At 40.1% G+C, this 144,179-nt stretch overlaps 1 protein-coding gene across 1 annotated transcript; it reads right to left on the bottom strand.

Moving 5' to 3' along the window:
• Nucleotides 1-63,394: 63,394 nt before the first annotated feature.
• Nucleotides 63,395-143,808, bottom strand: MsrA (methionine sulphoxide reductase A). The gene is made up of 5 exons (XM_067155649.2): nt 143,181-143,808; nt 142,900-143,066; nt 117,768-117,882; nt 75,821-75,960; nt 63,395-64,257 (listed from the first exon to the last, which is right to left on the bottom strand). The coding sequence occupies exons 1-5, from the start codon at nt 143,205-143,207 to the stop codon at nt 64,020-64,022; spliced, it is 687 nt and encodes a 228-aa protein (XP_067011750.2). The 5' UTR covers nt 143,208-143,808; the 3' UTR covers nt 63,395-64,019.
• Between the last annotated feature and the right edge of the window lie 371 nt (nt 143,809-144,179).

Here is a 144,179-nt window from a genome sequence, read left to right as displayed (position 1 = left end):
CCCAGGTTGTTAAGGGTTTGGTTCAATTACTTGAAGGTGGTGGATTCGTCTTACAGAAGTGGTGTTCCAATCACGACCTATTTTTAAACGCCTTTAAGGATAGAGATCTGATTAATGATTGCGTAGAATTGTTTAAGGAACAAACTACTATTAAGGCTCTTGGGATATATTGGAGTCCTAAGCAGGATATATTCACTTATAAATTGACACTCTCTGCAGAGCCGCCTACCACTAAACGTCAAATCCTTTCTGAAATTGCAAAAATCTTTGAGCCTTTGCAATATTTAGCTCCTATTATTGTCCTGGCTAAACTTTTTATGCAGGAGTTGTGGACATTGAAAACTACTTGGGATGAAGTTGTGCCCTCTAATTTTCTTCAAAAATCGATTAAATATAGAGACAGCCTTTTTGAGGTTTCTACTATTTTCATACCTAGGGTTCTCATTAAGCATCCCCCTGCTGATATTCTGGAACTTCATTTGTTTTCTGATAGTTCTGAAAAGGCATACGGGTGCTGCGCTTACCTTGTCTCGAGAAATGAACCATTTTTTTCCAATCTTGTGTCTTTGAAATCTAAGGCGGCTCCTTTAAAAGTTGTTTCGTTACCTCGCTTAGAACTTTGCGCCGCCCTACTCGCTGTAGAATTATCCGGTAAATTACTTCCAAAATTAAAGGTCCGTATTTCTCAAACTTTTTTCTGGACTGACTCGACTATCGTCTTGTCTTGGCTCGCTAAGCCTTCATATCATTGGCAAGCTTTCGTGTCTCACAGAGTTGCTAAAATTCAGGAACAAACTTCAGTGGACTCCTGGCGTAACGTTCCTACTCGCGAGAATCCTGGTGATGTGATTTCGAGAGATTGTAGTCCTAAGTGTTTAGCTAATCTTGCTTTATATTGGAGCGGTCCTACTTGGCTTATTCAATCTACTTCTCTGTGGCTTAGCTATGCTAATTTAGAGTCTGCTGAGCAATTTGAAGTTCGCAGAACTTTAATTTCTGCGCATCTTGCCATTACAACTTATCCATTGCTTCAAAGATTTTCTACTTTCCACAAACTTGTACGAGTCATGGCTTATGTTTTCAGATGGAAATTGTTTGTACTAGACCAGCCTCTAAGGCCTCGAGAATTTCTAACTGCCTCGGAATTAAGGATAGCCACCAATAAAATCCTATTTTTAGTGCAACAAGAAGCATTTTTGGAGGAGTTTCGATTACTCAGTAAAGGAATTCCCTTGAAAAGGAGTAGTAAACTTTTGTCGTTGTCTCCTTACCTTGATCATAATAATCTTTTACGAGTGAGTGGTCGGTTGTCTTCTTCTATTCCATAAGAGGATAAGAAGCATCCCATCATCTCACCTTCTAAACATCACGTTACTAAATTGATTATAAGACAATTTCATTATCAGCATTTGCATGCCGGTGCTCGCACTTTGCTATATCTTATTCGTGAACATTATTGGATCATTAACGGGAAATATGAGGTTAATTCTGTGATACTTGAATGTTTAAAGTGTTTTCGTGCCAATCCCATACCTTCATCTCAGCTCATGAGTGATCTACTCTCATTTAGATCTCACTCCTGTCGCCCTTTTGAGTTCACCGGTGTTGATTATGCTGATCCATTTTCTTATAAAACTAAACCTCTAAGGCCTGCCTCTAAGATTTTAGGTAAGGCTTGTGCTGTTCTGTTCGTTTGCATGGTTACTGGAGCTATTCACCTTGAACTTGTTGCCAGCGCTTCTACTTCCTATTTTTTAGCTGCCTTCTCTCGATTCTCTTCTCGTATAGGGGTGCCCACAGAAGTTTTTTCTGACAATGCTAAAACATTTTGTGGAGCTTCGGAAGAATTAAAGCGAGCTATTGCTTCCTCCTCAGCTCAGCAGGAAATTCAAAATTTTGCCTATTTAAAAGGATTTAAGTGGAATTTAATCCCCCATATGGGCCCCACCATGGAGGCCGATGGGAATCTTGTGTCAAACTTCTTAAGCGTTATTTAAAGATAACTTCGTATTTATCTTTCCTTTCTTATGAAGAATTTAATTCACTACTTGTTTTGATTGAAGGTGTAATCAATTCTAGGCCACTTACCCCTTTATCTCAAGATCCTCAAGATCTTCTTCCCCTTACTCCTTCACATTTCTTGATAGGGCAATCCATGGTCTCCTCTCCTCCGGCGCTGCTCGGGAGGCTTGATTTATCTCTACCAATTTTGTGGAGGAAGGCAGAGGCTGCTCGTGATAGATTCTGGCAGCGTTGGCGCCTGGAATACCTGGGGCGGTTTCCGGTAAAGAGTAAATGAAAATATGAACAACCCAACATCAAAGAAGGCGACTTGGTTCTTTTGCGGGATCCGAGTCCTCCTTTAGTTTGGCCATCGGGTAGAGTTGTTCAAATTTTTCCTGGACAGGATAAAAGGATTCGGGTGGTAAAGATCCCCACTAGTAATGGATTCTTTGTTAGACCCATTACGTCAGTGTGCCCTCTCCCTTTTGATATTTCTTGATGAATTTGTAATCTTTGTTATTGTGAGTCCCGAAAGAATATTTTCTTCTTTTTTTTCTTTTCGCCCCTCCCCCAGTATGGTTCATGCGTCCATGAACGTACGATTTGTTGGCAATTTTCACTATTTTCAGTACCTCTCCTGCTTGTCTAAATTTAAGTTTGATGTTACTCTTACCCTAATTGCTTTAGGTTTGGTTACTTTTCGTTGATTTCCCTTTGACGTGCAATCATGTCACAGGTTATACGACCACTGCTTGCCTATCTTCTTCCTCTCGCTTTGCGGACTTACGTCATTTTTGTCGCCTGTTGATTGGTTACATTACCTTGACATGACTGTTTGCGTCATCGGTAACTTGTTTCCGGTTAGTACCGAGAATGTATTCTTCCGCGTCTTTCTACTTTTTCATTGGTTATTTCTGCTTTTTCTCTTTGCCTTTGTTATACTATTAACTATTTGGAAATATTAATACTCTTTCTAGACTTCCCCTTTCTCGTTATTTTGTATTTTTTTCATAAGGTTTTTCATGTACTTTTCAGTAATTACTACTGTTCGCCTTGCAGCGCTACTTTTTGTCGGATCTGAAACCTTCTGCAGTGCTTCTTAAGGACTGCCACTCATCTCACTCTCAACGAGCAGCTCAGCTACGCGGCAACGTCTATGCTGACTTCTTGTCCAGGCTGATAGTTTCGCCGCGCATTTTGGAGGCGGCATTTTGACGACATGCATTCATTTCGCCTTGCTTGGGGCCGTTGACCTGGGCTTGCTCACCTGTTTGAACGAAAGCATGTCAAGCCGAGCATTCTCTACATTACTGCAGCTGGCCTGTCCGGCACTTCTATTTTACTGAATACCATTACGCCAGCCTGGACTTAGCATTTTGCACAAATTCGTACCCTACTCTTATGAATATTTTAATCTACGTTTTTGTCAGCATGTCTATTTCTGGAAGACGACATTTTTTACTCAACTGGTTTGCCTTCGAAGATTTGTCTATAGCACTGCAGTGTTGGACTATTTATTTGACAGTTTAATGTTTGGCAAACATTTCCTTCAATTGTTATCTCCCTGGTGGAGAAGTTAATGCTGCAAGTCTGGCTTCAAGTTCGTCATTAAATTTTGAGTCTTTGTTAATCTATTGTTTACGCAAACCAATTTTATATTTGTCATTTTTAATGTCTTTAATATCTATTTACGCTGTTAAATTTCAATATTAGTCTGGCTTGGACCAGCCTTCCAAGTTAATATAATTTTCAGATATTCTGAATTTTGTCAGCTTCAATCTATATTCACATTTATGTGCACAGCCGGTGGTCGGTTTGGCTCAAGGACATGTGTACGCTACCTGATTTTCAAGTTTAATCATTGTTTAAATCATTCAAATTATTTATTGTTGTTTTCTTAAATATTATAATAAATTTTGTGACTGCTGATCCCTTATCTTTATCATTTCCCGTAAAACTTGGAATTCCTCTCTGGTTTTCCTTGTTTTCCAGGAAGGTATATGTCGAGCCTGAGATGCCAAAGGCTGATGTAGCATAAATTTTCTTGCGTATCTGTCTGGGGCTGGCGATTCAACCCTTTGAATGTCACGGGCTTGCTTCTGTCGGTCGAAGTCCATGTTTGGAGAACCTTGCAAAGATCTGGGCGGTATACGTTCCTGACTCATCCTGAAGCTTGGAGAAGAGTCTCAAAGAAGCCAGAAGATTTTAGAAACTTCCACACAGTAGTAGAAATGCCTCGATGCTTGTGGAAAATATACTTCGAAATCACCAGCGCCATATATAGTATACCGTTTGCGGTTGTACGAATCGGAGTTATAAACACCAAGGATATATCGTATTTTTTAGTAAATATTGCTGAATGATAGCCGATATCACTTGTGTCACTTCTGTTGTATTTAAGCCCATTTTAATGATTTCACAGCGAAGGTACTGATAGCCTCGGTAATTATTTGCCGTATTATATTTCAGATGTCCTTTAAAGAAAAGAAATTAACGCAATAATGGGTTGTGAAGACAAAAAGAGATAAGTGGTATCCCACTCAATACAATCACTTACGCTCAGTACATTTCGAAGATATAATAAGTACAGGTACGTACGGCCCCGCGGTGCAGGGGGCAACGCGTCCGTCTGTCACATGGCGGCACCGGGTTCGATTCCCGGCTGGGTCAGGGGTTATTAATTATAAAAGATTAATATCCCTGGCTTGGGGACTGCGTGTTTGTATCGTCCTTAACATTCAACACTCCATTGTACGACCTGTTGGCTGAATGGTCAGCGTACTTGCCTTCGGTTCAGAGGGTCCTGGGTTCGATTCCCGGACGGGTTGGGGATTTTAACCTTAATTGGTTAATTCCAATGGCTCGGGGGCTGGGTGTGTGTGGCGTATACAACACTAGAATTCATCCTAGGTAGGGCCCTCATCTTCACAGACATGGAGGTCGCTTAATAGGCCGTCTACTAGAAAAAGACCTGCACCAGGCCTCTCCGGATGCCATACGCCATTATATACTTCCTCCATTCCATTTACACGCAGATTCATATCCCATGGTTCAAGTAGGGGCAAAAGATCTCTATACATCGACGCCCCGAATAAATGGCATTCTTTAAAAATGATAGGCATGATACAAATGACCAACGGCAATTACTGACAAAAGCCGTTCCAATTCTAATTTTCCATCACATTTACAAACAAAGAAAATGGAGCGCCCACCTCCAAGAAAACGTAACCACAAAAAGTCACCTGAGGTGATTGATGAGGAACCTCCTGCAGACGTTACCTCCTATTATTTGTACTTCAAATGTGATAATTATGTGCATTTTATGATGTGCTTCAGACTAAGACTATTCTAGTAGATGGCAGTAGAGTGAAATATTACCTTTGTTGCTGTTTATGCAACATTTTATTTTTCATTATTACTATTGTTATTATTTTCTCAACACGTTGTTGTGTATGTATGATGCTCGATGATATTCCCTTTTTTATAGACTTATGTTAAGAGAGGATTTATCTTTTCACCTTGAGAGTTCATTTTTGTTGCCATGTCATTGGTGGTGTAGGCCTATGAATCACTGTAGTTTGATATTCAGGTTATTTCTCCCCCTTCCATTGTGGCCCTGAGAAGGCTATGTGTTACTCTCTTCTTGTGCTTGGGCATTCGTATGATGTAGGCCTATTACGGTCAAACGTACACCAAACATAGTAAATTCAGTATTTTACTGCTGTTTGTGAAAAGAATGCAGCCTTTATTGTAGATGTCACTTGCATTGGTATTTAAAACTAGGCTACATTTCATAATGGATAACTTTCAAGGACACCTTTCAGTTAGTAATCCCAGTATGATATGTTAATGGGAAAAATGATATATCCCCTGTTATACTGTAGTGGTTACAGTACTCATGAGGATGCAATACTTTTAAAAATATGATCAGAATGAGGTTTTAAACTGTTGTAGGTCCCTATAGTTTAAAGGATTTCTCTTATAAAGATGTATGTCCACGAATTTTATTGTAATTTTCGCTTAACCACAACAGCCAAGGAGGGTAACGCTCTTGTTCCGGTTTCGAGGCCTATTCGTATGTCACAGTGCGACGATTTCGAAGTACCCTACAATCAGCTGATGTTGGCCTCGTGCCGCAATATGATGAAGTGGCAGTATTCACAGCCTGTGAATTTTAGTGCTTTAACTTTCGGCTAACGGTGTTTAATTCTGCCCCAGTGATTCGAAAATGCGTATTTTCCAGCACCTCCTAATAAGGCCTCACAGCAGCGCTGTGACGTCACGCTACGGAGGCGATCGCAATCCAAAGAAACGCAAAGCATGGTCACACACAAACATGATTTTAATACTTTTAGCTTGTGGAATATCTTAATTACCAACAAATAAAGTTTATATTTTAAAGGACATTGAATTATATTGCCGTTATTACCGTATCTTGGAGACTCTGTCATTAAAGATAAACAACACACTGTTTTAAATCACGGCAGCATTTACAATGTTAACTTACTCCAGGCTGACTTGCTAACACACAGAACTGAAATTCACAAACATATTTCAATTGAAATAGGCACTGAATAGACAGTAAATGATTTTAAAATAAAAAGAGAACGCATGAAATTTGTTTAGGCCTAACATGTAAACTGTACTACAAAAATATGATACACTAACTTAACATTTATTTACAAACTTCCATTTTGCGAAAATAACAATTTTTTTAACTTGTATCGTATTTTGTGCATGCAATGACTGTTTTTATTTTGAATTAAAGTAGGCTAAGTTTATAATAGCAGGCTGGTAAATTGAGAAAGACGCTGAGTTAATAATATTAAGGAAGAGGAGCATAACATTCACCTGGTCTGTAGGTAGGCTTAGGTCCAAACTATAACACATTGGCATTGAAGTTAATAAGATATACAACATCATATATCAAGCATGCTAGTAATGCAAAAAGACTTCGATACTTTTGCCTATTACATGAGTACTGTACATACCTATTTTGAGAAAATTACAGACTTTCTTGAATTTGTACAATGTTTTATGGATTCATTAGTTTTGTTCCTGCAGTAGTTATTTGTTAGAAGAGTTGTACACTTCTAAATGTTGTAATACAAATATTCCGAAGTGTGCTCCCTACATTCATTCCTGTCGTCTATACATTCATCAGCTGAGAGAACAATTTGCAGGGTCACATCACTTACATACTTCTTATGTTATTTAAGCTAAGAAATTTTCTCTCACTTTCTGGCCTCAACATCTATTTTATGATGACATATGTGTATGTAACTAAGTGTACAGCTGTTTCTGCAGGATATTTCAAATTGCCCCTATTGAGGCTGTCAATAACATTATGATGACTATTTCTAACAGTACCATCTTTCAAAACTAAGAAATCTTCACAGTAATTACAATTTAATTTCTTGAGAAGAGAATGACAACAATAACCTGCTATGTATGTTAAAACACTTGCAACACCAGATGTGCTCTCAAGATCTGAGTCTGTTACATTGAGCTCACCTGTAAATGTTTGAAATGAGGAAACTGCACAATAATCATGATCTAACTGTATATCTTCATCAACAATATCATTTACAACAATTTTCCTACCATTAGAAAAGGGCAGTTCAATTGAATTCAAGATTCTTATTTTTTTCTCAATTTCAAACACCTGTCTAACAGAAACATGGTATTAGCCACCTGCAAGTTGCCTGTATTCACCAAATCGTGCCTCCAAAACATCTGTCTGAAACTTTCCAGGAAGAAAATATGACCATTACTTCAGAACAAAACTCTGTTAGCTGTATAAGGCAGCGACTTGTTTGAGTAAGAGCCCTATGCGTTTGATTAGACAATCTAATTCGGGTAATAATAATAATGTATCCCTTGATTGTAAGCTAACATAACCTCATAGCTTACGAGAGTAAACATACCTACATATCACCAGTTGCTGCATGTAGTTTAATACCTAATAGGCCTATGTGGATTATGATTATGTGAGAATGTAAAAGTAACAGTTACTCACCGCCGAGTAATTATTAACTCTGTAATCTTGTCTTGGAATTGCACGTAACCATCTCTGCTGCATAACCTCATTTTTCGGGAACTTAATGGACTTTGTTATCATTATCGTAATTTCCCTTGCAGTTGGGCACACAACACTTTAGTACCATTGTACACAACGATTCGCAACTGGTACAATTAAAATAATTAAAACACTTCTACATAATTGCGCCGACATATGGCCACACTCATTGCTTTCTTAACACTGAGAAGTTTCGAGCTTGCCTCCCGGTAGTGACGTCACGGTAGACATGCGGAACAGTTGTGAGGCCTTATTATCTAGGAGGTGTTGGTATTTTCTACACTCTTCGTCGTTCAAGTGCAACGCCCCCTTGCTTGTGTGACAACAGGAAACATGGTGGACGTTCGTTCTATTAGCTTCACCCAGGCAGCGCTTCCGTCTCTCTATGTTATTCCAACTCGTTGATACAAACAGATAGAGAGGGCGCTCCCTATGTTTCTACGGCCAAGCGTGGCACCAACATCAAGCTCTGACGGATCAGCTGATGTAGGGAAAAATACGTCGGTCTTCCATAAGAAGAGCATCACGAAGTGTTTTTAAATCCCAATTTGAGCGTGCTCCTTATGATTAATTGATTTAAACTATTGAAGATGGTGGTTACGTAGCGCATTCCGATCCACGAAATGTCACTGTAAAATTTGTCACAAATGGAAGCTAATAATTGCTTTTACACAAATGAAGTCTGAAATCTGCGGTAAATTAAGAAATATTTTATTTGTTGAGAATATTACGTATACCTACTTTACAAGTACTTTTGGTGCTACGCTTACAAAAACACACGTATGTATTTTGTTTGTCTTTCACTTTCAACAGTTTCGTGTGTGATGTCTGTGTTCACTGAAATTCTTTGCTTTCGTCTGGACGAAGATAATGATAATCCACAGACACAGCACTCCCATTCCTCGGTGCTAGCAACACCTTCTAGATATAAGGCCTCACAACCGATCTGGGAATATACTGTGACGTCAGCATCGGCAGGCAAGCTCGAACCTTTTAAGTAATAACACAGCAATGAGTTTGGCCATGTAACGCTGAAATTAGAAGAGTTTTAATTCGTTTAATGGTGCCTGTACCGGGCGGTACACCTCCACGCCGCTAGTTCAAATATTGCGCCAGTTGAAACTCCTCTACAGGAGAAAGCCTGAACTTTAACAAACTGTATTAACTCAACAGTTTCTCCGAAGATAGGTCTGTGTGAATTTTGATGTGTTTTTGTTTGTATTTGATCAAGAAGTGTGGACGTTCTCTACCAGATGTCTCTACTAAAAACTATGATTACGCACTCTGGTGCGAAGGAATGAACTTTCTTGAAGAAATTTAGTATTCATAAGTTTTGTTTTCACTATATTTTGTTCCTTTTATCTTTGGGTAGGCAACATTAATCCTTTCTATCCGCCTGTTTTGAATTTAGCCAATCCCAAATTTCTTTAATTTATTTCCAACCAATCATGTATGTCTTCTTCGACATAGATATGTTGCTCTAAGCTATCCAATAAAAGCGAAAGGGTGTGTCTACTCATTCCTGAAAGGTCTCGAATTTTCCACGAGGGTATAAAATCTGCCGATTTTCTTGTCTCGGTGCCACTAGTATAACATCTAACTCAGTGTGTGAATATGTAGCAGGGGGCAGGAAGCGCCTCTTTCTTCAAGCTGCAGTTCTTCTACAAGGTAATGGCCTGTTAACATCTTTATTTCTTGCTAGCTCAGCAGTTTAACTCTCGGGGAGGGTTCGAAACCTTTAGTATGTAGCCTACCTTTTTAAAATGTAAATTCCTTTTCTGTCTATGTAAAATCTATACATTTCTTTTACTATTTATTTATCGTGTCAGAAGTACAAAGTAAGAGAGACAAAAATTAAAAAAGGAAATTTTAAACATTGGTTGACCAAAAATTGGCCACGACAAGCGCATTTGGAGTTGCCCTCATTAGATCTTTAATGGTACAAGTGTCTGGAGAAGAAGGACACAGTAGAAGATGCTCGTTAGTCTGCTTGGTACCACACTTGCAGTAAACTGTATCCACAGGAAGACCCCATTTCTGTAGGTTGGTCTTGCCTCTCGTGGTGCTGGAGCGTAATCGATTGAGAGCCTTCCATGTTGTCCACTGTTCAGAATGTCCAGGAGGAAGTTCTTACTTTGGAACCATCCATTCTCTCAAATGTTGACATTTTTCCCGCACATTGAGATTCATGCTTGTTGTGGGGTTCCTTGAAGAGCTTCAGTGGTTGTCAAGAAGCTCTTTCTTGATTTCAACCTAGGATGTGCTGGTTGACAGGCAAACAAAGGATGGGCTTCCATAGTCATAGCCTTGCTTTTCTCATGCCTAGCAGCAATCTCACGTCGGATTTCGGGTGGTGATATACCAGCGAGACAGTGGATTATCTATGGGAGTAGGTCTTAAACAACCTGTGATAATACGGCAGGTGTCATTTAGTGCTGCATCTATGTTTTTGGCATGGCTGGACTTATGCCACACGGAGCATGCATACTCAGCAGTGGAGTAGCACAGTACTAGCGCGCTTGTTCTCACAGTGCAAGGGTGAGCTCCCCAGGTGGTGCCTCGAAGTTTCCGCACTATGTTGTTTCTGGCAGACACTTTTTGTTTCACGTTTAGGCAATGTTTCTTATACGTAAGCGTACGGTCCAGAATCACTCCCAGATATTTTGGAGTAAAGCGGGGATAGAGAGTGCTTTCCCTCTCGAACTCCCCTTCATTTTTAAATTGAGGTGACTACGTTTTCATAACCGTTTCTTCTCTTCCTTAAAATATTAAAGTTTTCTCATACGGGTCACCTCCTTAGCTTGGGATTAGCCCCTGTGTTCGGCCTAGAGCCACTTAGGTTTTAAAAGTGTATTTAGGAGTGCAAGTTCACGCCTCCAATCCCTTTTGTACTTTGGGCCAGTAACTTAACCTGATATTTTGTATTCTTCTTGTGAAGGTCCAGTAGATTGGGTACGAGGTACCCCTGTGCCATTATATGTGTGCCTTGAGGGCAGTTAGTGTAAAGTCAGTTTATGGCCTCTTAAATAGGCTTGAAGACTTTGAGAGCGCATCTGCTCTTTCTTGTGTGTGAAAGGTTCCTCTGGGAGGCTTGAGTTAAAAGTTGGGAGCAAGGGCTCCATGCATTTAGGGGTTTTCTGCCCTTTAGCAGTTGTGGTGGTGAGCTGAGAGCTCAGAAATTAATCTTGGGGCTCGAAGCCCAAATCTTGTAACGAACTGTAATGTGTTAATTTGTTGATCTGCTACTTGGTACCTGTTATACTCTGTTATTTGTTGATTTTGAAAAGAAAATATCACCTTTGTTAAAGTTTTAAATTAACTTTAATTTTGTAGTTGAGACCTATTCCAGCCCGCACCTTTTTTCACCTCTGCTGATCCACTAAAACACGGCAACAAGTGGTAGCAGAGCGTGGTTGAATGGGTCTCAATTTAGCCCCTTTTGACGGCTAAATAAGTTATTGCTTTTGGTTCGAATTCTAAAATTTTCTCAGTCGCTGGTTTTTTGATTCTTTCTAAATTTGTAAAATTCTGTCATCATGCCCGGCCCTCGCGATGTCCTCCATCCCGGCTATTTGCGCAAGGAGGAATTGATTTATGAATTAACTATTAGAAATGTGCAATCTGGAGGCACGGTTGCAGTAGACACCAACAAGCTTAAAGATTCCTGAATTTGCCTATTTCCATCCCCACTTTGGGTGAAAAAGAGATTGACGACTCTCTCTTCACGATCACTGACAATACTACTGAGTTTTTTGAAGAAAATGATCCTTCTTCTAATCAACTTAAACGTGTGCAAGCCAGGTTATTTCATTTTTCTAATAGAGTTAACGATCTGTTGTCTCTAAAGTTGAATGACATTCAAAGGAAGGAAGCTAGTGTTGTTCTCGATAACCTTTCTGATTTGTCCAGTAAGGTTAGCCTATTGTTAACCGGGGCAGTCCCTCCCAAAACCAACCAACCCGCTACGGTAAACGTAGTTAGCGAGGAAGACTCTTCTAAAGGAGAAGAGAATAGGAAATCTGTAGGAGCTCAACAAACCTCTGCCCCATTAGACAATGAATCCGAACGTCGTACTTCACTGAATAATGCACCTTCCGAAACAGCCTCTCCGCCCCTTAGAACCTTACCTACTATGTCACCTGGCTTCAGCAGTTTGCCCCATCCTTTAGCAATGTTGCTCAAAGGTATTTCTAAGTTTTCTGTTAACTCTACCAGTGACGTTATTTCATTCTTAAGGTTTTTTGTTGAGTTTCAGGATCATGCTCTTGTTTTTTCTCTTTCGCCGTGTCAAATTCTGCAAATTATTTATCCCCATTCCGTTGGTGTTCTCTCAGACAAGATAGTTAGGGCAATTGCTGAACAATCATTCATAGAAGACTTCCATGCCCATCTGTTAGCAAATTTTATTCCGGCCCGAGCTAGGTCTTCACTAATTCAAAAGTACTACTACAGAGTACAGCGTCTGGATGAGAACATTGCCGACTTCATCCAAGGTATTAAGTTCTACACTAGGGTATTTGCTCTACATTTCCCTGAAGATCAAATTGTACAGGATATTGTGGAAGGTATTGCTCCATCATACCGATCATACTTGTGTTTTGCGTCGCGTCCGCAAACTTTTGCCAAGTTAGAGGCTATGGCTGTCTCAGCCGAAGGAGTTAGATATGCCGACACACTACGTGTGGCGAGGGAGCCCCCTCCTTCTTTTAGTAATCCTCGGCCTCCACCTCGCCGACCAGTCACTGCCCGTAAATGTTACGCTTGCGGGTTGCCTGACCATCTTCGGAACAAGTGCCCCTTGATTAAACCCAATGGGACCAGGAATGGAGCAGGGTCATCCCAAGGCTGATTTAAATGCGGCGCTTTTTCCCATATTGCCAAGAACTGCCCTAATGATAACAGCACCCCCTCCTGCTCAACTTCGGGTGCAACTTCCCCCAACAACCATAAGTGACTAGTGGCTTTGGCTGAGTCGACTAACTCTTCTTTGCGACGCTCAGCCCCAAGTAAACCTGCCGAAAGCTCAGGGAAATTTTGTTCCTCTAATTCATCTTTTGAAAGCCCCAAGGAATGTCGTAGGATTGCGGCGGATACTCCCGCACCGGTCCCATTTCTCAAAATTGAATTAAACAATGAGCCTGTAACTGCTCTTTTAGATTCAGGTAGTGTTTGTTCCATTATTTCGGCTGAATGGTATTCCAAATTAAAATCTATTTGTAAACTTCCTGATTTTTTTTCGTCTTTGGTTCAATGCGTTTCGGCAAACTCCTCTCCATTAGAAATTGTAGGTTTTCTGTATGCTAAAATTAGAATTGCCAAATTTACTTGGAAATTTAAATTGTTATGGTTAAGCACTTGTCTTGCCCCATTATATTGGGAGCTGATTTCATATCACACACCGGTCTTGTGCTCGACATTCAGAGTAAGTCGTGCACTTTCAAATTTGATAGAAAATTCAATATCCCTTTATTAAAATGTAATTCTGTGTCATGTTCATCTGTTTCGCCTACCCAGGATGAGATGTTGTTAGATCTTAGACATCTACCTGAGGAGCAGGCTGATAGTATTCGTAAGTTGTGTCAGTCGTCTGACTATTTTTCATCTTCTGTTCAATGCGTTTCGGCTAACTCCTCTCCCTTAGAAATTTTAGGTTTTATCTTTGCCAAAATTCGGATTTCTAAATTCACCTGGAAAGTTAAATTGTTTGTGGCTAAGCACTTGCCTTGCCCCGTAATATTAGGAGCAGATTTCATGTCTTCTACGGGTCTGGTGCTCGACATTCAGAGCAAGTCGTGCACCTTCAAATTTGCTAATCGTTGTAAAATTCCTTTGCTAAAATGTAATTCTGTGCCATGTTCATCTGTTTCGCCTACCCAGGATGAGATGTTGTTAGACCTTAGACATCTACCTGAGGAGCAGACTGAAAGTATTCGTAAATTGTGTCAGTCGTTTCCAGATGTATTTTCCGATACTCTTGGTATTACTGACCTTATTGAATACAAGATTGAGGTTACGGCCTCGATCCCAGTTAGATTTCCGCCTTATAGGCTTTCTCCACACAATATGAAGGCCCTTAAAGAGATCATCGACCAAATGTTAAAGGACGAAATACATCGCCCATTTTCCTGGTGGCGAAACCCCAAGGTGACGTCAGGCCTGTGATTGACTTTAAATCGTAAGGTGGTGTTACAATCTGTCCCTTTCCCCGACCTTCACTCTTGTTTTTCATGGTTTCGGAAAGCTAAGTTCTTCAACATCTTAGACCTTAATCAGGCGTACAATAAGATTCCTCTAGCTGAAGAATCGAAACATCCAACAGCTTTCGCCACGGATTGGAACTTGTATGAGTACAACCGCGTGCCTTTCGGGCGCCCTACGGGGGCAGCTGTGCTCTCTGAGACCTTTGAAGAGCACCTAGATCATCTGAGAGAAGTACTCAATCGCATTCTTAAAGCTGGGTTGACTGTCAAATTATCCAAGGTAGCCTTTGCTAAACCTTCCATGTCATTCCTAGGGCATATTGTGTCGCCCGATGGGGTTTCTATTGATCATTCTAGAACACAGGCCATCCGTGATTTCAAACCCCCCAATGGACATCAAAAGTATTGAAAGGTTCATGACATTTTAGTTTTTATTTTTATGAGAAAATCACAACCTTCCAACACAGAGACAGGGTGACAGCTTATCACCAACATTGTTCAACGTGGTTCTAGATAAGGTCATGTAACACTGCGGAAACATAATTACTCAGGGGCTATAACAGGTAGTAAAAATAAACGTTAAACCCAAGTGTTTGGCCTTTGCTGATGATTTGGCACTCTTCGCTGAGACAGAACAGGAAGCAATATCACAGATAAATAAACTACAGGAAATAGCCGAGAAAACAGGTTCAACACGCGAGAGGTCGCGCCCATTTTAGAACGCGAGAGGTTGCGCGAAGGCAAATTGCTCACGCTTAATGTTTTAATGAGCTGCTATTTTCCTTTTGCAGTGAATGCTCTGATAAAAATATAAATATGTACCCTGTTTAACTGCCTTTCAACTAATACTAACATAATTACCCAGTAACAATATTTCCTCAACGTAAAAAAAAATATTGAATTTTGTCACAACATGCGGTAAAATTACGTGACTTTTTAAAGAGCACGAGAGGTCGCAGTTGAGCAAATTGCCTTAACGTTTGCATTTGTACATTTCAATGAATGATTCGGCCACACACTTCACTGAAAGCCACCATAAACCTCATGAATTTACTTAAGAAACTTTCTTGGAAATGCAGTCATGTAAGAATGCACTACGCGAGGGGTGGCAGGAAGACAATTTCCAGCGGCAGATGCGAGAGTAAAAGAAAACTTAAACTACTCCGGAACGCAGCGGGCAATACACTGACGATAATCAACGTCAGGCGTAAGAGAGGAGGGGAGGGATGAAACGAGAGCCCTACAGCGGCTAGCAACGAAGTTATTAACAAATATTTAAAAAGTTCGGCAAACTGACGCGGGCGCGACCTCTCGCCTGTTAAAAGTCTCCTAAAAAAACAGAAGTGATGAGCACGGACAAGAATTATGTGAAGAGAACAATGAAGACGAAATATGGCAACGTGAAGGTCACAAAGCAGTTTAAATACCTGGGAGAGATTATAAGCAGCAACGGGATGGATAAAAAAGCCATGGAAAATAGGAGACTTAAGTTGGAAAGGCTAAACATTGCTACAAAAGCCATTTACAACAAAAAGAATCTTTCCATAAATGCCAAACTAAGGCATTATGATGCTGTGGTAAAACCAGTGATTCTGTTTGGGGTGGAAACAGCAACACTAACGAACCTGGAAAAATTACTAAAGATTGAAAAGAGAATATTAAAGAGGATTTACGACCCAAGAGTTGTAGAGGGAACTACAGATTACGATCAAATAAGGAGATATACAAAAGAACAGAAGACCTGGAAACAACAATAAGGAAAAGACGGCTGTTATATGGACACATGGAGAGAATGGATCCAGCAAGGTTAAAAACAAATTTTTAATAAAATGTACTACTTGAAGAACCAGGGTGATATGCCAAGCAGATGAAGGAAGAACTCAAGAGGTTAGGAATAGCAGACGAAGAATATCGTGATAGAGACCTATTCAGGAAACGACTCTCCAACATAAAAGTTCTCGTGGAAGAAAAGAAAGAGCGCAGAGGGCGAAGATGGACTGAAGAGAGAAGAGCGCAACATTCCGAAAGAATGAAGGCATTGTGGAGATAAGAAGGAAGTAAAGTGGTATTGGCGTGGTCCTAAGTTTGGTCGGTTCGCAAGAAATGAAGAAAGAAAGAAACTCGACCAAACGTACCAATAACCTGCATTTCAAATGATGACGATATTTTGCTGGTTAAGTCTTATAAGTCGAGAAACCTGGCCGATAATTACGCAGTCGGACCCATTACACCTAGAATAATTATCGTCAAAGAAACTTTGAAGGTACTAATACTTAATGCATCCGATAAACCTCAAGGTTCTGCCCCTGAGAAGAGCTATCACGACCACCATCACACACATATTAACATTTCTTCACATTTAGTTTATAGATGTACCATGCAGTTATGCACGTTGATAATTATTGTTTTACAGGGTTTAACATCTGGGTTTTCAGCCACTATCATGCGTGAACGCAGACACAACAACCTAATACCTAGGTTATCAGCCACACCACAAGTTGCTCAGGCTATATAAAACTATAACTGAGTTAATGGAGCCTAATGAGATGTACCATTTACAAAACTATCCTTTAAAAAGACAGAATTTACAATATGATGAAAAACAGGCTATAACACACCAAAACAGTTAGTCAGTAAATGTGTGATACAATGCAGGAAACAAACTTTTACATGTAAGTCATACACCATTTTTCTCCAGAAATGTTGTGAAACGTGAGAGCTGCATGTCTTGAAAATTTTGTCCCACAGGACTTCTTTAACGTGCCAGTAAATCTACCGACATGAGGCTGACGTATTCGAACACCTTCAAATACCACCGGACTGAACCAGAATCGAACCTGCTAAGTTGGGTTCAGAAGGCCAGCACCACTCGAACCGGCCATCTTACATTAAATAAATGATGTTGTTAATTCTTTTGAGGGGCTTGGGGCATATTGGTCATCATCCAGGTATACTTAGGTGTTTCTTGAATTTGTCTGATAACCTTATCGTGTGTATAGCTAGTTTCTAGGGACTAGGACTTCAAACAAGGCATTTTCCTGGAAAGAGTGTGGAAAAACTGAGGAAACCACTCTCAGGATGGCCACTGTCTGGACCGGGATTCGAATCTTTTATCTCCGGACATCCGGCTCAGTCGCACAGTCACGGTGCGCGACTTACGGATATGCTGTGAGGTCCAGAAACATATTTAGAAAATGTTCAAACTAAGATAAGTCCACGATGTGAGTCCTGCAAGGGATTTCCATCTTTGGTCTAAGTAGTATAAGTCAGAATTAAACTATATGTACAATTTTTCACCCGTCCTAATGCTACAAGTAAACATGTTAATATCCATGTAAGGAAGAAGAGTACAAGTCACTTTGTGACTTATACTCTCTTTCCCTGGTAGCCTAAATACGATATGTAATCATGTCAGTGTCTTTACGTTACCTGTGAAAATATATCTTATTCCCCTTTGCAATTGTAAGCAAAGCAAGACATGACCATTTTTCCCATATTCCTTCAAATTGGCGTACTTAACTGACCACATATACGAAAATACCGGTACGTGCTTTTATAAGTTTGTAATACATTACAATTTATAGAAAAAGCCTCGTATGTCGATAATTATTACTTGAAATTTCCCATTTACACCGACAGCCCGAGCATTATTCACTATGCATGCCCAACATCAGCTGATTTTTATCCTGGTACCGTGCTCTGCCGGCAGCGCCCTCTCTATCTATTTGTATGCTCGAAGGCTATTCCTTTCAAATTGTATTACTAGAGTCCAATATAAGACTCTTATTAAGCTATAATGTGGAAGTTCAGGTCAAACCCAGAATTCTGAAATCTACACATATGGAGAAATGTAAAAATTAAGTAACTATGTAACGGAATTCAGAAATTGTTGTAGAAAATGAAAAGACTGAACATGTAATCTGGACACAAAAGTTAAGATTCATGTTATGTATCTTATCATATAATTCCTGCCACACGCGTATAATATTTTTTCTAATATTATTTACGAGGATGCACGTTACGGCGAAAGTAAAGTTTATGTTCGTAATTAATAAGCCACTGCACGCAGCATAGGATCATTAAATTTATTACGGTATTAATTCAATGTGTCCTCCTCTGTGGTGTAGCCTACTGGTTTACTGGTTAGTGTGATTAGCTGCCACCCCCCAGAGGCCTGGGTTCGATTCTCGGCTCTGCCACGAAATTTGAAAAGTGGTACGAGGGCTGGAAGTTCAACTGAGTAGAGGTGGGTTCGATTCCAACCTCAGCCATCCTGCAAGTGGTTTTCCGTCGTTTCCCACAGCTAAAGAAAAATTTAAATTTATTGTTGCTAATTTAATAAGTAGGCCTAGTAAGTTTCCTTTTTCCAAGACAATGTTAGAATAGTAAATGGCAAGCATTTAGGGCCTATCTCACTTTAATGTAAATACTTAGTGGCAAGTCCTCATTCGACGGACGAATCACTATGAACAACGTCGTATACCGGTACCTTTACTCCATACGTGCGTCGCGGATAGATTTAGAATAGAACCCTAGCTTTTGATTCACACTGTAATGATTAGGAAATGTGTACTATCACCTCTAGTACCCTATCGACTAACATTTGGAAGGTAGAACACTTTTGGACTATTGGGACTCGAACCCATAAATAACTGCGTGACAGCGGTTACCTAGGAAGCTTGCTGTTAAATTGCTTCCGTGCAAGTCATATAGTCAGTAGCAACAACTTGCTAGCTTGAGAAATCTTCAAAAATTCTGTGATAGCTGGACAGCAAGCATTATATATTTTATATATATATATATATATAGAGAGAGAGAGAGAGAGATTACATTATAAAAACGTATTTTTCGTATAGCATCATGCACATGTAGATTCATATTGATGTGTAGCCATCTTGATTCTCAAAGTAGCGTCCCCGATAGGAACAAACTCCCAGATAAGAGCGTTAACTGCCTCTCCAAATTCAGTACAGCTAAACTCGAGAATATTCTCCCAGATTGCTCATAAACGAAAGTCGTAGTACGCATTTTCAACCGAATCTCCATATTAATGTGCAAACTGCCATATAAATTTAAACCGCACTTTTATGCACGTTAGGTAACAAAATGGCTTAAAAAGATAGGGCAATGTAAATTTAAATCTTATAGCAATTGTATAGTATCTTTTTGAAGTGATTCCACATACTGTATACGCGTTGATTATGTGTGTAAGTACAGAAGACCTAATGAGTACAATTTCGTAAATAATATAAATTAATTAACGATGGTGCCTCCGTGGCTCAGGTGGCAGCGCGTTGGCCTCTCACCGCTGGGTTCCGTGGTTCAAATCCCGCTCACTCCATGTGAGATTTGTGCTGGATAAAGCGGAGGCGGGACAGGTTTATCTCCGGGTACTCCGGCTTTTCCCCGTCATATTTCATTCCAGCAACAATCTCCAATTTCATTTCATCTGTCAGTCATTAATCATTGCCCCAGAGGAGTGCGACAGGCTTCGCCGGCCGGCGCATTCCTGTCCTCGCCGCTTGATGGGGCTTCACCCATTCTAATCAAGACCCGGTCAAATGACTGGAAACGGGCTGTGGATTTTCATTTTCATTATTAAGGATGAGCTGTCCGCTTCTGTGGCCTAGTGGATAGTGTGATTAGCTGCCACCTCCAGAGGCCCCGGTTCGATTCCCGGCTCTGCCACGAAATTTGAAAAGTGGTACGAGGGCTGGAACGGAGTCCACTCAGCCTCGGGAGGTCAACTGAGTAGAGGTGGGATCGATTCCCACCCCAGCCATCCTGGAAATGGTTTTCCACTTCCTTCCCTCTTCCTTGTATATTCCTTCCAATCTTCCCATCCCCCCCAAGGTCCCTGTTCAGCATAGCAGGTAAGGCCACCTGGGTGAGGTCCTGGTCACTCTCCCCAGTTGTATCCCCAACCCAATGTCTCACGTGGAGGACACTTCCCTTGAGGCGGTCCTGGTGGGATCCCTCGCTGAGTCCGAGGGAAAAACCAACCACGGAGGGTAAACAGTTTAAGAAGAAGAAGAAGAATGAGCTCTGTGTTTAACAGAAAAATTGTTTATGTAAATCGTATAATACTGTATTTTAGGAAAAGTCTGCTTTTATTTTTAATTTAAAATTTAGTTGTTGAGAACAATGAGCCATATTTTTGTGTATCATTTGCCACCGAGGTAGACACCTCAATTGCAAATAAAGTATTTTGATTTGATTTGGTCAGGCTGTCGTAGTACAGGCCCTAAGAAGTTTTTGACATTACATTTTTATTCACAGTCACTATCATACATATACATACAGAGGTAGTAAAACATAGGGTATGAATCCCACATAAGGTAAACTTGTGTGTGGGCTTCAAAATACAATAGTTAGATTATGTACATCATGGCATCTAGTGAATAGCATTTACTCCATTAGCATTTTGGTGATATTTTTGTACTAATTTTATGAACTGTTTTCCTGCATTGAATGCAATAAGCAGGAAGCTGGAAATGAGAGACTTGTTTTAAGGAGAAGGTTGGTTTCTTAGTAGAGAGGAATAGTGTGCTAGTTGATTTAAATATTATAATGGAAATATATAAGCTGATTTACTTTGCAATAAAGAGCCATGTGAATAGCCTGTTCTTCAGGGTATTCTGGTTGCCACTGATCACGTCCATGACCCTAGACAACTTAGATTTCTTTGTCCAAGTAAAGTGTTCCGGCGTTGTATACATATTCCAGCTCTGTCTTGCAGCCAAGTGCATACTTGTGACTTGTGTTCTTTGCATAAAAGCTTTAAATTTTTATGCATGTATAAAGTCACTGACTGCATAAATAGGTGCCGTATGTCAAGTACCATGCTTTGCTGGAACAGTTCATGTGCTGAAAACATCAGTGGCTTTTTGTACATTACTTTCAGTATGTAGTTGTGGCATGAACAATTGAAACAGGCCACGGAGAAAACTAACGAACAGTTTAACCTGGCAGAGCAGGAAATTAACGAACAATTGAAACAGGCCACGGAGGAAACTAGCAAACAGTTACAGCAGGCAAATCATGAAATCAACACACGATTAGGCCAAGTGTGAATTAAGTATTCCATCCCAACTGTTAATTCCAAATTGCAGTTGCGACTGAACTAAGGCTTTTGTTGAAATACATTTCTAAATCTGTAAAATATATAAATAAGCTTCTGAAGTTTAATGATCAAATTTGATGCATGAAAATTCCATTTCAGATGACTATTATTATTCCAAGTGTTACGAGGTTACCCGTGGAATGCAGAGGTGAAAGAAGGTGCGGGCTGGAATGGGTCTAACTACAAAGCCGAGATATGAATTAAAATTTCAATAAAGGTTATATTTTCAAAATAGCAAAACTTAACAATTTTCACATAGAATTTCCAACTTAAACCAATAACAACAAGTAACAAGGTACCAGTAACAAAATTTAAGTCTAGGAACGACAAGATTTAGTGGTATAACAGAACTTTGGCCTCAAGCCTTCACTTTACATTTTCTGAGCTCTCAGCTCCCAAACACATATTTACCAAAGGGCAGAAAACCCCTAATAACATGGAGCACTTGCTCCCACTTTCGAATATCAAGCCTCTCTGAGGCGCTTTTACCACAAATAAAAGAGTTGACCCGCTCTCAATTTTCTGAGCCTATCAAAGGCCACAACAAACTTCACTATCAACTGCTCTTAAGGCACACTTACAAAGAAACAGGGGTATCTTGTACCCAACCTACTGGGCCTTCGTTGAAAAGGAATAGGTTAAGTAAAGGGCCCAAAATGCAAAACAGAATGGAGGCATGAATTTGCACTCCTACATGAAACTTCTTAAAACCTAAGAGGCGCGCGGCCGATGAAACAGGGGCTATTCCCAAACTATAGAGGTGATTCGTATACAGAATAAATTTAACACAGTTACGAAAACGTAGTCACCTCAAATCAAACGGAAGGGGAGCTCGAGAGGGTAAATCACTCTCTATCCCTGATTTACAGTTAAAGATATGTGAAGTTTTACAAAATTTTACATGTTTAAGAGGTAGGTTACATAATAATAAGGTTTCGGACCTTCCCCGAGGGTTAAACTGCTGAGCTAGCAAGAAAATAAAGATGTTAAACGGCCATTACCTTGTTGAAGAGCTGTTACCCGAAGGAAGAGGCGCTACCCGCCCCCTGATACACGTCCATACACTAAGCTAGATGTTGAAGAAGTGGCCGAGGGACAAGAAAATCAGCAGTTTTTATACCCTCAAGGAAAATTCGAGACCTTTCATGAATAAAACAGCCACACCCACAGGCTTTTATTGGCTAGAGTACACAGTTACATACAAATTCGAAGTAGAAAGATACGATTGGTCAAAAATTAATTACAGAAATATTTGATTGGCTAAGTTCAAAACAAGCGGAAAGAAAGGATTCATATTGCCAACCCACGCATGAAAGAACGAAATTTAGTAAAAACAAAAACATATGAATACAAAATTTCTTCAGGAAAGTTCCTTCACTTCGCACCAGGGTGCATGATCATAGTTTTTAGGCGGTGACATCTATGAGAGAATACCCACACTTCTTGATTAATGGAAAACAAAACAAGTTGAAATCCACACAGTATTGACAACTTTGTAATCACAAAATTTGTGGTAGTGACATCTTCTGAGAAACTTAGGAGTTGATCCAGTTTTAAGTTCACAGTTTATCCTGTAGAGGAGGATTTATTGGCGGAAGATTTAAAATTGCGGCGTACAGGTGTACCACCCGGTACACCAAGTATGAAACATTTATTGATTTCTGTAAAGTATAACAGTTGCATATTTCAGCAGTGTTGCAAGTTGGTGAGTGGAGTCTTAATGTGAGGTTGTCTGAGGGTTGCATTGTTTCATTATGTGAGAAGCAGAGGAACTTTTTTTTAATTTTCATTTAAAGTAAGTAGGTGGTTCATTAGCCATTTCTGAACTATGGATAGGGTTTCTTGAGCTCTGTTGAAGGTGTCCTCCCAAGTTTCACCCGTGATTGTAACTACCGTGTCATCAGCATATGATTTTATTTTTGCATTACAGTTTAGCTCACACAGATCGTTGTTATACAACAGAAAAAGAATTGGTCCTAACACTGTTCTTTGGGGTACTCTGATTTATACTTCAGCACTTTTAATTAGGGTATCCTTGATTCTTACCATTTGTGTTCTGTTAGAAAGAAAGCTTTTAATTAGATTTTGAGTAATTACACTAATGCCTACTTTTTCAAGTTTACTAAGAAGAATATTGTGGTTTACGGTATCAAATGCCTTCATTAAATCCAAAAATATCTTATCTCTAGTGTGCTCAAGCTCCTTGTCGATGACAGTCGCCTTGGTCCTGTTTTCTTCACCTTCTTTGGCCCATGCTTGTAAAGCTATTTCCTCCTCCTGGTTATTTGCCTTAATAGGCGCACGGTCTGACCATGATCTTAGCGATCTCTTCACTGACTTCTCAGTCAATTTCGCCCTTTATTTCTTTCAATTTCCCATCCGTCTCGGATTGTATTATTTGTATTTCCTCTTTCACTATTTCCTCGGTCTTCAGCTAGGCGTGTGCTATCTGATCACTTACTTCATTTGATATAGCGCTTAGCCTCGTCTTGGTATCCCTAGTAAGTTGTTCGATTGTACTCTAACACTTGCCTATTTTTAGCACGGCTCCATTAAGATCTGTGTAGGGTCTCCCAAATATTTCAGTATTCTCTGCATTCATCATCTGGCTTTCTAATCCCTCGAGAGATTCCTTAATTTGTTCCTCTACTTTGATTTGTACATCACCTAACTGCTTTCCTAATCCATCCCTGCCACCCTTACAACATTGTTGTACTCGATCAATTTTAAGATCTGGCTCTACGAGTTTGTCTTAGTGTTTTATTGTCCTGTGCTATCTGGCCTAATCGTGTGTTGGTTTCATGATTTGCCTGCTGTAACTGTTTGCTAGTTTCCTCCGCGGCCTGTTTCAATTTTTCGTTAATTTCCTGCTCTGCCAGGTTAAACTGTTCGTTAGTTTTCTCCGCGGCCTGTTTCAATCATTCATTAGTTACCTGTGCGGCCTGTTTCAATTTTTCATTAGTTATAGCCGCATCCTGTCTCATTTGTTCATTAGTTGTTTCCGTTGCCTGTTTTAATTATTCATTAGTTATCTCTGTGACCAGTTTCAATTGTTCATTAGTTATCTCAGTGGCCAGTTTCAATTGTTCATTAGTTATCTCCGCGGCCAGTTTCAATTGTTCATTAGTTATCTCCGCAGCCTGTATCAATTTTTCATTAGTTATCTCTGTGGCCTCTCTCAATTGTTCGTTAGTTTCCTCCGCTGCCTTTTCCAATTGTTCGTTTGTTTCCTGCGATGATTGTGTTAATCGCTCCTCCATCTCAGTTAATTGTTCCTCGCTCCTTCGCACGGCCTCCTCCATCCTTACCAACAAGTCCTCGAGTGTCAATATCATGACATTTTATTTCAGCAAGTGCGGCTCGTCAGACATATACAATATACATAAATTTCACGTTCTATTTCCCCAAACAAAGTGACTTTAATTTCCTCCAGCTTCTGTTTATTTACTTCAATAACCTGTCATACAAACTTGGCCATACCGGTACCATTCAGGAGCCGCCTAACAATCATCACTTTATGTTTCCAAGTAAATATTATAATACGATGGTAATACAAACAGAACATCCGATAATTTTGAAAAATTATATTTATATCCCCAAATAATTTTACATATCATCTAGGTTTCCTATAAGTAGGCACGGAATTTATATTGCTGAACACCATTAGGCCATTAATATGGTCAAGTTTATCGATTCCAGTAGCTATAACAGGAACAAATCTCCCCCAATTAGACCAGATAAAACTGAACAAGAGAGACAATTTTGCTACCTTGGAAACCTAATCACAAGTTACAACCGGAGTCTACTAGAAGTCCAGGAAACTCATAAAGCCTCTGCTAGAACCTTTATATGAAGTGTGATACTGTACAGTGCCCTTTAGGAGAACAGGAAAAGAAAAGGGCGAGGGGTGGCCACAGCTCTACGCTTCTGCATTTATTTATTTATTTATTTATTTATTTATTTAACCCGTGTCCGAAATCATTACAATGTATTTACAACTACTCTATTTACACTTCGTTTTTCCAGTATTCAACTGTCGAGATGGCATATTCATTGGCTTCCACCAAATCCTTCATACTACATGGTTTAGGCAGATTTCTACAGATGAGAAGGTGTCCACGATCTTGCTTTTCACGACACTCACACAACCTCTTCAGGTTGGTTTTACAACGTGTCACTCCAGATCTTAATCTGTTAAATGTCTGCCAATGTCCATATTGAAGATGATGTCCTGCAGCTGGCTTATCTTTCACTTCCTATAATCCCACAGGCGACTTCCTTCTCCAGAGTTCCTTCCGCCGAGATTCGGCTGATGATGGGATTGACGTCGTTGTTTGTAGAAAGCTCTTCCTCGATTTCAGTCTTGATGGGTGGTCGTGAAGTCCAAACATTGGATGTCTTGGATCTGTTTCTTGCTTCTTCTTCTTCTTCTTCTTCTTCTTCTTCTTCTTCTTCTTCTTCTTCTTCTCCTTATTCTTCTCAATCTCTGCTGCAACTTGTCTCCTAACATCTGGAGGTGCTACTCCCATAAGTGGACAGACCTTATTAACAGGAGTTGGTCATAAGCAGTCTGTAACAATGAGACCTGTCTCATGGAGGGCAACACCTACTTGGTTTGTATGAGCTGAATTCCTCCAAACTGGAGCAGCATACTCTAAAGCAGAGAAACACAGGGCAAGGGCATATGTACGGAGGACATTAGGCTGTGCTCCCCATGTTGTGTGTGTGAGTTTGCGAATGAGATTATTCCTGCTGCATGACCTCCGTTTGGTATCTATACAGTGCTGTTTATAAGTTAGGCCACAATCCAACTTTACATCTAGATATTTAGGTTGATCACAATGGTTTAATTTGTGTCCTTCCCAGGTTGCATTCAACTCCTTCCTTGCTTTCCTGTTTCGCAGATGGAATAAACATACCTGAGTTTTCTCCGGATTGGGTTTCACGTGGTTCTCGTCATAGAACACAGCTATTAATCAATCAATCAATACTGATCTGCATTTAGGGCAGTCGCCCAGGTGGCAGATTCCCTATCTGTTGTTTTCTTAGACTTTTCTTAAATTATTTCAAAGAAATTGGAAATTTATTGAAAATCTCCCTTGGTAAGTTATTCCAGTCCCTAACTCCCCTTCCTATGAACGAATATTTGCCCCAATTTGTCCTCTTGTATACCATCTTTATCTTCATATTGTGATATTTCCTACTTTTAAAGACGCCACTCAAACTTATTCGTCTACGAATGTCATTCCACGCCATTTCTTCGATAACAGCACGGAGAATACCACTCAGTCGAGCAGCTCGTCTCCTTTCTCCCAGTTCTTCCTAGCCCAAACTTTGCAACATTTTTGTAACGCTACTCTTTTGTCAGAAATCGCCCAGAACAAATCGAGCTGCTTTTCTTTGGATTTTTTCCAGTTCTTGAATCATGTAATCCTGGTGACGATCCCATACATTGGAACCATACTCTAGTTGGGGTCTTACCAGAGACTTATAAGCCCTCTCCTTTACATCCTTGCTACAACCCTAAACACCCTCATAACCGTGTGCATAGATCTGTATCCTTTATTTACAATCCCATTTACGTGATTACCCCAATGAATATATTTCATTATATTAACACCCAGATACTTACAATGAACCCCAAAAGGAACTTTCACCCCATCAACGCAGTAATTAAAACTGGGAGGACTTTTCCTATTTACGAAACTAACAACCTGACTTTTAACCCCGTTTATCAGCATACCATTGCCTACTGTCCATCTCACAACATTAGCGAGGTCATTTTGCAGTTGCTCACAACCTTGTAACTTATTTATTACTCTATAGGGAATAATATCATCCGAAAAAAGAATTACCTCTGATTTCACTCCTTTACTCAAATCATTTATATAAATAAAATAAAACATAGAGGTCCAATAATACTGCCTTGAGGAATTCCCCTCTTAATTATTACCGGGTCAGATAAAGCTTCGTCTACTCTAATTCTCTGAGACCTATTTTCTAGAAATATAGCAACCCATCAGTCACTCTTTTGTCTAGTCCAACTGCACTCATTCTTGCCAGTAGTCTCCCATGATTCACCCTATCAAATGCTTTAGACAGGTCAATCGCGATACAGTCCATTTGACCTCCAGAATCCAAGATACCGGTATCTGCTATATCTTGCTGGAATCCTATAAGTTGAGCTTCAGTGGAATAACCTTTCCTAAAACCGAATTGACTTCTATCGAACCAGTTATTAATTTTGCAAACAAGTCTACTGTAATGAGAAAGAATGCCTTCCCAAAGCTTACATGCAACGCATGTCAAACTTACTGGCCTGTAATTTTCAGCTTTATGTCTATCACCCCTTCCTTTATACACATGGGCTACTATAGCAACGCTTCATTCATTTGTAACTTATTTATTACTCTATAGGGAATAATATCATCCGCAAAAAGAATTACCTCTGATTTCACTCCTTTACTCAACCAAACAATAATCAAATAAGTACATCAGATATGGTACTATATCCCAACCCATTGTCTTTAGTATATCCCCAGAAATCTTATCAATTCCAGCCGCTTTTCTAGTTTTCAACTTGTGTATCTTGTTGTAAATATCATTGCGATCATGTGTAAATTGTAATACTTCTTTAGCATTAGTCGCCTACTCTATCTGGACATTTTCCTTATAACCAACAATCTTTACATACTGCTGACTGAATACTTCTGCCTTTTGAAGATCTTCACATACATACTCTCCTTGTTCATTAATTATTCCTGGAATGTCCTTCTTGGTACCTGTTTCTGCCTTAAATTACTTATACAAACCCTTCCATTTTTTCACTAAAATTTGTATGACTGCCAATTATGCTTGCCATTATGTTATCCTTAGCTGCCTTCTTTACTAGATTCAATTTCCTAGTAAGTTCGTTCAATTTTTCCTTACTTCCACAGCCATTTCTAACTCTATTTCTTTCCAATCTGCACCTCCTTCTTAGTCTCTTTATTTCTCTATTAAAATAAGGTAGGTCTTTATCATTCTTTACCACCTCTAAATGTACAAACCTTTTTTCACATTCCTCAACCATTTCTTTAAACCCATCCCAGAGACTGTTTACATTCTTATTTACTGTTTTCCACCGATCATAATTACTTTTTAAAAACTGCCTCATGCCTGCTTTATCAGCCATTAGGTACTGCCTAATAGGTCTACTTTCAAAAACTTCCTTTCTATGACATTTATTTTTAACTGCAACAAAAACACCTTCGTGATCACTAATACCATCTATTACTTCGGTTCCTCTATAGAGCTCATCTGGTTTTATCAGCACCACGACCAGGATCTTTAACCCTCTAGTTGGTTCCGTCACATTCTGAATCAGCTATCCTTCCCATATTAACTTATTTGCCATTTGTTTGTCGTCTTTCTGTCGTTTGCATTTCCTTTCCAATTAGCATTTGGTAAATTAAGATCACCCGCTACAATCACATTCCTTTCCATTTCGTTTCCCACATAGCTGATTATCTTATCAAATAATTCTGAATCCGTGTCAGCGCTACCCTTTCCCGGTCTGTACACTCCAAATATATCAAGTTGCCTATTATCTCTGGAAATGAGCCTTACACCTAGAATCTCATGTTTCTCCTCTTTAACTTTTTCGTAGCTTACAAATTCTTCTTTCAGCAGAATGAATACTCCCCTCCCATCATTCCTATCCTATCTCTACAATATACACTCCAGTTCCGTGAGAAAATTTCTGCATCCATTATATAATTTCTCAGCCATGATTCAACTCCTATTACTATATCTGGTAAATATATATCTATTAAATTTCTTAATTCTATTCCTTTCTTTACAATACTTCTACATTTCAATAATAACATTTTTATGTCATCCCTAATTGACTTCCAGATCTCTGTACCCTCATCACCGCTCCCTAGACAACCCTGCTTCCCTGAATGTACCTCCCTATTACCCTTCTAGACAAATTTCCTAACTCATACGTACCACTGCGGTTTAAGTGAAGGCCATCTGAGCGCAGATACCTATCTCTTACCCACTCATTAGGGTCTATAAATTCCATTCCCAGTTTCCCACATACCCACTCTATAGTCTCATTAAAATCCCCAATCACCCTCCTGTCAATATCCCTCGTACACAGTATTCCACTAACAACAATCTCCGCTTTCTTAAACTTCACCTGTGCTGCATTTACCAGATCCCACCAGTGTTGCCAACTCAGCGGATTTTCAACTAAATTTGGTGGATTTTTAAATAGTACAGCGGACAAGTTTTACATTTAGCAGACAGCGGATTTTTAACGGATTTTCAAACATCTTTTAACGATTTTCAGCGATAACAATATCACGTTTCATCAACAGAAGAAAAAATAATATAGAACTTACTACGGTATAATAGTCTACTTAAACCCGTTGTATTGAACTTAAGCTGCATTCTACCACAAGTTTCCTAGACCAGCTCCGGCCCACGGTCTCAGTCAGAATTTGTTGCAATCATTGCTGTATTCTTGATGAGCCGGGTAGTGTCGTGTTTGATATCGTATTTCTTTTAAGATTAGGTTAATTTTGGTACGTCGATCAAGGTTAAAAAAGAGTCAGATATTTCATAAAGAGTGGTTACATTATTAAACCTTAAAATACTAGCTGGTTAAGCTTCCCAAAGATCCCAAATACGGACGTTGCATCTATTAGCTATGCAATATTAATGCGACATTGTTTGACATTTCCTTCCGCACTTATAAAAAACAATGAAAGCAGTAATGAACTTTCGAAATAGATCTGAAAATTTCCGTATGTGCTTTGCTGCTGTGAACTGCCAGCATATATTTTGAAAAAGAATAGTTCCATGTGGCTTCTTATGAAACCACAGGACCTCAACCCAGCACATCTGCTTCAGAGCATATAGTGCGGGGAGGAGGAGGTGACGATCTGTTCTGAAACTGGTGAGTGTTGAGTTAATTTCTTTTATTAAAACAACTGGTATGTGCTGCTTTGCTTCAGTTCGAAATTTATCAGAATTTGGCGGATTTTCAACTAAAATCCAGCGGAGAACAGATTTATGGGTTCGCAACACTGGATCCCGTAGTCTAACTTAAGCCAGTAAGGAGGACAGACGTATCGTGTGGCGTGCGCCTGTTGAGTGGAATAGGAGTGGGGAAGCGGTAGGGTCAAGTGGACGGCAAGGAGGTAGTTAGGATGAGCTGGGTAGACATAGAAGTTATGAGGAAAGTGGTAAAAGAGGTAGTACAGGAGTTATGTCCATTTTAGCAATTAAAAAAGATGCTTCAGGAGCAAGTCCAGGAGCACGAAAAGACGAGACAGTGGATCCAGGATTACATGAAAAATACGAAGGCAATGATGGAAGACAGCGAGAAAGAACTGGTGTCACTTAGGGAGAAAATAAAAAATATGGAAGAGGAGCTGGGAAACCTGAAGAAAGAAATAGCAGTCTGCAGACAGGAGCGTAAGAAGAAATCCATATTTATTTACGGGGTGGAGGAAGAAAAGGTAGAATCTAAAGTGGACATTATTTACAAAGTGGTTAGATGTCATACAAATGAAAATGAAAATTAATTTCAGTGAGGTCGATATAGACAATGTGGAGAGAGTTGGCAAGGTGGGAGGGCATAGGCCCATCAAAGTGTCGCTGCTATCTTCACTGATAGCAGATATAGTGATAAGGAACGCTGGTAATTTACGGTGTGAGAAAATTGGAGTTAAGAGGGATTTCGGAAGAGAGGAGAGTATGAATTTCAAAATTATTAAGAAGCATTTAGTAAAAGCAAAAATTCAGGGGTTGAGAGCGTATATTAGTGGACAGATACTTGTGGTAAGCGACAGGAATTGGACCCGAAAGTGGACAGTGTCGAAACTGAAATCAATGGATGAGAGTTTGAGGCAAGAAGAAACTGGCAGGGCTGAGAGTTCGAGGCAAGAAGAAACTAGCAGGGCTGATGTGCATATTATCAAGGGAGGAGCACCGAACAGAAGGGGTTCCTGGGAAACGATCGTAAAAAGAGCTGAGGAAAGAGTAAATGCAAGGAAGATGGAAGAAGTCAGGAAATGAATGAACGAACTAGTGACGGTGGTCAGCGTTAGAGAAGAAAACAGGATGCAGGAAGAGAAGATGGAAGAAGAAACACAGGGGATGACAAGTGGACATAATCAGAGCGAAAATAATGGTTTGAGGGAGGAAGCAGAAGTAAGAAGTGCCGTGGCTAAAGCAAGAAGCTTGAGTTTGAAGGAGTTATGGGGTAAAAAGGGGAAAATGGAAGAAGGAGTAATTACGAGAAGTAAAAATACAAGTAACAGTAGTAAGTAACCTGGTTTGCTTGTGTTATGATGGATGATAAGAGAGGTAGTGAAGTTTAGATGGTATTTACTCAAGTATGATGGATGGATGATAAGAGAGGTAACGAAGTTTAAATGGTATTTATGCAAGTGATGGTGTCATTAGGTATAAGATGGATGAATTGTGGAGTTCGATAGATGGATGATAAGAGAGGTAGCGAAGTCTAGATGATTGTAATTGTAAAGTAAATGAGGACTGGAATTGAAGTGTTAAGTATGAAATGCGATGATGATGGATGGATGATAAGAGAGGTAGCGAAGTTTAAATGGCATTGGTGATAAGAGAGGTAGCGAAGTTTAGATGGTATTTATTCAAGTGATGGTGTCTGTGTGTGTATTGTAATGGTTATTCAAATGAAGGTGAAGTTTAAATGGTATTAGTGATGTATTTATTCAAGTATGAAAGGTGATGATGGATGGATGATAAGAGAGGTAGCGCAGTTTAAATGGTATTGGTAAGTGATTCATTAGTTAATGGTGGATCGGTAAGCAAAGTTGGTTGTAGATGATTATTTAAATTAGATTAAGCATGGTTGAATAAGACGAACAGGAACAGATAAGTAGCGCAGTGATAAAGTTGCAACTTGAGCAGAATACATAGTAGCAGAATGTAAGTGCAACGGAAGTATGGAATCAGCAACCATGAGGGAGTCAAGTAGAGGAAATGTAGGAGGAATGGAATGGGCAAAGGTTTGCGTGTATACTCAGCAGGGGCATCAAGGTCTGTGACATTCATAATACCGCTTAAATTGCATATCCGGGGAAGACAATAGAAATATTCAGGAGAGAGGTTGGACGTGACATGGAGAGGCTTAGGATGACTACGGTGGTGGCCTGCATTTGGGGGGTCACGTTTCCGGAGTATCCGAGGGGATCCATGACATGCCCAAGATTTACTAAATTGTTGTATTCATTTTCTGATCAGTGCGTGTATTATTTTTTTTCTGTACAGTACATGGAGTGTGAATTTTGGCTTAGGCTGGACATTGTTATTTTCTCTTTAACGGATCAAATGGGTATTGTTACTGTAGATCTGAGAAAAATAATAATAAATCAATCAATCAATCAATTAATCAAAAAAACACTGGATCCCACACATTCCCAACTATGTTGGTACTTATATTAGCTTGCCTTATGTTGTTGGTACCAACGTGAAACACTACCACCTTCTCCTTCCCCTCCTCCATCTCTTCTACTTTACTCAGCATCTGCCTCAACCTAATTCCTGGATCTACACTGGTTCCCTTTCTCCACACACTTTCCCCACGTGTCTAACGATGGAATCTCCCATGACCAGAGCCTCAACCCTACCCACCTCCTTTGATCCCCTCCCCTCCTGGTCAGCCCTATCTTCCCTAATAGCTGCACAAGCTACTTCCTCCTCCCCATGACCCTGTTCCACCTGTCTTTTCCTATCCTCTAATCTACATCTCCCTTTCCTACCTTCTTCCTTCCTCCTACTTACACATCTTAGCAACAGTTTCCTGCTCCTCATCTTCCCTCTCTTGCTCTACCTGGAGTGACGCGTACCGATTTATCACAGACACTTGTCCTGAGTTCTGACTCTGAATATAGCTGTTAGCCTGCAATCTCCTTCCCCTTAGAACATTAGACCACCTTTCTTCTACAGTTCCCCCTTTCCTTCCCATCCCTCTTTTATGCTTGCTGTAACCTGTACATTGTTTGATGGAGGTCTACCTTCATTCCTGTCTTCTGTGAGAATCCTAATTATCTCCCTCAAACTCTCCAGCTCCTCCCTCATACCCCTCAATGCCTCGCCGCACCCACAGTTCCTACACTTGCACTCTTTATCCATTCTTTACGGACAAAATTACAGAAATGGAAAAGTAAAATAACTTGCTTTTTGCAAAGAAAAAAGAACGAAAAGAAATATTGTCTAGGATAGTACTCAAAGATTACACGACTATTAGGTAATTAATATACTACTACACTATAATACTACTTAGACGTATTCTATTTTTATCCTACAACAACCTAAGAGATAAGAACAACTGTTAAGTACTGAACACTGAAAGCAAAAATTACACAATTCTATACTGCAGTTAAGCCTTTCCTAATTACCAGCTTATGAGAGTTTCTACAAATACCTCTACTATAATACACAAAAATTTTACAATAAAATAAGCACGCTAATGTCCAATAAGATATTACTCGTATACAGTACTACTGTACAGTACACTACAATAATTCTAAACTACATTCAGACGTATCCTAATTACAATACCGGTACTATATGTCAATATTAAGCAAAACAGAAACTGAAATTGCAAGTTTGAAATTTGCACGAACTACTGTACGGTACCGGTATTCAAAGATTACCAACAAAGCTAAATGCTTAGACAGATTATTATTAGTACTATGCTCTAGTAGAAACACACACAAAGATACACACGAATATAGCAGTGCGTAGTGCAGATATGGTATATTTAGATAGTACGATAGACCCTATAGGAATTCAATTATTAACTTTTAATCGATGTATGAACGAAGGTGCAAAGTACAGTGCAAAGTATGCCGGGACCTTAGGCTACAAATTATGGGAATAAGGTAATCAGCTGATTTTGTATTTGTTTACAGAACTACCATGTGCATGTAGCTCGTACTCTTTGATCTCGTCGGAATGTACAGTATCAACAATCGTTTACAATCCAAAAACTGTTAAGTACCGTAATTATCCAGTGAAATTGCCGTGTAACCTCTTTAACTTCTTTTTAAATCGAAATTTCCAGGCGTATTGTGATTTTAATTTAGTAAATTATTATCTTCGCGATAGTTTGAACGGATATCTCTACGAAATACCGGAAAAGTTGCTGCGAAAGTTACAGTACTATTCCTTATGATAATCTGCCTTTGTAAGTATTATACCAACGAACCTACAGATATTTACAAATATTTATAAACTTTGACACAGGTGTAGAGTATATTGGAAGTGGAAAGTGTTTGTAGAGGATTTTATTTTTAAATCTTGTGTTATAGTAATATCTTCTGCATAATCTAGAGTGTGGTGACAGAATATTTTATATGTAACTACCTAACTTGTACAGTGTAAATATTTTTAACATATGATATTTGTAACTAGTAGATTACATTTCTATATAACTGGAACAGTCCAGAAAGTTATGACACGAATTTTTGAACTGGGTGTGTAGACCTTCGTTAGTTATACATTCTAGAAGTATGTTCTGACTATTCTGAAAATGGAAGATTCGCGATCGTGTGTATTCGAGAAAGTGATTTAAAGATCGTGAACGCAGAAAGTGTTGTGATTGGTCAATCTGGGCAAGCTCCTGTGTTCTCATTGGCTATTCCAAGGCCAGGCTTCCCTTAAAAAGGGGGCTAGGCAGCATTTCATGGAGGTCTTAAGTCTCTGAGCCGTCTTGGTCTTGGCCTGCCGAGCCTGCCGAAGTTTTTGACGTCGTGAACGTCTCCTTGGTACAGCATGGGCTGCCTTGGGGTAAGCGCTGTTGCTTTCTGCCCGGTTTTAAGTTCCAATTCGTTTTCGTTGGAGTATCATAGGAGTTTGCCCTAATCGCCACTCTTGTGATCAGATGTGAAAAACAAGTTTTGATTTCACTCTAAAATGTAATAGTATTTTGTGCTTCCTCTTACCTTCAATATTGTATTTGTGGAATTTGATTTGTACTGAGATGTACTTGCTTAACTCTTTGAACTTAAGTCTTAGGAACATCTAAACTGTATTTTGTCAAAGAACGTGTATATCGTGTGTAGTGTGTATCTCGATTTGGTGTACAGCTGAATTTATTTCGGAAGTTAATTTGTATTGTCGATTTTGTAAATAATATTTTGAAAACAAGAGTTCACTGTTGACTTTTCGGAAAACCGCAACCTTCGCACCTCCATGGCCCTTGGTAAGGTTCCCCAGTACCCTTTCCACGTTCCTGGTTTATTATCATCAAGTTGCCCCTATTGATATTTACCAATGTTGTTATCGGCGGACTTCCGCGTAGTTCATCAGATGTTTTATTGTGTGTGTAGTGTCTTAGCTACCGTGTAATTGCACTTACTTTCCTTCCTAGTGTGCGAGGGGGCCCCTACTGCATACTCATTGAGCCACCCATTGGGTGACTCTATGCAAGATCTTAGAGCCCAGCAGCGTAGTTTTGCCTCAAGTATTCCCCTGTCTGCTGCGGTTAGGTTTATGTTACAGTGGCTGCAATAACCAACTTCTTCTGACGGCAACCTAAAGTGCCAAGTTGGGAGGCACTCTGTGTGCCTTGGGCGCTACCATCCGGCACCACATCCTGTGACAAATGTCCTAATGGAGGCAGTTTGACTGGACGGTGTCTCACCCATTCGCTTATTTGGTTGCAAGATACCACTGGACTGCAACCTACCTAGCTACCTGGTTTGGACTGAAATTGAATGGTGGCTGGCGGTAAACGGCCGTGTCGGCAGCCACATCATCAGAAAGAACCTGTGGACAAGCGGTGCAAACTCAATTCTATGACTGGTGTGAAAAAGTGGTGCAAAAGACTTGGCCCATAACTTGCCTAAGAAGGAGGCTTCGAACGCTGTCTTACAAGAAAGCTAAAAGGTTCTGGATGACTGACTTTGGGTAGAAGGAATGAGTGCAAATACTTTCTGTGGTCAGAATTGAAATCGTCGAAGCAATTTGACAACGCATTTTAGTATTATTATCCATGTAGGCATGTATGTGGTATTTATTGGCAAATCGTAAAATCCAGGCTACTGAAAGGACCTTTGGTGTAGTGACAGTTTGTTTTTGTTTATTGTTGGAATTCAACTTGAAGAAAATCATCGTTGTTTGTGAGGTGACTATAGTGAGAACGTTTCCAGAAGTGATCGCCTTTCCCCCCAGTAATATTATGTCAATGGTCGAGCGCGGCTCGACATTCGCGGGGGGGGAGGGGGGGGGAAGATGACACAGGTGTAGAATATATTGGAAGTGGAAAGTATTTGTAGAGGATGTTATTTGTAAACCTTGTGTTTTAGTAATATCTTCTGTATAATCCGGAGTGCGGTGATAATATTTTATATGTAACTACCTAACCTGTACAGTGTAAATATTTTTGTGACATATGGTATTTCTAACAAGTAGATTCCATTTCTATATAACTGGAACAGTCCAGAAAGTTGTGACACGATTTTTTGAACTGTGTGTAGTAGTATAATTGGATGGTTCGGGCGCCACCTCCTCCCCCGGCTCTCGGGAGAGGCCTCCACCTTCCGCGGGAAATTTGAATTTTTGCGCGAGATTTGAATTTGTAAACAAAGCCACGTGCCTTTTAACAGCTGTCATCGACAACAACGCAACGCTAACCTCTCTGCTGCCATCTTGACGGGCTTAAACCTCAGTGGTACCAATTTAACCTAACTAGCGCGAGATTTGAATCGGTAAACAAAGCCACGTGCTTTTTGACAGCCACGTGCTTTTTGACAGACAACAACGCATCGCTAACCTCACTGCTGCCATCTTGACGGGCCTAAACCTCAGTGGTACCAACTTAACCTTACTAGCGCGAGATTTGAATAGGTAAACAAATCCACGTGTTTTTTGACAGCCACGTGCTTTTTGACAGACAACAACGCATCGCTAACCTCAGTGCTGCCATCTTGACAGGCCTAAACTTCAGTAGTACCAACTTAACCTCACAAGCGCGAGATAAAAAAATCCACGTGCTTTTTTGACAGCTGTTATCCGCCATCTTTAAACTACAGAGCACCGTGCAGCCCTCTTTATCGCAGTAGCTGACATTCGTCACCTGTCATCCGCAGTGCTGCCATCTTAACGGGCCTAAACCTTAGTGCTACCAACTTAACCTCACTAGCGCGAGATAAACAAATCCACGTGCTTTTTGACAGCTGCCATCCACCATCTTTAGTCCATAGAGCACCGTGCTGCCCTCTTTAGCTACTTACCTTTGAAATGTGGTAGCGGCAATTTAAAATTGTATCCAGCAGCCATCTTTGAGCACCGTGCTGCACTCTTTAGCTAGATACCTTTGAAATGTGGTGGCGGCAAATTCCACGTGCTTTACAAACCTATGTGCATTTCTGACAGCTGTCATCCGCCAAGCTGTCGTCCGCCATCTTTAATCTAGAGAGCACCGTGCTGCCCTCTATGTGGTGGTGGCAAATTCCACGTGCTCTTGTTTGAAAACAAATCCCCGTGCTTTGTTTTGACAGCTGTCATCCGCCATCTTTAATCAAGAGAGCACCGTGCTGCACTCTTTAGCTACTTACCTTTGAAATGTGGTGACGGTAAAGTCCACGTGCTCTTGTTTGGAAACAAATCTACTTCCTTTTTTTGACAGCTGTTATCAGCCATCCTTAATCAACAGAGCATCGTGCTGCCCTCTTTAGCTAATTACCGTTGAGGCGGGCAATTTAAAAATAAAATTCTATTTCACAAGCTGCCATCTTTAATCTACAGAGCACCGTGCTGCTACATTGCGGGCAGTTTCTACGTAACAGCTGTCATCTACCATCTTGCATCGCTAACCTTAGTGCTGCCCTCTTTAGCTACTTACCTTTGAGGCGGACAATTTGAAACATGCTATTTGACAGCAGCTATCTTTGAGCAGCGTGCTGCCCTCTTTAGCTACATACCTTTGAAATGCGGTGGCGGATAATTTGAAAAAATTATATTTGACAAGTTGTCATCTTTAATCAACAAAGCATCGTGCCGCACTCTTTAGGTACATACATTTAACACGTGGTAGTGGATAATTTTGAAAAATTCCGTCAGCTGTTATCTGCCATCTTGCATCGCTTACCTCAGTGCTGCTATCTTTACGGTACTAAACCTTATCGTGGTGGCGGTGGTGGGAAATTTAAAATCTACATGCTTTTTTGACAGCTGACATCCGCCATCTTTAATCATGAGAGAACCGTGCTGGTATCTTGCGGGTAATTCCATCTACTGTCATCTGCTATCTTTAATCAACAAAGGATCGTACTGCTATCTTTAGCTACATACATTTAACATGTGGTGGCGGATAATTTGAAAAACTTCCGTTAGCTATCATCCGCCATCTTTATTCAACCGAGCATCGTGCTGCTATCTCTAGCTACATACATTTAACATGCGGTGGCGGTAATTTGAAATTCTATCTAGATGCTATATTTAATCAACAGAGCACCATGCTGCTATCCCTTTGAATTGTGGTGACGGATAATTTGAAATTACGTTAACTATCATCATTAAACATTAGTGCATTCACTAACTAACCCCTCATCTACTATCTTGAAGGAGACTATACGACACCTCCTCTACCTCCTGCTCTTCCTCCTCCTCCTCCTCCCCACCATCTCCGCCTCCACCTCCTCTGTCAAGGCATAGCTTTATCGAACACGCATCGCGAAGGCAAGAGTGTCCAGCGATAATATTATTATGCATGTTTAGACTTGCGGATTACGAAAGAAGCATAACAAGACTAAAATCGATGTTGTTATCTTCAACCTGTGACTAGAACATTGATTGATGTGTTCAGATCACTAAACAAGTAGAATCGAACACGGTACTCGATACAACACGTCAGGGATACCTTTGTTCTAAGAAAATCAGATTGAAACATAACAAGACTAGAATCGATGCCGTTAACTTCAACATGTGACTAGAACATTGATTGATGCGTTCAGATCACCAAACAAGCGATCAAGACTAGAATGAACACGGTACTCGATACAACATGTCAGGGGACATCTTTGTTCTAAGAAGATCAGATTGAAACCTAGCAAGACTAAAATCGATGCCGTTAACTTCAACATGTGATTAGAACATTAAATCAGATTGAAACATAACAAGACTAGAATCGAACACTTCACTCGATACAACATGTGATCAGAACATTAATTGATGTGTTCAGTTCACTAAACAAGTAGAACCGAACACTGTACTCGATACAACATATCAGGGGATACCTTTGTTCTAAGAAGATCAGATTGAAACATAACAAGACTTGAATCGAACACTGCACTCGATGTCGTTAACTTCAACATGTGATTAAGACATAGTTTGGTGTGTTCAGAACACTACATAAGTAGAATCGAACGTTGTACTAAATACAACATGTTAGGGGATACCTTTGTTCTAAGAAGATCAGATTGAAACATAACAAGACTAGAACTGAACACTGTACTCAATATAATACGTCAGGGGATACCCTTGTTCTAAGAAGATCATATTGAAACATAACAAGACTAGAATTGAACACTGCACTCGATGTCGTTAACCTTAACATGTGATCAGAACATTGATTGATGTGTTCAGATCACTAAACAAGTAGAACCGAACACTGTACTCGATACAACATGTCAGGGGATACCTTTGTTCTATGAAAATTAGATTGAAACATAACAAGACTAGAATCGAACACTACACTCGATGTCGTTAACCTTAACATGTGATTCGATACAACATGTTAGGGGATACCTTTGTTCTGAGAACATTAGATTGAAACATAGCAAGACTAGAATCGAACACTGTACTCGATACAACATGTGATTAGAACATTGTTTGATGTGTTCAGAACAAAAGTACAACTTCAATGATTTACCTAGTGTAAAAATCAAAAACACACTGTGCACATATCGCGTAGCTATCCCGCTTAGTAAACGATACAACTTTAATGATTTGCCTAGTACGAAAATCAAAAACACACTGTGCACATATCGCATAGCTAACTCGGCAACACTTCAAATGATTTGCTTAGTATGAAAATAAAAAATCTATACCGCGTAGCTAACTCGTTCACCGCACTGCTAAGGCGCTTAGTAATTGCAAATACACTGATATATGTCATGCGAAAATCAAGAAAGCACACTGCGTAGCCAACTCGCTCGGTCACACTGCAAATACATTACGATACGTTACTCTCTTTTTCTAGAAACACACACACACACGGATAAGAATGTTGCGAGATACTACATACTTACATGTTTCTGTTAAAAAATAGTGGGGATGAAAGATCATAAATTATACGTACACATGTCGTCTCCTCCAAGTTGTAAGACGAAATAGACGCAGTACTGCGAGTTTCCGCTATAGCTGGCGAACGGAAGTAGCATGATATCTCAGCAAAAAAATACGCGTGAGCTTGCATGCACGCAAGTCAGACACAATGATGGATACCGCGATTCAAATCCTGACAACTTATGCTGTCAGGAAGGGCATCCGGCTAGACCATGTAATTACACGTTATGACGATCGCGCAGGTCCCTCGCCTAGCATTTGCTATTTTTACGGCTTCCGACAGTAGAAGTTCGAACCCGCTATCTCCCGAAGTAGCGAGAATGATTGCGGGTACAAGACGTTGATGGTGATTCATCTGCCGGATGGGGGCGATCCTATTGTTGCATATTACATTCTCAGGTAGTTTCGAGGGTGTACAAAAAGCTAGCATTAAGTAAGGGCTGTTGATGGGAGCGTTAAACCTTGTGCAGACTCCTTCGAAAATGATTGTGAGTACAAGATGTTGATGGTGATTCATCTCTCGGATGGAGGCGATAAGCCTTGTGCAGGCTTCATCGGTAGGAGTAGGCTATTTGCTGGCACTGGGTTTTACCCTCTCCCTGCTATTGTATATTACATTCTTAGGTAGTTTCGAGGGCGTGCAAAAAGCCAGCATTAAGTAAGGGCTGTTGATTGGGGCGTTAAACCTTGTACAGGCTCCTTCGAAAATGATTGTGAGTACAAGATGTTGATGGCGATTCATCTGTCGGATGGAGGTGATAAGCTGTGTGCAGGCTTCTTCGGTAGGAGTAGGCTATGTGCCGGCACTGGATTTTACCCTCTCCCTACTATTGTATATTACATTCTTAGGCAGTTTCGAGGGTGTGCAAAAAAGCCAGCATTAAGTAAGGGCTGTTTATGGAGGCGTTAAACTTTGTGCAGGCTTCTCCGAAACTGATTGCGGGTACAAGATGTTGATGGTGATTCATCTGTCGGATGGAGGCGATAAGCCTTGTGCAGGCTCTTTCGGCAGGAGTAGGCTATGTACCGGCACCGGGTTTACCTTCTCCCTACTATTGTATATTACATTCTTAGGCAGTTTCGAATAACCAGAGGGTGTGCAAAAAAAGCCAGCATTAAGTAAGGGCTGTTGATGGGGGCGTTAAACCTTGTACAGGCTCCTTCAACAGGAGTAGCCTATATGCCGGCGCAGTGCAGGCTCTTTCGATAGGAGTGGGCTATGTGCTGGTACTGGGTTTTTAACCTCTCCGCACAATCATAATATTTTATGTTAGGAACTTGCACCAGCTAAATGCTACACGGCTAAGAAAACGCTCTTTGACTTACAAATACCTTATCAGCACGCAGTGTCCTCGTTCAAGGTTAGTACAGCCGGAAGCCGAGTGTACAATTTCAGGCAACGCATGCATTCCTCACGTCGCTCTGACTGACTGCGCCAATACAACTTCAAAGACAGTGTTCTATGCGGTGGAACAAAAAAAATGTAACCCGGTGTGAGCACATAGCCTGCAACTAAAGCTTAACACTGTAAATGTTTAGAGCTCCTTTTTTACAGCTAGAAGTGCTTCCTAACGTAACAGGGCCGGGATTAAAATATGTTTTACAGCCGAGTGCCCCTTCCTAACATGAGATTTTAAATCGCAAGAATCTGTTTTACGGCCGGTTGCCCTTCCTGGCGCTGAAAGACCAGGATTTAGCCAGTTACCCTTCCTGATGTAACAAGACTAGGATTTATTTTTAGACTGCACTTGGCTAGAAATAGCTACACGAAATTATTATATAGAAAGAGAATTGCCGGCTCCTACAGTTTGGTTTAGTGTGCTTGCCTCTCATCCGGCAGTTTCGGGTTCGATTCTCTTGGGATTAAAAATATGTTTTACAGCCGAGTGCCCCCTCCTGACGCAAGAGTTTAAATCGCAAGAATCTGTTTTACAGTCGAGTGCCCCTTCCTAACATGAGATTTTAAATCATAAGAATCTGTTTTACGGCCGGTTGCCCTTCCTGACGTTGAAAGACCAGGATTTAGGCAGTTACCCTTCCTGATGTAACAAGACTAGGATTTATTTTTAGACTGCACTTGGCTAGAAATAGCTACACGAAATTATTATATAGAAAGAGAATTGCCGGCTCCTACAGTTTGGTATAGTGGGCTTGCCTCTCACCCTGCAGTCTCGGGTTCGATTCTCTTGGGATTAAAAATATGTTTTACAGCCGAGTGCCCCTTCCTAACATGAGATTTTAAATCGCAAGAATCTGTTTTACGGCCGGTTGCCTTTCCTGACGCGAGATTTTAAATCACAAGATTCTGTTTTACAACTGGATGCCCTTCTAGGATTTTAAATAGCAGCATCTAGCCTCTTATATCATACACTATTGTTTTACGGTCGGTTGCCCTTCCTGACGTCAAAGAACTGGGATTAAGAATCTGTTTTACAACTATATGCTCTTTTAACACGAGAATCGGGGTTTTACAGCTAGATGCACTTCTTAGACTTTAAATCACAGTATCTAGTGTTACACTTCACGAACTATTGCTTTATGACTGGTTGCCCTTCCTGACACAAAACTAGCAGTATCTAGCCTCTTACATCATACACTATTGTCTTACGGTTGGTTGCCCTTCCTGACGTCAAAGAACTGGGATTAAGAATCTGTTTTACAACTAGATGCTCTTTTCAACACGAGAATCGGGGTTTTACAGCTAGATGCACTTCTTAGATTTTAAATCGCAGCATCTAGTGTTACACTTCACGAACTATTGTTTTACGGCTTGTTGCCCTTCCTGACGTCAAAGAACTGGGATTAAGAATCTGTTTTACAACTAGTTGCCCTTTCTAACACGAGAATCGGGGTTTTACAGCTAGATGCTCTTCTTGGTGCAGGAACTAAGATTTCAAATCGCAAGAATTTGTTTTAAGACTAGTTACCCTTCGTGATGCAAGAAATAAGATTTTAAATTACAGTATCTAGCCTCTTACATCATACACCATAGTTGTACGGCTATTTACCCTCCTTGACGCGAGGACTAAGATTTTAACTCGCGAGAATCTGTTTTACTGCTAGATACCCTTCTTAACGCGAGAACTAACATTTTAAATCGCAAGAATTAATTTTACAGCCGGGTGTTATTTTTGATGAGAGAAACAAGATTTTAAATTGCAGTATCTTGTGTCCCACACCACAAACTATTGTTTAATAGCTAGATGCCCTTCTTGACGCGTAAACTATTAGTATCTAGCCTCTCACATCATACACCATAGTTTTACGACCGGTTACCCTTCCTGACTAGGATTTTAAATCGCAGTATACGCGACAAATCTGTTGTAGCAGGTTCTATAACTAGATGTCCCGGTACCGGCACATAGCCTACTACTACAGAAGAAGCCTGCACAAGGATTATTACCTCCATCCGACAGATGAATCACACTCAACACTCTTGTACCCGCAATCATTCTCGCTACTTCGGGAGATAGCGGGTTCGAACTCCGACTGTCGGAAGCCGTAAAAATAGCAAATGCTAGGCGAGGGACCTGCGCGATAGTCATAACGTGTAATTACATGATCTAGCCGGATGCCCTTCCTGACAGCATAAGTTGTCAGGATTTGAATCGCGGTATCCATCATTGTGTCTGACTTGCGTGCATGCAAGCTCACGCATATTTTTTGCTGAGATATCATGCTACTTCCGTTCGCCAGCTATAGCGGAAACTCGCAGTACTGCGTCTATTTCGTCTTACAACTTGGAGGAGACAACATGTGTACATATAATTTATCTTTCATCCCCCTATTTTTTAACAAAAACATGTAAGTATGTAGTATCTCACAACATTCTTATCCGTGTGTGTGTGTTTCTAGAAAAAAAGAGTAACGTATCGTAATGTATTTGCAGTGTGACCGAGCGAGTTGGCTACACAGTGTGCTTTCTTGATTTTCGCATGACATATATCAGTGTATTTGCAATTACTAAGCGCCTTAGCAGTGCGGTGAACGAGCTAGCTACGCGGTATAGACTTTTTATTTTCATACTAAGCAAATCATTTGAAGTGTTGCCGAGTTAGCTATGCGATATGTGCACAGTGTGTTTTTGATTTTCGTACTAGGCAAATCATTAAAGTTGTATCGTTTACTAAGCGGGATAGCTACGCGATATGTGCACAGTGTGTTTTTTGATTTTTACACTAGGTAAATCATTGAATTTGTACTTTTGCTCTGAACACGTCAAACAATGTTCTAATCACATGTTGTATCGAGTACAGTGTTCGATTCTAGTCTTGCTATGTTTCAATCTAATGTTCTCAGAACAAAGGTATCCCCTAACATGTTGTATCGAATCACATGTTAAGGTTAACGACATCGAGTGTAGTGTTCGATTCTAGTCTTGTTATGTTTCAATCTAATTTTCATAGAACAAAGGTATCCCCTGACATGTTGTATCGAGTACAGTGTTCGGTTCTACTTGTTTAGTTATCTGAACACATCAATCAATGTTCTGATCACATGTTAAGGTTAACGACATCGAGTGCAGTGTTCAATTCTAGTCTTGTTATGTTTCAATCTAATTTTCTTAGAACAAAGGTATCCCCTAACATGTTGTATCGAGTACAGTGTTCGGTTCTACTTGTTTAGTGATCTGAACACATCAATCAATGTTCTGATCACATGTTAAGGTTAACGACATCGAGTGCAGTGTTCAATTCTAGTCTTGTTATGTTTCAATCTGATCTTCTTAGAACAAAGGTATCCCCTGACGTATTATATTGAGTACAGTGTTCAATTCTAGTCTTGTTATGTTTCAATCTGATCTTCTTAGAACAAAGGTATCCCCTAACATGTTTTATTAAGTACAACGTTCGATTCTACTTATGTAGTGTTCTGAACACACCAAACAATGTTTTAATCACATGTTGAAGTTAACGACATCGAGTACAGTGTTCGATTCAAGTCTTGTTAGGTTTCAATCCGATCTTCTTAGAACAAAGGTATCCCCTGATATGTTGTATCGAGTACAGTGTTCGGTTCTACTTGTTTAGTGATCTGAACACATCAATTAATGTTCTGCTCACATGTTGTATCGAGTGCAGTGTTCGATTCTAGTCTTGTTAAGTTTCAATCTGATTTAATGTTCTAATCACATGTTGAAGTTAACGGCATCGATTTTAGTCTTGCTAGGTTTCAATCTGATCTTCTTAGAACAAAGATGTCCCCTGACATGTTGTATCGAGTACCGTGTTCATTCTAGTCTTGATCACTTGTTTAGCGATCTGAACACATCAATCAATGTTCTAGTTACATGTTGAAGCTAACGGCATCGATTCTAGTCATGTTTCAATCTGATTTTCTTAGAACAAAGGTATCCCCTGGCATGTTGTATCGAGTACCGTGTTCGATTCTAGCCTTGATCACTTGTTTGGTGATCTGAACGCATCATTCAATGTTCTAGTCACATGTTGAAGTTAATGGCATCGATTCTAGTCTTGTTATGTTTCAATCTGATTTTCTTAGAACAAAGGTATCCCCTGACGTGTTGTATCGAGTACCGTGTTCGATTCTACTTGTTTAGTGATCTGAAGACATCAATCAATGTTCTAATCACAGGTTGAAGATAACAACATCGATTTTAGTCTTGTTATGCTTCTTTCGTAATCCGCAAGTCTAAACATGCATAATAATGTTATCGCTGCACACTCTTGCCTTCGCGATGCGTGTTCGATAAAGCTATGCCTTGACAGAGGAGGTGGAGGCGGAGATGGTGGGGGAGGAGGAGGAAGAGCAGGAGGTAGAGGAGGTGTCGTATAGTCTCCTTCAAGATAGTAGATGAGAGGTTAGGTTAGCGAATGCACTAATGTTTAATGATGATAGCTAACGGAATTTCAAGTTATCCGTCACCACAATTCAAAGGGATGGCAGCATGGTGCTCTGTTGATTAAAGATAGCATCTAGATAGAATTTCAAATTACCGCCACCACATGTTAAATGTATGTAGCTAGAGATAGCAGCACGATGCTCGGTTGAATAAAGATGGCGGATGATAACTAACGGAAGTTTTTCAAATTATCCGCCACCACATGTTAAATGTATGTAGCTAAAGATAGCAGTACGATGCTTTGTTGATTAAAGATAGCAGATGACAGTAGACGGAATTACCCGCAAGATACCAGCACGGTTCTCTCATGATTAAAGATGGCGGATGTCAGCTGTCAAAAAAGCATGTAGATTTTAAATTTTCCACCACCGCCACCACGATAAGGTTTAGTACCGTAAAGATAGCAGCACTGAGGTAAGCGATGGAAGATGGCAGATAACAGCTGACGGAATTTTTCAAAATTATCCACTACCACATGTTAAATGTATGTACCTAAAGAGTGCGGCACGATGCTTTGTTGATTAAAGATGACAACTTGTCAAATATAATTTTTTCAAATTATCCGCCACCGCATTTCAAAGGTATGTAGCTAAAGAGGGCAGCACGCTGCTCAAAGATAGCTGCTGTCAAATAGCATGTTTCAAATTGTCCGCCTCAAAGGTAAGTAGCTAAAGAGGGCAGCACTAAGGTTAGCGATGCAAGATGGTAGATGACAGCTGTTACGTAGAAACTGCCCGCAATGTAGCAGCACGGTGCTCTGTAGATTAAAGATGGCAGCTTGTCAAATAGAATTTTATTTTTAAATTGCCCGCCTCAACGGTAATTAGCTAAAGAGGGCAGCACGATGCTCTTTTGATTAAGGATGGCTGATAACAGCTGTCAAAAAAAGGAAGTAGATTTGTTTCCAAACAAGAGCACGTGGACTTTACCGTCACCATATTTCAAAGGTAAGTAGCTAAAGAGTGCAGCACGGTGCTCTCTTGATTAAAGATGGCGGATGACAGCTGTCAAAACAAAGCACGTGGATTTGTTTTCAAACAAGAGCACGTGGAATTTGCCACCACCACCACATAGAGGGCAGCACGGTGCTCTCTAGATTAAAGATGGCGGACGACAGCTTGGCGGATGACAGCTGTCAGAAATGCACATAGGTTTGTAAAGCACGTGGAATTTGCCGCCACCACATTTCAAAGGTATCTAGCTAAAGAGTGCAGCACGGTGCTCAAAGATGGCTGCTGGATACAATTTTAAATTGCCGCCACCACATTTCAAAGGTAAGTAGCTAAAGAGGGCAGCACGGTGCTCTATGGACTAAAGATGGCGGATGGCAGCTGTCAAAAAGCACGTGGATTTGTTTATCTCGCGCTAGTGAGGTTATGTTGGTAGCACTAAGGTTTAGGCCCGTTAAGATGGCAGCACTGCGGATGACAGGTGACGAATTTGCAGCTACTGCGATAAATACGGCAGCACGGTGCTCTGTAGTTTAAAGATGGCGGATGACAGCTGTCAAAAAAGCACGTGGATTTTTTTATCTCGCGCTTGTGAGGTTAAGTTGGTACTACTGAGGTTTAGGCCTGTCAAGATGGCAGCACTGAGGTTAGCGATGCGTTGTTGTCTGTCAAAAAGCACGTGGCTGTCAAAAAAACACGTGGATTTGTTTACCTATTCAAATCTCGCGCTAGTAAGGTTAAGTTGGTACCACTGAGGTTTAGGCCCATCAAGATGGCAGCAGTGAGGATAGCGTTGCGTTGTTGTCGTTGACAGCTGTCAAAAAGCACGTGGCTTTGTTTACAAATTCAAATCTCGCGCCAAAATTCAAATTTCCCGCCAAAATTCAAATTGCCCGCGGGAGGTGGAGGCCTCTCCCGAGAGCCGGAGGAGGAGGTGGCGCCCGAACCATCCAATTATACTACTGTGTGTGCTGGCCTTCGTTAGTTATGCATTCTAGAAGTATGTTCTGACTATTCTGGAAATGGAAGATTCGCGATCGTGTGTATTCGAGAAAGTGATTTAAAGATCGTGAACGCAGAAAGTGTTGTGATTGGTCAATCTGGGCAAGCCCCTGTGTTCTCATTGGCTATTCCAAGGCCAGGCTTCCCTTAAAAAGGGGGCTAGGCAGCATTTCATGGAGGTCTTAAGTCTCTGAGCCGTCTTGGTCTTGGCCTGCCGAGCCTGCCGAAGTTTTTGACGTCGTGAACGTCTCCTCGGTACAGCATGGGCTGCCTTGGGGTAAGCGCTGTTGCTTTCTCCCCGGTTTTAAGTTCCAATTCGTTTTCGTTGGTGTATATTAGGAGTTTGCCCTAATCGCCACTCTTGTGATCAGATGTGAAAAACAAGTTTTGATTTCACTCTAAAATGTAATAATATTTTGTGCTTCCTCTTACCTTCAATATTGTATTTGTGGAATTTGATTTGTACTGAGATGTACTTGCTTCACTCTTTGGACGTATTTTGTCAAAGAACGTGTATATCGTGTGTAGTGTGTATCTAGATTTGGTGTACAGCTGAATTTGTTTCGGAAGTTAATTTGTATTGCCGCCTTTATAAATAATATTTTGAAAACAAGAGTTCACTGTTGGCTTTTCGGAAAACCACAACCTTCGCACCTCCATGGCCCTTGGTAAGGTTCCCCAGTCCCCTTTCCACGTTCCTGGTTTATTATCATCAAGTTGCCCCTACTGATACACTGAAGAAAATGGTAATTGCAACACCCAGAAAGAGTGGTGCTACATTGCTGCAATTGAACATGCAGGACGAGTGTTCGGTTGTGCTTCGATGATTACACTTTCAGGTCCTTCTGCCCACGAGTTTGGACAACAATCAATACAGGATGTGCCCACCACGAGCTGCAATACATTGATGAATTCGTCGAGGCATGGAGTCAGTAAGGCCCTGGATCACTTCCTGAGGAATTGTGGACCATGCTTGCTGCACTGCACGGGTCAGTTGTTCCAGAATTGTGGGTGTCTGAGGACGATCGAGCAGTTGTCGACCCATCATGTCCCCCGCATGTTCAATAGGACTGAGGTCCGGGGATCTGGCGGGCCATTCTAAGGTTGTGATGTCGTGGAGAGCTTCTCTGGAGATGCGTGCAGTGTGAACCCGGGCATTGTACTGCTGAAATATCCCATTAGCAATGTTCGCCATCATAGGGACAACCACTGGATTGAGTACCCTATCAACGTACTGTCGAGCCCTCAACAAGCACTAATTGTGATTTCACATTAAAGCCAATAGCTCCCCAGACCATAACGCTTGGTGTTGGCCCTGTGTGCCTCTCGACAATAAGATCTGGGCGGCCCCTCTCCCCGGTACGTCGGCGCACACGATTCCGGCGATCATTGCGGGCAAGACAGAAGCGCGATTCATCACTAAAGACGACCCTATGCCATTCGTCGACCCACGTCGATCTTTCTCGGCACCAGGCCAGCCTTACACGTCGCTGTTGTGGGGTCAATGGAACATCTTCTGCAGGGACACGGGCTCGTAAGCCACCTGCACGCAGGCGATTACCAACTGTTTGTTGTGTAACGTGGGGTGCTACAGCTGCTCGAATTTGCGCTGCTGTTGCATGGGGTTCCATCCGGGCCATCCGAATGACGCGGCGATCCTCTCTCACAGTTGTCTGTCGCGCTGGGCCTGTGCCAGGTCTACGAGTGTGGGTACCTTCATTTGACCACTGCTGCCATACACGTTGTACCGTAGATGCCTGTCGGCCAACACGTACAGCGACAGTCCTTAGCGATAATCCCGGCTCACACAGCCCAAATATCCGAGCCCTCTCAAACGGCGACAGTTGTTGATAGTGTGCTCTTCTCTGTCGTTGAGGCATGTTTGACGGGGAACACTTCACTGCACAGACTGCAAGTCAACTACGCTACACCAGAGTCCGTATACTGGAGTTGATTCCTCCGCGACCAATCACGTGGGGAGACCTGTAGCAACAATCCAATGGGTCTGAAACTTTGATCATTTACATACCTACATGGCGTCGTTCCATATCTTGAAAATCAACACAAACGACCAATGCCTTCGTGGTGTTGCAATTTCCATTTTCTTAAGTGTATTTACCAGTGTTTTTATCGGCGGAGTTCCGCGTAGTTCATCAGATGTTTTATTGTGTGTGTAGTGTGTTAGGTACCGTGTAATAGCACTTACTTTCCTCCCTTTACTGCGGAGGTTCGGACCTGCCCTCGGGCAGAATACACCCTTACACACTGTGTTTGGTGTAGCCGCTGAAGCACCGGCTACAAAGTTAATATTATTATCTAAAGTAATTCCTAAACCTAAATTCGAACAAGGTACACCTAGCTAGAGTACTTAACCTAGAAAACTTAATGAAGACCAACTGAATTACTTGTTATAAAATTTAAATAAATTTGACTACTTCCAATTTCTACCAACAAGCACTAAACACCACTATATAAATAGCACTAAATGAATCACTAACACACAAAATTAAGCTATTTCAAGGTATACGTCCAGGAACCGCCGGCACGGGCAAGCACGGCAGCGCCCGAGGCGCTGGCACGGGCTCCGCGGCTGCTGCTCGTACGTCTATATGACGTCATGTATGACGTGTTTAGCGAGTTGATGTTTGCAAACATGGCGGATAATTCGAAGGAACGTGTAGCAGCCGCTAAATGTATGAATTAATGGTCTGGTATATATAGCCGTTTGAGACTGCGTAACACAATTCACAGGCTCTAGATTGGGTCACAACTTGACTAGTTGGTTCGTGAAATATATATAAACGGCGCGATATGATGGGACTGACCTGATTTCGCGAAAACATTACAAATATTAAGTACGTACGGCAAGTAGGAATAGCATTGGTCTGGTTTGGTTAGTTCCAGCTAGTGGCAAAACCATTGGTCTAGAGACAAGGAAAAGGGGGTCTGGGGGCGTAAGCCCCCAGGTTAGGGCCGCGAAGCGTCCAACAGCCTCTAGCATCCCTTACGAAAGCAATTGTGATTCGCCGAAAACCACTTTTTTTGCTAGTTGCTTTACGTCGCACCGACACAGATAGTTGGGACAGGAAAGGCCTAGGAATGGGAAGGAAGTGGCCGTGGCCTTAATTAAGGTACAGCCCCAGCATTTGCCTGGTGTGAAAATTGGAAACCACGGAAAACCATCTTCAGGGCTGCCGACAGTGGGGTTCGAACCCACTATCTCCCAGATGCGAGCTCACAGCTGCGCGCTCCTAACCGCACGGCCAACTCGCCCGGTCCGAAAACCACTGATAGTGACAGGTTAGGTTGTGATCCACCGAAAACCACTGATAGTGACAGGTTAGGTTATGATCCACCGAAAACCACTGATAGTGACGGGTTAGGTTGTGATCCACCGAAAACTACTGGTAGTGACACATTAGGTTAGGTGCGACAGCATTACTAATTTAGCGAGGTGATCCACTGAAAACCAATGATAGTGATAGGTTAGGTTGTGACCCACCGGAAACCACTGATAGTGACAGGTTAGGTTGTGATCCACCATAAACCACTGATAGTGACAGGTTAGGTTGTGAGCCACTGATAGTGACAGGTTAGGTTGTGATCCACCGAAAAACCACTGGTAGTGACACGTTAGGTTAAGTTTGGTTAGGTGCGACAGCATTACTAATTTAGCGGGGTGATCCACCGAAAACCACTGGTAGTGACAGGTTAGGTTAAGTTTGGTTAGGTGCGACAGCATTACTAATTTAGCGCGGTGACCCACCGAAAACCACTGGTAGTGACAGGTTAGGTTATAATCTACTGAAAGCCACTGATAGCGACAGGTTAGGTTGTTATCCACCAAAAACCACTGATAGTGACAGGTTAGGTAGTGATTCACAGAAAACCACTGGTAGTGACACGTTAGGTTAGGTTCGGTTAGGTGCGACAGCATTGCTAATTGAGCGACTGTTGTTGGAAGTACACTTTTGGTGGTGACATCATGAATGGGAAAGCAACACTATACATACGAGTATATTGCAATCACTGAGACAGGATATGAATTTATGGGTACTCACCATAAGTTGGCACAGTGTAGACAGAAGATGGACTTCTTGTGTTTGCGTAGATGTACTCCCTCTTAAAATAATAATTACTAGTATGGATGCAGCACTGAACAGGAGTTTTAATTGTTTTGGCTAGTTGTACTTCGTCTTAAAACAATCATCACGACTATCACAGAGCTGGACACACGACTCGACTGTTTCTCTCTGGTTATACTTCCTCTTAAGACAGTATTCACGACTATAACATAGCTGGACACATGACTCGATTGTTTTCGTCTAGTTATACTTCCTCTTAAAACAATGATGACTATGACACATGACTGGTTGGTTTTCGTCTAGTTGTACTCCCTCTTCAAACAATAATCACACTGCTGGTAATGAAACTCATGATTTGAGTTTGATGTATTTTTGTTCCTCGTAGAAGTTAGGTTGGCAACAGTTGAGAGAGAGACGACAGAGTCATCTTTTGGGGTAAATATTAATTACTTTGCAATGCCATTTCTATTACTGGTAATGTACTATATGTACATCGTTTACACCTCAAATTATTAAGTAACAAGTGGATAAGCTGATGGACAACGGAGTTGAAGATTGCTGGTTCAAGACGGCCTGTCGCCAGGAATTTATAACAGGTAAGTAAAATTAGATTAGTATGCAAATATATAAGTGGAATAACTGTGTATAAAATAGGTTAAATGGATGCCGGTTAATTACAGGCAGGAGATGAAAGAAAGTGAAGGGATAGGAAATACAAGGTGGAAGTTCTTCAGTATCTTTGAAGTTCTCCCCACCCTAAACCCCTCCTACCCAGGAGGTCCCGTAAGTATGTCGTCATAGCTTTGCCGGCAAATTTTGGCCTTGTTCCTATTTCAATAGGTATTAACTACTTTCATCACTACAATAATGCAAGAGCTCTCTCAATAGCCAATCGTTCACAAGCGCATCCAACAATGGAATTCTTCAAGAGCAGAATGATGTCAGTTTTTCTTCTTCGTCTTCAAATGTTGCTCCTTGAGCAGCAAGAACTGTGTCATCTGTGTAGACGAAAGCCCTAGTTCCGGTGTTAAGTGACTGATCATTGGTATGGATGTCATATAATATTGGAGCAACACACTTCCTTGGGAAAGGACATTCTTTTGACATCTCCATCGGCTTTCCTTGTCCTTCAGAATGACAAAAAAAAAAAGTCTGTTTTGGAGCAGGCACTGAATAAACTGTCAGTCGATAGTCTTTAGTTATTGAATACAGCTTCCTTGTCATTCTCTCATGTTTCACTGTATCATAAGTAGCCATGAGATCAATAAAAGCAACTCCTGTTATTTGTTTCCTCTCATATCCATCCTCGATATGCTGGGTTAGATTAAGTATCTGACCAGAACATTACTTCCCAGGTCTGAAACCTGATTGTTCATTTATAATCTTTCTGTCAATAGAATCAGAAATACGGCTCAATATCATCCTCTCCAGAATTTTGAAAAGATGACAAGAGAAAGAAACGGGTCTGAAGTTTTTTGGGGTCATTTGGCTCTTTTCCTGGTTTAAGCAAGGCCACAACTTTTGCTTTGTGCCAGATCTTTGAACTCAACATTCTAGTTACACACGCATTCATCAGTTTCAACACCCAGTTGATAGTTATGGGGCCAAAATGTTTTATTTGCTCTGACCTTATGTACTCCGAGCCAGCAGCTTTGTTATTTTTCATACATTTGATGGCAGTTCTCAGTTCTTCTTCTGTGAATGGTGTGCCAAGGTGGTCATTCTCCTCTTCATACCGTTGAATTTTTATTTCTCTGGATCTTCTTATGGTTTTGCCATTCAGCAATAGCTGATGGGCTATTTGATCAGGAGTAACTTTACTCAACTCCCAGGGCGAGACTGTAGGATCACCGTTAAGATATTTTTGTCATTTCCAGGCTTGTCGACTTGAGCGTTTCATATCCAAACTTTCGAGAAGGTTACACCATTTTTCATTTCTTGACATTGATATAGCTTCGAGGAGGTGCTCTCCTGTTTGTATTGTATCCTCTGAAAAGGGATCAATTTCAAATAGCTATTCGTGTATATTAAGGAGTCCAGGTATGTACAATGTTCTGCAACCCCTAGGGATGTGTCTACGGGAGATACGTTTTACTAATTCCACAAAATCTATGTAATTTACTGGATCAGGCTTGATTTCTGCTATTTCATTGTCCAGATTTTGAGAGAAAGTATTGCACTGAGCTTTTTTGAAGCTGAACTGTCTTTTAAAAATAACTTTCTCTGGTTTAACAACTGCCTGTACGGTACATATAAGAGCTCGATGCTGTGTTCTAGAAAATGGATCTGCCATTTGTTTCTTGGTTTGTTGAGCAATGTGTTCGGTGACAAAAATGTTGTCTGGGTTGTAACCTCGCGTCCATCGACCACTGTTAAAGGAATGGGGTAACTTTGGGTCATGTATTAGCTTAAGACCCATGCATTCGGCCTATTCTTTTAGATTTTGGCCATTTGTGTCACTCTCTTTGTATCCCCAAGACGTATTATGACAACTGAAGTCACCGATGACTAGCTTTGTAGGTTGAGAATTGAAGTTGCAAGTTTCTGTAAATTTATATTCCTTATTTGGTGGCTTTTAGACAGATGTAATAGTACAGGATTGAATTTCAATGGTCAGGATTTCAAAGTCATTTTCATAATAACTAATAAATTAGTGTTTCAGTGATGGAAAAATCAGCTGCTGAGGATTCCTCAACGTTGCCCAGGGTACGCTCGATTGTCTTTATATGGCTGGCCGCAACCATAGGCTGTCCTGAGAATAGTTTTCCGTGGTTTTCCATTCTCCTGCACTAAGGCGAATGCCGGGACAGTTCCAACCGCCTCACCTTCACCATAACAAATCTTCCGGCCTGAGAGACGGCATCACTGTCTAAGAGTTCGCCTCCCCCTTCTGGGAAAAGAAAAGGTTAGTGTCAAATGAAATATCACTGTAGGACAAGTAAGAACATTAACAAAGTCCTTTGAGAAAAAGGGAAAAACTGAGTCTAATCACTGAAATAAAACAAAGGAAAATGAAATTTATTGGACACATTCTACAGCATGAGGACTTCCTTTGCATCATTGTTGAAGGAAGAATTACTGGGAAAAGAGGAAGAAGACAATCTGGAGCGTTTTACATCAATAACCTGCTTCAGAAAAGTAACTGCAGGACTTATGCCAAGTTGAAAAGTCTGGCTCAAGATAGACATCTGTGGCTGCAGCAACAAGACTTAGCATTTAGAACACAATTATGATGATTTGTCTCTCTTTTAAAATGAGCATTGCACAAAAGATCATGATTTAGAAGGCGAATGGTTATGTGGGTTTACAATTTTTAAACAAATAACTTGCAAATAATTTTTATTCCATAAACCATTGTTAACAATGAAAAATATACATTCAATATGAGAACATTACATAAACAATTGAAACATGCAAATATTAAACACAACGTAGATTACGTCTCTCTTAGCCTTGTCAGAGCTACACGGTGCGATTGTCTCTCCCAGAGTGCGCTACTTCCTTTACAATGTTATTGTACTATTTCTATTACTGCTGTGATTATCTTTCGAGGAACCCCTTCAAACCTTTTCTTAGAGAAAGGAAGTAATATAACTTCGTGACATATCGTTTCTCACCAAGTTAAGGCGTGGCTGATCCAGTCAAGGCAACAACATGAGGTTAGTGAGAAATAAACCACATAAAATACAAGATGATGAAATTTGTGATCTTATTTCTGCTATCCAGCCTGATTATGAGTTATTCACTAACATTGTGTTTACAGAGAGTGAAGGTGACAATGAGATTCCTGATGGCTACATCAAGTCTTTACATCAAGTCGAGTTCTGTTGGTGGGAAAAAAACGTTTCACCATTAGAATGTTGGTTAGCAGGGTAGGAAAAGTAGGGGTGTCACAATATAATTATTAAATCAATGTCGTAATGGTCCACCTTTCAATACTATAATATGCAAAATGCATTTACCAGTTACCGTTTACAACTGAATTAGTAATGATTAGCAGTGTTAGAACTAACAGTTCTGTGAATATTAATACATGAAAGAGTCTCGATGATGAGCATACTCAAGATGCAAAAATTTAGAACCTAGTTATTTCTAATTTACTCATAATTTCATCCTAGCGTTTAATGTCAGTTTGTATATATTTGTTTCATTTGTTTTATGTCATTTGTGTGCATGTACATTTGTTTAGTTATTACATGTTTTAAGCCTGAAGATGGCCAGCCCCAGGCGAAACTAGTCCCTAGTTAATGTTATTTAGAATATTGCATATTACAGTATAGAAAGGTGGACCATTACAACATTAATTTAATAATTATATTGTGATTACAATTCAATACGGTTCAGAACCATGAAGTTTATACCCTATGAAGTAGATTGTGTGCCAGAAGCCTGGATTCAGTTCCACACTACTCTAAGGAGTTCATATGATGCTGTTGATGGGGACTCGTCTGTTGGATGGGGACATTAAGCCTTGAACAGACCTCTAGGTGTTATTTGAGAGGAGCAGGTTATGTGCCAACACTGGGTTTGACCCTCCTCCTACTTCATCATCATCATCATCACCATCATCATCATCATCACCACCACCACGTACCAATGCGTGCAGGTCAACTAGAAAGACTCTCTGGAGGCCACTCACTATCACACATTGAAGATGTTGGCAATGAAAAGAATAATAATAATAATGTTATTGGCTTTACATCCCACTGACTACTTTTACAGTTTTCAGCAATGCCAAGGTGCCAGAACTCAGTCCTGCAGGAATTTTTTTATGAGCTAGTGAATCTACCGACATGACGCTGATGTATTTGAGCACCTTCAAATACCACTGGACTAAGCTAGAATCGAACCTGCCAAGTTGGTGTCAGACAGCACCTCAACAATCTGGGCCACTCAGCCTGGCAAAAAAAAGAGTGAGCATAAAATCAATAATCAATCAATCAATCAATCAATCAATCAATCAATCAATCAATCAATCAATCAATCAATCAATCATCATTGATCTACATTTACAGACATAGTTGGCAACAATGCAAATAACTGATGAGATAGTGAAGAGGTGGTAGCACAGCATATAACAGCTCAGAATGTGGTCAGCCTTAGACACCCGTCCGGAAATTAGAGGAGAAGGTTGAAGCAACACTAGCATTGAACAGTTATGTCCAAACGACTACGTGGCAAGATTCAATTCTTGTGCAAACTCAGGAGCATTGACTGAGAAAAGTGTCATAAAGTCTACTCATGTTCCACAGTAACATAACTCGTCATGCAACAGTGGAGAGTCGGCTGTTTTCGCTGGGGTCTTATAGATCACGTCTTTGGCCTGTTGAAGGAAGTCTGGATGAATACGGTTCCGGATGCTGTTCTTCATTCCGAATGAGGTACCAACTGATGAGCCCAGCCTAGCACACGAGGGCAAAACGCTGGCAACCAGGAATGAGTTAGTTGGAAAATTTATAATGTCCAATAACGGACCATTTATATTGGTATTATAAATTTACTCATTCGGAACAAATATTTCAGATTCCCTATGGGAATCAACATCTATCATGTGTTAGTGAATGACGTAATTTAATTGAATGTCATTAGACTTGTTCCAGTGAAGAAGACCCCAGGATTATGAAAGTGCTCAAGAGGACCAGAAGATGATTTGAACCAGTGATCCACACCAGTGCCATGAGGGGTTAAACAACGCCACGGGTCTTCCCAGGGCCCGAACCATGGATTTCTTGACATGACGATCAGTACATTAAATCTGAATTATTATCTTAGTAAAATGCGGGGTTATTTTCAGGTAAATATGTAGATTACGGAAGCTAGGTTAGTAAATATAAAATGCATGTATTTTGAATTAGGGAGAGCCTTGTGAGTGTCTTCATATTGTATTAAATAATGTTTATCTAAATGGGAACAGAAATTCTGTAATATGGGATAAATTTTTGAGCCTATAAAATGTTAATTTAAAGTAAAGCATGTGCATGATTTAGTGATGAAATATCTGAAAGGTTGAGAGTGCTTTAGATTGAGAGGGTAAAATATAGATTTGTTTCATTGAAGATTTCAAACAGTAAAATTACTATCTTTCTTTATATGGAAGCAGCGCCATAGATTTAGTCTTTTACAGAGGTACAGACATTAAAATATTCAGTCAAAAAGCATTATGGACTTCAGCCATAGCTCCGATCAGGAAACATATACCAATCTCGACAATCTTTGAAATTACTCATAAAGATCAATTGCCAATACAACCAAGTAAGAAAATATCCAGGAAATTAGATCCAGAGAAACTAAGACATATCGGTGATGAGATAGATAAAGCAAGGCTATTAGTTCAACTACATGAACTAACTGAAGCAGTGGAAATGTGTACAAGAACCCTTCAATCATGCCAAACTCACACAAAACTAAGGAGATCACAACCATGGTTCAATAAAGACTGTTACAATGAACGGGAAAAGACCCTCCTGGCACTACATCGAGCGAAGAACACATCGAACCCGAGTCACCCGGCCCAATACGCCGAACAAAGAAGGAAATATAAATCACTAATCAAGAAAACAAGAACGGAGTACATTGAGGAAGATGCCAGGAGACGTGCTGCAAACGCCCAAAATGACCCATTCCTAGTGCTTAGGAAACCAAAAACTTCAGCATCAAATAATATCTCAATGGAGTCATGGGAAAACCATTTCAAAAGCATTCTTAACCTCCAACACCGATCAACAGCTTTTGAATTAACTCCAGTAACAATGACGGGAAATCACATCCCCATAACGAGGCAGGAAATATATAATACAATAACAGCAGCAAAAAATGGAAAGGCCCCCCGGCCCACACAGCATTTGCACAGAACACCTGAAAGACTCTCTACCTGTCATGTTAGACTACTGGGTAGAACTATTCAACACATGCATGCACACTGGGGAAATTCCAGAGCAATGGAGATTGTCAACAATCAAAATGATATTTAAGAAAGGAGAAAATGACAATCCTGATTCATATCGAGGTATAGCCCTCGAAAATACATCATTCAAAATCTTCATGAAAATCTTAACAATCAGGCTTGCAGAAGAAATAGACTCCCAGATACCAGAAAATCAATTCGGCTTCCGAAAGGGAAGAAGCACACTACATGCCGTAAAATACCTAAGAGAACAAGTCCAAGATACATTGAGGCATCCAGGAAAGAAATATTTTGTAGTCTTCGTAGACTATCATAAGGCTTTTGACCTTGTTGATAGAGCACAACTCATCCGGAAACTCAATTACCTAATAGGAGCTACACATCCGATAGCAATCGTAATCTCGAATATCCTCAAATATAACTATGTCCAAATATCAGACAACATAACCCTATCCAAAAACGTAACCCAAACAAACGGAGTCCTACAAGGTGATCCAATCAGCCCAATTTTATTCAACATCATGACAGCAGACATCACAGAAATAATCACAGATACCTCAGCATTGCTTATACTTTACACAGATGATATGGCAATAGGTTCAGAAAACATAGAAGAGCTCCAAGAGGTCCTCAATAGGCTCATATCACGGGCAGAAAGAAACGGTTTGCAAATAAACCACAACAAAACTAAACAAATGACCTTTAGGAAAGGAGGAAAACATGCACCTAAAAATACAATAACCATGCACAACAAACCTCTGGAAGTAGTGCCGAAATTCAAGTACCTTGGAGTCACCCTCCAAACTACTCTAACATCCTACAATATCCACGTCAAAGAAAGAGCAGCCGCAGCAATAAAAGCCATCTACAACATTCAACAACCTCAACAAATATCACTGGGTACAGCAATAGTACTGTTCAGGACAGCCATATCACCAATAGCAACCTATGGGATTAGCCTTACCTGGGAAAAACTCACACTCAGCGACCTGATGACAATAGAAAAAGTCAAGGCCCGATATCTCAAGAGAATACTAGGCATTGGGAAGTCAGCCCTTTCAAGGTTAACATATGTTCTAACCAAGGAGGACTACTTCATTGACGATATCAAAACACAGTTTTGTCTACCAAACACCAAGCCCTACGAGAATGCAAGCCAAACTTTAAACGAGAAAAGGAATGCTATTTGGTCCGACTTCTATTCCACGGACACTATAAAGACGGAAGAGTGGAAGCAAGAAAATTACGAGCTATGGCACGTAATTACATGTTACGCCACTCATGGATTCCACCACAGATTCTGCCAAACCAAAAACTTCCACCAGCCGAACGAAGACTGTGTATGTAACCTGTGCAACGATCATTGTGAAATATACCATGCACAAAACTGCAAAATGAGGACAACCTCAATAATAAGAATGGCATTAGCATAGTTGACCATCTGTACAAAAACTGTTTTTGCACATTGTGCGCTTTTCATTTAATAATAATAATAATTTATATGGAATAATCAATCTATATTGGTAATGCATGATGGTAGTGTCTTCAGACAGAGTTTTCCTTCTATGTTAAGAAGTATATACTTTTCTTTAAAATTAGAATAAAGTTATGGATACGTTCAGATCCACTTGAGATTTTTGTTTGCATTCAAATTTGTAGGAAAACCACAGGTTGATTTAACTGTGTGATCGACTAGTTGTGAACCCGGGTATTCCATATGTATAGATGCGACACTGGAAAGAGGAATAGTGACTTGATGTGAGTTAAAGAGTTGTAAGTGGGCAGAGAATTAATAAGCGAATAAAGCTTTTGAATATGATAAGAAGATATTAACTGAAATGATAAGTATTTACCATGATGTTTTCTCAGAGAGGCTGTTTGTCTCGCTATGAGTGTGTTGAAATAGAGGGTCACCGGCCAGCATTTAGAATCCTCTGTGATGTGTGATTTAAGGCTTAAAAGAATGCACTCACCCGCCCTCGTAAGAAAGAATTCTGCCAAGAGTATTGTTCAAGCCTGTGCACATATACTGGGAAGCTTGAGGGTTCGCAAATATACGATCGCATTTAGAAGACTTCCTTTTAACTCTTTCATGATAAATTCTGTAATGAAATAGAGTAACTGGTTCGCCAGTATAGTATTGTTTGTTGATCTGTCGAATAATTGAGATAGGGATTTTTAGAGACCCATTTGTCGGTGGCATCCTAGAGTCCACCGGTTCGAAGTCTAAGGCAAACACTGGATTTTCCATCACATACAAATTTTTCTTTGTTTCATAAAATACAGCCAGTCACATGTGTTTATTGCTTACACTTCTGTTTGTAGTGTGTGTACATAATTTTTGAATGTGTTCTTTGAGATTTATTTCATGTTTGATGTATGAATTCAAGAACGGGATCTGTCTCGTGATTTTGTCATCGGGTTCACTGAGATGAGGGTTTGATTCCGGACCCGACATCTGTTTAATTTTATTGTTGGTTATGATATTGTCTACTAGTGTTAGCTTATTCTTTTGTTTATTAATTAGGAGTGTAGTTAATTATTTAGGTGACCACTCAAAGTTGTCTCCAATGTTAACGTAGATAGTTTGTTTCTTCTAATAGTGAAGAAAGTCTTTGATGAGAACTGTCGCATTTACAAGGATATTCCTGTACTTAAGAATATTTCAAGTTAATGTATGTTTAATGATCTAGGTGTATTCGCCATCACGTCGTTAAGGAGAGGAATGATCAAATTGATGAAATTTTCAAATTTTCAATGAACGGAGTCATATCTCCAAATTTGTATTCAGTCCATCAGACAATGTACATTTTTTTTATTGTAGTGTTATTCAGGGTTACATTGAATATATTATGTGTTTTATCCAAGTATATTAAATAGGGCTTAAACATTTGTTTCGTTATCATTTGCCGTAGAAATGCATCCTAGTTTTCCTCCATTCACTTATGCCTTTAAGTTAGTTTAGTGTTGTATTTTGATATTATGCCGTGATCACACCACGGCCCTGGGAGGCCGGAGGTTGAATTCTATGGAACGGAGAAATTGCAGCTGATCCTTGCACGGTCGAAAGAGCATTGTTCACCCATCAGTTTTGATTATATTATTTTTCTTCGCTTTCCAGATGAGGTAGCATTTGACTCAAGACTAAAAAGGTCCTATACCATCGAACGCCTTGGCGTATTGTGCTGTATGGCAGTAGCCCGGTTTTGGGGGCAATGTCGCTTTCCTATGGGGCAATGGCGTGGGTGGTATGGCTGCATTAGATATTATGAAGGTAAATAATTACATTTAAAACTGGTTAAGACATCCCTCTCTAGTGCATTTCCTTAGTTATTACGCCATTATTCTTTTCTTTTTTTTTTTTTGCTAGGGGCTTTACGTCGCACCAACACAGATAGGTCTTATGGCGACGAACGTCATTATTCTGAAGTCCCAAGCCTTGTCCTGTTAAATACACGCCAAAGAAACCTTCATACCACATTTACGTCACTCTTAGTACTTCGCAACACCCACCATAAGAAATTTAAATTAGCATTCCCGGCTACGTAGCATGCACGATGCGCCAGCGACGACTAGCCTGGGTAAGGATTTGGTAGAGAAATCACGGCCCTAACATGTCGGCCTGCAGCTGCAGGGAGCATCAATCTCAAGCCAGTCTTTGCTGTGGGTGTGTGTTTGTCTGGATCGCGCAAGAGTAGCCCATGTGATGCGTTGGTGCTTAATTTCATGTTCGTAAGTGAATTGTGTAACAACGTTCATAAATTAAGCCTACTGTACGTACATATAGAGCTGAAATGTTGGTGCTTACACATAGTAGTTTGCAGGACATTATGGAGAAGAAGACAGTTTATAAATGATGAAAAATTAAAGTTTATTGAGAAAGCAGATGCAAATTGCCCAGATGTTGGATGTTCATATGATAACTTTAAACATAATTGTAAGCAATGTGTTAAGTTTGCATCTCTGACATTGTTTTTCCTTGATGTTTTACTATGTTAGTACCCTTATAATGTATTATTTCTTTCTTTATTTCATTAATTATAATTGTAAACACTTGTTCCTTTCTTTTCATCGTCATTTAACAGCGTAATTGTTTTTCATTTTTCAGCAAATTCCCTCTTTATGACATTTTTTTATAGTCCCCACAAAAATGTCCCAATCAGCTTTTGCTGTACATGATTTACTCTATCACAGACACTTCACTGGCTAAAAAGAAATGAAGTTGTTTCTTTTTCCAAGTATAATAATGCTGCCATACATTTTCTTTCTCAGGTAGTTTATAAATTGATTACTCAAAATTAGTTTCTGCAAAGTGAAGAACCTAACAGTTATAAATTATCTGTAGACTTTCTCAAACTATCATCCGTATGTTGTCCAACACACATATATTGTAAGTTTCTAGACACCAGTCCATGCTTCAATTGAGCAAGCCTTACATTACCACAAAATAAACTTAATCTTCATCGCGTAGCTTGCACTAACAAGCGAGACCTTGACCTTCGTAGCGCACAACTAGTTTACGAACGTACTCAGCGGTCTTCTCGTCTAAGCCTAACTTCTCGACTTCGGCATCGAACTGCGCTACTCCACCAAAGCCCACCACATAACCATTGAGCCGTGCTGCCAGGTAAGAGGAGATCAGCTGGGGCCCGGACTTCAAACCGATAGCATTCATAAGGTATGAATGTTGCTGCAGCCTGTACTTCTGGTGATAACTGGAACAGAACAATTTCACAATTAATAAATGGGAATATAAAGGGAGAGAATTTTTACTAAGAACCAGCTGTGACAACACAACTATTTGCAAAGTTCAAAACACAGGAGTTGTGCGCATCTGGCAGGACTTGGATGTAAGAGAAGTTTTTGGTGAGTGAGGGTTGTGTGCTGTTCATTACGGCTCAGTATTTTACAACATGTGTTATTTATGATTCATAAGTGGTAACTCAAAAGAAACACCAACTGACACCTCAAGTATCTAGATGAGATTTATTTGTGTGCTCCATGCAGCTGTGAATGGTTTCTGAACACCACGATTTGACCACAAAAAACTATAACACACTTTATTTTATGACTCTTTTGCACACCAAATATATGTGCATAAGCACAACGCAATCATTTCGATACTAACAAAAAATCCCAAACCCATGGTGTTACAGCCCTGATGGGACTTGGCCTACTAAGCGACCACTGTTCAGCGGAAAGATAAGTGCAACAAATGCTTTTGACGAGGGCTCGATTTGAGGCAGAACATGCTGGAATGGCATTCTGCTACCTCTCTACAGGGAAAATAATTATGACAGTTAAACACATTTATTTAAAATCAAACATTACTCTGTTGTTAGTGAGTAGGCCTGGTACTACTTGTTACACTTCACGTTGTGCCCATTGCATTTTCTGGCACGTTATAAAATGGCGTCAAAGTAGATGTATAGCCCACACAAGTCGGAATTATGTAAAACGAACTATTATTTAAAAGTTCACAGGAGGCCAAGATTGAGAAAAGAGAGCATAATTTCAAAGGCTGTGAGTAAAGAACATTAAAATGTCAAGTGGATTGTTCAAAAGGAAACAAGATAATATTATTATACAACTAATTTGTGGAGATACTGGATGATCACCAAAGACATTAGCTGAGTACAAATAGAAAGATATAAACCAGATCCAAGTAAAAGATACCTAAATTACTTGTTGTGAGAGGAAGATACGGCGTAATATAATATATTCAACTTCTAAGAACAGTATTGCGGCATAAAACAAGAAGATTTAAATTAAATAAGCGAAGCAACTGGTCAGACAAGGACCGTAACGTAACATTGAAGGCTATTGAAATTAGAAATCAGCGGACAGAAAGTAATCAAGAATTTTATCAAGAAAACAATTAAGAGATTCAGGAGCATTAGAGAAAGGAATTATTATCTGAATTCCATACAAAAATGAAAGCAGAAATAAGACTGGAAATATACTGAACCCAGTATTAAATGTTCTGAGAGTTGTCAGCTCAATAAGCAAGCATATAAGACGAACACTGACAAGATATTTAGACTACTGGAGGCATTGATATGAACTTTTACACATCAGGATTTATTTATGCTAAACTTAGCGCAAGAAAGATGGTTATGAATATTTGCTGCTAAATTTGCACTGGACTGACTTGGAGATGAGTATGTCACCATCCAACCAACCAACCTGATGAAGGAGTGGACACCAGCCGATCAACGGTTTCCAGCCAGCCAAGAACAACTGCTGTAGCTCAGACAGCTACAAAATTGTCATAAGCCAGAGAATGACAAGCTAAGTTTACTAAATTATAGTTCTTAATTAAGTTAGGATGTAGTAACCTAATGAAATTTTTAGCTGTTATGGAGTATTTAAGATATCAAGTGACTCAGTGAAGTGCAATGTCTGAATTAAGCTTTTCAAGGTTAAGTTGTGCTAGAATCAATATATCTCGAAGAAGTGACCATATATATATTGAGTGTATTATGACAGCTATGGAATTTATGATTATTTGCAAGAATGAGTATAAATTTCACACAGCAAAATGGAAGCATACATAAGTGAGGAATTTCTTAAACGGGTTAGGAAGACAAACATGCTCATTGGTCATCGTAATGATATGATATGGAAAGGATATGTAGATAGGATGAACTATTTCTTGTCGATGTTCGTCATGAAGGAGTAACATGGTATACTAGATGTTAAATGTTATTCTGAGAGATGAATTATGATCCAGTGAAGCGAATATGGATTTAATGAAGTTTAATATGTCATGGAAAATATTTTATATGAGAAGAGGTTATGATATTTAGAAAGATGGTTACGGTATGTTAAGAAGTATTAATGAATGAACTGAATGATATGCAGAATATAATGGAGGAATGAGAAGGCATTGAGTTGAATTGATATGAAATTAGATGCAGAGGTGATGTAATGATGGATGCTGAATGCGAATATTCAATTTCTGGATCAGATATATGAATCAAGTGCATGGATAGATTTATCGTTGAGGGAATATGGTAAAATAAGGTAGGCATGGCTAACCCAAACACATATGTCAAAGCAAATGATTCTTGCTACATCTAAAATAAGGTTGTGTTGTTAGGAAATACCATATCAAATGTCATATAGAGGTAGTGCACGGATTAATAGATGATATGTATATGTTGCTGTGATAAATAGTATTGACATCTGAGATAATAATTGAGCTATCTTACTAAGCTGAAAGGAGTCACTTAACTTTTCAAGGCAAAAGAGACTTCATTTAGAGTTAAATGTGGAATAAGAGGTCAAAATTATAATTAATTAAGAACTAGAATAGTTAGAAAGGAGATTTAGATTGTTATTTTACTGTAGATAGATATATGATGATTTTCAAGTGATTAAATATAGTACGAATAGGAAGGTAGGTGCCAAGATAATAAATGGCAGTAGGTATTAGTAAGCTTAGCACGTCATTCAATGGAGATAAATATTGATGAAGCAATGACAAATAAACAATTTAGAGTTCAAGACTTAAAGATTCAAATATGAGAAATATGTGTTATTTAAACAGTGATGTTGTTGATCTTTTAAAGTATTTAAATATCAAGTATGAACTGAAGATAAGATGTCAGCTCATGTCAAGACTGAGAATTAACAATTTTAATTGGCGCTGATGTAAATGAAATCGATAGATGATATTAACTTTTATTTTCTGAAATAAGGAACAAAGATTTCAATTCATTATTTTCTCTTTCCTAGGATTTCTGTTAAGTTAATAAACTTGTTGATTTAGATTTTACATGTGTGATTAATTAATTTGTAGGCTGATACTGTAGGATAGTTTAGTGTTAAGTTGAGTTTTTGCGATTTATGATATTACCGTGTGTCCGAGAAGTCTCCGTACCCCTAGTTTCATACGTTTCATATTATTTTGTTATATTATGGCATGGACAATTGAGTTTGTATAATTGGGGAATTCAATAATTGTTTTATTGGTATTGGTATCCCTGCTGCTAGCGTTGTTGTCAGTCTCATTTCAGTTGTTAAGTCATGGCAGACGTGAGCGGACACAGCTACACTGTTGAGGAGCGATTAGTGGCGTGTGTGTGGGTGCACGAACAAGCACATATGGGGAAAACACTGACAGTGATAATGAGTGCCTTTAGAGATCGCTTAGGCAAACCCCCACCACATAAAGCTACTCTGCTTGATTGGGAAAAACGTGCATTTGCTTTAGGCAGCGTCAAAGACAGGCCGCATAGTGGACGTAAGAAGACGCGGGAAGAAACGTGTGCCGCCGTCGCTCAATCAACTGAGCAGTCTCCATTGAAATCCATTCGCAAAAGAGCAGCTGAACTTCAAGCATCGCGGTCAACAATGCATGACCACATTAAAAGAGATTTGAAAATGAAAGGATTTAGGCCGATGCATGTGAATGAATTATCCGACAATGATATGGAGCAACGAGTTGCAGCCTGCCGTGCTTTGTTGGAACAATTCCCAACTGCCGTGTCTCACTGAAGAGTGTTATCTTCTGTTGGAATGTGCAATATATCGCAGTCCACATAGGAGGAATGTGGTATTCTGGTCTAAGGAAAATGCTCATTATGTGCAAGAGTTGGAAAGGAACCCCCCCTCATGTTATGGTATGGGCGGGGATATCATCACGTCACTTGTGCGGACCGTATTTTTTTGATGGGTATGTGAATGGAAAATCTTATTTGTATATGTTACAATCTTGGTTAATACCTCAGCTTCAAGAAAAGGGAATCATGGGTCATGTGTGGTTACAGCAGGATGGGGCTCCAGCACATTTTGCTATTCAGGTGCGCGAGTTCCTTGATGAACAATTTCAAGGCCGCTGGATTGGCCGTGGCTCACCAACATCTCCAGCCCCATTGAAATGGCCACCACGAAGCACGGACCTTACCACGCCAGACAACCCATTATGGGGAATAATCAAGTTCCATGTGGCTCAACGTCGATACACGACTAATGAAGAATTGCGCCAAAGTGTGGAGGAAGCCTTTCGTTCCATAACTCCTGACATGCTCCGCAAGTGTCAACGAGGACTTGGAGACGGATAGAACTCTGTGTAAGGCATGATGGTGCACGTACAGATTCCCTGGATTCATAGTTTTTATATGTAAGTACTCCACTATAATATGAAACGTATAAAAGTAGGGGTACAGGGACTTATCGGACACCCTGTATAAGCGTTGAGGTAGAGTGTGAAAGGATGAAGACGTTCATCTGACATTGAATAGTGAGTTATTGCGGTTGTACTTCTTGTGAATTCACGTAAGACTAAACTATATGCAAGAACATTTACCCTGAGAGATAACAGAGCATTTAAAAGTTAAAAATTTCACGATTGTTCTGTATTGAATAGAGAAATATACATCATTAAATAGAAGGAAAGAGCCACCTTTCAATACTCAACACATTTGAAGTGTCATCATCAGCCAATCAGCAAAGCAGTGCAAAAATTAAGTCATAAAGATCTAAAAACAACTAACACAATGATCACAGGCAAAAAATTAACACTATTTCGTGCCGAAGCAATTCCAGTTGATGTCCATAACACAATGACCACAGTCAAAAGAGTAAAAAGAATACCACTATTTCGTGCCGAAACAAATCCAGTTGAAATTCATAAGCAGATCTAGTACAATCCTGTTATGACGCATTCACATATGAAGACATAAGATGATGTTGTATTTGAGATCGATAACAAGTTAAAAGACTTGTTCTAATATGCAAACTTGAAGGATAACTCGTTATGAAATTGAACTTGTGATATGCAGTTATGTATAGTTGTTGCTAGGCAGGTCTTGTAGGCATTTGTTTCTCAAGCCGAAGAGTAAAAGGTGACGTAATTGGAGGCAGAACGTGCCAGAACATCATTCTGTTACCTCTCTACAGCGAAAAAAATAATTATGACAGTTAAAACATTTATTTAAAATCAAATATTACTCTGTTGTTAGTGAGTGGGCCTGGCCTACTACTTGTTACACTTCACATAAAAGGAACATTCGCAGATCATAACGACTGATTATGATGTGAGGCTAGGGTAATTTGTTGTGCGTTACTATTGAGTACTGTGAACTGCAAATATTTCACTGCAGCGGGTGGTAGTGTGGCTTGACCATGGCCAGCTGACGGGGCGGCAGCCTGACTCATACTGTAAATACATATGTGACACATAGTGCAGCCGAATTTCTGTTGTTATCGTGTAAGCCAATCAAGGGTCTGCCAAACAAGATACAGAAGTGTGGCAAATATGAAATCTTTAAATAAGATATTACATGTGATAAAACAAAACATCAATTTCTAATGTTTCAAAATATAAAATTTTAATGACGATATAAAGCTAAATATATATTTGTTATATATGTAATAAACATAAATTATTACAATAAATAAAAATAGAATATTTTTTATATGCATGATATTCGAAATCAAAAAAATATTATTAAAACAATAGTCTGGATATGCCAATATAATATTAAAATAGTGTTTATATGATGTTATTTTAATATTAAAAATTATACTTTTGAAACATTCCTCTAATATTATTTAATCTGTAGGATCTGTACAAATTATGCTGAAATTATAAATATGAAATCCTGCATTATAACTGAAGGCATCATAATATATTTATAAAATTATAATTCTCAAGGGAAAAAATTATTATATTCTAATAAAAGTATATGAAGAGTTACGTTTACCATTAATTATTTATTATTTGCTTATAGGGATTTTATTAATGGACATGTGAAAATGTTATGTACATTTAATACACATCCGATTACTGAACTCAAACACATAAAGATATTTCAAGATATAACTTAGAAATATTTTTAATGTCCACCAAAACACATTTTTTAGTACATTCCTAAAATAGGTTATCTTGTAAAAATATGTCAGAAATATTCTACAATTATTTTTAGGGGGCCATTACAATATATCTAATTTATATTTTTAAAATATTTCAAAGTATTTTTGTCTGTTAGGGTCTGTAAAATCGTGCTGAAATTATAAATACAAAATCTGCATTATAACTGAAGACATCATAATATATTTATAAAATTAGAATTCGCAAGGGATTCATTTTTTCTTTTTTTTTTACAATCTGTTTATGTCGCACTGACATAGACAAGTCTTGTGGTGACGACAGGATAGGAAAAGCCTAAGAGTGGGAAGGAAGTGGCCATGGCCTTAAATAAGGTACAGCCCCAGCATTTGCCTGGTGTGAAAATAGGAAACCACGGAAAGCCATCTTCAGGGCTGCCAACAGTGGGGTTCAAACCCACTATCTCCCGGATGCAAGCTCACAGCTGCGTGGCCTTAACCACACGGCCAAGTCGCTTGGTCGCAAGGGAAAAATTATTTTATTCTAACAATTAATAATTAATTAACATTAATTATTATTCTTTTTAAATTAAACAAATTGACATTATTAAATTGGTTGTTATTCAACTCGAAAATCTTTATTAAATTGGTGAAGAATTATATTTGAATATAATACATATTTATAGTTTAAATGCCCCTAAATATTATTTGTTTTTATAAACTTACTTTTTGAGTGTTTAAAAAAAACAATGCTGAATTATTTTAGAATCAATTATTTCAATAACACTTTTCATTACATACTTCATACAATAATTTAAAATCAAAAATGCATTATTCCTAATAATTAATTCTTTATGCACTTTTAAAAGTAAATATTAAAATAATTTTTAATGCAGATTTTTAACACATTGAAATTCTGAACATACAATTTTTTAAGAACATATATTTGTTTTAAAAACACGCTTTCAGCTATGTGTGGTTATGTTAGAGCTTTCTCAGGTGCCACCGCCTTCACATGATCAGCCTCTTTGTCAGATGTTTCATTGGCTAATGCCTTATGCTATTGCACACACTTGGGGAATGCTTCACCATGGTCTAACTCATCCTCAGTTCTCCTACAATCTGAACCTCCCTTTCCCCTGACTTGCTGTTTAATAATAAACTACTTTTTGAATGTTTTCAGAGATGCTGAGGTGCCAGCATTTTGTCCTGCAGGAGTTCTTTTAGATGTAAATCTACCGATACGAGGCTGACATATTTGAGCACCATCAAATACCACCTACCAAGGTGGGGTCAGAAGGCCAGCATCTTTAACCAACTGAGCCACTCAACCAGGCGGCTTGCTGTTTCCTTCCATTTTTGTGTTGTTGAGGTTAGCTGCATTTGAGCAGTGTCCAGTCTGTGTGAGTGTGATTGATGTGAAGTGAAATGAGCAAAAACCTAACAGATTAGCATTTTTCGTATTAGCCTTTATCTCTAGTATAGTACAGTACAGTGTAGTTTAAAGTTTAGCATAGCATAAGTTAGTACAATATAGGTTTAGTAGTTCAATGTATAAAAATAGCTGTAGTTTTATTTATGTCCGTGTATTGGTTAGCGTACTTAGTTCATGCGTGTTTAGCATGTCTCAGTGTAGTTCGGGAAAGACAAGTGGCAAGAAAGTGACTCTGAGATCAGTGGAGTGTTGCCAGCCATTAGCGGTGAGTGATGTGTTATTTCTTCTTTCTCTTTTATTCTTAATAATGTATTTTTTTAGCATCGGATGTTGTTAGGATGAGTAGTTTTTGTGAATTTGTTTCCAATTCCAATTCATTAGCTTTTCTGAGTAAGATATCACAATTTACGAGGGCTGTTCTTGCGCCACTAGCACTCTGGCAACAGAGGTAAGGTGATACTCATTTGGTTTGTGAAACATCAATTTAGAAGTAAAGCTGTGCGGAGTATAGTCCATCACTTTAAAGAAGCTTCAAATGACTCAACCAGACACAGCAAAGGAAAAAGTACATTTGAGGGTCTCGTCAAAAAGATTAATGAAACTACATTCTAGACTTGGGTTTAATGGCTGATGCATCGCAAGAGCTCTCAAAATTAAGTGAAGATTTGCAACATTGCAATGTTGATCTAAACTATGCTAACAAAAAATTAAAAATTACAGCTGCTTTGCTTGAGCTCACGAAGGCTCAAGAAGCGGTAAACAAGTTGTCTTCCTCTCCTTTGAACCCTGGAAAGTTTTACAGGGCACTGAAAACATCTACTGAAAAAAAAGACTGCTCAGTGAAAAAGATTCTGAGCTTGCTGACACCATGAAATGAAATGGCATACGGCTTTTATTGCCGGGAGTGTCCGAGGACAAGTTCGACTTGCCAGATGCAGGTCTTTCAATTTGACTCCCGTAGGTGACCTACAAGTCATGATAAAGATGAAATGATGAAGACGACACATACACCCAGCCCCCAAGCCAGCAGAATAACCAATTACGGTTTAAATTCCCGACCCTGTCGGGAATTGAACCCAGGACCCCTGTGACCAAAGGCCAGCACGCTAACAGCTATGGAGCTGGACAATGACACTATCAAAATAATGGATGAAAAAATCTGGCCACAAAATGTTTCTGTAATGTTTTGGGAAATTAAATGAAATGCGAAATCTTGCCTCCCAGTTCAAACTCAATGAAAGGCAACTAATTACAGAATTCCAAGTCTGGCTCCATGGCTAAATGGTTAGTGGGTTGGCCTCTGATAACACAGTAACAATTTAGAGGTTGCCTAAAAGACAAAGTCCACTACACTGGCGTAGCAGGGGGAGAGGTGATACTCCCACGTAGCGCATTCCAGATGGCGGATGGGGTGGTCCTAACCGGCTTGCCGGCAGACTCGAGCGAAAACAATAGGTCTCGCAGACCAAACACACATTCCCCTGTGGGTGGGGAACACAGACGAAGAATACACTCACGGTATCCCCTGCCTGTCGTAAGAGGCGACTATGAGGGACGACCAAGGGATGATTGATTTAGAACTATGAGACTACTTGTAATTAGTACCACCACCCGGGGAACACCACGCATCGCCTTTACTTGCGAGTAGTACCACTATGTTAGGTACACAACAGGTTTGTGATTAGTAGTGACAGTTAGGGTTGGGCAGACCGGAACATTCACTTGTTCCGCAACATTAGGCGCTTGAGGCGGAGTGTTTCGGTATAGAGTGCTGGGACACGGGACACAGGACTGTAACTGCGTCCTAGAGAGAATTTCAAAAGGCAACATGATATGCTCCGCTTCAGCTGGAATGTGCCTGAACCGAACGTGCTGTGTCAAGGCCGCACTAGATAGATTAGTTGGCCTTGGCTGTGTCTGACTGTCGATACCGGCTGTGTGCCGCCCTGTGCTGGAGTGTCAACATTTTTTCATCCAGTTATATCTTTAATTCCAAAGCGATGACCTATATTTTTCTTGGGCTTAAAAGTTTCCTTAAAGTCCAAATTAATTTTTAACGTCAATCCCTGAGAAAGTGTTGAGGGAAATTTTTGAAATATTAAAGAAGGTAAATGGAAGTCAAGAGGGAAGGAATTTGAAGTGCAAAGAGCATAACAGCACGAAAGTAATTAAACCGTATGAAAAATGGTAAACTTTGCATAATGTTGCATCGGAGTCCTGTTCAGGATTTTTACTAGAAGAAAACCAGACAGTGTGAAATGCAATTTATATTCAATTTTGTCTGCACAGGGACCTTCAACCAGCACAATGACAAGACATTTCAAACTTAAACATCCCACATTTTTTATTTTCGTGTTCCGCTTGTATATTGTGTACGTGAACAGAGCACTAACGAATGTTTCTTCAACTGTGCGATTATACTTTTAATTGGTGAAGATAACATTGTGACATTTGTAAACACCTGCACTGTCATTGTAACCGTGTTATGTGTATTTTATATTGACCGGATAAATCTTAACCTAAAAGCAGCCTTTAAACATGATTATTGGGCGCAAATTTCAGTGTTCCGACTGTTCGTTCACGTTCCCTGCAGCTTTATGCTGGACCATCGCCATAACTACACACAGGCACACACCACACAGCACGTTCCGTACAGGCACATTCCCACTGGCACGGAGCATGTAATATTGCCTCTCGAAGTTCTCTCTACACTGCGTAGTTACAGTCCCGCGTCCCGTGCGCCCACTGCACAGTTAAAACTAGTAGGCGAAGGGCAGTGCATAGTGGCGCTTCTGATGGAACAGCGAGTCAGTGTCTCCGGCTCACTTGAGAATGTTTCGGAACAATTGACACTCGGCGTTCTGGAACAGCGGAACATAACTGTGCACTGGCACAGTGTGCCGAAACAGGGACATGGTGCCCAACCCTAGTGACAGTGTGTGAATCATGGTGGGTTTTACAGTACCTGCGATTAGTACCACTACATAAGGCTGCCGCAATGCAAAGATGTTATTTATCAGTTAGACAATGTCTAAAACCGACGTTCTACCGGCCATGTTTAAACAATGCCGAGAGCACTGTTTAACCTCACATTTCAAGAGTGAATCACATTCAGAAGTCATGCAACATATGACACAAGGGACAGTCTGGTAACTGTCAACTTCACTACAATTCTTAGCAACCAATATATTTTATTATACATGGGATAATTTCCCAGGACTTATAGGTCACTTCAACTGCATCCTTATCAGAGTAACTTGTCTGAAGCTGTCAATACATCATCCAACAGAGATTCGTTTATTACATTTACTGCCAAATATGCACACATAACAGTGACACTAAAAAGTAGGTTGTGTTTGTGGGGTTTTTGTGGAAAATCGTCACGCTAATTCAGGTAAGTTCCCGGAAACTATGAGGTAGGGAAAGGCAAGGACTGGGAAGGAAGAGTTGTGGCCATGATAACAGCCCCAGTATTTGCATGATGTAAAAATGGTGTTTAAAACTACAATCATCAGAGCTACCGATGGTGCATATCAAACGCATGATATCTAGAATGCAAGCTACATTTGTATGGCCCCTACAACACAGTACTAGAGTTCCATCTTCCCATCACAGAAGCTATTTAGATTACACTCACCGTAACTACACTACAATCAAAGCTACAATTTGCACTGAAAGCGATATTCTCATCTGTGGCTTAGCCATATTTGAGTAATGTGTAGGAAGAAGACAACATTTCACTGGTTGTGACAAGCAAAGAGTTGCAAGGAAGATACTTCTATTTCCATTTTTGAACCAATATTGAAACTTTAAACGACGTCTAGCTAAACACCGGCTGAATATTGTTTATGCAATGGAAGATCATGATCGACTTAGACGTTGTTTAGGTAGACGTAGTCTAAGGTTTAAAACTAGTCATCATTTCTGTAATCAGCTCATTGTGTTTCCTTAACGTTAAGATATTTAGAATACACAGTTCCAAGCGCACAGGTGTTATTAGTACTTACTCTTCTGCATTGTAGAACTCCTTGAAGGGTATTACTTTTGTAACAAAGTATCCACGGTTCATCTTCTGCTCACGTTCCTTTAGAGACTTCTCAGCCAAGTCTTTTTGTTCATCATCGTGATAGAAAATCAGAGATGTGTACTGTAAAAAGAAGAGAAAAGTAAGCAACGGACAGATGTACATGAAGAGAGATGATGGCACCAGCAAGTCACTGTGATTAAGTTTAGTGATAGACCAAATAACACCATTCAAACACATGGTTATGCCTTAGCACATTCAGTCTGCAAAACTCTGTGAATGAACTAAACACCTCGTTTAGTTCCACACCTCTTTTCATTAAATCATAGAAACTGAGTCTTGCCTCCCTCTATTTTACCCTTGATGACCGAGTACATTATTCTAGCCTTCTCCATTTGCCTCACAGGACCCCATGACCAAAGCCAGTTTATGCATACAACTTCATGAATAAAGTTCATTTCCAACCTAGCCTTTATCTCCTCATTCCAAGTACCCTCCTGTCATTGTTCCCAAGCGATCATTCTTGCCACTTCCATGTCTGTTACTTCTAACTTATGAATAAGATACCCTGAGTCCATCCAGCCTTCACTCATGTACAACAAAACTGGTCTGAAAACAGACTGGTGTAAAGATAGTTTCGTCCATGAGCTGTCTTCTTTCTTAGGGAATACTGCTGAGTGTAACTCCGTACATTAGCTTTGCTGCACCAGCCTGGGACAATACACATCCTGAATACTTGAAATGATCTACCTGTTCCAGTTTTGTATCCCTGAATTGACACTAGGTTTTTTCCCTACTGACAACACTTTATTCTTGGTCTTAAAAGAGTTCTCTGACACCTTAGTTATGCTAGATTCTCCTCTCTACCTCCTCCTATGCTGGTCAAAAATCCTCCACAAGGCCTCTTTTACAAAGATTACGACCTCTCTATGTTAAACATCCTCTTTTCTACTACATATGCTAGTAATGCGTGTCTTATTGTGGATTCTGGAGTGGCGGGAGACAACAGTTTGGATCCCATTATCAAAGGTTTTTGGTAACGGAATGATGGAAAAGGGCCAGGATAGGGAAGGTATCAACTGTGGCCTGAATTAAGGTACAGCCCAGCATTTGTCTGGTGTGAAAATGGGAAACCAATGAAAAACAATCTTCAGGGCAATTCCATTAGATTCTGACAAGCAGGGAGGTATTAACCTCCTCAGTATCTCTGTATCTTCTGTGTTTGTGCTGGATTTCATTAAAACAAAAGTAGGCAAATTCATCAACGTTTTGGAAGCTGTGGTTAAGAACAATCTGACAACTCTGTTGTCACTGTGCTTCCACTCTACCAATTCTCATGAGCTGCATCAAATTATTAATTCAGTTGCTAATATCTTTAGCACATCAAGTTCTCCAGAAACTATGTCACCAGTTACTATCTTCTACAAAAATCCCTAATACATAGTCAGTGAAATTTCGTTCTTCTGAACTTACTGTTTGCACTACACTGGTAGAAATTTTGTTTCCAGTAACCATAGCATCTCAATGGGCAAACAGTACTACAAATAGGTCAGAATGAATCTTACAATAGTCTGAAGTGGTCGTAGGCTTTGTTCAAATTCTGGGGATGAATTCACTTATCCCTTTGACAACATTTTATTAACATGAAATCTAGGATAATATTAGAGTGGCCTAGAAAGTGGCGTGGAGAAGGAGAAGTGCTGACAATGCGGGTATTTTCTTTTTAGCTACAGATAGTGATTGGTTATTTTCACAGTAATAGCAAGGTATTTCTATTACCTCATTTTGGCTTTACTGACATCATGTGATGAAGGATCCTTCAAAATACATCCTGTTAAAAGCAGTGGCGGCCGGTCAGTACGTGCTACCGGGCTCCAGCACGTAGCTTGGAACTGTAAGGAATATTATTTATGTACAGTACAATTATCCTGGTGCCTTTTCGTTGTTTTGAGTACGATATGAATTTGTGTTTTGTGCAAATCAGGACGAGATCTGTCGAACACCTAGCGCCGTTCTCCCGGGGAACAAGGCTCGTGCTAATGTGAAGTGAGCCCTTGCCTGTAGCCTGAAGGAAGCAATACGCAGGCGCAGGCAAGCTTGCAACACTCCCCCTAGCCGGCGGAGTATACCGTAAACCGGGATCAACTTTCACTGATCCCGTTTATAGTTACTTCCTCTCCCGCAAGGGGGTAGAACTACTCGATGTCTCCTGCTACCCGGAGCGCAGCGAGGGATCCAGTCGGCCGTGCTTATGTTGAACGTGGTAAGCGAATCTGCCACTAGAGAGTAGCATCGTCTGGGTTCGAAAGTAAAGAGTAAGTGGAGGCAATCTATCTCACGCATGCTTATTAAAATATCCATCTTCCTTTTGTGTCAAAAATAAGGAATTCGTAGGCGAGTCAAAGAATCTTTGACTGACCCTAAATGTTATCCCGCATTACAATGTAATTTACTCTGGTGAAATGAAATAGCGTATGGCTTTTAGTGCCGGAAGTATCCGAGGACATGTTCGACTCGCTAGATGCAGATCTTTTGATTTGACGCCCATAGGCGACCTGCGAGTCGTGATGAGGATGAAATGATGATGACGACAACACGTACACCCAATGATGGTTAAAATTCCAGACCCTGCCGGGAATCGAACCCGGGATCCCTGTGACCAAAGGCCAGCGCGCTAACCATTTAGCCATGGAGCCGGACATTTACTCTGGTAATAGGGGAGGTCTCAATGAATCAGTTGGCAGCTCTTTCAGTTGCTTTGTGCGGTTTTTAATCTCGCGGTTATATTACTGGTGCGTGTTTTTTCTGTCATTGTGTTAGTGCTAAAGTTTATACGAAGATTTATCAAATTATTTATCCACTGCAGTGTATATAAAGTGAAATTAAATTAGTGTTCTTAGTGGGGATCTATATTCCCACGATTCTATTTGCACTGATGTAAGTTGCGCCATTAGGTTAGTAAAAACAATATTTCTCCAATGAATTATCTCGTAGACAGTTGTCGAAGAATTCATCTGCTTCCAAATTAATGTTGTTTTTGTTTGTTCTGAGTTATAAATTGTGAGAAAAGTTGTAGTAGTAGTAGTAGTAGTAGTAGTAGTAGTAGTAGTAGTAGTAGTAGTAGTAGTACCAAGTTTGAAGTATGCGTTGCTCATCATGGCAATATGCAGATTTAAAACAGCGTATTTAGCTTGATTTTTTGTAGCACGTAGGGCGATTTTTTCACGAGCCGCCACTGGTTAAAAGGGTGGCATTCAATTTGTGTAAAATGAAGACGTGGCAAATTACCTATCTGTTGTTTTCCTAGCCTTTCTTAAATGATTGCAAAGAAATTGGAAATGTATTGAACAAATCCCTTGGGAAGTTATTCCAATCCCTAGCGGCAAAAGATCTCTATAGGTAGATGCTCCAAACAAATAAAATTAAGAAAAAAATTATTCCAATCCCTAACTCCCCTTATCTTCATACCATGATCTTTCTTACTTTCAAAGACACCACTCAAACTTATTCGTCTACTAATGTCGTTCCACACCACCTCTCCGCTGACAGCTCGGAACGTACCACTTATAATATCAATATAAATGGTGTGATATTGGAACCTATAAATTTTCCAGCTAACTCATTCCTGGTTGCCAGCATTTCGCCCCAGTGTGCTAAGTTGGGCTCATCAGTTGGTAAATAGCACACCTACCAAGACGCATGGCTAGTGCATACCATGGAGGACAATGTGTACTACAATTTATATTGGTATTAGAAATTTACTCATTCAGGACAAATATTTCACGTTCCCTACGGGAATCAACATCTATATCAACATACCACTTAGTCAAGCAGCTCGTCTCCTTTCTCCCAAGTCTTCGCAGCCCTAACTTTGCAACACTACTCTTTTGTCGGAAATCACCCAGAACAAATTGAGCTGCTTTTCTTTGCATTTTTTCCAGTTCTTGAATCAAGTAATCCTGGTGAGGGCTCCACATACTGGAACCATACTCTAGCTGGGTTTTTACCAGAGACTTATATGCCCTCTCCTTTACATCCTTACTACAACCCCTAAATACCCTCATAACCATGTGCAGAGATCTGTACTCTTTATTTACAATCCCATTTATGTGATTACCCCAATGGAAATCTTTCCTTATATTACCACCTAGGTACTTACAATGATTCCCATAAGGAACTCACACCCCATCAATGCAGTAATTAAAACTGAGAGGGCTTTTCCTATTTGTGAAACTCACAACCTGACTTTTAACCCCATTTATCATCATACATTGCTCAATGTCCATCGCACAACATTATGGAGGTCATTTTGCAGTTGCTCAAAATCTTGTAACTTATTTATTATGCTATACAGAACAATATCATCTGAAAAAAGCCTTATCTCTGATTCCACTTCTTTACTCATATCATTTATATATTTAAGAAAACATAAAGGTCCAATAATACTGTCTTGAGGAATTCCCCTCTTAATTATTACAGGATCAGATAAAGCTTCGCCTACTCAAATTCTCTGAGATCTATTTTCTGGAAATATAGCCACTCGTTCAGTCACTCTTTGGTCTAGTCCAACTGCACTATTTTGGCCAGTAGTCTCCCATGATCCACCCTATCAAATGCCTTAGACAGGTCAATCGCAATAGAGTCCATTTGACATCCTGAATCCAAAATATCTGCTATATCTTGCTGGAATCCTACAAGTTGAGCTTCAGTGGAATAACCCTCCCTAAACCCAAACTGCCTTCTATCAAACCAGTTATTATTTCTTTTTTTTTTTTCTTTTTTTTTTCAAGTTGCTTTACGTCGCACCGACATAGATACATCTTATGGCGACGATGGGACAGAAAAGGGCTAGGAGTGGGAAGGAAGCAGCTGTGGCCTTAATTAAGGTACAGCCCCAGCATTTGCCTGGTGTGAAAATGGGAAACCACGGAAAACCATTTTCAGGGCTGCCGACAGTGGGGTTCGAACTTACCATCTCCCGAATACTGGATACTGGCCGCATTTAAGTGACTGCAGCTATCGAGCTTGGTAAACCAGTTATTAATTTTGCAAACATATCTAATATAATCAGAAAGAATGCTTTCCCAAAGCTTACATGCAATGCATGTCAAACTGACTGGCCTGTAATTTTCAGCCTTTTCAGCCTTTCCTTTGTACACAGGGGCTACTATAGCAACTCTCCATTTATTTGGTATAGTTCCTTCATGGAAACAATAATCATATAAGTACTTCAGATATGGTACTATATCTCAACCCATTGTCTTTAGTATGTCCCCAGAAATCTCATTAATTCCAGCTGATTTTCTATTTTTCAACTTTTTTTATGTTATTGTAAATGTTATTGTTATCATAACTAATTTTAATACTTCTTTAGTATTAGTCACCTCCTCTATGTTTGGCTCCATGACTGAAGGCTTAGCGTGCTGGTAATAGGTTAATAGGTTAATTCCCCTGGCACGGATATTGGGTGTATGTGTCGTCTTCGTGATAGTTTCATCCTCATCACGACGTGCAGGTCGCCTACGGGTGTCATAACAAAAGACCTGCACCAGGCCTCTTCAGAGGTCACATGCCAAAGAAAAAGAAAAACCTCCTCTATCTGGTCATTATCCTTTTAATCAACAACCTTTACATACTCATGACTGAATACTTCTGCCTTCTGAAGATCCTCACATACACACTCCCCTTGTTCATTAACCCCTTAACTGGGGAATAGTTTCATAACATCAACCAGCCAGTGGGTAATCATTCAGCACAACGCACACTTTTGGAAAGGGTACAGTAGCATGCGGCAGATGTAAATACAAAAAACAAAAACAAACCCCATGGCATTAGAGCCCTTGAAGGGCCTTGGCCTACCAAGCGACCGCTGCTCAGCCCGAAGGCCTGCAGATTACAAGGTGTCGTATGGTCAGCACGATGAATCCTCTCGGCCATTATTCTTGGCTTTCGAGACCGGGGCCGCTATCTCACCATCAAATAGCTCCTCAATTCTAAGCACATAGGCTGAGTGGACCTCGAACCAGCCCTCAGGTCCAGGTAAAAATCCCTGACCTGGCTGGGAATCGAACCCGGGGCCTCCGGGTAAGAGGCAGGCACGCTACCCCTACACCACGGGCCAGCGTAGATGTAAATACTGAAAAGAAAAATATATTTTACTTGATTATTTTAAATTATGAGTGATATAGTAGAAATTCAATAGCAGTATGTTATTACCGTTTTTCTTGTAAACCCGTGTGTTAATACAAAAGTGAATTTAAAAAATGTTCCTTTCATTATTATGACGACATTTTTCAAGTTTTCAGATATGCATCAATAGGTTCTACATACTTTTTGGTTCATAGGTCATTCAGAAATTGCACACAGTATGGTAAATACAGAAGCAAGGGCAAGCACAAAGTGCCACGTCACATTCGTCACAATAGTAAACAGTTTCCCGTCGCCTCTGGTTTGACAGGCACACAACACAACGTTTTCTTGAGTGATTCCTACATCTGGTCGGCGGATTCTCAGATAATAACCAAGCCATTATCACGTCACAAGGAACAGTTTACCATCACATACAGACCAATTTAGAAAAAGTTATCAGAACATGGACAATGGAGTTCGCAGAACAACTGTATCGTAGTAACAACAACAACGATGACAACAACTCGCAAATTTAGTTATTTCAATGTACATATACACAAATAAATTATTTACGAAGAATTTGGCGCGGACTGTACAAGGCAACACGAGACAGCTGTTGGACTGCCACCTAGGCGCAAACTACCCAACTGGCGTGAGACCAGTTAGACATGAATAGGACAGCAATAATCACATCTAATATGAATGGAATTCGTTCTAAATTACGATAGTAGATGGCAGAAGTGATTAAGAATAGTCAGACACCTATAGGAAGCTAAACCTACGTAAGAACACATTGCCAAGATTAGACGCATGCTTTTGGTTTAAAAGGCATGTTTTATGAGTTACGATTAATACTAGTGAGGCTTCGATTAGGGATTTTCTTTAGTGAAATTTTCGCCTGAAGGCATGTGTTCATTTTATATTTGTGATGTTGTAAATATGGACAGGTTGGGATTGCACATATTCTTTTTATTTCTTTTACTTTATAATTGGCTAGATGGGATATTGAGGAAAATGTTAGGATTTATTTTGATTTTATTGGTGTGAATTATGCATGTTATGTAGTTTAAGGTAATTCCTGTGTTTTTGTTTGATAGAGATAGAAGGATTAGGTCGCCAAAATTATCAACATTCCGAGTTACACACTCGCAGCATCGAGACTAAATTTTATTTATTTATTTTGAGAGATTAGTGACAGATAGGACACTTGTTGCATGCATTACAGGTGCTGTGTGACGTGTGGAGCTGTACGTACATCGTTGATTACAATGTTCTTTTAATGTGGGTTGGAAACTGTTTTGAACAATGATTGGAAAGGGAATCGAACCCTGATTTGGAATGAAAGGCTGATGAAATTACAGGAGATACATGAGAATTTAGTGCATGCTGAAAGAAATATATGAAGTTGATGATGCGGGCCGAGTGCATGCCTGGAAATGTTATGAGAATTGTGTAAAGTGAGAATAGGCCTGTGATTGGATTCTGGAATATTATTGAGAATTAGAATTGCCGTGAAGTAAATGTCAGGCTAGTGAATATTACGTGTGTGTTGAGATATAGTAGCATGCTGGCAATATGTACATTTTGTATGTGAATCTCCAAGCAGTTGTTGAAGTATTAGCTCGCTAGGCAGATCAGTTTATCAGCCAAGGTTATACTGTAGTTGTGAAGTGATATGCAATTTCTGTGATATAATCTTGTCAAAAACAGTGACAAATTTCCTAGAGTAGTCTCGAGTTTTAACATTCTTTTCAGCTCATTGCACAGTGGGACGAAATGACGAAAACGTGACCAAAAGTCCAGGAAAAAAATGTTTTCTATTGGGGATTTTCGACTCATAAGTTGGTAATAGGAACGTTGGGACTATTGAATTCCGGCCCTAGAAACAGCCAGCCGGTTCATTGTGAAGTTGCACAGCAGGTCAAATGCGTAGCGTTTCTGTTAGTCACGGACGAGGCAAGCTGAGCGAGCAACGTATCACATGTTAAGATATTGATAAAAGTGATCTCAGACGTTTATAAAAGTATCGACAAAATGGATAATGTTTCTCCAGGTATGTAGTTTATTATTCAAACCTTATTAGATGTTAAACAAAATAGTAACAGTTGTTTATTTATAATTAACTTTTATGCTAAATAACGTAAAATAATACTGAAATATAGTAACAAATGATAGGTAAAAGTTATGTATACGACAGCATTCGGCTAAATCTCGCATACTATGATGAAGTATAATTAATTTACTTTCAAAATCTCTTGGAAAAACGCACTACTAGCCACTACTCCGGTAATGAACCACATTTGAAGTGAAAATTGGTATTAGCCGATATTTATGCATTTTGTAAAAAGTTATATAAAAGTTCAGTTATAGCAATATTTCTGTGAATTATGCTATTATTTATACGTGTAGCATAGTAAAGGAAAGAATGTGATGAAAGGAAATGGAAACATTGACCCTTCTTTTGAAGGATCTGACGCATAACTTAGAAAAGGACAAACGATGCTATTATATTCTGTCCTATCTTTTTTTCATACACACACAGACACACACAAACACACACATACATTTGTATATATTGAAACAGGAACGCCCGTACTTCAGTTCTTCGGAGAGCATGAGAAACGACAAGGCATGTACGGCACATGCTAAGAGAGTGAGAGAGAAGGGTAGTGAAAAAAAATAATAATGATTAAAGTGGATCCTTCAGTTTATTCAATAGATATGCAAAGAATTATGTCACCTTTTACAGCTGAATCGTGGGGTTGTCCTTGAAGGCGTGGAGGGGACGTCGTCCTGCGGCGTCTGCATCATCTTGCGGTCGGCGTCGGCGTTGTCTTTCGTCGTTGGTGTTTTCTCTGTATTAGTGTTGATGGCGACTCGAACCTGAGGCAGGAACGGGGAAATGTGGAGCTTCCGCATCGGATGTCATGGGACTCTGGTGTGACACCTTTCTAAGGCGAAGCACACCGAAATAGTGCCCACAGTCAATGATGTTGAACGCACTTTAGCAGCAAGGATAAAGTCAGAGTCACAGTTCCATGAGAATAAGATGGAAGGAATTATCGTATTTGGAATAATAAACAAACGAAAACAATCTAGGACCTTCCGAGGTGCAGTGATTAAGCACTTCACAAAGAAAAGAAAATTCACCGGGTACAGTCTCTGCACTGTACACCATGAGCACAATATTCACACACTTGTCGAAATAAACGACAGTCCAAGTTCTGTTACGTCATAATTTTCAGAAGATTATCACTGACACTTAAGGTCATACGTGATTCTGAACAGGTTATGATGGGAATTGGCTTGGTCTCTCGGAAAGAAATGACGATACCGTATTCCACAAGTTAATACTGTCTTTAAGAGGGAATGTCGGCACAGTTTTATTATGAACACAGTTCCGAAAAATGGATAGACACAGTCTTTAAATGAAATGAAGGCTGGCACAGTTTTATTACGAACACAGTTCCGAAAAATGGATAGACACAGTCTTTAAATGAAATGAAGGTCGGCACAGTTTTATTACGAACACAGTTCAATGGATAGACACAGTCTTTAAATGAAGGCTGGCACAGTTTATGTTAGAAACGTTATCGCTGTTTTCACACAGTCTTTAAATGAAATCAAGGTTGGCACAGTTTATGCTAGAAACATTATCGCTGTTTTCACACAGTCTTTAAATGAAATCAAGGTTGGCACAGTTTATGCTAGAAACATTATCGCTGTTTTCACACAGTCTTTAAATGAAATCAAGCTTGGCACAGTTTATGCTAGAAACATTATCGCTGTTTTCACACAGTCTTTAAATGAAATCAAGGTTGGCACAGTTTATGCTAGAAACATTATCTCTGTTTTCACACAGTCTTTAAATGAAATCAAGGTTGGCACAGTTTATTCTAGAAACATTCATAGTCCACAAACGAAATATAATCGCCCAGTCGTACAGACTGATAAAAATGAAATTACGTTTTTGTTCATGCACAAAGTTCAAGCCCACGGAGAAGGCTTCCAACACTAAAGTTTCCGAACTCAAGTACACAGCCGGACCGAGTGACGAATTATATCGCGACGTGCTTACTTGCACACACACACTGAGCTCACGGCTTACTGCCGACTCCTCTCACTCTCTCTGCCTACGGCACACTGCACACTCTGCACAGTCTCTGATTTACCCCAGGCTGGCGATTCGCTTATATTGCCGAAGGTCGGTGGGCGTGGCTACACATGTGGGCCCCAAGAAAATTTTATATCTTGGCCATCTTTACACCGAATGACATTAAATTTCGGCTAGCAGCGTTCATTATTCCTGCCTGCAAGGTGACGTTATTGAAATATTGATATCACATTTCATTCATGCTGCAATGCTATGGAACACGAAAGAACCTTCTGCGTGACGTCGCTTGACCTTGGCCGGTGTTCTAGAACAGCGCGAGCTTCCTTGCAGTTCCCACAATGCCTGTGCACTCGGCGCAAGTTTTAAATGCTTACGGCCGGGTGTTAGCGAGTTCCTCTTAATAAATGAATGAAACGTGAATGCTCGTAGGGCATTCCCGTTTCAATATATGTATATATATTATTTTATATGCTTTTTCAGGTTCATCTAGTAACCATGATAATGTGCATTTTTCGAGAAAAGACATTTTCATCCAAATGAAACCATATCTCTCCAGTGACCTGCAAGTAGTTGTTGACAATTTGGAAAAGTTTGTGGCTGACAATCCGCCATTTTGACTTTTCAATTTTAACATCTAATTCGTAATCAGCAGTATCAAAAACCTTATAATACTCATTTTTGCCCAATTAAACCAACTTTTATGAAATTTGGTCCACCATACTGGATCTGCCATTTTGTATTTTTCAATTTTAATATCTAATTCATAATCAGCAGTATCAAAAACCTTATAATACTCATTTTTGCCCAATTAAACCAACTTTTACGAATTTTGGTCCGCCATATTGGATCCGCCATTTTGAATTTTTCAATTTTAACATCTAATTCGTAATCAGCAGTATCAAAAACCTTATAATACTCATTTTTGCCCAATTAAACCAACTTTTACGAATTTTGGTCCGCCATATTGGATCCGCCATTTTGAATTTTTCAATTTTAACATCAGATTCGTAATCAGCAGTATCAAAAACCTTATAGTACCCATTTATGTCCAATTTTACCAAGATTTAGACTTTCGGCCACGTTTTCGTCATTTCGTCCCACTGTGCATTGCCAAGCAGGAAATATGTAATTGAGGAAGGGCACTACCTTGCGCGCCAATGCAGCAAGATGAATGCGATGGTTACCCGTAGCTTTCCATGTGTTTATTGAATTATATTGTTTGTTTACTCTTACCGGATTGTGCATTTATGTGATTTCATTGTGTTTTTGGTTTGTTGCCTTGTTGATTAATGAGGAACAGCCCAAGTGCTGTGTGGAAGGTTACGGTTAATCTAGTTCTTACTAGATCTTTTGGTAAACCGCGTTTCAGGTCGAGTCAGTGTAGTGTGTAAGTTTTCCTCCCACCTGATCCAATGTAAATACTTAGGTTATTTTAGTTTGTTTTGATTATTGTAAATATAGTGTAGGGAAACACCACTAGTATTTTTCGTAGTTCATATCGTCATGTCCCACTTTGTTCAATTTTAAATCACATTTAAATTCACTTATCGCGGCAACTTTCCCCAAGATTAATCCGCATAACTGTGATTCTCATAAAGGTGATACTCCATGTGAACAGGAATGTTGGACTATAATGTGGAGTCATTTCGAAACTGATCAATATTACAATTTGTAATTGGAATTTCCATTTTCTTATTTTATTTGTTTTGGGTTATTAATGTTTGTTTCCACATTCAAATTTGCTGATTTAAATATAATTTCAATACTAATTTTAAGCCGTTTATTAATTTGATTTTTATTAATTTGGTGTTGTAGTATGATTCGGGTTATTTTATGTAATAAACTCATGTTACCCCCTATTAGTGTTTCTCATTCGAGATAAACCTCCATTATTCCTGTCATTATACTTAGAGATAAGTTATAAACTTCGACATTTAGACTTACCCGCGACAACTTACCCACATCTCTACCCAAGCTGAGTTAGTCAGATGTTTAATCAGGAAATGGAGGCATCGTCCTAGAGGGATTTTACCCCTGGGTACGGTCCACACAAGTACCATTTATTACTTCGGTTTCTCTATAGAGCTCATCTGGTTTTACCAGCACCACGTCCAGAATATTCTTCCCTCTAGTTGGTTCCATCCCTTTCTGAATCAGCTGTTCTTCCTGTATTAACGTTATTACCATTTGTTGTTCATGCTCCCAGTCGTTCGCATTACCTTCCCAATTGACATATGGTAAATTGAGATCTCACGCTACAATCACATTCCTTTCCGTATCGTTTCCCACACAGCTGATTATCTTATCAAATAATTCTGAATCAGCGTCAACGCTACCCTTTCCCAGTCTGTACACTCCAAAGGCATCAAGTTGTCTTGTTATCTTTAGAAATGAGCATTACACCCAGAATTTAACGTATTTCAACTTTAACTTTTTTATAGCTGCTCCGTGGCTAAATGGTTAGCGTGTTGGCGTTTGGTCACAGGGTTCCGGGTTCGATTCCCGGCAGGGTTTGGAATTTTAACCATCATTGGTTAATTTTGCTGGCACGGGGGCTGGGTGTAAGTGTTGTCTTCATCATCATTTCATCCTCATCACGGCACGTAGGTCGCCTACGGGAGACAAATCAAAAGACCTGCACCTGGCGAGCCGAACATGTCCTCGGACACTCCTGGCACTAAAAGCCATAAGCCATTTAATTTTTTTTTCATAGCTTACAAATTCTTCATTCACCAGAATGAATTCTCCCCCTCCTACCATTTCTATCCTACCTCTACAATACACACTCCATTTCCGTGAGAAAATTTCTGCATCCATTTTATAATTTCTCAGCCATGATTCAACTCCTATTACAATATCTGATAAGTATATGTCTATTAAATTACTTAATACTATTCCTTTCTTTACAGTACTTCTACAGTTCAACATTAAGATTTTTATGCCATCCCTACTTGATTTTCATATCCTTGTATCCTTATCAACACTCCCTAGACCACCCCGTTACCCTGAATGTTCCTCCCTATAACCCATCTAAGCAAATTTCCTAACTTATACGTACCACTGCGGTTTAAGTGAAGACCATCTGAGTGCAGATCCCTTTTCAAACCGGCACCACCCTCTAGGTCCCCGGTACAACCTAGGGATGATGGGTTTATAACCTTACCCACCAGAGTGAGAGGAGAAGAGAGAGGGAAAAAGAGCGAGAGAGAGAGAGAGAGAGAGAGAGACCCTGGTGAGAAGGTTGCTAGCGTGTCCGCCCCAAAATAGAAGTTTAAGCGAACACGATGGAGAACAAAGGGCACAAGTAAAACAACCAAACAAAGGTCCGAGCACAATAAAATAACATGAAACCTTAGAAATTACCCAAAGGAAGAAGTTAGCACACTTACCGAAGGCAGCGGAGGAAGACGATTTAAGGCTGTGGAAGCAAATACTCAAGAAAATTGGTGACAGTGCTCCACCGAACGTGGCGAATGAAAACCAACACTTTAATGGAATCAAAAGAACTTTAATTGAAAAGTAAATTGGAGGTAACAAATTAAATCTTCAAGCTGAGAAAACCTAGGTTTATTTTAAGAGGAAAAACCATAATCAGTAAATAAATCCAATGTAAAGTAAAAAAAGGGTGAAATGTAAATAACAGTTAAAGATAATAAAATTAATCAGAAAATACCTGGTATAGTTTGGAAATAATTAACACATTAGTAATCAACAATTAAGAAAAGTAGATATTCTTTAACAAATAATAAATTATTATTATTATGAAAACAACGAAATAAGAAAAGAAAAGGTTGACCTCCGTACCTTAATGTTTGGTTAAAATAAAATGTGATTTGAAAACAACAGCAAACAAGTCGACCTCCTTACATTGATACTAGCTTGAATAAGGTTAAAATAATATGTGATCAATCACGGATAATTAATTAATTAAAAATACCATACTCAGTTAACAAGGTTTTCAGTTAAATTAATGGCTTCTCATGATTACCATAATTAATTCATTCAATTTCCACCGAGGACAGTTTCCAAGATAAATAGAAATTTTACATAGAAATTACACAACCACCCGGACCAAGAAAAGGTAAAACAACATTAAAGGGTGGCCAAAATTATTTAATGAACTTTTAAAAACAGCAAACGATACACACAACACAAAAATATATAATTCAAGATCCACACAGGATCCGTGCGCCTGACTACAACATAAAATCCCGACAACCATCACCCACACAAACGGTTGCCAAGGTAACAACCAAACAAAAGCAACGCCTCCAAAAAAAACAAGGAGGAAGACAGGCTAGAGAAAATAATTCACAGAAAACCCCAGGGGGGGGGGGGAGGGAAGAAAACATACCCAACAAAGGGGAAAACAAATCACAGGAATGCAAACAGAAACCCCAAGGAAAGCTAAACCCGCTATCTTGGAGACTGTACCTTGGTACACAAAGAAAGTTACAATTTAAGATGCAAAAAAAAAAAACTTTTATTTTAATTCTAAATTAAATATCCCAATTCAGTTCACTGTGGACCTTCCACGTTAGTGTGATTAGTTGCCGAAACTGATTTTCAGACTTTCATAACCGCACACGCCAATAAGTACCAATTTAACGACGAAATTCAAATCGTTATTATTATTATTATTATTATTATTATTATTATTATTATTATCATTGTTACGGTGTATTGTGGATGTGCAGAGGTGAAAGAAGGTGCTGGGATGAACAGGTCTCAACCTACGAAATTGAAGTTAATTTAAAATTTCACCAAGGTTATATTTTCTTTTCGAGATCAAGAAATGACAAGTATAACAAGAACCCAGTTGAACAGCAACAAAATAAGAATGTACAATTACAGTTTATTAATGTATTTTGGGCTTCGAGATCCAGAAACACAATACCTGAGCAATGAGCCCAACTTCACTTATACACAAGGTTTAACCCTTTCAGACCGAGTACGCACAATTGTGCGGGGTTCGTATTTTGTTTATCCCTGACCGTATTTGATGTTTTTTCGGCGCTAGACCGGACTGCAGTGATTGTGCGGGACACGTGGCGTCTATTTCAATTGTTTTTAGTATCCGCTTGACCGCCAGGGCGAAGGAAGAAGAGTTTAAAAAGCACAGTTGATCGGCGAGATGGCGAGAAGCAGTAGTGCCAAAAGTAAGTATTTATTTATTGCGTTTATATTAATCTAGAAGCTTTACTGAATACCGGAATATATTCAATGAAGTGTGTACATTGGTTAGTGAACGTAAATTTTGAAGATACATCATCGTATGTGATACAACGAGGTTTTGAATTTTGATACGCACAATTGTGTGGGTCCTTTTATTCGGATGTTAGTTTTTATTTTGTAAAATAAACTATCAATATGTGTATTGAGGAGCATTTTAGTCAGTTTTTGACATACAAACAAAAATTCACGCCTCCAGTTTCCTTTCAGGTCTGAAAGGGTTAACAAAGGGGCAGAAAACCCCAATCATGCCCAGGACCACTTGCTCCCTATTACTCAGTAAAGCCTGCTCGAGGCACACAGAACCCAAATTTAAGAAAGAGCAACCGCTCTCAAAGTTCCAGCCTATCAAAGGCCACACCAAACTCCACCTTCAAGCTGACCTCCAAACACATGAAAACAGGGTTAAAAAAAGTACCCAACCTACTGAGGCCTATTCCGTAAAGAAACAGGACAATTACATGGCCCCCAAAATACCAACTTGAGAGGAGGCGAAACTGCGCTCCTAATACATTTCTTTAAAACCTACTTGACACTAGGCCGCTTATGCAAGGGCTAATCCCATACTACGGAGGTGACACGGTTGAAAAATGTTATGACATTACGAGTAGAAGGGAAACAGTTATAAAAACGTAGTCACCTCAAAACAAAATGAATGGGAGCTCGAGAGGGTTAGGCTCTCTCTATCCCAATTTGTAGTTAAAGAGACAGAATATACCAAGTGTCTTTTACATTTTCAATATAGGTTACAAGAGGAAAGTTTCAAACCCGCCCCAAGGGTTAAACTGCTGAGCTGGCAAGAAAATAAGTTATAAAACGGCCATTACCTGGTGGTTGAACTGCTGCCCGAAGAAAGAGGCGCTTCCCGCCCCCTGCTACATAATTACACAATGAGAGATGTTACTGAAGAGGCACCGAGACCAGAAAAACAGCAGTTTATATACCCTCGCGGAAAATTCGAGACGTTTCATGAATGAGAACCCACACCCCCCTCACTTTATTGGTTAGGGTCAAGCAACATATCCATGTTGGAGAAGATACACCTGATTGGTCAAAAATTAATTAAAGAAATTCGAGATTGGCTAAATTCAAAACTGGCGGAACGAAAGGATTAACATTGCCAACTCAAACAATGACTGAAAGAAATTTAACAAAGAGCAAACTTATACATACTAAATTTCTTCAAAAAAAAAAGTTCCTTCAGTTCGCACTAGGGTGCACAATTGTAGTTCTTAAGTAGTGCCATCTAGAAGAGAATGTTCACACTTCTTACTACAGAGAAAACAAAAATAAATCGAAAAAGACACAGTTCAGAACTCTTCAAAATTTATAGTAATGACATCTTCTGAGAAATCTTAGCATTATTGTGGAAGTTAAAGTTCAAGCTTCCTCCAGTAGAGGAGTTTCAACTGGCGCAATGTTTGAATTAGCGGCGCGGAGGTGTACCGCCCGGTACAGACCTCCCCCACCGAAAAGTCCCTCCAAGGGGTAACACAGAAGAACACCAAATTTTGTTTTAAAACAAAGTCCAAGTTATGCTGTTGAAATATAAATTAACTGCAGAAGTATTTGCAAACAAGTTTTCTTAGATTGGTTTGATCCAGTTTCAAAATTCTTTGTAGTAACTCTTGATGTAATGTCTTTACGCTTGTAGCAGTTGAATTCAGAAGGAAAACTTTTAATTCTTCAAAGGAACAAAAAAAATTTTCTAAGTCCAAAAAATATTGTAGTTGAATCCAAAAATGTAGTAATTGTTGATATGAAATGTCCATGTAGCTGATTAAGTACATTCAATATTGATTAAGTTTGACGGCCAGACCAGGCGCCGCTGCATGTGTCCAGAGGAGACCGCTCGGACCCCTCAAGTACCCTGCGATACCGCTCGCCTGCACCATGAGAGGGGTAGTGGTGCTGAAGCACGCCGCACCCGCGGCGAAAGTTTACAGGCCACGGGCAAGTTGCAGGTTGTGCGCCATACATAAGCCTTGGCCGGGAGGAGGGCTCCGGCTCGCCGTACACTGGTTGTCCTCACTGAAGTAGACCGGGCCCGTGCTCTACTCCAGGAGAGGCACGGCGCCGCGCGGCTGCGGGGGCACTGAAACATTAAGATCTCGGCAGCAGAATTTGTTGGACCATAATGATTTTCGGGTACAGTCTTTGTGATGGAGCTGAGGGGCCAGCGGCGTGGAAATATTTATTTCATTTTAAATAGCCACTCTGTGTTGTTAAGCAGGAGACGGGAGCGTGGTAATGGCCATGGTAAGGACAGGATGGCAGTTTAACTGGTCGGGGAAGGTTTTACAATAAATGCTTAAATACAAAGAACCAGATTCCAAGGGCAGAAGGCCTCAAAATGAAACCTCGCCAAAAAAATATAACCTTCCAAATGCTTTCAAAATGTTAAAACAAAGATAAAATCAGCTACGTTAGCGCGGAAGTTACACAGGTTTCACCTGCGACAGGTGAACCCTAAATATCCTCTCGGTGGCTGGATTGCTTAATAACAACGTAACCGGCGTAAGAAAATCAAGGATTATGCACGGCCCATGAAATCTGGGGGCAAGCTTGCCCGCGGGAACAAAATTTTTGACCATCACCTGGTCACCTACCTTCAATTTGGTGGGTCTCCGTCCACGATCATATCTTTCCCTAACCTTTTCATGAGACACTTTAACATTGGCTTTAGCCTTCTTCCAAAGATCTTTAATATTATCAGGAGCTATTGTCTCAGGTAGAATGTCACTCAGAGACCACAGATTAGAGTGCGGCGTGTTTGGAACAAACTTGAACATCAAAGAAGCTGGAGTAAACTTATGGGATTCGTGAACCGCCGAATTCAAGGCAAAAGCTAACCAATGTAGGGACGTGTCCCACCTAGAATGATCATCATGATGATAGGCAATAAGAGCCGACCTCAGATTACGATTAACCCGTTCAGCCAGAGATGGTTGAGGATAATAAGCAGAAGTTGTCACATGAGATATGGACAGATCAAAACAGAATTTACGAAAGAGATTGGAGGTAAAAGCTTTAGCATTATCAGACACAATATATTGACACAGACCAAAAGAAGCGAAAATGGAGTTTACACAAGTGATGGTGGACTGGGCGGTAGCCGGCTTAGTTGGAAATAACCAAGAAAATCTTGTAAAACCATCTACACATACAAGGATGAACTTATTGGCATTCCCCTTTGACTGGGGGAAGGGTCCTACGTAATCGATGTAGACACGTTCCATGGGGCGCGACGCTTGATGAGAAGACAAAAGGCCTACCTTGGTGGACATGGTTGGTTTACTAAGCAAACAAGATTTACAAGCTTTAACTAGTTCACGAATTTCACCGTCCATACCCTTTCAGATAAACATTTCACGGATCTTTTCCCGGGTTTTGAAGATGCCTAAATGCCCCCCTAATGGGGTCTCATGATAGTACTTGAAGATCATTGGCACAAGAACAGCTGAAACCACTACCTTCATCTTCTTATCATGCCTCGATGGGCAACATAGAACACCATTCCTCAGCACATAAGGGACAACATGTTCCCCGGAAGAAAGGGTTTCCATAATGGGAGCCAGCGTCGGATCTTCCCGTTGATATTTCTCAAGATCCCTAAACAACATGGGAGCATCAGTTAAAATGGCATTAACCTCGGGCCGTATGGACTCAGGAGGTGAAGAACTATCAACCAGTTCATGGGTCTCGACTTCATTGGAAAACATACAGCCGAGTCCATCCATATCAGTACCTCTGATATGCCTAACGTCAAATTGGAAGGCAGAAATTCGGATGGCCCATCGGGCTATACGACCAGTACAACGCAGCCTACCTAAGACCCAGCTTAAGGCTTGATTATCAGTCTCCAAGTCGAATCTGACATGTTCCAGATAGAGATGGAACTTTTATAAGGCAAATAAGACTGCCAAACCTTCGAGCTCATAGATGGAATACTTGGCTTCTTGAGCCGATAGAGTCCTAGAGGCATAGGGGATGGGTCGCCTCCCTAGTTCAGTCTCTTGAAGAAGGACTGCAGCTACCGCTGACGACGACGCGTCGGTTTGGACGATGAATTTTTTGGAGAAATCGGGCATAGCCAGAACAGGGGCATTACACAGAGCTAATTTAGGATCTTCAAAAGCGGCTTGTTGAGAGGGTCCCCACTCAAATTTGACGCCTTTCCTACGAAGAAGGTTCAAGGGCGCCGCTCTGTTAGCGAAGTTAGGAATAAATTTCCTGAAGAAATTCACCATACCAATGAATCTGGCAATACCTTTGATGTCCTTGGGAGGCTTGAAATCACGGATGGCCTGTGTTCTAGAGTGATCGACTGCAACACCGTCGGGCGACACAATATACCCTAGGAATTACATTGAAGGCTTAGCGAAGGCGACCTTGGACAACTTCACAGTTAGCCCAGCCTTACGAAGGCGATTGAGAACTTCCTTTAGATGATCTAGATGTTCTTCAAAAGTTTCCAAAAATACGACGACATCATCAAGATAGTGGTACAAGTACTCAAATTTGATGTCGGAGAAGACCCTATCTAGCAGTCTCGTAAGTACAGCTGCTCCCGTGGGGAGCCCGAAAGCCACGCGGTTGTATTCATACAAATTCCAATCCGTGGCAAACGCTGTAAGATGTTTAGATTCTTCAGCCAGAGGAATTTGATTATAGGCCTGATTCAGATCCAAGATGGTAAAGAACTTAGCTTTACGAAACCATGAAAAACAAGAATGAAGGTCAGGAAGGGGCACAGATTGTAACACCACTTTCCGATTGAGAGCCCTATAATCAATGACAGGCCTGAAGCCACCTTGGGGTTTTGGGACTAGAAAAATAGGCGAAGAATACGCCGACTTAGAGGGCCGGATGATACCATCCTTTAACATTTGATCGATGATTTCTTTCAACGCCTTCATTTTAGGTGGAGATAGCCTATAAGGTGGAAAACGGACAGGAATCGAATCCGTGACCTCAATTTTGTATTCAATAAGGTCAGTAACACCAAGAGTATCCGAGAACACCTCTGGAAACGCCTGACACAACTTACGAATACTATCAGCCTGCTCCTCAGGTAGATGTCTAAGGTCTAACAACATCTCATCCTGGGTAGGCGAAATAGATGAACACGATACAGAATTACACTTTAACAAAGGGATTTTACAATTAGAAGCAAATTTGAATGTGCACGACCTGCTCTGGATGTCGAGCACTAAACCAGTAGAACACATGAAATCCGCTCCCAATATAATGGGGCAGGATAAGTGCTTTGCCACAAACAATCTAACCTTCCAAGTAAATTTAGAAATCCGAATTTTGGCTTTTAAGGAACCTAAAATTTCTAATGGAGAAGAATTAGCCGAAACGTATTGAACCGAAGACGAACAATAGTCAGGAAATTTACAAACAGATTTCAATTTCGAATACCATTCAGCCGAAATAATGGAACAAACACTGCCTGAATCTAAAAGAGCAGTTATTGGCTCATTATTCACCTCAATTTTAAGAAAAGGTACAGGTGCGGGGGGATCCGCCGCAATCCTAAGACATTCCTTAGGGCCCGGAAATTTTGGTATGTTTACTTAGGGCTGAGCCTCGAGAAGAAGGGTTCGCCGACTCAGCCGACGCCACTAGTCACTTATTATTATTACTGGCCTTGGTGGAAATTGCACCAGAAGTTGAGCAGGAGGGGGTGCTATTCGAATTTGGGCAATTTTTGGCGATATGGGAAAACGCGCCGCATTTAAAGCAACCTTGGGATGAACTTGCTCCATTATTAGTCCTACTAGATTTGATTGGTGGGCACTTGTTCCGAAGATGATCGGGCGACCCACAAGCTTAACATTTACGGAGTGTGATGGGTCAGCGAGGTGGAGGCTGAAAACTACTAGAGGATGGAGGGGGTTCTTTCGCGACACGCAAGGTATCGGCGTATCTAACTCCTTCCGCTGAGACGGCCATAGCCTCTAATTCAGCAAACGTTTGAGGACGCAACGCAAAACACAAATATGACCTGTATGATGGAGAAATACCTTCCACTATAGCCTGAACAATCTGGTCTTCAGGAAAATGAAGAGCAAATACCCTAGTATAGAACTTAATAACTTGGATGAAATCTGCCAAGTTTTCATCCAACCGCTGTACACGATAATAGTACTTCTGAATTAGGGAGGACCTTGCCCTAGCCGGAATGAAGTTAGCTAGCAAGTGGGCGTGGAAGTCTTCAATAGATGATTGTTCAGCAATGGCCCTTACTATTTTGTCTGAGAGGACACCAATGGAATAGGGGTAAATTATCTGCAAAATTTGACACGGAGAAAGAGAAAAAACGAGGGCATGATCCTGAAACTCAACCAAAAACCTAAAAAATGAGATTACGTCACTGGTAGAGTTAACCGAAAACTTAGAAATACCTCTGAGCAACATTGCTAATGGATGAGGCAAACTGCTGAACCCTGGTGACATATTAGGTAAAGGTTTAAGTGGTGAAGAAGCTAATTCAGAACATTCATTGTTCAATGAGGTACGACGCTCAGATTCGTTGTCTAATGGGGCAGAGATTTGTTGAGCTCCAAGAGATTTCCTATTTCCTTCTCCTTTGGAAGACTCTTCCTCTTGAACTACGTTTACCGTAGCAGGTTGGTCGGTTTTGTGAGGGACTTCCCCAGTTAACAATTGGGTAACCTTACTGGACAATTCAGAAAGATTTTCAAGAACCACACTAGCTTCCTTCCTCTGAATGTCATTCAACTTCAGAGACAACAGATCGTTAACTCTATTAGAAAAATGAAATAACCTGGCTTGCACACGTTTAATTTGATTAGGAGAAGGGTCATTTTCTTCAAAAAAGGTAATCACAGATGCCAGCTCAGTAGTATTATCAGTGATCGTGGAAAGTGAGTCGTCAATTTCTTTCTCTCCCAAAGTGGGGATGGAAATGGGCAAATCAAGGGACTCTCTAAGCTTATTGGTGTCTACCGCAACCGTGCCTCCAGATTGCACATTTCTAATTGTTAATTCATAAATCAACTCCTCCTTGCGCAAATAGTTGAGATGGAGGACATCGCGAGGGCCGGGCATGACGACCAAAATTTAACAGCTTTGAAAAATGAAAAAGAAAAGTCCAGCGACAGAGAAAATTGTTAGAGTTCGAAAGCAAAGCAACGTTTAGCCATCAAAAGGGGCTAATTTGAGACCCATTCAACCACGCTCTGCTACCACTTGTTACGGTGTATTGTGGATGTGCAGAGGTGAAAGAAGGTGCTGGGATGAACAGGTCTCAACCTACGAAATTAAAGTTAATTTAAAATTTCACCAAGGTTATATTTTCTTTTCGAGATCAAGAAATGACAAGTATAACAAGAACCCAGTTGAACAGCAACAAAATAAGAATGTACAATTACAGTTTATTAATGTATTTTGAGCTTCGAGATCCAGAAACACAATCCCTGAGCAATGAGCCCAACTTCACTTATACACAAGGTTTAACAAAGGGGCAGAAAACCCCAATCATGCCCAGGAGCACTTGCTCCCTATTACTCAGTAAAGCCTGCTCGAGGCACACAGAACCCAAATTTAAGAAAGAGCAACCGCTCTCAAAGTTCCAGCCTATCAAAGGCCACACCAAACTCCACCTTCAAGCTGACCTCCAAACACATGAAAACAGGGGTAAAAAAAAATACCCAACCTACTGAGGCCTATTCCGTAAAGAAACAGAACAATTACATGGCCCCCAAAATACCAACTTGAGAGGAGGCGAAACTGCGCTCCTAATACATTTCTTTAAAACCTACTTGGCACTAGGCCGCTTATGCAAGGGCTAATCCCATACTATGGACGTGACACGGTTGAAAAATGTTATGACATTACGAGTAGAAGGGAAACAGTTATAAAAACGTAGTCACCTCAAAACAAAATGAATGGGAGCTCGAGAGGGTTAGGCTCTCTCTATCCCAATTTGTAGTTAAAGAGACAGAATATACCAAGTGTCTTTTACATTTTAAATATAGGTTACAAGAGGAAAGTTTCAAACCCGCCCCGAGGGTTAAACTGCTGAGCTGGCAAGAAAATAAGTTATAAAACGGCCATTACCTGGTGGTTGAACTGCTGCCCGAAGAAAGAAGCGCTTCCCGCCCCCTGCTACATAATTATACAATGAGAGATGTTACTGAAGCGGCACCGAGACCAGAAAAACAGCAGTTTATATACCCTCGCGGAAAATTCGAGACGTTTCATGAATGAGAACCCACACCCCCCTCACTTTATTGGTTAGGGTCAAGCAACATATCCATGTTGGAGAAGATACACCTGATTGGTCAAAAATTAATTAAAGAAATTCGGGATTGGCTAAATTCAAAACTGGCGGAACGAAAGGATTAACATTGCCAACTCAAACAATGACTGAAAGAAATTTAACAAAGAGCAAACTTATACATACTAAATTTCTTCAAAAAAAAGTTCCTTCACTTCGCACTAGGGTGCACAATTGTAGTTCTTAAGTAGTGCCATCTAGAAGAGAATGTTCACACTTCTTACTACAGAGAAAACAAAAATAAATAAAAAAAGACACAGTTCAGAACTCGTCAAAATTTATAGTAATGACATCTTCTGAGAAATCTTAGCATTATTGTGGAAGTTAAAGTTCAAGCTTCCTCCGGTAGAGGAGTTTCAACTGGCGCAATGTTTGAATTAGCGGCGCGGAGGTGTACCGCCCGGTACAATCATATTTCCTGAAATCGTCGAAAACACCAAAATCCTCTTCTGGACGGCGCTTAAGAAGTTTCAAACACTGGTACATACCTTTGGTGGTGAAGAAATTTTGAGAAATCCAAACCTGGCCATTATTGATGAAGGAAGCCGCCACGAGGCCAGCAAACAAGACCTTGTTAGCAAGAATCCAGGAGAAATATAGTTGCAAAAATATAATCCAAGCAAATGGTAGGAGGTCTCCAACTAGTCCAACAGGGGTATATCCCCGTTAATCAGGTATTTACGGTGGTTTTAAGATAATCCACCACTGCATGGCGTAACACACACTCACACTCCCGTGCATGATGGCTGCCAGAAGCGAACTAACTCTCGCGTCAGGAAGCGAGGTGGAGGCAAGTCTCCTTGGTAGCAGGCGGACGCATGCGCAGTTATGCGCAGCCATACACGAAGTCAGAACGATGGCGCGCTGCATACAGTAACTTAAAAAGGTATATTGGTGAAAAGCCGATTGGCACAAATTTCCCATGGTACAAGACCAGTCCAAAAAGATTATAAAGGGAGGCTCACACTACTTAATACTGTCTCAGCCCTCCCGCTCCGAAACGACAACAAAATCTCATGCATATATCATCGATGATGTGGTGGTCACACATAAACTAAATTTGGGTGAAGTAGTCCGACTGAAAACGGCCACCAGGATAAACTAGTTTTAATTAGGAGTCCACATGACCAGGTTAATAGTTTAAGACACAGTTCCATATTACGTTGTTTTTCGAAATATTTGGCGGGGTGCGATCAACATCAGTGTCCAGAAACGTTAATCGAGCACTCAGAAAATCACCAGAGTAATGTTTTTCACCAAATAGAGAGCACAATGACCAGAGTTCACAAAATCTTCAGGTGCACCTGATATACTTTGGTTCTATGCATCACACGTTAAAACAGTGTCCAACAATAAACAAGTTCACCGTTGAGGTTAGGCATTTCCTACATAAATTTCAGGTATACCGACCGAAATCAAACCAAAACCACATGATTATTAGTCCACGCATCCAGGTTATTTCCTAAAGCTCGGTGGTAAATTAATTTTAATGCTAGAATACATTTACAAGTCTCCTTTGGTATTAAGGAAGTGCATGATCTCGTGTTGCAAAAAGGGTAACAAAAGGAGAATGAAACGCACCGGAAGACCCGGATGGGGGGGGCAAAAACCGCAAGAAGAGGGAGAAAAAGCAAAACAGGAAATTAAAACCACGTGAGTATTCAGTTACAAGGATCAATAGATCCGCCAATTAACTTTACATTATGCTAGTTACCAACAAACTAGCTGAGGCCCAGAGCTTTCCACTTGGTCCAATTTAGCACCGAAGGGAAATGAAGGGTCCATTAAACAACAATTAAGAAATCAATAGGAAATTACATAAAATATACTATGTTACTCTACCACGAAGGGTACCTAGCAAGGGCATGTAGAGAACCAATCAACAAGAACACATAGAAACATAGGGTACATACCAACACTTAGTACCAACCAAGACTAAGACTGATATCCCGAATAGATCATGAAAATAATGGAAGGGAAAGCAGTAATATTACTCAAGCACAAATCACCAAATGATAAATATATAAATAAAGATACAGGACCACTCCAAAGAATAGACGTCCTTGGAACATATGGTTTAGAATAACAGGAATTAAACTAAGAGGGCACATGAATGACCTATCAAATTACACTTATAGATACTGGAGTGACACACACACAACCACGGAGTGGCGAACTCGTCAATCGGTCCAAGGATCAGGAACGAGGGGTTGAGCAAAATACAAACCACACTGGGATCGACAATTTATCCTTGTTCACCAAGAAAACACAGGGAAGGACTCAATAATAGAAAACTAATACTTTGAACAGACCAAAGGAATACCATCAGTAAGAAGAGGCACAGAAACCACTCAAGTTACAGGGAGGTAAGACGGGCTACAGTAGAATCGATGGGCAATCAGGAGACTCCTATAGGTTACCAGATGGAAAAATTGCGATCAGTCAGTCATCCATAACGGCCACATCAAAGTACCACTACAAGAAATAAATGCACAGGGCAACGCGGTACAGAATAGTAACAACGAACCTAATTTTGAGTGAGGAAGAACAAGTCGAAAATCCCAGAGCCTACAGAAAACCAAACATTGCCCACCCGAAGGTTTACTTCCTCAGAGTAGTGGATTCAAAACCAATAGCCAAACCTACCGTGACACAGAGGTAAATTAAAGGACAAATCACATCCCAACCAAGGTGTCTTGACAGCCAAACATCGTAATCCCAAACACGATTACATAAATGACAAGCTAGAAACACGGGTCACTCATAGAGAGATTCAAGGATAGCCATCCTCAATGCGTGCTCACCGACCATTACACAAATTCAGCACAATACTAAGCAGAAATTACAACACCAAACCAGGTACAGATTAAGGACTAGGTCCATCCCACAGAAGCACAAAGGAGAAATATCCTCATGAAGGAAGTCCGACAGTACCACCGAAAACTCCATACGCCAACCGGTAGATAAGGAAAATTACACTACGTCACTAACGGTCCACAATTCAACAGGATCCAAACAACCCACAACAACATTACCAAGTTACAATACAAGAGATACAACCACAATGCTGTCAGGAGTGCACTAACCGAACGCCCACAGAAAAGAAATCGGAACCAGATTTTCTACATAACCCCAAAACGACCCCCAAAATCAAAAGGTTAGGAAGATAAATTCAGCCCAAAAACCAGTTACAGGTAAAATAATATCGAGCGTTCACGCATAGAATACCACGTTTAAAACAGCCGCGAAGAGTGCCCAAAGGAGGAGTGTCAGATCACTCAATCATGGATGAATACAAATATCAGTACCCGGAAAAAGAAACACCTTTAAGACACGCAGTCCATGCAGAAGACAAGCAGGGAACTTTTCCGACACCAATTGATAGTAAAACACCATAACCAGAAATCGTACAATATTAAAATGGCACAAATAGCAACCCAATCATGACTAAGCTCCACGCACCTTCAGACACGCGCACACAATGAAAGGATGATAAAATGGTAAACATTCAGGTATCAAACACACTCCCTGACATTCCATCCCAAACACACCATAGCCCAGCAATGATTAAGTCACAAGATGATCAAAGGGTCGAGCAGAAGGAATCCGATGCGGAGCCACTGAAGAAATAAGTCCTTGAAATTACATTCTAAACGCCTAGAGAAAACAGAGGATCAAACAGAAGCACAATTTAAGTTAGATGTCATTAGATTTCCACAATGGAACTTCGGTAGCGCGCCACACAAGCATAAGGTTTGATAACGTGGATATCCATCCCAAGGTATTAATACCACCATCACAAGACAATTAAGGAAAATCAATTTCTAACTACAGGATCCACACCGAGAAACAGTAATATACAAGGAGTACTAAATTAGAGTCACCAACCCAAGGCACAATAAGAACCAAATTGACTCACCCGCCAACCCACAGTATGTGTGCTAAGTACCACAAACGGTACAGGTCAGTTACCAAAGGTGCATCCATCCAGCGGAAGATGCGGTACAATTTTGCCAGATCAACCAGGTTTCATTTGTGAAACATGAACGCGCCTAATTCGTTTTGCTACAGGGTCACTTACCAAAATTGAAACCGGAGACAAGAACTCCAACACAGTGCACGGGCCTTGGTACCTAGGGGCAAGTTTTGCCGAAAATTTATTCACGGCCTTACTTATGGGGTAGCACCTAACATACACCAGATCACCAATATTCAATTTTGACGGTTTCCTACCTTTATCGTACTGCCTTTTGACCTTCTCGTATGACACAGCTAGATTCCTTTTTGCTTCGTTCCAGATCTTTTCAACATCATTAGGCCTAGATAGGTCCGGGAGAAGATCCTCAATACACAGAAGGTTAGACATAGGGGAGTACGGGGTATAGCCAAACATTAAAGACATAGGCGTCTTACCATGAGACTCATGAGTAGCGGAATTAAAAGCATGGGCCAACCAATGCAGACAGGAGTCCCATTTGGACTGGTTGTCATGATGATACGCTATCAACGCAGACTTTAGGTTCTGATTCAACCTCTCTGCATAAGAAGGATTTGGGTAGTATGGAGTAGTGGTGACATGGGAGATGCCCAACTCAAACAGATACCTTTTGAAAGTGTTACTGGTGAAAGAACTAAGAACTTAGGTGGGCCAAAGGATGCGAAGACAGAATTTAGACAGGAGATAGAGGTACGTGAATTAGTGGACCTGGTGGGGAAGAACCAACAGAACCGGGAGAAGGCATCAATACAGACAAAAATGTGGGTGTTTCCCAAGGAAGATCGGGGGAGGGGACCTACGAAATCGATGAACAGTCGCTCCATAGGGCGCGAAGCTTGTGATGAAGACAATAATCCCACCCGATTATTCAAATTAGGTTTGCTGATGGCGCAAGATTTACAGGATTTGACCATGTTCCTGATATCACTATCCATTTTCTTCCAAACAAAGAATTGCCTAATTTTCAGACGAGTTTTGAAATTTCCTAGATGACCGCCAAGGGGAGAGCAGTGGTAATATTTAAAGATGACAGGTACCAGAACTTTTGGAACGACAATTTTGAAATTATGGTCCTTGCGACCCTTACAACAGAGAACACCCTTAGATAAGGAGTAAGGTTTTACTTCGGTCCCACTACTGATTGTATCAATGATGTTTTTCAGATCCGGATCAGTTTTTTGATGATCTCCAATTTCTTGGTACAGCAAAGGGAAATCGGTGAGGATGGCACTAACCCCTACGGTGTTGACAGCAAGCTCATCGACACACGGGTTGGCTTCAGCACAAGGATTACCTTCAAACATCCTGCTCAAGCCATCGGCAATGACGTTCTCTGAACCACGAATGTGTCGAACATTGGAATTAAAGGATGAGATCCGTAATGCCCATCTAGTTATCCTACAGGTCCTTTATGGTCGGTTCAACACCCAAGAAAGAGCCTGGTTATCGGTCTCTAGATCAAAGTTGACGTGTTCAATGAATGATCGAAATTTTTCCAGTGCAAACAGCACAGCTAGACACTCTAGTTCATAAATGGAGTACTTAGATTCCAGATCATTGAGGACCCTGGATACGTAAGCCACCGGCCTACGCCCATCTTCATGTTCTTCAAATCAAATCAAAATCTCTTTATTTGCAAATGAGGTGTCTACCTCGGTGGCAAATGGTACACTAAAATACATTATTGTCAAGCACTAAATATTAAATTAACAAGAGAAGAAAATTTTTCCTATAATACAATATTATACAATTTACGCTAACAATGTTTTCTATTAAACACACAGCTCATCCTTAATAAGTTTATATTGTTTACAAAATTCTACTTATAATATCTCCTGTACTACTTACAAATATAGTCAACTGATATACAGTATGTGGAATTACTTCAAATAATACTATACAACTGGTATAACATTAATATTTACATTGCATTTATTTATTTTTATATTTTTTTTTTTTTTACCCGTTCTGAATCCTAAGTAGCATAACGACCTGCTGCGTCTTAACCAGAGCCCCTTTTGCCACCACTTTTCAGAGTTCCTGAAGGGCCTTCGCAGCTACCGTAGCGGTCCCAGGGCCCTCGAAGTCCCCACTGTACTTCACCCCTACAGACAGTCCCCTACTTTGGCTGTCCAAACTCCTTAGACCAGGGGATGGAATTAATTTATTCACACACATTTTTTTTATTTACAATAACCTGCACTGGTCGAATGCCCTCTAACACTTCATTTATTTTCTCTGTTGCTGTTTATTCTCTTCTTGAATATCTGTACAGATTTTGGAAAAGGATCAAACACTACCCCTGGTAAACTGTTCCACTCCTTCACACCCTTCCCAATGAATGAAAATTTACCCCAATCGCTTCTGCTAAAATTCCTTCTAATTTTATATTTGTGGTAACAGAACGCCAGCAATAGCACGCCCGGAGGCATCAGTTTGGACAATGAAATGCTTCTCAAAATCAGGAATAGCTAACACAGGCGTATTAGTCAATGCGACCTTCAATGAACTGAAAGCTTCCTCCTGGGCATTACCCCAAGTAAATTTTACATTCTTCCTCCTAAGGTCGTTCAACAGGGCAGCTACCTCAGCAAAGTTAGGGATGAATTTTCTAAAAAAATTGACCATACCGATGAATCGGGCAACGCCCTTGACATCTTTGGGAAGTGGGAAATCCCTAATGGCTTGAGTTCTGGAATGATCAATGGAAACGCCTTCAGAAGAAACTATATGTCCTAAGAAAGACACGCTGGGTCTGGCGAAAGCTACCTTTGATAACTTCACTGTAAGGCCGGCTTTCTTTAACCGTTGCAATACTTCCCTGACGTGCACCATATGTTCATCGAAGGTATTCGAATAGATTACCAAATCATCCAGGTAATTAAAGACGTAGTTGAACTTAATGTCCGAGAGAATGGAATTTAGCAGCCTCGACAACACGGCTGCTCCACAACTGAGCCCGAACGGAAGCCTGAGGAACTCATACAAGTTCCAGTCGGTTATAAAGGCAGTGAGGGGAATGGATCTCTTCGATAAAGGCACTTGGTAATATGCCTGGTTCAAATCCAGGACAGTGAAAAATTTCGCTCCCGAGAACCATCCAAAACAAGTATGAAGGTTGGGTAGAGGAATAGATTGGAGTACAATCTTGCTATTTAGGGCCCTATAGTCTATCACAGCTTGATAACCACCAGAAGGTTTGGGTACCAAGAACACAGGGGACGTGTACGGAGAAGTGGAAGGTCTGATCACTCCGTCTCTCTCCATTTGCTCAACAATTTTCTTTAGTTCCAACATATGGGGTGGGGAAAGGCAGTAAGGAGGGGATCAAACAGGCTGTGGGTCAGACAACTCGATATCATACTCGAGTACGTCGGTCAAGCCTAACTTACTAGTGAACACATCGGGAAATTCCTTGCAAAGATCACGAACTTGACGTGCTTCGGCATCTCCTAAATGATTCAGGTCAAGCCGATCAATGTCACTAGGCTCATCTGACTCAGGGTAACCCACACACAAAACATTAGGCATTTTCAAGAGAACGTTAATCAATTCAAATTTCAAATCAGGGGAAAATTTAAAAAAGAAATTTTGACACTGAGGATCCAAAACAACACCGGCCCAAGATAGAAAATTGGTACCCAGAATAATGTTACATGATAAATTAGATGTCACCAAGCACTTGATTTTCCAAGTGAAATTTCCACGCATCTTAGATTAGAGGGTTTTATTTCCAGAAGTTTACACGAGGATTTCTTTTGACGATACCAGGCGTAATTCATCAAACATACTACACTTCCAGTATCGAGAAGGGCATCCACAGTTTCATTATTGACCTCGACAAACGTGCAAGTACCAGAGGTGGGGACATGAGCAGAAATACTATTGCACATGGGGGGACACACAGGTTTTTTACGAGATTCAGGATTTACAATCTTAGTATGGGCAGACCTTCCCGTTTGCTTTCTAGTCATTGAGTACCATTTCGGCTTACCAAGGGGCAATTTTTTTTAACATGCTGTCTAGAGCCACAGGAATAACAAGCGTTTGGACCACGTTTAACGTCAGGACAGGAATTCCTTAGATGATTTCGGGACCCACAGTTGTAACATTTATGGGTATTCACTTCTTTAGGTGTTGACGGAAGGAAGGGATAATTGGGAGTAGTAGGGGGAGGAAAATTCACTGGTCTAGAGGCATCCCCATGTTTGACATCTTCAGCAAAGGAACAGGCCTCTTCCAATACTTGAAAGGTAGTAGGGCAACGGGTTAAGGAAAGATAGGAGCGATACGCAGGAGATATTCCTTTTAAAATTCTAGAGACCATTTCACTTTCTGGGACTGAAATTCTAAAAACCTTGCGAAAGAATCACAGATCTAGCACATAAGTTAGTAGGTTCTCATGCAGGAACTGGGTTCGGAAGCAGTGTTGGGGCACAAGACTTTGAAGAGCAAGTGAGGGAATCGACTGAGTACACATTACCAGTTTCAGTCAACTCCACAAGAAACCGTAGGAATCTGATACTCTCCTCGATAGAATTTACAGAAAAACTCTTTACTCCGTGAAAAACTTCCTTTAAGCAGTTAGGCGATGACGCCGAATTTAGCTTAGAGACTAAGCTTTCCAGTAAAGGAGCTGTCACACAACACGGACCTTGGGCATGGGATGAGGACACAATTTGGTGGGAAGGAATGCTCAGGGTAGGTACAATAGGGTTAAGACCAGTAGAAATAGTACAATTCTCCATATCTCTGTTAATTAATAGCAAATCTAAATCAGCGGTGATACCAGAAACCACGGTTAACAACCTAGCACATTCTGACACAAAAACAGAATCAGGCTTAATGGACAATATGTCCTGAATTCGGCCCGAGTAGTGGCTTGCTCTGGCCCTCAGCCGGGTTACTTGGGCTTTCGACGGAGGCAATTCAATAAATTGTTCGCGAATAATGTTAATTTCGTTAAGATTCTCACAGATTAAATTAAGGCATTCACCCACTCGACTCCTGTCAATAATAAGTAAGTTAATGGGGACCTGGGAGTTGGCTGATAGCAAGGCAGCACATTCAGCAACAGTACGGGCAGGTTCAAGGCCACGAATGGATAACTCGTACTCCAACTCGGCACGACGTAGGAAGGAGGGGTTCGTAACGGCACGCGCCATGGTAGCAAACATGGAACAAAATAATTAAAAAATTACACAAGATCCTTGCACCCCCTTTCACAATAATAGTTAACAATAGCCAATTATTTTCTTAAATTTTGTTTTCCACTCACCAACATTCAATATAGCACTGCAGTGAACAAGGGAGACGGGGAGGAAAATAGGCTGCACAAGGCAGAAACAATAGATACTAGGCAGCAGAGCCACGATTAAACAACAACAACAACAACCATCACAGCTCTGGTAACACTCCAGCCGGGTTCAGAACAACAGTGGAACAACAAAACAACCACTGCTCTGATACCACTCAAACCGGCACCACCCTCTAGGTCCCCGGTACAACCTAGGGATGATGGGTTTATAACCTTACCCACCAGAGTGAGAGGAGAAGAGAGAGGGAAAAAGAGTGAGAGAGAGAGAGAGACCCTGGTGTGAAGGTTGCTAGCGTGTCCACCCCAAAATAGAAGTTTAAGCGAACACGAGGGAGAACAAAGGGCACAAGTAAAACAACCAAACAAAGGTCCGAGCACAATAAAATAACATGAAACCTTAGAAATTACCCAAAGGAAGAAGTTAGCACACTTACCGAAGGCAGCGGAGGAAGATGATTTAAGGCTGTGGAAGCAAATACTCAAGAAAATTGGTGACAGTGCTCCACCGAACGTGGCGAATGAAAACCAACACTTTAATGGAATCAAAAGAACTTTAATTGAAAAGTAAATTGGAGGTAACAAATTAAATCTTTAAGCTGAGAAAACCTAGGTTTATTTTAAGAGGAAAAACCATAATCAGTAAATAAATCCAACGTAAAGTAAAAAAAAGGGTGAAATGTAAATAACAGTTAAAGATAATAAAATTAATCAGAAAATACCTGGTATAGTTTGGAAATAATTAACACATTAGTAATCAACAATTAAGAAAAGTAGATATTCTTTAACAAATAATAAATTATTATTATTATGAAAACAACGAAATAAGAAAAGAAAAGGTTGACCTCCGTACCTTAATGTTTGGTTAAAATAAAATGTGATTTGAAAACAACAGCAAACAAGTCGACCTCCTTACATTGATACTAGCTTGAATAAGGTTAAAATAATATGTGATCAATCACGGATAATTAATTAATTAAAAATACCATACTCAGTTAACAAGGTTTTCAGTTAAATTAATGGCTTCTCATGATTACCATAATTAATTCATTCAATTTCCACCGAGGACAGTTTCCAAGATAAATAGAAATTTTACATAGAAATTACACAACCACCCGGACCAAGAAAAGGTAAAACAACATTAAAGGGTGGCCAAAATTATTTAATGAACTTTTAAAAACAGCAAACGATACACACAACACAAAAATATATAATTCAAGATCCACACAGGATCCGTGCGCCTGACTACAACATAAAATCCCGACAACAATCACCCACACAAACAGTTGCCAAGGTAACAACCAAACAAAAGCAACGCCTCCAAAAAAAACAAGGAGGAAGACAGGCTAGAGAAAATAATTCACAGAAAACCCCAGGGGGGGGGAAAGAAAACATACCCAACAAAGGGGAAAACAAATCACAGGAATGCAAACAGAAACCCCAAGGAAAGCTAAACCCGCTATCTTGGAGAATGTACCTTGGTTCACAAGGAAAGTTACAATTTAAGATGCAAAAAAAACTTTTATTTTAATTCTAAATTAAATATCCCAATTCAGTTCACTGTGGACCTTCCACGTTAGTGTGATTAGTTGCCGAAACTGATTTTCAGACTTTCATAACCGCACACGCCAATAAGTACCAATTTAACAACGAAGTCAAATCGTTATTATTATTATTATTATTATTATTATCATATTTCCTGAAATCGTCAAAAATACCAAAATCCTCTTCTGGACGGCGCTTAAGAAGTTTCAAACACTGGTACATACCTTTGGTGGTGAAGAAATTTTGAGAAATCCAAACCTGGCCATTACTGATGAAGGAAGCCGCCACAAGGCCAGCAAACAAGACCTTGTTAGCAAGAATCCAGGAGAAATATAGTTGCAAAAATATAATCCAAGCAAATGGTAGGAGGTCTCCAACTAGTCCAACAGGGGTATATCCCCGTTAATCAGGTATTTACGGTGGTTTTAAGATAATCCACCACTGCATGGCGTAACACACACTCACACTCCCGTGCATGATGGCTGCCAGAAGCGAACTAACTCTCGCGTCAGGAAGCGAGGTGGAGGTAAGTCTCCTTGGTAGCAGGCGGACGCATGCGCAGTTATGCGCAGCCATACACGAAGTCAGAACGATGGCGCGCTGCATACAGTAACTTAAAAAGGTATATTGGCGAAAAGCCGATTGACACAAATTTCCCATGGTACAAGACCAGTCCAAAAAGATTATAAAGGGAGGCTCACACTACTTAATACTGTCTCACTTTCTTCAACCCAACCATTAGGATCTTTTTTTTTTTTTGTGCTAGTTGTTTTACGTCGCACCGACACGGATAGGTCTTACGGCGACGATGGGCCAGGAAAGGGCTAGGAGTGGGAAGGAAGCGGCCGTGGCCTTAATTAAGGTACAGCCCCGGCATTTGCCTGGTGTGAAAATGGGAAACCACGGAAAACCATTTTCAGGGCTGCCGACAGTGGGGTTCGAACCTACTATCTCCCGAATACTGGATACTGGCCGCACTTAAGCGACTGCAGCTATCGAGCTCGGTACCATTAGGATCTAGAAATCTCACTCCAAGTTTCCCACATACCCACTCCATAGTCTCATTTAACCCTTTGACCGCCAGCCTCATGTCCATGTCCTATACCGCCAAGGCCTAATGAGCACTTTTTACCTTGCAGTAAATTATTCGTAATAACTTCTGTTCAATTTATGTAAATTGGATGGGCATTTTTTTGTTTCGAAGGCAATGCCTCAGACTATTTATTGATGTAAATTAATGCACCTTTATTTTAAAAATTTATTATTTTAAGAAGTGATAATTCAAATAAATATTTCCTTTCTTTGAAAAAAAAGTATTTCACTATCAAAAACTGGTAAGAAAAGAGATATTTTTACTATCAAAACCTGCATTATTTTAGAGAGCTGGTGTTTCCTATGCTATATATTAAAAAAATAGAGCCTTATGTATAATATTACAGTTACAATATTTTTATTATTATTATTATTATTATTATTATTACATTAACGTGAAATTTTCTAATCTTACATTATACGCAAATGCTGCAGTTTCTGGTTCGTTTTAAGTAAAAAGTTACTACTAATGTATATTTCACACATACTTGACGCTCAAAAGTTCACTTTTTGCCTTAAAAATATGATACAAGAAATTATTTATTTACTAATATTTACACATGTTTATGATGGGCTCTAGCAAATGTGCTTAGGGAGGCACAAATGGTATACACTCTTCTTACTCTGTTTACAAATGTATCTGGTCTTTTTTCCATTTACCACCTTGACCAGTACTACTCTTTCTGAATACGGAACAGTTCCATTCCTTTTTTTTTTTTTCGGTAAAATAGTAATGGGTTCGCTACCCGCCCGCAGGAGATAAATTGCCGCTTGGCCACCTAGCCACTCGGCAGCAAGTTCCTCAACTAAACTTGTTGTATATAGTCTTATTTAATCCAAAACTAGTCCAAAACATGTTATCATACATTATTAAAACGAATAAATAACTTGGAAAGTACTTTTTCCGGAATGTCCAATCAATCGGACGTTGGCGTTTTTAGACTGAACCTCGAACGTCTGATCTATCGGACTTTGGCGGTTAAAGGGTTAAACCCCAATCACCTTCCAGTCAGTATCCCTCCTCCACAGTATTCCACTGATAACAATCTCTACTTTCCTAAACTTCACCTGTGCTGCAGATCCCACACATCCCACTCTATGTGGGTACCTATACCTGCTTGCGCTCCATTATTACCAATGTGAAAATCAAAATGAAACACTACCACACCTGTCCCTCCTCCTTCTCTTCTATTTTCCTCAATATCTGCCTCAACCTAATTCCCTAATTCCTGGATAACACTCCACCCTGGTTCCCTTTCCTCCACACACTTTCTTGACATGTCTAACAATGGAATCCCCCACAACCAGAGCCTCAACCCTACTCATCACTTTTGACCCCCTCCCCTCCTGGTCAGCCCTATCATTCCTGAAAGCTGCAGAAGCTACTTCCCCCTCCCTCTTCTCCCTCCCAGGTCCCTGTTCCACCTGTCTTTTCTTATCCTCTACTCCACATTTCCCTTTCCTACCTTTCCCCTTCCTCCTACTTCCACACCTCTCAACTACAGTTCCTGTTCCTCATCTTCCCTCTGTTGTTCTACCTACAGTGACTTGTACCAATTTCTCACAGACACCTGTCCTGATCCTGAATAGAACCCTTGGCCTGTAATCTCCTTCCCCTCAAAACATTAGACCACCTGTCTTCTACAATTCCCCCTTTTCCTTCCCATCCCACTTTTATGCCTACTGTATCCTGTACACTGTTTGAGTGAGGCCTACCTTCATCCCCATCTTCTGTGAGAATCCTAATTATATCCCTCAAACTCTCCAACTCCTCCCTCATACTCCTTATTACCTGGCCACACCCACAGTTCCTACACTTGCACTCCTCAGCCATTCTTTACACAAAAATGAAAATTAAAAATAAAATATTCTGTGCAAAGAAAAAATGAAAGGAAAGAAATATTGTCAAGGATAGTACACAACGATCACACGTCAATAAGGTAATTAATAACATATTGTAATTAAGATACGTCTGAACGTAGTTTAAAATTATTGTAGTGTATTGCAGTATCTTATTCTATTATTGTAAAATATTTGTGTAGTATAGTAGAGGTATGTGTAGAAACTAGAATTCCGTTGTAGTAATTAGGGTAGGCTACACTACAATACTACTTAGCCATACTATATTTTTATCCTACAACAGAATGAAAACTGCCGTTAATTACTGAATAACAAAAGGGGGCTTAGAACTAGAAATTATCATGAATACACCAATCAGCTGATTCTTGTATTTGTTTACTCAACTACCATATACTCTCTGAACTCATTGGAATGCAGCAAACAATCCAAAGACTGCATTTTCTTTAACTTCCTTTTTTAAATTGAAATTTACAGGCGTATCATGTTATTTAATTGAATAAATTATAATATAATTATAAATAATAAATTAATACCTTTGTGATAGTTTGAATGGATATTTATACAAAATACGAGGTCTATCGTCTGCATGAATGTAAAAGCTACAGAAGTTACAACTCCTTTGTAAGTATTATACCAACGAACCTACTGATATTATTAAAAAGAATTTAAAAAGTTAATATTATACATACATTATAATTAAAGACTGTTATGCCTTTCAGCGTTCAGTCTGCAAGCTTCTGTGAATTTACTACACGTCACCACAATCCTCTTTTGCAACTAGTGCTGTGGCCTCATTTAGTTCTATACCTCTTATCTTTAAATCGTTAGAAACTGAGTCTAACAATCGTCGTCTTGGTCTCCCTCTACTCCTCTTACCCTCCATAACTGAGTCCATTGTTCTCCTAGGTAACCTATCCTCCTCCATTCGTCTCACATGACCCCACCACCAAAGCTGGTTTATGCGTACAGCTTCATCCATTGAGTTCATTCCTAACATAGTCTTTATCTCCTCGTTCCAAGTATCCTCCTGCCATTGTTCCCACCTGTTTGTACCAGCAATCATTCTCACTACTTTCATGTCTGTTACTTCTAACTTATGAATAAGATATCCTGGGTCCACCCAACTTTCACTCCCGTAAAGCAAAGTTGGTCTGAAAACAGATTGATGTAAAGATAGTTTCGTCCGGGAGCCGACTTCCTTCTTACAGAACACTGTTGATTGCAACTGCGAGCTCACTGCATTAGCTTTATTACACCTTGATTCAATCTCACTTACTATATTACCATCCTGGGAGAACACACAATCTAAATACTTGAAATTATCTACCTGTTTCAGCTTTGTATCACCTATCTGACATTCAATTTATTCTTCAAGAGGCTAATTTTCATATCATACTCATTGCACCTATTTTCAAGTTCCAAGATATTAGACTGCAGGCTTTCGGCATAATCTGCCATTACAACCAAGTTGTCAGTATCGGCCAGACTGCTTACTACATTTCCACCTATTTCAATCACTCCCTGCCACTTTATACCTTTCAGCAGATGATCCAAGTATACTACAAACAGCAAAGGTGAAAGATTACAGACTTGTCTAACCCCTGTAAGTACCCTGAACCAAGAACTCATTCTAGCATAAATTCTCACTGAAGCCCAATTGTCAACATAAATGCCTTTGATTGATTTTAATAATCTACCTTTAATTCCATAATCCCCCAGTATAGCGAACATCTTTTCTCTCTGTATCCTGTCATATGCTTTCTCTAGATCTACGAAACATAAACACAACTGTCTATTCCCCTCGTAACATTTTTCAATTACCTGACGCATACTGAAAATCTGACCCTGACAGTCCCTCTGTGGTCTGAAACCACACTCGTTTTCATCCAACTTCCCCTCAACCACTGATAGCACCCTCCCTTCCAAGATGGCAGTGAATAATTTGCCTGGTATACTAATCAATGAGATATCTCGACAGTTGTTGCAAACTTTCCGGTTCCCTTGCTTAGAGGTAGGTGCTATTACTGCTTTGGTCCAATATGAAGGTACCTTACCATAACTCTATGCTAATCTTACTACTTTGCATTGCAAGTTATAAATCTCATTCCATATTGACGGTTGTCTTTTTATAAATAAAAGTATCTATAAAAATGATAAGGAGGATTTTATAGATACTTTAATTTGTAAAGTAATCTTACTACTCTATGAAGCCATTTCATCAGTGTTTTCCCACTATACTTCACCATTTCTAGTCTAATTTCATCTACACCTGCTGCTTTATGACAATGGAATTTACTTACCATCCTTTCCACTTCCCTCAAGCGTAATTTCACCAACACATTTTCCTCCTCCCCATGAGCTCCGTTGTTTGCTACAACACCTGGAAAGTTTCCTTTTACGCTGAGAAGATTTTCAAAATATTCTCTCCACCTCTCCAGTGATTCCCTGGGATCTATTATGAGTTCACCTGAATTACCCAAAACACTGTTCATTTCCTTTTTCCCTCCCTTCCTAAGATTATTTATTACTGTCCATAAAGATTTCCCTGCTGCTTGACTTAGCCTTTCCAGGTTATTACCAAAATCTTCTCATGATTTCTTTTTAGATTCGACAAATATCTGTATTGCTCTTTCTTTCATCTATGTACAATTCCCTGTCTGCATCGACCTTTGTTTGGAGCCATTTCTGATAAGCCTTCTTTTTACGTTTACAAGCTGCTCTCACTTCATCATTCCATCAGGATGTTCGCTTTTTTCCGTCTTTACACACAGTCATTACTATGCATTTCCTTGCTGTTTCTACTACAGCATTCCTTTTCTTTCTATATCCTGATCCCGCTTACTGTACACTGTTCGAAACTTCTCAATAATCATATCCATGTACTTCTGTCTAATTTCCTCATCCTGGAGATTTTCTACCCTTATTCATTTGCAGACAGATTTTACTTTCTGTACCCTAGGCCTAGAGATACTTAGTTCACTACAGATCAGATAGTGGTCTGTTCATCGAAAAATCCCAAAAAAACCTGTACATTCCTAACAGTCTTCCTCAATTCGAAGTCGGTTAAGACATAGTCTATTACGGATCTAGTACTCCTAGCCTCCCATGTGTAGCGGTGAATAGCCTTATGCTTGAAGGATGTATTCGTAACTGCTAAACCCATACTAGAACAGAAGTCCAGCAAACGCTTACCATTCACATTAACTTCCATATCTTCCCCACATTTACCAATCACCCTTTCGTATCCTTCAGTTCTATTTCCAACTCTCGCATTGAAGTCGCCCATTAGCACCGTCCTATCCTTCCTGTTGACCATGACTACGAAGTCACTCAATGCTTCATAAAATTTGTGAACTTCATCCTCATCTGCACCCTCACATGGTGAATACACTGAAACAATTCTCGTCCTAATTCCTCCAACTGCCAAATCTACCCACATCATTCGCTCATTTACGTGCCTAACAGAAACTATGTTACATGCAATAGTATTCCTGATAAACAGTCCTACCCCATACTCTGCCCTTCCCTTTTTAACACCTGTCAAGTACACTTTATAATCTCCTATCTCTTCCTTGTTATCTCCCCTTACCCAAATATCACTTAATCCTAGCACATCCAGATGCATCCTCTTTGCTGACTCAGCCAGTTCTACTTTCTTTCTTCTCTCAGCTCCATTAATATTGATAGCTCCCCAACAAATTCCATTTCGCTCGCCAAGTTGCTTCCAAGGAGTCTCTCGCCTGTCAAATGGGAGTGGGACTCGTCACTCCCATAGGTCCGAGGCTTGGTTAAAATGTTCTGAGCTTGGTAAATTCATGAAGCAGGATGCTACTACACATAGTCCAAGCGAGGATCTCTCCTCTAACGGGTTAGGAACCATGGTGGATTGTATAGATCTGGCCGCCTGAGCACAAGGAGGGCCACAACTCAGAATATGTCCGAGATGCCCTCTCCCATTCCATAGCAACTGGTATCCCGACTCTCAGGACCACTTACTAGGCCACTCAGCCATTGGCCATGATTCACGAACTAGGACATGACTACAGTAACCCACACCATGAACCATTTCCTAGAAAACTTCATCTACTGAGCTACTTGATATACTGTAAAATTAAAATAAATACAGTATCACTATTCTCAATTTCTACCAACAAGCACTAAACACCAATATATAAATAGCACTAAATGGATCACACTCATACACAAATTGAACAATTTCAATAGGTTTTAACTACTTTATCACTACAACAATGTAAGAGCACTCCCAACAGCCGACCATTCATAAGCGCGTCAACAAGTCTTCGCGGGTTAAACTAAAGCAATTCAATTCACTCACCTGCACAGACATCTTGGCAGTAGGATCATGATTATCCCAAAATGAATCCAGTAACTTTTGGTAAGTTATTTCATTTGGGTCATAATCAATATCGATTGACTCAGTATGATCTCCTCTGAAATTAAGAGAAAATAAATGTTAGTTATACACCAACTACATAAGCATGAAGTAAATATAAGAAGACATTCCTTTCTTACAATTCGCTATGTCGCACTGACACAGATAGGTCTTATGACGGCGATGGGATAGGAAAGGACTTGGAGTAGGAAGGAAGCGGGTGTGGCCTTTGTTATGGGGGGGGTTACCCATGGAGCAGAAAGTGGTGAAAGAAGGTGCTGGGGTGAATGGGTCTAACTACAATATCAAGGTTGATTTAAAACTTTAACAAAGTAGTTCCTTCACTGAAAGAAACTGAAATACAAACAAGATCAAGAACCATCCTAGAGATAATCATATAAACATAAATACTTCAGGAGCTGTAGATAAAGCAGACGTCCTCATCTTCACAGATGGATCAAAAACGCAAAACCATGTCGGAGCAGGAATGGTAGTCGAGAAAAACTCAAAGGAAATCTTCATTGAAATAAAAAGGTTAGATATCAATTGCTTGGTATTCCAAGCCAAACTATTGGGCATCATCATGGCTGTGTAATGGATAGAACTATACTTCAACTTATGCTATTCATGTTCACTCAAAAGATGCAATTTTTGCCGTAGCTAATGGGAAAACTACCCATCCTCTCGCCACTCAAATCAGAGACAAACTTATTACCCTCAACAAAACGAACAAGATTACTCTTCACTGGATTAAAGGACACACAGGACTTTGGGGGAACGAGAGAGCTGACTATCTTGCTAGGATTGCTGCCAGCTATAAATCTACAATAGACTACAAATCACCACATCTAAATTATGCCAAACAAGTATTAACTGAATACCACAAAACAATCTGGAACTTCATATAAACCAGCTCCGAAGATTCCTTCCATACAAAATTATTCATTCCTAACATACCACACAGACTGTCCTCATCTATCTGGCCCAACTTCATAACCACCCAGTTTATTACAAATAATGGTCGCTTTAAATCCTATCTCCATAAAATGAACATAATGGATTCACCACTCTGCAGCTGCCCGGGAAAATCTCCACAGACTGCTTGACACCTGTTGACTGAATGCACCACGTACTCAAGAGAACGACCAGCTGTGCTACGATCAACTCCCCTGCCAACGATTGTGAAATACCACTGGAACACTGTCGAAGTAACAGAATTCCTCAAGAAAATCTTCCTTTCACTTCAATAATTTATGCATATGTTGTTATCATAACTGTAAATATCCCGTGATACACCTGTAGGTGAAACACGAGTTGTAAATATATTAGCTAAATTTTAAAAAAAATTTAAAAAAAGTTTATATTTCTTTACTTTCAAAAATCACAAATAACAATATAACAGGCACAATTAGCAATTTTGGAACAAGTCAAAGAAAATACAATATTAGTGAATTCGACAGGTCCTGGGCTTCACGCCCCTCACTTTACAATGCTTGAGCTCCCAGCTCAAATTTACAATTTAAAGGACAACTTTAGTAAAGGGCAGCAATCCCCTAGTACACAGAGCACTTGCTCTTAAATTTGCAATATCTAGCCTCCCAGAGGCACACTTTACAATTACAAACTTTGAGAAAAACTAACAGGCTCTCCGATTCCTTTCAGCCTCCTCGAGGCAATATCAAAAATCGTATACTCTCTGGCCTTCCATGGCCCAAGTACTCTACAGAGCATTGTGAATCACTTACTATTTGCATCTCAAATAATAATAGGAAGTTATTTATAAATATTGTATACATTACTCCAGCATCATCTTTAACAGTTTATCAGGACTACTTTGGTTATTTAGAAAGCACTGACAATCTTATGATTTCGGACTGCGTTATCGTGGGTGATTTCAATCTTCCTGAAATTAATGGTACTGGTTATTCATTTATAGAAGGAACTGTGACTGGTAAAAGATTGGGTCAATTGATATCATATTTAGGTTTAACATTGTACAATAATATTCTTAATTACAATTCTAGGACTCTGGATCTTGTACTGGCCAATTTCATGGTTGACGTGAAACGTGAGGAATTTGCTCTTGTGTCTGAAGATTTACATCATCCCCCACTCTGTTTATCATTAGCTCCAGTAAAGAGGTGTTCATTACCAAACAATATAAATCGAGAATACTACGATTTCAAGAAAGCGGATTTTCTACGACTGTATTACGAGTTAAGAGATATTGATTGGAACCCGTTGTATATGTATCAGGATGTGGATGAGGCTGTGGATTTCCTCTACTCGTCAATATACAGTATAGATGCTTCGATAATTGCATACCTAAGGGTCAAGTCATTAAAAAATCAAAATTTCCAGTCTGGTTAAATCACGATATCATTCAGATAATCAAAAAGAAAAGGAGGTGTGCCAAAAAGAGGAAATTCTCTAGGTACTATGACGAACGATTCAAACAGCTCAGATCTGACTTGAAAGTAAAAATAAATTCCGCATATCGAAATTACATCAGTGAATTAGAGGTTATTTTAAAACGTGATATAGCACATTTCTGGAGGCACATTAAAAATAAGCGACTCATGAGATCAGGAGGAACTATGTTCGAATATAATGGTGAGAGCTACAAAGGCGATAATGTTGTTCATGGCTTTGCTCGATATTTTTCGTCAGTTTACGTCAGATCAGATTTTAATTATATACTGGATAATTTGGCTTCAGATGACATTCCTCTATTTCCCTCTGTTGATATATTAAATGTCAGTGAGATATCTGTTGAAGAGGTGAAAAAGGCTATTAATGGTAAACTAAAGCCTAAAAGATCAAGTGGTCCTGATGGCATACCTCCATATATAATTAGGGCTTGTGTCGATTTATTGGCTAATCAATTAACTTTAATTTTTAATCTTTCTATTCGCACTTCATCCTTTCCTGAGAAATGGAAAGTCGCTAAAGTTACGCCCATTTTTAAGACAGGCAGTTTTATGATGATATCTAATTATCGTCCAGTGTGCATTATCAATGCCGTAGCTAAGGTATACAAACATATATTGCACGGTAAGATTTATAACCATGTTAAGATTGCTCTGTCTGAATTTCAACATGGATTTGTACCTAACAGATCAGTTATCACCAATCTTCTGGGTTATACTCAAAATTTGTATGATACAATTAATACCAACCGAAGGACTGATGTTGTTTATATGGATTTCGAAAAAGCATTCGATAAAGTCGACCATAGAATTTTAATTGCAAAAATGTATAAATTTGGTTTTTCTAAACAGTTGTTGCATTTAATGTGTTCATATTTAAAACATCGACAGCAGTTTGTTTATTTTAACAATGGAATTTCAGATAATTTTATCAGTCCTTCTGGTGTTCTGCAAGGTTCAAATCTTGGACCTCTCTTGTTTTTAATTCTAATTAATGATCTACCAGACAACAGTTTTTGACCTTTGAACGTAAAATATTTGGTGCTGACGTAATCTTGTCTGCGGAACATGGAATGAAATGCGTTATTACAATTTTTCTTAGTATTTGTATAGAAATTAGGGACCGTCTGACTTTCAATGAAGGAAATTGAAATAAATTCCTTAATAACTCTAACTGTTTACTTTTTGCAGATGATTTGAAACTTTTCAAATATATTAGCGACCACCAAGACCAGGACGAGTTGCAAAAGGACATTAATAATGTCATTTCTTGGTGTGACATTAATAATTTGTCTCTGAATGTTAGTAAATGTAAATACATGACGTTTACCAGGAAGAAGGAATATGATGTCTCAGCCTATCATATAAGGAGGGAAAAACTGGATAGAGTTTTAACATTTAAGGACCTTGGTATAATTTTTGACAGTAAGCTAATGTTCAAAGACCATATTAATACAATAAGAAAGAATGCTAACTGAATGCTAGGATTTTTGATAAGAACTTCGAGACCATTTACCCAGCCGTCTCTACTGAATAAATTATACATTACCTTAGTATGGAGCATACTGGAATATTCTGTAATAATTTGGAGCCCGTATACAAAGCAACAAGTGAATGCTATTGAAATTGTACAAAACAAGTTCCTACGTTATCTTTATTTCAAAACGTTTAATACTTTTTGCCCTTTCGACACATCAACCCAGTTATTAAGGAATTTATTTCAATTTCCTTCATTGAAAGTCAGACGGTCCCTAATTTCTATACAAATACTAAGAAAAATTGTAAAAAGACGATTTGATTCAATGGATCTGTTAAAACGCATTTCATTCCATGTTCCGCAGACAAGATCACGTCTGCACCAATTGTTTTATGTTCAAAGGTCAAAAACTTTGCATCAGTCAAATTCACCTTTCGTAAAAATGATAACACTTTATAACACTATAACCAAAGAAGTCGATATATTCACCGAATCGGATAATGAATTCAATAAGAAACTGGAAGCCTGCCTTTACAATTTATAAATTTTTAATAATTCCTTCTTTTTGGTACTCACCATATTTCCCAGTGTACTCATTACATGTTTTAAGTTTCTTTGTTTTTTCTGTATTGTCTTTTGCTTTGTATTACCGTGTGATATCGTAGTGAATTTTTCATTTCTTATAAATTGTTAATGGTATCAGATATAATGTTAATTGTGTTCTTTTTCTTTTTTTGTTGATTTTTAACTTTGTTTTTGTTAAACTTTAACTTCATAGATACAGATTTGTTACTGAATGTCAAGAAGGTACTTAATTGGGTGTAAAACCTGTGTACTTTCAGATAAATAAATAAATAAATAAACAATGTGAAACAGGGGTATCTTGTACCCAACTTACAGGCCCTTTGCGGAAAAGAACAGGTTCAGTAAAATGGCCCAAAACACAGACTGAATGGAGGCGTATACTTGCACTCCTAGATATGAACTCTTAAAACCTAAAGGGCACTAAGTCGATGAAACAGGGGCTATTCCCAAACTACTGAGGTGACTCGTATAAGGGTAAATTAATGCATTATGGAAAGGAAGAAAAACAGTTATGAAACATAGTCACCTCAAACCAAGATGAAGGCGAGCTCGAGAGGGTACATCACTCTCTATCCCCAATTTCCAGTTAAAGATTTATGAAGTTTTTACATTTGCCGGCAGAAAGTTACATTTTCAGGAAAGAAGGTTACATAGTTAATGATTCGGACCTTTCCCTCAGGTTAAACTGCAGAGGTAGCTACAACAAGAAAGATGGAATTATGTGGCCATATCTGGCAGCAGTTCTAGCTGCCTTCTGCTTCATACACACACTCAGATAATGTCGATCAATTGGCCAAGAAACGTGAAAAGCCGCAGTTTATAAACCCTCAGGGAAGATTCGAGATCATTCAAGACTAGACTAGCCACGCCCTCTCGATTTTATTGGTTAGTTTCAAAGTTACACTCAGAATCAAAGAAGAAGCCAGTGATTGGTAGAAAATTAATTACAGAAATTAGGGATTGGCTAAATTCAAAACTGGCAGAAATAAAAAGGAAATACTGTCAACCCAAAAATAAATGAGCGTCAATCAGTTACCAAAAAGCTAAAAATACAAAACTTCTTTAAATCATAAGTTCTTTCCCTTCGCACCAGGGTACATGATCATAGTTTTTAGTGGTGTCCTCTGTGAAAAAATGTCCAAACTTCTTGATGAATGTCGAATTTGAATGCGCGATGTTGGGGTGTACCTCGCAGTACAGCCTTAATTAAGGTACAGCCCCAGCATCTGCCTGGTGTGAAAATGGGAAACCACGGAAACAAGTTTCAGGGCTGCCGACAAAACAGAATAAATATAAAAAGTCAAGACAAAACACAAAGTAGAAATCGAGATATAAATATATGCAATACAGAAAAATATAAATATACAAAAAGTTAGAAATGATGCAAAATATAAATACATAAATTAACAAATGAAATGCAAAGTGAAATACCGGTAGTATATCTAGTTGTTGCACCCACTGAATAGCCATTGTTGAAGCTGTCAGTAGGTTGTTGATAGTTCCGGAGAAGGCTCTATGTGGGCATCTAAGGGCTCTTACACATGAGCGTTTTTTTGTCGCCGTTGTCAACCACAAAATGTGGTTCATGTGTGGCCGGCTGTCGCCGCTTCGCCCTTACCATACAATGCAATGGGAAGAATATCTCCCCTTTACACACGAGTGTTTTCTCGACCACATGCGAACCACATGTCGCCAGCTGTAGCTGATCCCAGCCAACGACCACTTGCCGACTGCAGCGCATTCCTTTACACATGGGCGACATCCTGGCGACAAGTTCCCACTGGCAGTATTCGTGATGGAGTCGTTTGATACAGATACGTTCATTGCCGAGATTCAACCCGAACCCGCTGTATGGAACTACGCTAGTGATACATAGAGCAACCGAGTTGAGAAGGTCAGAGCATGGGAGAAGATCTCTGAAGTCTTTCACAGTAACTTCCAGAACTTAAGCATGAAGGAGAAAAATGAAATAGGTAAGATCTACATATATTTATTTACAGAATGTTTAATTATTGCGAGTCTTTCTTCTGATGATATAGCCTTCCTCATCACAGTATCTGTCTGTAAAATAATTGGCCCTATTTCCTGTAGTAGTTCATCGAAAGACGTTTTTAACATTCTGAAGAACTGGAAAAACTTATCTGGATAATTGCAGAGTTTGTGATATAAAGCAGGAAACTGCCCCAACTGTTGCCGGATTTCTACTATTGGATGTAATCACATTGTCCGCGTTTTCCTTCTTTTCCTGCTTCTTCGCGTGAGCAAAAGTAGTACAGCCTCCTCTTCAGAATCCATTATAAATGAGAATGACCAAAGTTTTACTTGCCGACTGTCCCAGCGGTGAAGCTGACCAGACCACATTTTGTCGCTGGCTCGGCCACAAAATGTGGCCATAATGAACTGCAGAAGTGGTTGAGCCGGCCACAAAGATGCATATTTTTGCAGTTGATAACGACCAAAAAACGCTTGTGTGTTAAGGGCCTAAAAGTGATGTGTCGCATAGTCTGGAATTCTTCACCACAGTCACAGCTTGGATAAGGTTGAAGGCCCCAAGAATGCATCTCGGAGCCACTTCTTCCATGTCCAGTGTGCAACCTGTACACACTCTGCACACCCATGCACTCTGCAAAAGATGAAATCCGGTTGGAGGCTGCGTAGGGTCGAAGACTGATCTCCATTCATCGGGGGCCTTAGCAGTCCGTACTTAATTCCAGGTTTGCAGTTAACAGTAGTTTACTTTAAAATAAAGAAATAAATGTGCTAACTGGATTAAAGCCACTTATATATATTTAATAAGGCCGAGCTTTCCACCAAACTGCATTGGCCTTCGTCAGGGCATGTGAAGGTCTGCCTTCGACTGTGAGTAAAGAAATTCTTTGAAGGGATGTGAAAGTCACGACCGTACCATCCATGGCCTCCCCATTAATTGAACTCGGGGATTGTCGCGCTGTGCTGTGGTGGTTAGGAGAAAAGTTACTGATTCACCGCCCTCTGTCAACAGTTTCTTGTGTGCGTTGTGCTGTGCCATGCTGGTGTTATGCATGTATTTCTGGAGTACAGGCCTCCATGTATTTGATAACGATAACTTGAAGCCATCTTCCCTGTTGAGGGAAATATTTAAATATCGCAATGTGGGGGAAAATATACCCAGGGCAGGTTACACATGTGGAGAACTTAGTACCCAGTTAAGTTAATGGGTTAATCCCAGTTCTTCTAAGTGCCATGATTCTGCTTTCCCGCTTCATCAGAAGTCCATCTCACAGACCTTCAGTCTTGATGTAAGAAGTGTAGGAAGAAGTGTAGGATAAGATGAAAGCCGAATAAACAAAAGAAAAAAGGAGAGGGAGAAAGATAATGAATACAGCTGGTAAAAGACTAGGCACACAGGACAGACAAAAAAACAAGAAAAGGAACCAACAGTCCATATAAGTGATAGACAGGTTCAAACACGTGGTAAATCAAGACATATAAAGAAGGACAAAATCATGAGAAGAAACATATGACAGGAATGTGGAATTCATTGTGTCCTTTTATGTTTTCATGTTTGTTCTCATCTTCCCACTCTGAACTGTCACTGTGTTCACCCTATAATAATAATAATAAGAAGAATATTTTTTACAGGGGAATGTGGGAAATCTTTCATGAGACTCTTGTGAGGGTCTGCACTCCACAAGCATGAGATTCCTGCTCACTAAAACCCACACACCCTTTTCCCACGACGTATATCTCCGCTCCAGAACTGCTGTTACATAACTTCAAGGTGGTATCATGCTAATTTCTCAGGTTTCTTCTTATTTCTCCTTGCTGCCGTTTATGAGCATTCGTATCCCTCTTTTTCTGACACAGGATGCCTTCTACATATACTGCTACCTGATCCCAAGATTCTTGGCTTCGTAGCATCACCTGCACAATAGTTTCTGGCGTCAACTCTCCTTGCTCAGTATCTAAACATCTTCTCTGAGTTGATCAATGTTAGCATACAAAAAATGTGTGAAATACATCGTCTACATCATTGCGATAAAAACACGCCAAGTCGCTTGCTCTACCTACTCTATGTAGCAATTTCCAGAAGTATCCGTGACCCATCAATAGTTGCGTAATGTAAAAGTTAACCTCACTACGAGCTCAGGCAACCCAATCAGCTAGATGTGGTATCAGCTGCTTAGTCCATTTTCCTCGAGGATCTTCTTCCCATCTTTGCTGCCACCGTTCCATTCATTGCATATAAGCTAGCTCCTTAGCATGCTTCTTTCCAAGCTCCCCTTGAGTTCGCCAGACTTCCTGTCTCTCTAAGGCAAGTAAATCAATCAATGCTACCACCATAAGAACCGCAAGTTCGGATACTGTGAGATCTGCGCTTGTAATATGCAAAGCTGATCTGCGCTGTACCGCAGCTATCCTTTGCCGGTATTTTTCAAACTTCAGAGATTCAGCCTAGACTTCGGCACTGTATAGAAGTGTTGAGTGAACTATCAACATCAGAAGTCGTCGTCTGCTAGACTTCGGACCTTTAATGTTGCTCATTAATCTACTCAGCGCAATCGTTATTTTCACCGCCTTATTTGTCACCCGTCTGATATGATCCCAAAAGGTTTGTTATCAAGTGTCATTCCGAGCTACTTTATACTTCTAGATGTTTCGATTTTTGTTTGTCCAATATACATTGGAATGTCCGGCTCCATGGCTAAATGGTTAGCATGCTAGCCTTTGGTCACCGGGGTCCCGGGTTCGATTCCCGGCAGGGTCGGGAATTTTAACCATCATTGGTTAATTTCGCCGGCACAAGGAGGGCTGGGTGTATGTGTTGTTTTCATCATCATTTCATCCTCATCACGACACGCAGGTCACCTACGTGTCAAATCAAAAGACCTGCACCTGGCGAGCCGAACATGTCCTCGGACACTCCCGGCACTAAAAGCCATACGCCATTTCATTTAATTTTTTTCATTGGAATGACAGTCGTGATCCTTTTCCTTGTCAAGAGAACGATCTCTGTTTTAGGATCTGCCAGTTGTAATCTGTGATTCGCCATCCAATCTTTCACCTGTAGCATCACTTGATTTAGCTTAAACTGAGCCAACTCCAAATTTTGAGCTACTATCAAAACAGCTATATCATCAGCATAGCCCACTAGCATTGTGTCTTCCGGCCTCTCTAACCTCAACAATCCATCATACACAATGTTCCACAGATTTGGGCCAAGGATGGACCCTTTTGCTGCAACAGCTGTGAGCCGTTTCACTCTCTGCCCATCTTCTGTGTGATATACTAGAGTACGATCTTTCAAATAATTTCTCATTATGCGCATGAGATACTCTGGTAGTTTGAAAGTATTTTGAAGCGCCTCCAATATGTCATTCCACCTTATCAAGTTGAAAGCGTTCTTAACATCCAGAGTCACAAGGAGTGTCACTTTTCGAGAATAATGATTACCCTATTTCTGCACTTTACACTGTATTCAACACTTCCCATACTGCATCGATTGTCAAATGTCCTCCTCGAAAACCATGTTGATGATCAGAGAGGTCCCCAGCTAGTTGAACTGCTGAAAGTATTCTTGGCTGCAGAAGTTTCTCTAATCCTCTACCAGCAGTATCCAGCATACATAAAGGCCTATAGCCCCCAAGATTTCCCTTTGCTTATTAAAACTAGCAGAGCTGTTTTCCAGCGAACACTGAACACCCCCGATAGCAGGCAGCTATTGTACATTTTCAGCAGTAGTTGTGGACAGAAATCTGCTATCAGCTATAGTATCTCTGCTGGAATACTATCTGGTCCTGGAGCCTTTTTATTTCTAACGGACCAAGCTCGATAGCTGTAGTCGCTTAAGTGCGGCCAATATCCAGTATTCGGGAGATAGTAGGTTCGAACCCCACTGTCGGCAGCCCTGAAAATGGTTTTCTGTGGTTTCCCATTTTCACACCAGGCAAATGCTGGGGCTGCACCTTAAATAAGGACACAGCCGCTTCCTTCCCACTCCTAGCCCTTACCTGTCCCATCGTCGCCATAAGACCTATCTGTGTCGGTGCGACGTAAGGCAACTAGCAAAAAAAAAAAAAAAAAAAAGAATTCTAAGGGACCTAATCGCTCTCGTCAATTCTTCTTGTGTAAAAAGTGGTACATCATCTATGAAGTCATCATCATCATCATCAGACCTCTTAGGATGATCTGGGAATAATGTATCTACAATATCCTTCATTGCATTTGAGTCCATGATCGGGTTCGAGAAACTTCCAAGTTTCTTCATAACGATCTTGTATCCTAAACCCCATGGATCGTCATCCACTTCCTTAGCCATTTTCCACCATTTGTCGACTTTACTCTCTTTGATACAGATGTTGATTCCCATAGGGAATTTGAAATATTTATCCCGAATGAGCAAATTTTATAACATCAATATAAATGGTCCGTTATTGGGCATTATAAATTTTCCAGCTAACTCATTCCTTGTTGTCAGCGTTTCGCCGCCATGTGCTAGGTTGGGCTCGTCAGCTGGTACCTAGCACACCTACCAAGACGTGTGGCTAGTGCATACTGTGGAGGTGAAACGAAGCGAAAATAAGTTATTTCATTCCCTCTCCTCGTACGAGGAGGGGTGGGCCATCGGCTCAACAAAGGAGCTCTTCGGCCATAGATTAAGAAAATAGTCAATGAAGAAGATTAAAGTCGAGGGGGGTACATATCGTACATATCTGAGGGGGAAGACATTGAATGAAGTTGGTGTAAGGGCACCATTACAACAAGCCGGGACCAGGGGAAGACCCGCAAAGCACCCCGCACAAGCAAAGCCCTACAAACACCAGAGGGAGAGGGGACTAGAAAATTATTTTATCGATGTATCCCGGGCGTGCATTTCGGAAGAGTAGTTACAAAGAGTGACATAGAGTTACAGAGAATTACATAAATGTATTACATAAATTGAGCTGGTATGAAGTTGGAGTAAGGAGTAGGGTAGTGTTGTGAGAGAAGGTACTAAAGGGTTGTGGTAATATTGGTAATTGAAGTGGCAAGGAGGCGAAGAAGGTCTAGCGTCTGGAGGGGCGATATGATGAAGTTCGGTTGTGGAGCAGGTAGGTTGACAGCTTGCGGTGGTGGGGTGGGTGGCGGGGCGGGCGGGGGGCTATGAGAGGGTGTAAGAGGAGGGGAACGGTCGGGGCGGGGTGGGGAGCGAGAGTGCTCCACTCGATAGGTTCGCCTGCGAAAACGAACGCCGGTGGTGAGTAGATGGTCGACGTCGGCTGCAGATGAGAGTTGTAGGTGAACCATGAAGGTCGGGCCGTTGGCGTTGAAGATATGAAACGCCCGACAAGCTGGGACACCTGCCAGTTGTAGTTCATCCAGTAGGTCCCGTTCTGTGATGGTGGGGTCAATGCCACGGATGACACAGCTCTGAGATGGAGGCTGCTGGTGGGGTGTCGTTGCTGCGGCTGCGTGTTCTTGGGAGGTCAGCTGAGCTGCAATGGCGGCATCCGTGTAGGTAGTAGGGGGTGTTGGCGGACTGGATAGTGTGGCAGGGAAGGAAGTGGTGGGTGTGGACATGATAGGAGTGAGGTGGCTAGTCGTTAAATGAAGAAGAGAAGTTGACGGGGTAGCATGAGCAGAAGTGGTGATGGTAGCGGTAGTGGTAGTAGTAATGATGAGTGTGGACGTTATGACGGTGGGGGGCGCAGGAGACTGTTGGGACGTGCGAGGGGGACGGACATGAACTGTAGAGATGGGGTTAGGATGATGGCGCCGGGCCTGTATGAGTTCCTCCAGAGTAGAGACCACTTCATGGAGTCTGCCGTCGATGGTTGCGCCGTTGGTGATCAGGAATGCCGTGGGTTCGATGTGGACGAAGAAGGCCAGAACATCCGGTGAAAGTTGACCAGTGAAGTCGTCCCGGAGCCGGAGTACGTCGTAGATTGGGTAACCAGACTGGCCGACTTCGCGGCGAATAAACAGTTTGGAGAAAGTGGTGTCCACATCCTTAATAAGGCATGTATAAAACATCGTGGAGTGGGGAAGGTGACAGCCAACTAGGCGTCCGCCTGTTGATTGTTCTTGGGCCGACTGAGTAGCAGCAGAGAAGAGAGCCACCCAGCCGAAAAAATCGTGGACATGCGACGTACGAAGAGGGATGATGCCGTGGAGGTTGCTGCTGCTGCTGAGGTTATTTCATTCCTGTCCTTTGACAGCTAAACCAGTAGCTCTTTGGCCTTTGATTGTTGATTTATTGATACTTTGGCTTTAAACGTGGTTGTATGTGTTGTACATACGTCATTATTTATTGTTGACTTGGCGCAGAGATCGCCGGACCACCGAGGGGAACCAACCCACGGAGAGGACCCGCACCACACCCCCCCCCCCCCCCCATAGTCTTCCCCCACTAGACCCCGTTTATTGAATTCTTTCTTTGTACATTTGTATTTACATATATTTACATTTTGGTAATTGTTTCCTTGAGCTTCTTCTTTGGTTAGAGTCTTTAAGTCCTTCTTGCTGATCGTATTCACTACATATGTATCAATTTACAATAATTACATATCAAGCACAAGCTATATATTTTACACATTTTTAAAGGTAAATTTGTTGTTTCGTGGAGCCTCTTGCTTGGCTATAGTTTTTAGGTCCACACTGCATAGGCTACTTGGAGCCACCGGCAGTGCCAATGCACTATGAGAGACTTTGTCTCATTATCAAAAATTGATGCCTCCTTGACCATCAGATGACACAGATCTTGATTCCCATAGGATTTCTGAAATATTTGTCCCGAATGAGTAAATTTATAATACCAATATAAATGGTCCGTTATTGGACATTATAAATTTTCCAGCTAACTCATTCCTGGTTACCAGCATTTCGCCCCTCTTACTTTTTTTGATAGCATTTCTCAGTTCTTTCTTCACCGATTTATACTCAGCTGTGAGTGAGGTGTCTTCTTGGCTGACTCGTGCTCTCTGTGCCTTCCGTCTAAGTTGCAGACGTCTTCTCTGGTCAGCAAAATCTTTGATCCACCAATACGCTAAACGCTTCTTGTTTCATTATGTGTTACAAGTCATGGATAGTTCACATGCTTTCCAAATAAGCTGCATGGTGAGTTCAACATGTTTCTCAGCCCCTTCTTTCCCTTTATAACAACAAATTTGTTCTGTTATACAATCCATTTCATTTCTTAAGACAGCAAGAAATTTTTCTCTGTCCATACTTTCTATATTCCATCGTGTTGGTTTATACGATGTAATATTCATCTGTGAAGTTTCAGAAAGAACACAAAAAGTAATGTACTGCCACGGTCACTTCCTTCCCACTCCTAGCCCTTTCCTGTCCATTGTCGCCATAAGACCTATCTGTTACATGTACATTTTATAATTTTAGACCTATCTGTGTCGGTGCGAAGTAAAGCAACTTTAAAAAAAAAATAATAATAATAATAAAATATGAGAGAAGCCATTTCACTGTGCACGCAGTTAGCTGTGACTACGTTTTCTAGCTAGTGGTGACTCCTATCACACAGTATTTGCACGTTTTCATTGCCTATTTACAGATTTCAAACTTTAAAAATAAATCATGGAATCAAATGTTTGAGAGATTTACAATGCTCCTTCTTCAGTCGTCTGCATAATCACTGCCTGATGAATCAGATGAACTGATGTTTAAATTTATTATAACAGGATCAATAGTAGGGATGTCTTCTATGAGCTGATCTTTCTCCCATAGCTGGAGAATGAACCTCAAGGCTTCTTGGCATAGATCCTGGATGACCCCCATTCACCTTCCTCTCTCCACCTGGTTAGACATATTTACTTTAGCTATTTTATGTTTTACACGTGCCCATATTGACTATGGGGTTAAGCTCATAGTGAGTGACAGCCAGATGAGTTCAATGTCAGGACGAACATGCTTGATGATCTGCTTTGAGTTTCCTTTCGGGCATTCAGAAGTGCGGCTTGCGGTGAACAATGAGCTCCGCTTTATACATTTTTCCTTTACTCTTTGTCAGACTCCGTAGCTGAAGGGTGAGTGTGTTGGTTTTCGGATCCAACGGTCCCGGGATTGATTACTGGCCAGGTCATTGAAATTTTAACTTCTCTTGGGGCTAAGTGATACGGCTTATTCGAAGAATACCCTCTCTTCAAGGTATTAATAGTAATGGTGGGATGCGCTTAATTTTTGAAACATTTTGTATTTAAAGTTCCGGTTGATGGGGAAAGTACCACTCTTCGTTATCAAGCATTTCATTCCCTTACTCCACTTTCCACCCCATAACACAACACATTCATTGCGAAGTAGCTCTACGTGAGTCAAAGCTGACACACAACAGTGACAGAGCTCATCTGGCATGGCAAATAGGCCAACCGAGCAACACCGCTTGGCTGACACGCTGCTTTATTCTCTCAAAACCACTAAATTAAATATAAATCAATATAAAATTAACAACTGCATGCAGGCAAAAAGGAGTTTTAATTTTAGCCTATCATTTTCATGAGCTTTATAACAAGCCAAATTTTTTACTGCCATGATCACCCAGTAATGAGAAAATATTGTTTCACAAAATTTACAACAACCTTTTTCACAAATATCAGATGATATAAAAACTTGGTGTACATATCAACAATAAGTTAACTTGAAGTCACATTGCAGTTTGGTAATGATTAGATCAATACTTCTTAAGTTATGAATTTTCAAAATGAGCATTCCATTGGAAATGGAAAAAATATCGGCACTTTCTTTGTTCAACCTGCGTTAAAATTTTACCTGGGTACGATAAAAATTTCTTCTCAACATGATTAAATGTAGAATAAAATTAGTTAAATTTTGGTGCACCTTATTTCTATGTGGGACAAAGGATAAACTTTTTATTAATGTATTAACTCAGGTGTCTATAAATTTTTTCCACAACAGTAGGTCGCAATATCTCAATATGTAGACTTTTACAACCACTAAATGACATTATAATAATTTGGGGATATTACGTCGCATAATGTCAATAATCTGCTGGTGCGTTTTGATACTGTAACCAGGATCATCTTCAGAGCAATAACAAAAATGTATTGGCAACCGTCACTCCATAGTAACCAGACTCAAGATAGAGCAACCCTGTTAGAAATATAGTTCATTCCAGGGCCTCCAGAGTCAAGGAAAAAGATGTTGACGAGTTAACTATGGAGGGCAGTCATGAGCTACTCAGTACATAGCAGTCATCACCTTTGTTAAAATTATTCCGGTGCTAAGCAATTTCTATCGCCTCACGAATGATTCTAGGTATAAAATGTTTTCCTTTATAAATAACAAAATCATGAGAAATGACAAAACATTTGTAAGGCCTAATGCTTAAATGTACAAAAAGAACTGAATTAATATTTCTGGTGTAATAATGAACAGTAATTATATAAAAAAATCTTTAGTAGGCTACTATATAGCTGTCTAATCCCAAAATAATACTTAGGCCTAAGTGTCATGCTTTGGCCTCTCAGAAATTTGGTCACTTTATACACAGCCTGCATATAAAATGTTTCTAGACCAGTGCGTACAGTTAGACATTATATACAATATTTACATTGTTTACTAATTAATTAATGTGTAACATATATTTCTCATTGCTCATTCATTCCCTCAATCAACCAATTGACAAATCTCACTCACTCATTTAACTTATGTGCTACACCGAACCAGTCTGTCATTCACTCGTGCACACATGAAACATGACAGTTCCTTTCTTTATGCACAATTTAAATTTTGGATGTGGCAAGTTCTTGGCATCCCTGGACAGTGAATTACGAAGCTTTGAAGAGCGCTAATAAAATCCCTTCTGGAAGGCAGAGTAGGTACAAGCAAAAGGCAGAAAAAGGGCAACTGCTTGTCCCATCTGAACCAAACACTACGAAAGCGATAAGCTGTGGAAGGGATCTATTGTTACAGCATAAGAATGGGTTTTCTGGTGAAAGAGCAGGTCAGTTTGTTTGGTTAATGTCTCGATGGAATGGAGCCTTGCTCGATGAGGGGTGGAATGTAGTCAATTAGCTTTCCTATTTAGCACTGTTTTCTCCATCTTACCATGTTCTCTGCTGTTATAGGATGCCAAGCAGATATATACATCAGAAAGTGATACTGAAAAATTATTGAAGCTCACACAAATGGAAAATGCTCATTAGGTTTCCTAAACAACTACAATTGATTTTCTGTCAAGTCAACAATTCAGCACAAACCTATCCACCAGGTTCATTTGGATATCAGACCGATAGTAAACCATAATTAACAAACTTAGAATTCAGACAATTTGCAAAGAATAAATAGGTAGTCAAGAGCTTTGAGTAATATGAAGCCACCATACCATTTCCAACTGAAATCACTAGTGCTAGATGCTGTCTGCAGGTGGTACAGATCCAGGACCTAGTTATTATGACAGAAATACATGGACATAATCAGCAAGGCATTCCAGAGGAAAGTAATGATATACGTGATGTACAAGAAATAAACTTGATATTTCCACCTATTCAATACAATTTTAATGCTGTTATTCAAACAACATCACAGGACTGGTTTCAACACGTACTTGCGTCATCTTCAGCTGTTATCGGAAAATAGCCAACCATATATGTTACGATGTTTTGTGAATTTGCAGAGGTGAAAGAAGGTGCTGGGCGGAATAGGTCTCAACTTACAAAATTGTTAATAAAACTTTAACCAAGGTTATATTTTCTTTTCAAAATCAACAGATAACAACAATAGAATAACAGGTACCAAGTAGCAGGAAAACAATTTAAGAAATTACAATAGTTACAAGACTTGGGCTTCGAGCCCCAAAATTAATTTCTGAGCTCTCAGCTCACCACCACAATAGCTAAAGGGATGAAAACCCCTAAGTACAAGGAGCACTTGCTCCTAATTACAACGTTACGAAAAAAAGAGCAGACCCGCTCTCAATTTGACAAGCCTCTCAAAGGCTACAACAAACTTCATTTCTATCTGCCCTTAAGGCACACCAAGAAACAGTGGTATTTGATACCCAACCTACAGGGCCTTTACATGAGGAAAATAAAACATCAGGTTAAGTTACTGGCCCATAATACAAAATAGAATGGAGGCGAAGCTTGCACTCCAAATACACTCTTGAAACCTACTTGGCACTAGGCTGCTTACGCAAGGGCTAATCCCATACTAAGGAGGTGACACGATAAAAAAACTTTATTACATTACGAAGAGAAGAAAAACGGTTATGAAAACGTAGTCACTTCAAAACAATATGAGTGGGAGCTCGAGAGGGTTAGGCACTCTCTATCCCAATTTATAGTTAAAGAGACAAAATTTTACCAAGTGTCTATTACATTTTAAAGATAGGTTACATGAGAAAAGTTTCAAACCTGCCCCGAGGGTTAAACTGCTGAGCTAGCAAGAAATAAAGTTATTAAACGGCCATTACTTTGTGGATGAACTGCTGCCCGAAGAAAGAGGTGCTTCCCGCACCCTGCTACATAATCACACACTAAGCAAGATGTCGATGAAGTGGCACCGAGACAAGAAAATCAGCAGTTTAAATACCCTCATGGAGCATTCGAGACCTTTCAAGAATGAGTACCCACACCCCCCTCAACTTTATTGGATAGCTTAAAGCAACATCTCCATATCGGAGAAGACATATGTTATTGGTCAAAAATTAATTAGAGAAATTTGGGATTGGCTAAATTCAAAACAAGTGGAAAGAGAAGGGTTATACTGCCAACCCAAAAAATGACTGAAAGAAATTTAACAAAGAACAAACTTATGAATACCAAATTTCTTCAAAAAAAACCAGTTCCTTCACTTCGCACTAGGGTGCACAATTATAGTTCTTAAGTAGTGCCATCTAGAAGAGAATGTCCACACTTCTTGCTACAGAGTAAACAAACACAAATCGAAATAGACATCGTTCAGAACACTTTAAAATTTACAGTAGAGACATCTTCCGAGAAACCTTTGATTTAATACAGTTTTTAAAGTTCAGAGTTTCTCCTGTAGAGAGGTTTCAACTGGCGCAATATTTGAATTCGCGGCGTGGAGGTGTACCGCCCGGTACAGACCTCCCCCCCGAAAAGTCCTTCCAAGGGGTGACACAGGAGAAAACAAAAAATTTGTTACAAAAAGGTCCAAGTTTTGCTGATGAGTTGCAGAATTTAGAAGAGAGAAATCTAATTTTGCGGTAGTCAAAGGTCTCAGAAGTTATTTGATATAAGTGGGATTAAATAAAATCCAGTTTTGGAATTTCTTAGTAGTAGCTTTTGATGAAAGGTCTCTATGGTTGTAGTAGTTGAATTCCAAAGGAAAACTTTAATTTTTGGAAGAAGAGAATTAAAATTTTCTAAGTCCACCAGATGTTGAAGTTGAATCCAAAAACGCCGTAATTGTGGATATGGAATGTTCATGTAGCTGAATAAGTACATTAGTTGTTGATTAAGTTTGACGGCCAGACCAGTCGCCGCTGCTAGTGTCCAGAGGAGGCCGCTCGGACCCCTCAAGTACTCTGAGATACACCTCTCCCGCTACTATGAGAGGGGAAGTAGTGGTGAAGCACGCCGCACACGCGGCGATTGTTTACAGACCGCGGGCAGTTAGCAGGTGGTGCGCCGCACATCAGCCTTGGCCGGAAGGAGGGCTCCGACTCGCCGTACACTGGTTGACTTCACTGGAGTAGAGCGGGCCCGAACTCCAGTGGCGGTACGGCGCCGCATTTAAAGCAGCCTTGGGATGAACCTGCTCCATTATTTGTCCTACTAGATTTGATCAATGGACATTTATTGCGAAGATGGTCTGGCGACCCGCAAGCGTAACATTTACGGGGTGTGACGGGCCGGCAAGGTGGAGGTCGAAAACTACTGGAGGATGGAGGGGGTTCTTTCGCGACACGCAAGGTATCAGCGTATCTAACTCCTTCGGCTGAGACAGCCATAGCCTCTAACTTGGCAAAAGTTTGCGGACGCGATGCAGAACACAAGTATGATCTATAAGGTGGTGAAATTCCTTCCACAATAGCCTGTACAATTTGATCTTCAGGAAAATGTAGAGCAAATACCCTAGTGTAGAACTTAATGTCTTGGATGACGTCTGCCAAATTTTCATCCAACCGTTGTACTCGGTAGTAGTACTTTTGAATGAGCGATGACCCAGCTTGAGCGGGGATAAAATTTGCCAACAGATGGGCATGGAAGTCTTCTATGGATGACTGTTCAGCAATTGCCCTAACTATCTTGTCTGAGAGAACACCAATTGCATAGGGATAAATGATCTGCAAAGTTTGACATGGAGAAAGAGAAAAAACCAGGGCATGATCCTGAAACTCAACTAAAAACCTTAAGAATGAAATTACGTCACTGGTAGAGTTAACAGAAAACTTAGAAATACCTCTGAGCAACATTGCTAAAGGATGGGGCAAACTGCTGAAACCCGGGGACGTAGTAGGAAGGGGCCTAAGTGGCGGAGAAGCAGATTCAGAAGGAGCATTATTTAACACGAAGGGTGGAATGGACGTGCGACGATCGGACACAGTTTCTAATGGGGCAGATGTTCGTTGTGTAGCCTCCGCAGTACTACCTCCTTCCTCTTTAGAGGAATCCTCCCCACTTACGATATTTACTACCATAGGCTGGTCGGTTTTTGGAATAGCAGATCCAGATAACAAATGGCTAACTTTACTAGACATTTTAGACAGGTTTTCAGCAACAGCACTAGCTTCCTTACCCTGAAGGTCATTTAACTTCAAGGACAATAGATCACATACCCTATTATAAAAGTGGCACAATCTGGCCTGTACTCTTTTGAGTTGATTAGGAGATGGATCACTTACTTCAAAAAAACTAACTACAGATGCTAGCTCAGTAGCATTATCAGTGATCGTGGAGAGAGCGTCATCCATCTCTTTTTCTCCCAATCTTTTAACTTATTGGTGTCTATCGCAACCGTGCCTCCAGATTGAACATTCCTAATCGTTAATTCATAGATCAATTCCTCCTTGCGCAAATAGCCGGGATGGAGGACGTTGCGAGAGCCGGACATGATGACTTAAAAATTTTAGAAAAATTAAAAAAAATTCCAGCAACTGAGAAAATTGTTAGAGTTCGAAATGAAAACAATGTTTAGCCATCAAAAGGGACTAAATTGAGACCCATTCAACCACGCTCTGCTACCACTTGTTACGATGTTTTGTGGATTTGCAGAAGTGAAAGAAGGTGCTGGGTGGAATAGGTCTCAACTTACAAAATTGAAGTTAATTTAAAACTTTAACCAAGGTTATATTTTCTTTTCAAAATCAACAGATAACAACAATAGAATAACAGGTACCAAGTAGCAGGAAAACAATTTAAGAAATTACAATAGTTACAAGACTTGGGCTTCGAGCCCCAAAATTAATTTCTGAGCTCTCAGCTCACTACCACAATAGCTAAAGGGATGAAAACCCCTAAGTACAAGAAGCACTTGCTCCTAATTACAACGTTACGAAAAAAAGAGCAGACCCGCTCTCAATTTGACAAGCCTCTCAAAGGCTACAACAAACTTCATTTCTATCTGCCCTTAAGGCACACCAAGAAACAGTGGTATTTGATACCCAACCTACAGGGCCTTTACATGAGGAAAATAAAACATCAGGTTAAGTTACTGGCCCATAATACAAAATAGAATGGAGGCGAAGCTTGCACTCCTAATACACTCTTGAAACCTACTTGGCACTAGGCCGCTTACGCAAGGGCTAATCCCATACTAAGGAGGTGACATGATAAGTAAACTTTATTACATTACGAAGAGAAGAAAAACGGTTATGAAAACGTAGTCACCTCAAAACAATATGAGTGGGAGCTCGAGAGGGTTAGGCACTCTCTATCCCAATTTATAGTTAAAGAGACAAAATTTTACCAAGTGTCTATTACATTTTAAAGATAGGTTACATGAGAAAAGTTTCAAACCTGCCCCAAGGGTTAAACTGCTGAGTTAGCAAGAAATAAAGTTATTAAACGGCCATTACTTTGTGGATGAACTGCTGCCCGAAGAAAGAGGCGCTTCCTGCCCCCTGCTACATAATCACACACTAAGCAAGATGTCGATGAAGTGGCACCGAGACAAGAAAATCAGCAGTTTAATTACCCTCGTGGAGCATTTGAGACCTTTCAAGAATGAGTACCCACACCCCCCTCAATTTATTGGATAGCTTAAAGCAACATCTCCATATCAGAGAAGACATACGTTATTGGTAAAAAATTAGAGAAATTTGGGATTGGCTAAATTCAAAACAAGCGGAAAGAGAAGGGTTATACTGCCAACCCAAAAAATGACTGAAAGAAATTTAACAAAGAACAAACTTATGAATACCAAATTTCTTCAAAAAAAAAAACAGTTCCTTCACTTCGCACTAGGGTGCACAATTATAGTTCTTAAGTAGTGCCATCTAGAAGAGAATGTCCACACTTCTTGCTACAGAGTAAACAAACACAAATCGAAATAGACATCGTTCAGAACACTTTAAAATTTACAGTAGAGACATCTTCCGAGAAACCTTTGATTTAATACAGTTTTTAAAGTTCAGAGTTTCTCCTATAGAGAGGTTTCAACTGGCGCAATATTTGAATTCGCGGCGTGGAGGTGTACCGCCCGGTACAATATATATAAAATTCATAACTTATCTTAAAATGTTTGGTATGAAGACCCATTAAATCTATAATTAAAACCTTTGCTCATAAAAACTATTATGACAAGTAAAGGGCTTGCAAGTCAGTCGTATGATTAAAATTCATTGGTTAACCCTAGAATCATAAACTTTCGTTTCCCAGACTACGAACCCCTGTAGTTTCCGCGGGAATTTCCAGACGCTAATGAACTGTGCCTTCCTCCTCCATCTATTCTTCAACAATCAGTGCTGACGTTGGTTTCAAACATAAAGGTCCAGTTGTTTGTTCGATGCGATATGACCGTTGTCTGAAAGACGAAAGTTTATGATTTGTGAAAGTGTTCGTGATAACGATGATAGAAACAACAGTAGCCACCCAAATATAATTGTTCAAAGGAAAACGATTCTCAGAGGACGAGACGGTCACAAGTGGTCCGCAAGAAAGCCACAAAGGGCTGGAAGCCGAACACCAGCTCGAAATATTATTTATACAAGACAAAGGCCAGTAAATGATGGAGCAAAAGTGGAATGTCCAATTGATGCCTGATGATATGCTAAACCAAATAGTTACTCACACCAATACTGAAATCACTGATAAAAATAAAAAATACCAAAATATAACCTCAACCAATTGCACAACTAATTTAGTACAAATTAAATCTCTCATGGGTCTGTTAGTACTGTCAGCTGCTCAGAAAAGTAACCATGTGAACTCTAAATCATTATTTGACTCTAGTTTCAGTGGATCACGCTATGTATCTTGCAGGTCAAAAGACCGTTTTGACTTTCTTATAAACAGTCTTAGATTTGACGACACAACAACCAGATCTTTGCGTTGTGAACATGATAAGTTTTCACCTATACGTGAGCTTTGGGATCAGTTTGTTTCAGCCTGCACTCGTAACTATATTACAGGAGGTTTCTTGACAGTCGATGAACAGCTGATCGCATTTCGAGGCCGCTGTCCATTTCGCATGTATATGCGCAAAAAGCCCAATAAATATGGGATAAAAATCATTTTATTATGTGATGTTAAAATGAAGTACATGCTCAATGCGTTCCCATACCTTGGTAACGGTACTAATCTAACAATCTCCCTTTGGCCATGTATTTCGTGATTGAAATTACCTGGCCAATACATGGATCAAACAGAAATATTACGACCGACAATTGGTTCACCTCAATTCGTCTGGCTGATTCTCTGCATTGCGACCACAACCTGACAATCATTGAAACAATGTGAAAAGACAAGCCACAGACACTACCAGAGATGAAAACAGTCAAAGGAAGAAAGCTTGCTATTATTTTTTTTAATTTTCTTTTCTTTTTTGCTAGTTGCTTTATGTCGCGCTGACACAGATTGGTCTTATGGTGACGATGGGACAGGAAAGGGCTAGGAGTGGGAAGGAAGCGGCCGTGGCCTTAATTAAGGTACAGCCCCAGCATTTGCCTGGTGTGAAAATGGGAAACCAGGAAAACCATCTTCAGGGCTGCCGACAGTGGGGTTCGAAGCTACTGTCTCCCGAATACTGGATACTGGCCGCACTTAAGCGACTGCAGCTATCGAGCTCGGTGAAGAAGAAAGCTTGGGTCCTCCATGTTTTGTTATGATGGTATAAAAACAATGGTATCCTATAAAGGAAAACCAAACAAGAATGTAATCCTCCTTTCTACATGCCATGAATTAGGAACAATAGCAGCCAGTGGGAAACCAGATATGGCGGAAGACTACAATGGTACTAAAGGTGCCGTGGACACTTTTGATGAAATGTCAACATTGATGTTCTCTTCAAGAAAAACGAGAAGATGGCCAATGTGTATCTTTAATAGTATGATTAATACATCACTTGTCAATGGATACATTATTTATGTGCATAAGATGGTTCAAAAAAGCCAAAAGCCATTTTCAAGGTGAGTATGCAAAGGATATATCCGAAATACTAATGGCTCCAAAGCTGCAAAAGAGACTTCAGACACCAACTTTGAGGCGCAGCCTGAAGAGGACCATCGCTGAAATTATTGGAAAAGATGGCATTTCTGAAGGGCCTCAATCAGGTACTACTGAAGGAAGAAAAATTTGTGCATTTTGTCCAACAAAGAAAAGAAGAATGACCCAATTCTTTTGTAAGACATGCCAAAGGCACATTTGTCTTGATCACCAGGCAAAACAGTGCATTGAATATGCCTATTGAGGAAAAACTGACCAAAGTGTATTGTCATCACTAAGTGTGGTAGTTTTAAGTATAATATTCTGTATTTTGTGTAAAATATTGGGTTTATGCTTATTAAAGTGCTTTTCTTTTTGGTAGTCTGACAGACAAAAATTTATGATTCGTGTTACACTGGAGGGACTTTATGATTCTAGGGTTAAATGATATCCTTATGGACAAGCAGTTGTAGAGTTCTTAAATTTGTTTTGTGACATGAATTATGACAATGCAAGATTACTAGATGTCCTCAGGAAATGTAATGCAATTCAGCTGGGAGCTACTCCCCAGCCTTTTCAAATTCATTTACAAACATCCGCAGAAACAAAAGTCCTTAGTAGGCCTACTGCTTCTGATACTATCAAATTAGTTGTTTCCAAGAAGAGGTTATGATACCAGCTGTGATTTAATAGGGATGGTGATATGCATTTTCCAGTATCGGGAAAAGCCAGGGGAAAGGGCTTGTGTTCACAGCTCTGTGCCACCAACCAAGATGGCAAATGGAACTTTTGGAGCAGGAGGTGCAATTGGAGAATTTGGCAAAATAGGCTAAGACTATCATACAATTAGTATTTCCTACAGCACTCATTTGAAGTACAAGAACTAAGGGGCATATTTTTGTTAGCCTATAAGGATCTAATGACTTTCCTTTCAACATCTTTCATTGTTGATGTTTGGTATGACAAGTAAACCAATTATTACAATTTGCATCATAATTTACACATTGTTACTGGGCAAAAATTATTACGGAGATGAAAGCACTCACAGGCTACGGTAAGCAGGGTTTACTTTGGAACCACCCGCATACCCAACTCGAGTGCGAATGACTCCTTGCATAGCTCCGAATAATGAATCTGGACCCCAGAAACATCCCATTGCAAACGTTGCCTTCTTAGTTGGGACGTCAACATTATGAAGTAAAGAGGACATCCTCTGAAAAAAAAAAAAAAATAACCGAACACGTGTGTTTATGTATCATTAGACAAATAAAACGGGTCAATGAAGAACAAGGTTTCTAACCTCAAAACTTAAACACGCGATACTTACGAGCTGAGTTGCCTGAGACTGGCCCATTAGACGTAAATAGACGAGCGAAACTGAAGTTCAAAACATAAAAGGTAATGGGATTTCGCATGACCCACATGCCAAGAGAAAACTAACGGTGGTCTAAAGAAGACATATGAACCCTGCCCATGGAATAGCGTGAAGTATATTCAACTTGAACTGTGGTGGTCGAACTTTACCGATATTATGTAATATTCATTCAGATCAATATTTCAAATCAACATTAGGTCCTTTTAGGCGTGAAAGAAAATAACAGGTACGCTTAACGATTATGCCCTCATTCTATTTTAGCTTTTTCTTATTCATTTAAGTGCAGACCGATGCTTCCTATTTAGGCAGAAAACCCGCCGCTGTATCGTCTTGAAATTTAAAAAGTTCGTAGGTCAAGACCAATCCCATCATCTGAAGATAATCGTTTGGTAACTGTAGTGCTGCTTCAGTGGCCTACATTATTCTTTCTCGCACACTTTGCTATTCGGTCGCCTGTATGTAGTTTCAAACAAGACCGACTCCAATCCTCAGTCGGTCTTGTTTCAAATAAGTAAGTGGTCATCTTCTTCGCACACTTTTGGTACTGTTATTTTATCTCCGTCGCCGTCCATGTTTTACGCAACGGATACGGATTTGCCCGTTTCTTTGAGCTGACGCACGATACCTGCAGGCTACATCTGCTTATTAACACTTCCATTTAATGATCTTAAGTACGTTCGCATATTGATCAGTTTAGCTGATTTAGGTTTGAAGAAGTCCATGGTTCAGTAGATCTTTAGTCAAGTTTTTAATTTCACGTCGCATTACCGGTTAGCAGTTATAAGATTTTCGGCGACACAGAAGGGAAAGAGCTAGGGCTGGGTAGGTAACCGGCCTTGTTTTTAAAGTACGGCAATATTCCCACATTTGCCTGGTGTACGAAATGTAAAGCCATGCAAAAAAAAAAAAAGTTCAGGGTTGCCGATGGTCGGGTTCGAACTAGTGGTGCGG

The sequence above is a fragment of the Anabrus simplex genome, chromosome 1 (assembly GCF_040414725.1).
Source record: "Anabrus simplex isolate iqAnaSimp1 chromosome 1, ASM4041472v1, whole genome shotgun sequence".
NCBI classification, from domain to species: Eukaryota; Metazoa; Arthropoda; class Insecta; order Orthoptera; family Tettigoniidae; genus Anabrus; species Anabrus simplex.
The sequence above is the reverse complement of the archived record's forward strand: the minus strand, read 5'-3'. Positions and strand labels throughout refer to the sequence as shown.

Coding starts and splice junctions, on each gene's coding strand:
- MsrA (XM_067155649.2), bottom strand. CDS start 143,207: ATGGGCCAGTCTCAGGCAACTCAGCTC. Junction 117,883..142,899: donor AACCCTGCTTACCGTAGCCT/GTGAGTGCTTTC, acceptor TCTTAATTTCAG/AGGAGATCATACTGAGTCAA. Junction 75,961..117,767: donor CTGCCAAGATGTCTGTGCAG/GTGAGTGAATTG, acceptor TTCTTTTTACAG/TACACATCTCTGATTTTCTA.